This window comes from Drosophila nasuta, chromosome 2L, assembly GCF_023558535.2.
Source record: "Drosophila nasuta strain 15112-1781.00 chromosome 2L, ASM2355853v1, whole genome shotgun sequence".
Lineage (NCBI taxonomy): Eukaryota > Metazoa > Arthropoda > Insecta > Diptera > Drosophilidae > Drosophila > Drosophila nasuta.
Window position 1 is genome coordinate 6,175,344 of NC_083455.1, and position 133,172 is coordinate 6,308,515.

A 133,172-nucleotide genomic window follows, 5' to 3' on the forward strand; every position below is an offset into this window, starting at 1 on the left:
ATTTGTTTCCAGTGTAAAAAGAAATATATACCATATATATTTATATGTATGTATATGTATATATGTGTGTGTATGCGATTGTGTCTGTATGTATGCATTTGTGTGTGTGTGTTTGAATGCATGATGAAAGAAACGTTTTCCAAACTGTTTTCTTTATACTCTAGAAATGTGTTTTTGTATTTATTAATGCTCCTTATACGTAGTATTAATCTCTTTAACTGTTTCGATCAGTTATCGATCACTTCGGGTGCAGTTATTTGGTTTTCAACTTTCCATAGAGCTGATCCACATTAGTTGCTATTACTTTAAATCTATTTGCTGCGTTTCTTGCTGACTTTTCTTTTAAAAATTGCTTATGAATAAGTTCAATCGGTATTTCAATTGATAAGATCTGAATGTAATCCCATTATCGAATGCTAAGCCTTACTTTGTTGCTGTACTAAGTATTTTCAATTTAACTGTTATCAGTTGTTGAATCCTTTGTTTTTTGTTTTTGCTTTTATTTTTTTTTTGTTTTGCAGATAAATGAGCGCAAAATAAAGAACAAAAAAATTGTATAAAAAATTAAAATTTATTATTTATTTATAAAAAATATTAAAATTAATTATTGTTATTATTTTTCAATGCTGGCAGCTTGTTTGCTATTTTCATTTCTATTATGTTTATTGTAATTTTCCCTTATCGTATTAGGATCGAAATATAGAATGACCAAAATTATATATGCATATATACAATTAGATTATCAAATATGGAAAGAAATTATACCAAAATAATCAAATATGTTTTCACCTTTCATTAGTTTTATTAATAACATTTTGTGAAGAGTTCAAATTTTGCAGTTGTTCGGTTTGTTTTTGTTCATTATCAAAAGCTAATCCTTAAACTTTATTAAACTGTCCCACAAATTTCGACATTCTTAAAAAACACTACGATTTCAAAATTGATTCAAAAATTAAAGTGTATTCGTATTGTAAAAGAAACCCAAAATGAAAAAGTAACTCAACAAAGTTTTGTATAGTCTCAAAATTGCACTTGCTTGTAAATTGTATAAAATTTGTACAATAAAAATGTTTATAAAGAGTCTCCAGTGGTAAATAAAATATATAATAAAAATCATTAAAAATCAATAGGGTTTGCGATACTTTCGATCCCATTGCTCGGTTTCTGTGCACTCACAATATACAAAGGGTTATCCTTATTTTGTATTGTGTTTTATCTTATTCATTCATTAATGCTTAATTTCATTTTGTAAAAATTATTGCTAATATGGTTTTTTCATGCTATTACCTTGGGCTCTTGGATAGAATCTTAATAACGAGATATCTATGTGTGTAATTTGTAATTGTAATTGTAAGCTTAGTTTAATTGTATGACATTTCTTATGGTTTGGTAATCGTATTATTATTTAATTCATATATTTGTATTTTTCTGTGTTTCTTTTCGTTTGTTGTTGCTGTTGCTGTTGTGGTATTTGTTTTGTTTTTATATTCAAAGAAAAATTCTGATTGTTTTCAATGCACAAGATTTACAATTAGAAGCAGAATTGCTGTAACTTAAAAATTATAAAAATAATGCTATTTTGTGAAAATAGTTTAGTTTAGTTTAGTTTTTGTTTAGAGGCATGTGTGAATCTCATGAGAACTGCAAGATCACGGTCAAGATTAGAATCATGAATGTTCTAAAAAAACTATCTTCATTGCAGTTGCTCAAATGACTCAGATGCGATCGTAATTTTTAAGATTTCTGTTTTGCTATGTGTGATTTTGGTTAATCAGACCTGAATTTCGAATTCGACTTTCGTATTGATTTCACAATATCGTGCAAAACATACTTGAATGGCATGTGTGTGATAATAAGAAATTAACTTGAAGTTTCGCCTAAAAGTATGAATTTCACATTTATGTGGAATTGACGATGAAAGGGAATTCGAAACAGACCCGCATGAACAGAAATTGTGTGCTTGGCTAGTTTGCGGACAATAAAATGCTCGTACTGTATGATGGTTATTGATCTATGGATTCCACGTGGAATAAAGATCATCTAATAATTGAGTATATTCGCGAGTAAGATTCATTTCCATATGAATCTTGATATTCGATTTTCATTTTGTTTTTTGTTTGTTTGTCTTTTTTTAGTGATCTTCTCTATACGTATAAAGCTCTCTCTTTTTAATAAGTGTTTTGTGTTTTATTATATGTAAGTATTTGCTCTCAATACTAAAGCAAAGCACACAATTTTCCATGCACCGGACATGTTTTGTGTTCAATATGATGTTCATTGTTATTGGTATATTTTTTTGTATATTTTTGGTATTTTGTGAGTATATTCATCCTTGGGATGTGTTGAATCATGTTGTATGCATTTTGGTGTTTGTATCAAGTTTCAGTATTCATTTTTTTTTAAAGATAATCAAAAATTATTTATAGATAGTTTGTTTAGTGAAATGAAAATTCAAATCAAATCTGAGAATTAAATTAAAAATAATGTGGAATACCGAAAGTTGTAAGTTACAGTTACAGATACATTTCGCTGTTCTCAATGCAATGAAGAAGCGAACTTTTGCTTAGATATCTGTTTGTTCGTATCTATGCAATGGATCGATCGATCATTGTTTGCATCACCAAAAAATCATGCAATTCATCAACACGCAGATATTATTGCTCGCAACCATTCAATTTTTCTCAATTTGTATTTTCGATTTCGGTTTCGATCATTCACAATCAGATGAAATTCAGTTATTTGCATTTCATTTGTTGTGCGCGCCTTGGGCTTGGTTTCTTTTACTATATCTGAGGTAAGGCCTACAGATTTGAGTGATTTCATTTTACATTCTTTTTTTTCCGATGTGTTGTACAGACAAGTTCTGAATGCCGATTCCAAATCAATTTTTAAGAATATTCCATACTTCTTAAAAGAAATATGCAAAGTAATCAAATCGATTTGAAAGCGCATTCTAGAACATTTCTGATTTCACTTTAGTTATTAATTTTTTTTGTGATATTTTATTAATTTTGAAATTCCAATTGGATTTTGCATTTCAATTTGATGGATGGGTTATTCTATTGGTTTTGTATATGCTTTAAGTTTTGGGGATAGGTATTTGTTTACGGATTTGTTTAGAGTTGAACTAAAAATAAAAAGAGCGGATTCAAGGAATATTACGTACAATTCATTGGATATGTAGATCGTCAATATTGGTTCTGTTTAGAAATGCAGATGGAACTTTTATCTTATGTGTTTAGTCCAATTCCTTTCAAGACTGTTTTGGAAGCAATGGATTCGATGATCTTATGACAAAATCTGGAAAACTACACATACTAAGTGACTTGAATAATGATCGAGAAGAGTATCAGAGGATTCAGTAATTCTAATAATCCTGCTAGAGAGCCAGAATAAAAAACGTTGGGTTTCGCCTAACACTTTGGATCCATTTAATTTCTACTATGTATTTCCCTTTATAAAGCTCAATATCAACCAAAACGAAATTGAGCGTATACAATGAAGTCTTCGAAATGTTTTTTTTTGTTTTTTGCTTTTTTTTTTGGTTTTATATACGAGTTATACTGCAATTTCTTAAAAGTTTACTAAAAAATTGTTGGAAATTGTTGTCTATTTCGAGAAAAATTGCTCTTAAATTGTAAAATATACAAATCTATAAAGAAAATATACCCGTTTCATTCTTTGTTTTTTTTTTTTGTTAATTTTGGAAGAAACTTAATTACTGACTTGGGAGTAACAGTTTGGAAAGTCATAGGTATCTAGGGGTCTCAAAAGGATTAAGTTGATTTTTTTTTAATAGTTTTAGAGTTTTTTTTTAATTAAAAAGGTGTAAACAACTTTATATTGTTTTTAAGTCTCTTTTTTTTTGTTTTAATTTTATATTAAAGACTTGTTTAAATGAATTTTCGTTTTATGTTTAAATTATTGTGTTTTATAGATTTTTTTTGGGTTTTTCTTTTTGGTATTATTTAGTCAATGGTTTTTATTTAAGTGTTTTTCTCTTTTTTTGTTGATTTTTGTTGTTGAACGTTTTTAAATTTACTTAAAAAGTTTCGTTATTAATTTAATAATTAACAAATTGATTTTATAATAAAACCAATAACAATAACCACCTCGCCCATATGGCTACGAGACAATAATATGTGGTGCTGATAGTAGTACAGCTATTGTGGCTAATATTGTGAACATTGTGAATATGATAAGGCACAGTCTGTCAACGACCATAGCTGCAAATTTCCAATCATTGGCAATGTCATTGTCCTCGTCATCTTTACGTAGCTATATTGTTGCAATTATATTATTTCATATTTGTATATTTATATAATTTATAGAGATATTGTTAAAGATTTGGAGAGAGAAAAGAAGCAAAAATAATTGGGGTATTGGTTTCAAGTGTCAACAAAACTTATCTAAATGCAATTAATTATTCTATGGTAAGTATGAGTTTTTATCTAATTTCTGTCACAGTAAAGTAATGTGCCAAAATTCATATGCATTAAAGACTAATATAAATAGATTCAGAGCGCTTACAAACTAGCATGCATTAAATTTTTTAAATACTTTTTTCATAAATAAAAAATGAATTAAATAATTGACTTGTACGTCCCAAAGCTGAGAAAAAGGTTTAAATATTTTTCTATTTTGCCATATGCAGACAGATATGATAAATGATATTGTGAAAAGTTTGTCAAATTCCAAGTTTTCGAATTTATAAATAAAATTTTTTTTTTATAGTAAATGTGGAAGTCTTTAAATCTTGAATCTTTTTTATTAAGGCGCTATTCCCAGATAAACGGAATAAATTACCTGCAAAATTTATACAAATTTTAGAGTGACCGTTTTTTATTAACATTTGTGTGCCTAATTTGACACGAAAATATGAAAAAAAAAACAAAATCATGGCCACAGCAATGAAAAATTCGTCTATTAAATAAATTAAATTATTTAAAGAAACTGATGAACTGATTTTTTTTCCTATTTCTATTGCGATAATATGCTAAGCAAATTTTATTGCAACTTGCTTGCAATATTTTTTTGATTTTACATTTCATAGGCAGTCCTGCGATTCCATAATTTGAATTTATGATATTTCTTTTCTTGGAAAAATGCCTCACATGCTTATCATATTTTTCCACGTGATCGCTTTAACCGAAATCAGTACGAAAATATTTTTTGCCTATTTTTTTAAAGCCGATTTTTATATAGTATGGAGTTGCAATTTCGCTCATCTGGGAATAGCGCTTAAGACTAAGTATGAAAATCCAATCGAAATTTAATAATCTTCTTTATTTCCTATCTTGGTTAAAATAATGCTTATGAGAATATAATTTATTCAAGCAGTACACTTAGAGAAAGAAAACTAGTTGGCAGAATGACAACGGAAGCACTTACCTGATCAGTAATAAAGCGAATTTCCTTTAAGATTAAACCTAATTCATATTCTGTTGATGATTTGATGCACGTGTGATGTGTGACCGCATCGGGCATTCGAGTGCTGCCAATTGGCCCAATGCTGCCATCGTCGCCTTGCCTGAGTTCGGGATAGAAACAGAAAGAGAGAAGAGTGTGAGTGGCATAAGTTTATTGGGCATAGCACTAAAGCGAGATTAGCCTGTGCATTGTGTGTGGTTTGTTGTTGTTGTTATTGTTGTTGTTACCCATAAACCGTGCGATAGAAAGCCGGATTGTGTGGCAGTGTTCCGCCGGGCGTCATGGGGCGACAATTGTGCCGAAAATCATCATCAATGTCGAGCACATTGGCCAGCAGCGACTTGGAGGACCTTCGATATTTCACGCAGTTAAAGGGGAAAAGAGATAAAGGGTAATTTAGCATATGAACAGATCATTGAGTTGCTTTCAATATCATTGCATAATATACCGCTCTTTCAGCTCAACATCGGACAGTATCTGATGCTTGCGCTCGGAAGATGTATCCGAGCATGGCGTTGTCGGGAATTCCAATATCAGCGGTCGTCCCGGTCGACTCATGCGCAATATCCATGGTAGCCAGCATAAAAATACGATGCGAATCTAACGTGTGGCAAGTGGCAAGTGGCAAGTGGCGTGTGGCATGTGGCAGGTGGAAATTGAAACGTTTAGTAGACGGAACTGCAGGCTGACTCGACTCCAAATGCGTGTATTACGAGTATGTGTTTTGCATATGCGAATTTCACCGTCTTACCGTCCGTCTGTCTGTCTGTCCATTTCGTGTATGCGTGTGTGTCTGTGTGTGTGTGGCATACTTACTGGGCTGCCAACGATTTATTGCTCTTTTGCATGAACAGTGAAGCATATACACACACACACACAGAGACACAGACACATATACACGCATGCCACAATTATGATTTATATTTGATTTTGATTACAACTAAAGCAACAATATGCCCCCATCGAGTGCTCTTGTTGGGGCACAAATTGTTGTTGTTGTCATCGTTTAGTGGCTGTCTCTCTGTCCGTCTGTCTGTCTGTCCGATGTGTCGATTAGTGTTGGGAAGTGTCGCTTTGGTGCTGGCAGTTTTGCCTGCTTGGTATGATATTCGCTGGTGCGTTACTATTACACTTAGCTATAATAATATTTATGTGCGCCTTTCGGTGTTGATCTGCTTTGCGCCATGGCAGCGGGTTGCTGTTTATTTATAGCTATGAAGCATGCAAAATTTATGATTTACAACATAACACGACACAGCAACAACGACAACGACAACGACATAGACAACAATATATGATATGTAGAAATACGAGAGCAACAATAAGAACACAGCACAACAATTTAGTATTATCGCTGAGAGATACAAATACACACACGTATGCAGATGTATGTTACGTACTCATTCACACATTCTTAGAACGCCTTTCGATTGTGCTTCGGCCATAAATAATCCAAACACTCGTACATATTCACCTCTTCTCAAACTTAGATTCATTCCTCTTCTCATAACGCAACAAGTTTTGCATTAAAGTTCTTCAATTTTATATTTGCTATAGAATGTAATAACAGACTTAATTGTCGTTTCGTCTTGACATTTCTAATAAAAGATACGTATGTATATAAGATAGGAATATAACACTTGACAAATAAAAAATCTGCAAATGTTGTTATTATCCACACTATTTTTAGTTAATTTACTTTAAGCATACGCAATGAATAATTTATACTAAAGTGGGCTTGGAAATAATTGACCTATGTTTTCTGTTTTTGAAATAAATTATAATTTTTGTGAATACTGAAATTTATTTCTATAAGCCTAATAAAGTTCGGTCACACCTTGTTTCTTTTTTTTTTAATTTTTTAGTTCATTAAGTTCTTCAACACGGCAAGTTTTAAAGTTCAACATGTTTTAGTTATTAAATTTTATACCCGCTACCCATAGGGTGGAAGGGTATTATAACTTTGTGGGTCCAGCAAATGTATGTCACAGACAGATATAGGCTACTCCGTCCCTATAAAGTATATACATATGTTATGTATATTCTTTTTCAGAGTCAATAGCCGAGACGACATAACAAAGATCGTCGATATAGCAAACATAGGTTCAGTATATTTAAGTAGTTTGTCGATTTAATAATTCGGTATATTTCAAAAATAATACCACTATTGGATCTGGTATACTTAAAGAATAATACCGTTTTGCTTTTATTCAAAACGAGTAGCGGGTATCCCACAGCGAGCACACTCGACTGTAGCTTTCTGACTTCTTTTTATTAGCCTACTCTCTTGAAAGCCTTTCAATAAATGTATAAAATACATTCGGATTATCTTCAACTTTTAGTACTCCTCCTTTTCATTACAAGAAAATTAAGTTGACATTTTGATATCTTTAAATTCTATTTGTTGAACTGTTTAAAAAACTCATTCAAAGTTTTTTTCTTACGACGGAAATCATTTTATGATGAATGAATCATTGATCAAAGTCTCGTAACTTATTTTCATATTAGATATCAAAACTCAGTTTGTTTTTTATATAACTGCAAAAAGCAGCTAAGGAACAAGGGCAAAAAACAGGGAACTAAGAACCAAAGAGAGTTTGTCATGCTAAGCTGCATTTCATTCAGGACAGTTTTTTGTCCCACCTCTCAGCTCCTCCCCTCTGCAGTTGGTTAAAACTCAGGCCACGTTGACATCTGCTGCAATGACTCCAGCCGCTTCAATGCTCCCCTCTTCCCCCTCGAAGTCCGCAGTGTGTTGGACTCCTTTGACGGTTGGCGGTTTTCGCTAACAAGCGATGGTAACATGGAAATGCGCTCGAGGACGTGGCATGCAAACCAAATGCAAAGTTTTGACTGCGATCGAATGGATGGAGCATGGAGCACGATGGAGCATGGAGCACTTTGGCATTGGCATACGAGTGGTATCCATATCGTCCCGTCTATGATATGCGACATGGCCACAGACCGCAGCTGTGCAAAAGGATACGCTTCTCCCTCCTCTTTCTCTCTCCCATTTTGCTCTAGTGTTTTCTATTTTTTCTATCCATTTCGTCCGTTTCGCTTTGTGCAAATTTTGTGCAAATTGATTTGTTGTTATCACAGAAGAGGAGGAGAAAAAGGGAGGAGCGCGCCAAACTGTTGTAGATGTCATGTGCCCTAAGCTGCCACATTTCTAATGCACCTGCCTGCGTTGCCAATTGGCTCAATTTTCATGCCCGTGTCACGACAACTTGCAACTGGGCCAACTGTCGCCTGGCTGCCACATTTTGAATGTGTATTTCTTTTTCTCTTCTATAGTGTGTGTATACTTGATTTGGGGGTTTCCTTCAATTGCTCTAAATTCAATTGCATGTCGAGGCGGTACAAGTGCCTGTCCACATTTCTTTGGGGCGAAATGCATGCCAAGAACTTTTCATGTGACTGACTTCTTAAAAGCCAATCGACTTCCACTGAGCTGCATTCGGTTTAGCGTCCCTTTTTTGGAGCCAACTTGTGAGCCAAACTTCTTCTACAGTTCCTCGAACTTTCCATTATGCTCTTCATGCAATTGCAATAATGTGAATAAATTGCTTTCCACTTGGCATCTTGGCCATATTCAATTCACTTCAAAACTGATGTGTATGATACTATCATATTCTTTTTTGATTTTGATATTCCATTTTCGATATGGATACAAGTACTTTGTCAATAAATTGCTTTTCAGCTATTCGTATAAAATATGCATATCAAAAACTAAAACATTGTTCTTTGCTTTCGATTATAGCGTCCTCACTTTGTCCCTTAAATTCTAAGTTCAGCACTCAAAGCATTCCATCAAAGTATCATACAAACCATTCACTTACTTTACATTTATTTGAATATTTAAATATATATACACACATTTATTTATTTACACATATTTAGAGTACAACATATCATTTGATAGAATGTTGAATATTAAATTAACTGGACTGCACATTTACGTTACGTCATAGAAAAACGAATAACTAATGGAAATTGTGCAACTGGTGACGATAACGGAAGCGTAAAGGGCTCCGAGTGATGGGTTGTTAGTAAGTTAGTAGTTAGATAGTAGGTTCTGTGGATTGGTATTTGCGGGGCAAAGGATGAGGAGGAGAAGGAGGCTGTGATGGAGAATTGTACAGAGTGACATAGCTTACATAAAGAAGAAAATTATGGGCCCAACATCAACATTACGATATTTTTCATTACATAAATTATTTTATAGTAGACACGTTCAGCACTCAGTCGTGGCAGACATGTTGGCTAGTTAATACACTTAGTTACAACATTCATTTCGAACTCTGTACATCCGTCCGTCACATTGGGTTTGGTATTTTGCAGTTTTCTACAATATTTGCGATGCTTTTCATTTGCTTTTGGGTCACACACACATCGGGGCTAAAACTGGCATTTCTTTTGTTTCTTATTTTCTTTTTTTTGGCTAAGTACACAGCTCTAAAAGAAACGCAAAAAACAAGAAATAAACTTGCTTGCAAAAGCGCCTCTAAGTAGGCTTTAAATAAACACACAATAACATAACGAAAATTCTCGAATAGCAAATGATTTGGAAATGAAAATGTTTTTAATACGACAACACAACAACAACGACAACAAACTGGGTGGAATAGCAATAATAATTGCACAATCATAATAACAACAACAAACATATATTTGTGGTGCAGCAACTAGCAAAATTTGCATTTATTTTTTGGTGATTTCACGGATTTCTTCGTTACAAAATGATAATTTATGGTAAATGCGAAAAGTGTTTTATACTGTATTTGAATATTTCAGCATTAATATTTTCACTAATCAATATTCAATAGAAAACTGTATCGTTTTCACTCATCCGGAAATACACCAAAAATGTAAGCTTATAGCAATATTTTTTTTTTTTGGGGCGGTAGCTACATTTAAAATTGTATTTGCTGATCAAGGTGTGGCATAATTTTGTACGAACACAAAACAAATATGGAGTACTTAATAAATGAGTAATACAACACAAGGGGTAACAGCGATAACTAAATAACGAGAATGTCAAGAAACAAGTAAACACAAAAACATTTCTCTAACTAAACACATAAATTATTTTGCGCATTTCTCAAAATTATATATATAGAGTATATATAGAGTACGATATGCGATATGCGATATGCAGTTGTCTCGGTTTGTTAGTGGCTCTAGAGAGATAAATCATATGAAAATATGCTAATGCTATGCGAGACTGTGGACAGCGGAGCAGCAGGCGAGCAAGTCCTGCTCCAGGACGACGATTTGTGTCCAGGAATGGAGATTGCTCCCGTTGCTACTGCGACTGCTGGAGGCTATGATAAGTGATGGTCGCATTTTGCAGTTGTTTGTTGTTTTTTTGTTGTTAGTTGATTTGGATACGAGTTGTAAGTTGGTATTTGATTTTGTTGGTTGGTTGTATTTTTTATTTTTGGTAAATGACCCGTTTGAAACTTACCCATTCGGACATTTCGTGCGTATCAGCATTTCGATGATGATAATTTAATATTAAAATCGTTGACACAACGGATGAAGCTACCATAAACATTATGCAATTGAAATATGTACCTGTTGGTTGGTTGGGCGTGTTGTCAATATATAAAATAGTATTTTGGTTTTTGTATTTTTTTTTTTTTTTGCATCGTTTATCGATGGGTGTGTTTGTGTGAGTTTTGAGAGTGTAATTCGGAGTGGTTATTGTGGTTGTTGTAGTGCAAATGGTTATTTATTTGTTTTGTGGTTTCGTATCGATTGAATTGTTTATCATTGTTTTAGTTGAATTTTCGATTTGGTTAGTTTTTTTTTTTTCGAGCATAGTTCAGGGTAGCATATTTCGTTCAGAATTCATTCAGTGTTTTATATTTGTTGGTTGATTATTGATAGTAGTTTGGCAAAAGGTTTACAATTTTTTAGAAAGAAAGAAAAAAGGCAGAGATATATACAATATTTGAGTTAGTATTTATAGTAAAATGCAAATTTTCTATCTTAATTTTTTACTATCTGTTTTTTTACGTTTTACTCGTTTTAACTTTATTGTTCATAGCAATTATGTTTATTGAATCGAAAAGAAATCATTTTAAAAACACACACACACATGTAACTTGTAAACTGATTTAATTGGAATAGTATTTGTAGTGATTATATAATTATAGTAGAATTAGACACCCATAAAAAGTATGCCAGTAACTGAATTAGATATATTACGTTTATCAAATAGAGTTAAGTAAGTATTTGATTTTTAAGATATTTTTATGTATATATTATAGAATTGGAATCGAAATAGTTAAATTTGGCCGAAAATTTAAATTTGAATTTAAAGAAATTTTGAAGCAATTTTAAAGCTCAATCAATTCAATTTGAATGTATTTTCCATAGGTTTTTTCTTCACCAATTAATGCAATTTTCTTCATTCGAATTCTTTTATTTTTAACTTTAAGATATGTAAATTATCGCGGTTTTAAATGTAGTAGTATTGTTTAAGATACAGTTTTAATGTTTAAATATTTATTTGATTAGAAGAAACCTATAGATTAAATACCATTCTATGAGTATATAAGAGAATACTTGATATTGATCTTAAGAGCCCAAAAGAAAAGATTATAGCGTGCAAGTAACTGGTTGTAAAATGTGTGTGCATTTATCAAACCAACTCGTGTGTTCAGTGTATCATATCTGGGATTATAAATATTATTCTTAGTATTGCATTGTTTTCTTTTTTTTTTAATTTCTAAATATTATTGTTATTATTAATTGCATCATTCATATGCCCTTTTAAGTATTATTTATATTTATATTTTTTTCTTTCTCTACAGATTTTTAGACTATTATTTTTTAGCATCAGCTGGCAGTTTCTTTAGTCGCTCTAAAGTCAAACCAAAGAGTCTGTTTTTAGAGCCAAAGAAACTGCTGTTGTATAATCAAAATGTTGCCGATGCATGTCCATTATGTTAATTGTGTGTCAAAGTTTTAATATTATAAAATCATCGGATTTTACTTGGAATTTATAAAATCATTTTTAGAAATGCATGAATATGAATATATATGAGTGGAACTGTAATTGCAACTTTAGATTTATGATGTTTGTATTAAATTTTTTTGTTTTTCTTTTTTTATTGAATATGGTTCTATAAACTGTGAACAGATAAACACACGAACTCAAAAGCAAAGTCGAACGAAGACACAGCGATTATATGAATATACGAATACGAGTACACAACAATAGGATAACGAGGATTACATATAATATAGTATAGTAGAGTAAACAATACCATCAGCAAATTTGGCAAACAAAATGATCTTACCTAGCAGAGGCACTGCATCTGATGTTGCCGGCATTGTCTCGGCGACCATATTGAGGAACACGGTCAGCGAGAGCAAGATCGTGACGCCTAAATATATATATAAAAAAGAAATATGTTGAATAGAGATTACAAAAATATATGTTTAAAAAGTGTACATTTATTTTCACACACAACAATATGGATAATATGACGTGAAGATTCCTCACATCAATAATTGTTTACTGAACTGAAATTTATCTCATGACTTGTCTTTTTCCCCACCCAGAAACGTCTATTATGTAGATGGGATATTTTGAACATAACTCAGATACTTTGTAGCAGCCATCGCAGCATTAAAAGTTCAATAGTTTGTTTACCAGCCAAGCAGCTCAGCTGTCTCGTGGCGTGGCGTCATCATCACCCATCATCAACGGCCCGACAATAACGACTAATGTGCGACGTCAGCCAGGCTCAAGGCACGAGGCACAAGACTGGATGCTCGATGCTCGTCAGGCTGCTCTCCGAGCACTCATCAACGGCATTGGCAACGACATGCTGAGGAGGGATTTTTGCCCCGACAGCGCCAACTTATTTTAAATTCTTAGCGAGGGGCTGTCATTATTATAAAGAGTACTTGGCAAATACTTTTCGAAGCACATCTTGAGCTGCTTATCAAGTATTTGTATTACGTACATGAGTGTAGATTCATATTGTAATTTATTGGAACTATTCAACACTCAGTTTTACTTTGCCATTTCAATAAATTTAGTTCTTGTTATAGACTGGGCAGCCTCATTGAAAATTTCCGTTAATTTAGAATTTTTCACCAGTTCTTAAGCGGCTGTGTGTAAGAGAGGGATGGCTAATGGAGCCGCATCATTGATAATGCGACAATAATTTTTTAAATGTGACCGTATTTCGGTTAATATTTTGGTATATTTATCGAAAAAGTGCGTTATCGATAGAAATCAGCTGATCATTCCACTTACACATATTGACACTTTAAACACATATTTCAAATTGCTTTGCAGTACTTAAAATAAAAACTCACGAAAAAGTGAAAAATTTTACCATTTTTTTATAGAAATATGATCGATTCGAGCGAGTTGTCTCGCTTTAAGTGTCGCATAATTAATTAATTTGATTAATTTCGATAGATTTACTTCTATTGCCTTTGATATTCTTATTTTTCCTTTCTGAGTTTGTTTACTTTTTCACCCCCAAACAGTTGTTCGCGCGATGCAACTTTAGTGTAAACTCTTGCATCATAGATTTGCATCGTTAAAGCAGATGCACTTGGTCTAATACCCTATTAGCGTCAATTCCTTTCAACTTACCAAGCGATAGTTTTTCACCCGAATCCGGCGGCAGCGTGAAGCCGAGCAGAGCCATCGATGCAATCAGCACACAGGGTATGATCAGATTAAAAAAATAGTACAGAGTGCGTCGTCGTATGATAATGGCAAATGTGATGTCAATATACGGTTCCGGGCAGCAGTTGTAGTAAATCTCATTGCGTTTTCCGGGCACACCTGCGAGTTGTGGTTGTGGTTAAAGATCGTTGAGATTAGTAAAATGTGTGAAATATTTTGTTTGCATTTCGGTTAACTTCTTCTTGTATCTGTGTCAGCGTTTACTTGGACCTTTTGTCTGAGCTTTAATGTCTATAGTATGTATAGTATATTGAGTATATTGAGCATGGCATACAGGCAATTACGAGTAAGTAGAGTAGTAAGTAGAGAGTAGAATAGAATAGAGTAAGTTGGTAAGAGAGTAAAGCGAGAGTAAAATGAAGCGTTCGCTACAATTATTTTAGAAGAGTGTTTGCAGCTCAAGATGGGTGGGTGGGTGTAGGGAATATATATATATATATATAGTAGATAGAATATGTATTTATAGAGTTGATAGAGCTTATAAGTAAGTGAAGTAGACACGACTATAATATACTTGTACTTGAGTATGAAAACCTTTTCTGTGCATGCTGTGGTTTTGTCTAAGTGTAGTCAAAAAGTTGAGCGTGTTTTTTGGGTGGGTGTAGTGTAAGGGGTTAGAGGGGGGCTGAAAGGGGATTGCAAGGGTAGCTACGACTATGCGTAACGGTATGTAGTTACAGTAAAAGTTTTATTTGCATACGAGCAACTAATTTGAAGTAAGCGCCGACTGAGTTTGCTCTAGACAAACATGTTTTCAAAACTTTCAGCACTTTACTCAAGTTGTGAAATACTAGCAAGTTAGTTAAAGTAATACAAATAGTTAAATGCAAGAGCAGAATTTTGATTTCAAAAGCGGGCGGTTACTTAATACTGAATCTTGCGGAATGCGGAAAGCGGAATGCGAACAAGTTAAGCTAACAATTCACTTCGACTGGGCAACCAAAGTGCCCAATTTCTTTTGCTTTCTATTCTAATCTCAATAATCTCACTGCTAAATAATTTCCCCAAATTATTCCCAGATTACTTAAGGGCTTATTCTGGTAGTTGGTAAGCATTTAAATACAACAAAAAAATGGCGGCTAACATTTTCGCTCGTTGGACTCTGAATGAAAACTAGTGAAACTCCAAATTATTTGCATAAACTAACCGCTAAAGGCAAATGCTGCAAATGCGCCCAGAGAAGCAAAAACATTAAGCAAGCCAACAAACTTAACAAAACTTCTAAAAAAAATGACGCAGCGAATAAAACAAAAGCCAAATGAAATCAAAAAAAAAAAAGAAAATAAAAATAAAATGCTGCAGAGGAATGCATGAAAGAAGAAAAAAGGGGAAATAAAGAAAAAAGGAGTAAAAATAAAATTTGTTGCACAAACTTTCTCAGCACTTTTGTATGTTGTGAACTTTTGTGGCCAGTGTTGAACAAAGAACATTTTTGCTGCTTTTTCTCAACTCTTTCTGTATGTGTGTGTGTGTGTTAGTGTTTGAGTGTATGCATCTGCTAATTTATAGTGCTGCTTAAATGTGTGTATGTATTTGGTGGGAATGTATTTGTATTTGTCTTTTAATTTCTTAATTGGTTTGGTGCGTGGTTGTAGCCAACTAAAGACCAAATCTCTTCTTTCAATGGTTAAGTGAATGCTGGACAAAAGTTTTGTTCTGTGTCTTTGTCTGTATCTGTAAATGTATCTGCATCTGTATCTGTGTGTGGTTGAGGGACTGCACAGTTAGCTGCTTTGGCATTTTATGCGGAAAAGTGCAATTTACAACTTTCTGCTTTCCCTCAGTTCTAATTTCACTTTGCTTCTCTTTTTTTTTGTAGAGTTCGACAACATTTCCTAAATTTTTCGTAAATCGCATGACCTTAGGAAGTAATCAAAAGTTACTAAAACCCATTTGAGGACTGAAAAAGTGATGCAACTGAAAATGAAAAGCAATCAAAATGGTCTGCAGTTCTAGCTAAATTTCTTTTATTTGCGCTAGTGTAATTAAAGTGAAAAATGAATAGTAGCTTCACAGTCTCATTCAAGAAGCTTCATAGTCTCATTCATCCTTTGATTATCCTTCTTAGCTTACTTAACGCTACACAAAATGCAATAGTTTTATTGTATTGTTTATGTACAATATTATATTTCTAAACAGCATTCATTAAAGTTCTTTTTTTTCGGAACTTGTTCATGCCATAAGAGCTTCGTAAAAATTGAGATATATATATAGAGAGAGAGAGATCAAGAGATTAGAAAACTTCTAAGGGAATGCATAAACGGGCCAGACCTTACCTCTTGGATAGGGGCGATTCTTATATGAGAGAGAGAGAGACAAGCAGTTGGGGCAGCATATCCTTGACTTTATTTAGCCAAAAATGATGCTGCACCACTGATCGTATTTCTTTTTAAATTGATCTGTGGTAAACGAAACGTTTACGCGGCTATTTCGGTCTTGAAAAGTTAAAGCGCCCAAGTAGTTTTATTTTTTATCGAATCGAATTGATTTTTATTTTTTAATATTTTCTTTTTTTGTTGGAGTGAGTGAATGGGAGAACACTGGATAAGCGTGTGGTATTTTGGTAGTTTGAGTGTACTTGAAGGAAAACAGTAGTAAAGTACAGAATATAGATAAGAAGAGTAGTTGGGAGTAACAAATGTACATATGTATATAACACAGGGTTCATTAGGTGCATTACTTCATTCCGTATTCATTTGCCTCGAAATTGCATTTGGGAAACGCGTCGATGATTAAGATGTGAGCAACAGTGATGGAGAGCGTTCAAAGCAGCCGATTGATTGACATTTAAATTGACCAACACTGGCGCAAAAAAGTATTCAATCAATTGTCGAGCGAAACGCACTTTTATCTTTTCGTATTTTGTTAACAGTATGAGTTTCGAACGGAACGAGTTCGGAACTTTAGCTCGCAACCTGAACCCTGCTTCAGTTTAGAGAGTTGAGTGAGAAATATTTATGCCATGTTCTTGGTGGGTGGTTTACGGTGAAGGGGGGATTGGACATGAGATGAGTACTTTGCACAAGTACTCGAAGTACTTGAAGGCTTTAAGGCCTTGGCTAAGCCATTGTGTGTGTGCTCTTCTGGAAACTTATAGAAACATCTCTGACATAAAGATGAAGACGAAGATGAGAAATAAGTTTTGTTTTTTTCTGCTCTGCTCTGCCCTGCTCTGCTTCGTTTTGTTTTGTTTTCATTTCTATCTTTTTTTTTCTTTTCATTTTCATTTTGTCATTTCTGCCCGGGAAAACGAGTTTCGCACAGACACGCAAACGCACACACACACTTAAAAAGTATATAGATGAAAGTATATAGAACACAATGAGAATGCCTCTAGTAGTTGTGGCAGTCATTTCTCAATTTTTCTAATGTGTATGTTTTCGTTTCATTTGTCTGAGAACGTGAGTTACTTATGTTAAAGTAAGCAAAGCGACTGCCTTAACAGCCAGATGGATAAGTCTTTAGCTTTAGGTTTAGCCTTAGCTTTAGCTTTAGCTGTTTCTGTTTCTGTATCTTGGTTTGGTTCTGGCATTGGCTTACTCACCCAGTAGTTCCCACTCGCCGTTGAGCACGTAACTGCTGATATCACCGCCAGTTTCATCTTGTAATTGCAAATCCAGCTTTAGTTACAATGGGGGGAGAGGGTAGAATAATATAAATATATATATCGCTCCGCCTCCTCCTCCTCCTCTTTTACTTCCTTCTTCTTCTTCAACTTCTTCTTCTCAATAAATCATAAAATTATAAACACAAAAAAAAGTACGCAAATATTTTATAGTTTAAGCATAACAACTACGAGCTGAGCAGTACTCCCTGAGGTTGCCTTGCTTTTTGCCTACTCGGTCGACTGAACCAAACCTGAAATCCATCATAGGTCCAACTGCCAAATTTCATCTCGCAGCGCTGATCATCGAACGGGAACCACGTGATGTCGATTTTGCAAGTCGATTTGAAGATACCCGGCGGCACGTAGAGACACGACCCATTGTTGCGGACCACAACATTTGTTTGATAGGTGCCATCGAATCCCTCGTCGGCGCTGTTGTACATGAGGACATCGGGCTTCCAGATGCGATGCGGGGGAATGCGCAGATCCTTGACACCGCCATAGTCCGACGTATTCCAGCGGAGATTCATATCGTTCCACTCCAGTTTTAGCCACACATTCGTGACAAGCAATTGATTTTTCTCATCCTGCGAATGAAAACGATTTTTCTATTAGTAATGTGAAAATAATCTTTATCGAGATTTTTAAATTACAACTTATTGTCATATAATTTAATTCTTTCGTTTGATTATCAATATTTAAGTATATTTAATTTATTCAGCTCACAATAATGCCAAATATGTACACATTTATGCAGTTAAGTCCGCGGGGCATTATGAACTCCACAGGATTTTTCATCATCCATCAAATTGCTGAATAATTGAAGAGCAGCAAGCGACACACACACACAGAATACAAATGAAACCATTTCAATTTACGCGAACTTTAATCAAGCGGGTTAAATTTTTAAATACGCCGTAACCAGACCCCAATAAAAGCCTCTCCCTAGGCACGTGGCCCAATGGCCAAATCCGCGCATTACAATGAAAACAACAACAACAGCAGCAACGGCAGCTCGCAAACAATTGTAAAAAATGCATAAAGTGCACACAGGGCGAATGTGTAATTTACAATTAAATGCCTGAAATATTCATAGGCGTACGGGCCAGAGAACTGCCAAAAACCAAATCTCTGGGCGCTTAACTACATAGTACTAGCAAAGAGAAGGAATGCATAGAGTGTGTGTGTATGAGTGTGCAGACTGCAGAGTACGCTGAAAGCTGAGCCTGGGCATTGTAGAAATATTTTGGCCAGAGCAATTTCCGGGTATGAACTGTGCGCAAGCTGCAAGTGCAATCACAAAATGCGCCAGCAACAAACAAATAACAAAAGTGGCAGCAAAATTGCGACAGAAATGCGGTAAAATGAAATGGAGCAATGGCCAGTGCCCAGCAAAAGAAAAAAAAACGTCCTGCAGCCCGGACCAACAGCAGCCTACCAACAGCTGGGTCACACAGCAATCGTCAATAAGTTTTGGCTTCTTTTTGGTTTTTTTTTGGTGAGGAAATCGAACTGCTGACAAATAAAAGCAAGCTGCGGCTAACAGAGTTGCCGTCAAATCAGGATGCTGCAAGAAGTGTACACAGAACACGTAATATTGTGGTCATAACATCACTTCGCCACACGCTCTCTCGCTCTCGGTCTCGCTCTCAGTCTCTCTTTCTATCTCACTCGGTAACTGCCATTACATTATTGCACTTGATTGTAGCTTCAATTTCAGCTCTCCGCTGTTGTCCGCTGTGTACGCTCTCAAATGCATTTTGTTGGCCTCCAACCGCAGCCCAAACAAATTGAACGCTGCAAAGTTCGCTATGCTATTCAGTTGTCCTTTTTCCTTTTTCCCCTGTGTAAGCGAAGCGTCAACCTAATCAAATTCGTTTTCAACAAATTAGAACGAAAATTGGTTTTTGTGCTCTAGCTTCGTTAAGAAGCAGAGGGAGGTGACGACCACCGCGCATAATGCGCTCTGATGGCTCAATCGTCCAGATTGTCCAAATTGCTTTCCACGCTTTTTTTTGTGGCGTTTCACGTTGCGTTTCATGGTATATTGCTCGGATTATTGCTTGCAGTGAGTGCGAGAATGTTTTTAAAATGAAGAATGGAATGTTTGTGTACTATACACTACTTATAGAATACATTTATCAGATCTCCATTACAGTAGAACAAACAAATTTAATTTAATAATATTGTTACAATATTGTTATTGCTAATTATTATCCCTCTTAAGGAAAGTCCAAGTAGTACGGTATTATTTTTGAAATATACCAAATTTATATAACACAAAAATAATTAAATATCCAACAAATACCATTGAGAACAAAATGTATCATTTTGTTAGCCAAATCAGCTAAGACCAAAATTTGAAATAAACTTGATCTGCTTCCAAAAATAACAAGGGCCGACGAAAATTATAGCCTCATCTCTTATTTTCTCTGAGATCTAGATGTTCACACGGACAGACGGACACGCTATTTAAGAATATATATATTCTATTCAATTCCCAAAAAAAGGTAATCCACGACCGAAAAAAAAAATCTTCACATTCATCGTATTTTTTTATATAATGTCATAAAGAAATATCCAAATTTTCATAATATCTCCGTTGTTTTTATAAAAAAATTTGCCTGCAAACTGAAAAAATGTAATTTTTTACTTTTAGCTCCTTTTGTATGCATTTTTATGTTTTATTATTTCACAAAGAAAACATATGATATGTTTGCTCTTTTTCTACCAAATCTCTTAATAGCAATCCAATAATAAGATAAAAAATGCAAAGTGAGCGAAAAAATGTTCAATTAACTGTTTATTTTTATTTTGCTTCTTATCTATGTTCAAATCGTACGTTCGCGACCGAAAACATCATTTTATTGTAATTGCTTCGTATTAAGTGCAAGCAGCTGAATGAAACTTCGTGTGTTAAGTTATTTTGGTATATATATTTGAAATATAAAAAATCGTTGGGGTTACTCAAACCAATCTTTTTTTATTGACTGTCAAAGTAGCGTACGTTCGCGACCTTACCTATAAGCATACATATGTCGATTTTTACTAGCGTCGCATGGATTTAAAAAAAAAATTTTTGTTTTTGTTTTTGAAAATTATGTCGTTTGCAGTTACTTATTACTTGTTAGTTATTACTTATTATTTATTACATATTTAAATCATAACAATCAACCAATGTGGTAAATATAAAAATTTAATAAATAAAACAACATGGAAAAATCGTACGTTCGCGACCGTACGTTCGCACCCGGAAATTAATTAAATTAAAAATAAATAAATGGAGATATTTTCTTAAGAGTAGACTTAATAGAAAGCTACATGATTCTACTTTGAAAGTAAAGTTATTTCTTTAAAATATTCCGTCTCAATTCGCAGAGTTTTGCATTTTACTGTATTAAGCCAAAGTCGACTTCTATTTTACGTACGTTCGCGACCGCATGTTTTTTGACAATATTATGAAAATTAAAAATCGATAAGCCCCATAATTTACACTAACCAAAGAGCTAAACAAATGCTATCGAAGAGTAAAAAAAAAGTTTCAGGAAACGTTTGCTTTCGATTTTATTTTTTTTAATTTATCTCGTACTAACGTACGTTCGCGACTTTGGGAAATGCCCATATGTAAATTTTAATAAAATAATAATTCTTCTTAAAAATGAATATACATTTTTTTAAATTTGTTTAAAAATTCAGAATTGTTAAAAACTTAAATATTAATTAAATTCAAAGCAATAAATTACTACTTTCCACCCCTTACATTGCCTTTTTCTTATCTAATTTTGCAAATTTCATAGAATTTAAGCACTATTAATATTGACATTCGAGATTTTTTCAAGACCAAACAGATTCAGAGAAACATGCAAAAGTTTTCATGATGATTTTCGCATTTACTATTCAAGGAAATGTAAGAGTCTGAAGGTACTTCTAAGCAACTTCCTTGATATTTATTATGTACTACTTCACCCGTTCTTTATCAACATTTATGTGCAAGTCGTATTTGTCTACACATGTTCATTTGCAGTTCTACTAAAACTTTGAACACAATTATACAGCAAAAAAAAGCAACTCAAATGACTGCATATGGAAGAAATAAAAAGAAAATGAATAAAGAGCAAACTGCTTCAAGTTTAATTAAAATAAAAATGTGGGAGGCGAGCCAAAAGTCAGACGAATAGCGAAATAGGAGCCACAGAAATTGTGGTGCTTATTTGTCGTCGCCTTCGGTGGCCTCTGCAGCTGTTGTTGTCGTTGTTGTTGTTGTTGCTGCTGTTGCATGCATGTAAAATAGCAGACAGGAGAGGGACAAAGGGATAGGCGCATGCTATGTATTTGCTGCTTCTATGGAATTCTGTTTTTTTTTGTCGGTTTTTTTTTGTAGAGCAACAGACGTAACATAAACGAGGCTTATTTCCATTCAAAAAGTGCGAGCTCGCCATTTCGCTCGCTCCCTTTTCCCCATCGCTTTTCGTCTTCATTGCTCTATCCCATTCCCACACTTCAATGTAGTGGTAAAAATGGCAGCGGCGGCAGTTGTTGAATTTTAAATGAGCAGAAAAAAGCAAACGGCAAAATTATTACAGCCAAGTTACAGGCGTTGCTTGGCGCTCGCTCACTGCCCAAAGACAAGTTTTTGGCTTGTGTATAATTTGCATATATTCCCACACTTATAAAACACAAGCACACACAGACACACACACACATTCATACAGTTACAGGCTGCAGTAGTTCATTGACATGTGGTGCGTTCTGGGAATTTAAAAAAGGCGAAGCAAAGGCAACAACAACAACACACAAAAAACTGTAGCGCATTCCCCACGCACACACACAGTCACACATACACACAGACACATAGAGAGACCTAGTTTCTTATTGTTCTGCCGCTTGGCTCCAACTCGAGTTCATTACTCATTTTCGCTGATATCCGTTGATATGGCTCGGCCTTTTGTTGGCGGCAATGCCTCCAATGCCTTTTTCCCACTGCCGGTGTCTACTTAATCACTTTTCGTCCTTGCCGCTTACTCGCTTGCCTTATCTTCCATTCGTTCTTTCTCTTTCTTGGCTTTTCAGTCTCTCGCTTGGTCCATTTTTCTTTCCCGCTTTTCTATTTGTCTGCTACTCATTGACGCCAATTAATCTGCGCCTCGCATTGTCTCTGCCTTTTAATTGATGCGCTTGGGAGTTGTCCTTTTTTTTGTTTGTTGTTTGCTATGTATATTTTTTGCATTTTATCTTCGCCTTCTTAGCGTATCTTTTTTTTCTTCAGACTCTTTGCAGAAACCGATTATAGAGCTGCTTCATTTGTCATTCTGCGATTAACGCAGTTTTGCAAAATGCTTTTATTAAGTTGCACTCATTTCTGAGATTTTGGACTTTTCTATAAAATTAGTTAATTGGATATTTTCCTAAACTAATAATAGTGCACTTTACTTTTGCAGATGTTTGCAATTTTATTAGAAATATAAATATAATTATTTTTGCAATTTTCTTTCAAATTTTGTCAAGCCCTAGTTCTTGTAGTACGCCTACTGAAATCAAATCTTAGCAACTTTGGTTGACAATCTGGTATATTTTGTACTATATGGTATACTTTTAATATTGCACTTTGTCAATATACCACATATAGCTTTTGGTATATTTAAGTCTTGTTCGATATAATATTTTTTGGGTATAATTTTAGAATATGGTTTTGTTGAAAATGTGCAACGTGTATCTCACAATCGAGCAAACTCAACCGTAGTTTTCTAACTTCTTTTTACTTAACTCAGTTTGTACTTTAAAATTACTTTACTTTGAACTCATTGCTGAATTAATTTATGTATTTTTAAGTTATCAATTAGAAATATTTAAATCAATTAGAATTGTTTGTTGAATTTTGATTTTGTATTGATAATTTCAGAAAATAATAAAACAAAAAAACTTTCGATATTAAATAATTTCATACATCTTCCGTAATCAATAGTAATTATTTTTAATTGACCAACTGGAAATTGGATTGAGTGAAAGTTTTAAAAAGTTTTGCGAATCGATCGATAGTTTTCAATGGAGATCGACATGCATTTCACATTTCAAATTAAATTAAAAAGAATTTTGAGAGTTTTTCGCAACGCGAATTAATTGAAAAATGGCAACAAAAAGTTGTAGCTGCGAGGTTCGCGTGCTTTTAAAATGCAATTAAATAGAAGCATGGGCGAATGCGTTCGTGTGGGCGTGGTCCTTTTTGCATATTTTAAGCAATGGACGTGCTTTATATGTGTGTGAGAGTGGTGAGTGCGAGTCGAGACGAGGAGGAGGTTGTGTTCATGTGGTTAGCTCTCTTCGTGGGCAAACACAGTTGCGAGACGAAGGGAGAGACGCGATGGGTTGGGAGGGGGAGCTCTGCTTAGGCCCTTGCATAGGACTTACAAACATGTGCTTATGAGCATGAATAGCAAACATTTGAAACTCCATTATCAAAATGACAGCTGCCGGCAAATATTTACAAGGCGGCACACATATAATACATATACCATACTTCTTATATGAGAGTGTATAAAATGTACATACGCATACTATATATGAATGGGCTATAACCTCGATATCGAGTCGAGAGCTCGAGAGGGAGAGATGCTGCTGTGTATCTGTATTTCTATCTGAATTTGTATTTGTATCTGATGCGCGCATCGCTCGCGTTCAGTTAATTAAATTACGCTTTTATCATCATCCATATTCAAACACACACATATACACACACTCAGCTGGATGTCGCATGATTTTCAAGGACTTTTGAAAACTTGACTTCCATTCAGAAGTATTTACGCAATGTTCACTCGCTTAGCTATTAAACCAAAAAGCCGTTGTGGCCCATAAAGCCCATCAATTCATGCCAAACTGTGCATGCCAATGCCAATGGCTTCAACGACAATTACAGTCATTTGTTGGATGGATTTACAGTTAAACTATATAAATTATGCCTTCTTTATCTTCTCTACTTTGTGGTAGTAAACTATGAGTGAGAGTATCGTGGATAAACTACACAAAGTGATTCTTTTTGGGAAAATAGCCCCAAGTCTTAACATATGAAGTTTAACAATTTAAAGTAAGATAAGTCAAGTGTGATCGACTGAGAGATACCCGCTACACATTTCAAATAAAAAAGCTAAACCGTGTGGTACTATATTACTCTTAAAATATACTCTTCTTTAGATTCCCTTTTTGCTGCAATAAACTATGAATGAGGTTATACTAAATTCATTAGTTTGGAATCAGAATTCACTAGTTTTTTACAAAATTTCCATTCTACACTTTAGTTTGACTAAACACTTAAAGATTAACCATATAATAATATACAGCACATTACTTTATTGGTATTTGATAGTTTCTTAGATAGCATAATTTTAATAAAAATTAATTTGCAATATTTATGGAATATGTTTACACTTTATTAGAACGCTTTAGAAAAATATATTGTTGTATTTAATAATCTAAATTTTTATATTTGTTATATTTACCGTTTCGAATCTAAATTATATGTACTATGTTATTCAGACGATTGATTCACATGCAAATAAATTATGTGTGAATACAATTTTTAAGAACAAATTAAAATTTTTTATTATTTATTTCTAATTTTCATTTATCCTTCCAAATTAAAAAGATATATCAAATTTATCGGCTATAAAACCCATGAATTCAATAAGCTTAGACGTGTGCGGGTTTTTTTCAATTTTCCTTAAAGTGTTTAAGTGCATTTGGCGCTCAACTACTTGGTTGCTTGAGAAGTTAATGCTTTTATGATGGAAGATATTGTCGAGGAGGGTGATGGACATTTGCCATGTGCTACGCTCGTTAAGTGGAGTTGTGTCATTTGTTGTCGAAGTGCTGTCCCAATTTGAGCAAACACTCGCACAGGCCATTGAGCAATATGCTCTGGACACAGGATACAGCATCAGCAACAACATCAACATCAACATCAATGTATCTGTGTGATGGTGTGAGAATGTGTGCGTGTGTGCTTGCTTGCACTCATTTGGCAGCGTATGCCTTTGAAAGCGACAGAGCCCAACACACAGATTGAGAGAGACACAAAACCGGACTCGAGCCGCAGTCATTCGCACATGCAACAACATCAATCAAAGGGAAAGTGACTAAGAAGCAGCTGCTGTGGGGATGACTATCCCAATGAAATGCAAAGCCAAATGCATTGAAAAATGTTGAAAAGTATGCCAAACAGACACAGAGAGAGAGAGGTGTCTGTCCTCTTTAAGTTGATGCAATACATGTATGGCGCTTAGAAAAAGAGCCTTTTAGTCCTGTAGGCAAAAGCGAAAACGAAACCGAAAAACGATGCTGAAATTGACGGGAATCTGGAATTAGGTGAACATGGCAAACGACACGGCAAAGTATATAGAATAGGAGTGGAACAGTAAAAGCAGAAGCAGAAGTTGTAAACAAACTGCAACATGATAACATTCTAATTTGAGCAACATCAACGCCATCGTCGACAGGTAAACAAAGGTGTGCAGCATAAAATTCATAGCATACTTTTCAGGGCAGTTGCATTGCGTTGCGTTGCTGTGCGACGTTGCCTTCCATTGTTGTTTGCACATCTTACCAAGTCTTGTACTCGCATTGTGTGTATGTGTTGCTTACTGCTGAACAATGTGGCACATAAATTGTGACTTATTCAAATGCAATTTCAAGCTGCACCGCACACCGAAGTATTGTTAACTGGATTCGTTTTGTTTCTCTTGGCATTGTGCACAGCTTCATCCCACTTCACACTTCTCATGTTCTCGTGTCGTGTGTCCTTTTCCAGTTGACCTCCCTGGAGCGCAATTATGGCAAGTTGTCGCTGCAATAATAATGCATTTGATAGGAGCTGCGATTATCGTTGCCAGCGACTTGCTCCATCGTTGGCCACGCTCATTTGAGTAGGCTCCGTTTGGTGTGCTTAAAGCTTAATCACTTGGCAACTTGACAGATAAGAGACGTTGACTGTCTCACTGATAAGCAGCTGAATTGATGATGCTTAACGCTCTCAAGCACATTTTGCACCTCCCCAAACACACACTCACACATATACACTCGCACTTGTGTTCCAGTTTCCAGTTTTTTGGAGCTGCCTCAAATTGAATTGCTGCTGCTCTGGGGAAAACGTCGCTTGGCCTTTGCCAACAGCATCGTGTCCTTGCCACGCCCCTCAACCCAAGCTGCCAACAGCAGCTGCACCAGCAGCAGCTGTCAGGTGTTAAATCTTCAAATTGCTTTGAGACCAACTCTTCCTCCTCCTCCTCTTCCTTCGTTGCACCTCCAGTTGAATACGTAAAATATGGAAATGCAACTACGAGTGCAGTTAGCAGTTAAGATATTGCCAGTGTCAAATGCCTCAATATCCCTGGGGAAATATAATGGCATTGCCGCCTTATATACGCCCACGGATATAACGACAGAAATGAAAGAAATGCTGGAAACGCGCATAAATATTTTTCTGCTTAAGTGTAAATAAGAGCAAACTGGGTGTGAATTGCTGAAAATTGAAAGATTTATGCTGAATTTCGACTGCAACAATTTCCCTTTGGTTTGCAGTCGGCAACTCTCAAGTTACTTCTCAAACAGATTTATGGGACTGTTATCTAAAATGCATCTAACCAGGCTACCAACAAACTGTTAGAGCAACTTAAAGTTGCGTCTTACTTTTAGTAGTAAGCAAAGCCTACAAAGAATATTCTATTTATTTTAATTAAGCAAATATATAGTAAAAATAATAATTATACATTATTTTCATGAACTCTGCATAGTAGGTAGGTATGAAATCGATTATTTCTTTTTTAAATAATTGTATTTTTGCTGAATAGTGAATTTGATTTGCTTATAAAATATTGTCTGGCGAAAATGTCGAGAAAAACATATATCAAAAGATAAAGAAATACTTTTGTATGGGCAAAAACGCCTACTTACTAGGGGTCTTAGTTGCTTTGGCTGACAATCTGGTATATTGTGCCGTCTATGGTATATTTTGAATGTGGTACTATGTCGATATACCAAATATACCATTTGGTATATTTTTAGTATTTTTGCAATATATTCGGTATATTTTGAGAAAATACCGCAAAATATGTTTCTTTTATTCAAAATGGGTAGCGGGTATCTCACAGTCGAGTACACTCGACTGTAGCTTTCTTACTTGTTTTATTTTGAGTGAGGATGAAACTTTTAAGATGAAACTTTGAACACTTTAATTAAAGCTAAGAATGATTCCGGATTTATAAGAACTCGTACTCGAATTTTACCAAAAAATAGAAAGAGTTCCTAAAATCAATCTTATCTCTAAAAATAGTGCTAATAAAAAGCTACAAAAATAATTTTTATTTATTATTAAAACTGTGTCCGATTATGTTTTTTTTTACTGTCAATAGTGTCACACGCGACAATTTCTGACAATGAATTGTCCATAAACATACATATATGGAGATGTTTATTTCAGGTTAATCAATGGATATTTGGTTGTATATTTTTTACACGGTACCGATACGGTAGAATGAATTATAACTTTGGTTGCTACATTTGGGGCTTAGTCGGCTGACAATCTAGTATATTTTGTATTCTACATTTCCTATTTACTTATTTTGGTATGTTTATTTTGGTATTTCTTCAATAGATTAGGTGAGATTATGTTTTGTTATCATTGAAAATAAATAGCGGGTATCTCATAGTCGAGAACATTGACTGAAGCTTTCTTACTTGTTTTTATATCTTGTAGTTTTATAACTCTGGCAAGCTTGTCAACATGACTAATTGGCAGTTTCGACTGGTTAAAAATTGAATAAAACATTAGTTCAATAAATAAAGTGGAATATTCATTCTTTTCTTATTCATTTTAAAAATTTGTGTATGTTTCGTTTACACTTTATTTATGTTTCTTTCAATCAATGTTGTAAAAATGCACATTTTTGTAATATAATCAATATTCTCAATATGTACTTTCGAAATAAAAACACGACAAAGAAATAAATTTGCACAAAATATTAAAAGTAAATGCGTATACTTAATGCAAGTTGCTTATTACACTCTTTAAAGTATGTCATTAATAATTTGCCTTTTGCATAATCTGAAATCATAAGCCAAGCACTCACAGTCTGTTGGTGAATGCAGTTAACAAGTTGCCTCATTGATAGCTTGGTTTAATTTTGGGCAACATTTGCAAGCAAACGCGTTTGCCACACCTAAGCAATTCGCAAATTATTCGTTGAATAAAAACTTTAAGCACCGCTAGCTTTTGGCCAACACCCACACACTTTGCACCCAGCGAGATGTTGCTGACACTTTGCACACAACATAAACTTTACGGGCCAAAAGCAGCCAGGGCGAGGAGGACAAGGAGAAGGGAGCGAAGGGAGAGAAGGGAGAGTGCATAAGATCCCGTTGGCTGCTTTGGCGAGCTCTGCTGGGAGCTGTGTGTTCACACCCGAACACAGCTCCAGTGTAACAAAATGACCCGATTTTTGGTTTTTATGCCCGACATACCAACTGTAATTGCTGTTGTTGTTGTCGGTGGTTGCTGTCGTTGCTGTTGCTGTTGCTGCTGTTGCTGCGTTTTGAGTGTGCGTGCTGCAGTTTTTACTGCCAGCAGTTTTAGCGCAACGCCAGCAACAACAAACAAGACTGGGCCAACGCATTGTACTTCATTCGTTTTCAACTTCATTTTGCAGGAGCTCTGTGACAGCAACAGCAGCAATAACAGCAACAGCAACAGCAACAATAACAGCAACAACAAGAACAACAATAAAACAGCAACTCGCACTTCATTGCTGAGCGCGCAACTTTTATGTGCTGTAGCGGCAGGTGTGAACAACACATGTGCAAATTTTATTTATTCATTTTATTTGCATGCCACATGTGCGAGTGTGAGTGTGTGTGCGTGTGTGAGTGTGTTGTATTGTGAATGCTTTGCAGTATTTTCGCAGTGTGTGACTTTTAACGCGCCAGTGAATGCGCAGTTCTAGGCCTGTTTTCTGCCACCAGCAGCAACCATCCCCACATTCCACCCCTCGCACCCTTCCCCTTCTCCTACTCACTCTTTCCTCCCTATTACTACCATCTTACTCTCTGCTCTGGACTCTGCTTTCAGGCGCAGTATCTTTTGTTTGTGCGCTCCATTTTGCTGAATCCCAACTTTGGTCGGGACACCGACAGCCAGGCAGGCAGGCAACAAACAACACATACACACACACACACACACACACACTCGCACACTCTTACATAGAAATCTAATATGAATTGAGGTTGTCTCACTAACAAAAGCAAACGCAACGCGCTCGCTTGATGCATATACAAATGTTGCCACCACCTTGCTGCTGCCCTCTACGCAACAGAAGCAGCAACAGCAGCAGCAACAGAAGCAAGAGTGAACAGAATGAAAAAAAATGGTATATAACAAACTTTGCCCCAATGAATGCAACATGCAATTCCCCTCCCTACGCTCACTCTGGAGGTGAGAATGAGCCAAATGCCACACGCCACATGACGTTGCATGTAATTTACTCGACACTGCCTGGTAAGTCAGGTTGGCAGTCGGGCAGGATGTGTGCGTCCTGTCTGCATCCAGGCCAGTCAACCAGTCAACCAGTCAGCAAGTCAGCCAGAAGAGAACTCAAGCCAAGCTGTCATTCAGGGAACACAAACACAAACACACACACATATCTGTGCGAACTCCCGCACACATAAGCAAATAATTAAAATTTCACTTTCTTGGCAATTCACTTTTCATGCACAGCGCACAAAATGGTGTCATCAGTTTTTTTTGTCACCTTCGTGCTGTTTTCTCTCTCAATGGAGCTTGAAATGACTTTAAGATTAAAGCGTTCGGGGTTTTAAAGTTAATTGGAATACTTCTTTAATACGTTTCATAGGCAGATAATTTAATGAATGGGAAAAACTAGAAAGTGCCCAACGAGCTATATAATATTAGAAGAGTGAAAATCTAAAAATTACAAATATTTTCTAAAACTAAAGAAATGTATTTTAATAAAGTATAAAACTTAAATATACCCGCTATCCCGAAGGTAAAACTTTTGTTATAGAACGTTGTGACTGCAGAAAATCTTTTTAACCGGCAAAAGAAAGAATCCAACTCTAGAAAATATTTTTTTCACTCAATGTAGGAAATAACGCCTTTTACATATTTCAATATTTTTGGTATATTTTGAGAATAATGCCATACTGTTTTGCTCTTATTCAAAATTAGTAGTGGGTTTCTCATAGACAAGCACACTCGGCTGTAGCTGTCATACTTGTTTGTAGAAGAGTATTATAACTTTTTGCATGCAAGAAATGTATTTAATAGGGAGGAGGTATTTCCGACCCTATAAAGAATATTTTGCACTCTGTAGTATATTTTAAAGATATGACTATATTTATCAATATACCAAAAAATGCCTTTTGTTTATATTTTGATATTTAATTACAATTATTATATATATATTTCTTTTTTAAATTAAACTACCACAGATATAATATTGTAATCATTTAAAATATTTTTTAATATTAGTTGTTATTTTGTTTTACTTACCACATCGATAATTTGCATTAAAGTTAACCCAAAGCTTAATTGTAACGGGTCCGATTCGTTGAGAACCGGACGTTCTAGTGTATTATAAGGATCCAAAAGATCATGTAACAGTCTCTTTTCATGATATCCTGCTAAGCAAACTGCAATTGATACAAAAGACAAGATAAAAATGAAATTAGTTTCTTCACAAACTTTGAATGCACCACTTGTAAAGATCAAACTGTTTCGATAAGGTGACGCAGGCAGGCACAAGGATACAGCACGAATTGTGGAATTGGAGTTTAGAGGGTCGATGCAAGTGTTTGCCTCTTGCACAAAAGCACCGCAAATCAACATCAATAATTTGTGTGGCAAAATGGGACCCAGAGACAAAAGTCTAAGGCGAGTGGGCGATTGAACGAGAAAGACAGAGAGATAGAGAAATATAAAGAGGAAAGCAACTGGAAATTTATTGATATGCAAAAGTTTACGAGTTTTCGGTTTGGTTTTGCAACTTGGCCAACTGATTCTATTCCTGTTTCTGTTGCTGTTGCTGTTGCTATTTGAAAATGCGGGATTCGTTTTGGGAAAACTTTTGCTTCTCTGGCTATGCTCTTTTTCTGCTCAGCATATGTCCCAGTGTTTTTGTGTCTATCTGTCTTCCCGTCGACCTCCGTTTCTCTATTGTTCTGGCTTGCGTATAACAAAGAGAAACTTTTATTGAGCCAAAAGTTTTTAACATACAAATTTCCTTGCGTTCTTCTCGGACAAGACTGCTCGCTTGCTTGTCGATAATAAATTGGCTCACACACACACGCACACCAAATAATAGAGGAGAAACAACGAACAAAAAAAAAACACTCATACGCCTCGTTATTTGTCTGCCGTTTGGCGAATCGTTATCGTCGAATTATTTATGCATGCAACGAAAACGACAAAGAAAACTCATGTGGGGCATTTTTCTCTGCCTTCTCTTCTTCTCTCTATAGCGTGTCTCTATTCTCTTCGCTTTCAATTTGATAATTTCTTAAGGGTCCTTTGCAGATTTGGGGCAAACAATTCCATTGCAGGATCATGAGTATGCTTTAGTGTGCCAAGTTTCTTTTGTGACACGCCACAATCTGCAATAAGAATGCCAAAACTTTAGCTGCAAAGTAGTTGTAAGTGTCGGATTTATTCAGTGGCACGTGGCACGTTGAACGTTGCACGTTGCTGCGAAAAATGCAAGAAAATTGCAAATGGATTCATTTTTAATGATTCGCCACTTGTGGCGCCTGAATACCAAAGTGCTTGAAAGTGCAAAAAGAGCGAAAACGATTTGCAGCAGCAGCAGAATGGCGATTGATAATACTTTAACTATTCTGTGATGAATTTTCAATGGCTCGCGATGAAAATGAGGAGCGTTTGAGGGAGGTTAGTTAATATCCTGTCTATTCTACGTAAAATTTGCATGAGCTATTGCAGATAAATTGAATACTGATTAAATCGCAGCTCAATTTTAATAATAAGTGTTTTCGATTATTATGCAGTCTATTAAAAAAAATCACTCCAAATGTTTTAAGAATAAAATTTAAATGCTTTTAGTAAAACTTGAATTTTATTGTATTTAGAGAACTTAAAAGATTAGTTACGAAATGCCGGTTGCGGCATAAAATATTTAATTTTAATAACAATCAGAATAATAATTTAGAATAATTGTTGAAAGAAACTTAAGGCGATGAAATAAATAATAATTTACATACGAGCATGATAAATGTGAATAGTTTTCTTCAGCTTTCATTCTAGTTTATAAGATCTGGCTTTGCTCTCTCTCTGCACTTTCTGAATTGTTATGCCACAAGATTTGCATACAAAATGAACATCATAAAAGTTATGCACATAAATTTTTTTACTTAGTTTTAATTCGCCTTTAGTCTTTTGGCTGGCAAACTCCAACACATTATGGGAATGTGTGTGTGTGTGTGTGTGTGTCTATGTGTGTGTGCTGCTGCTCTAGGCAGGCCGAGGAAAATGGGTGAAATTCTTTTATTTCACTTTCTTGCACGTTTGCATATTTCATTCTCTTTTAGCGCGTTTGCATTGCATTTAAAATTAAAAATTCTTAAACAAAATGCAGAGAGAACGTCGGCAGGCGTCGCAGCTAACGAGGCAAAGCTGCCTGACAATGATGAGGAGGGACGGGGGTGCGGCGAGCTCAGTGCCGAGGCAGGAACACGGCAGCGTTAAGCCTTTAAGGCAAAGCATTGACATCACAGCACAAAGCAAACAGGAGCAGCGACAAAAAAAGACGAGAAAAATAAAAATAAGAGTGGAAAAAAAAAAAATGCAACACAAAACAGGGCCAACGTCTGATGAAGTGTCAAAATGAATGTAATAATAAAACAAATACTTCAAGCCGAGCAAAAGCAAAAGCTGCAGCCAGAGAGCAGAGAGGGAATTGTGAATAAAACCATTGTGTATTTAAAAAATATACGTATATACTTTCAGTGCTAAGATTTTTGTTTGTAACACTTTTATTCACAGATGGAAAAGGAGAAGAAACAAATGTAGAAAACTAAACTAATGAATATTCAGTCCTGTATTTGGATAAAATAAAAACTTTACTTGCATCGAAAAGTGTCCGATAAATTGATGCTCCACTACTATTCACTTTACAGTCGACATTTGCTAATGACTCACACGAAGTGGCTGTTAAATGCTCTAGTCACGGTCTAACTTTTGGTGGCAGCAAAACCATAAATTGCGTCCATTTTGGAAATGCCTTTTCAATGGCTGCACTTGCTCAGCCATCTTTACTTCTCTTTGCTTATTTTGCTGTTGCTGTTGCTTTGCGGCAGGCCGCATAAAATTGCAATTTTATTGCAGTGAAGCATGAAAAAGTAATTGCTATTTCACAAAGTCAGCGCCAGTACAGTACGCCAGTAAAGTACGAGCAACAACACCAAAAAAAAAGAAAGAAAAACAAAATTCGGCAACAGCTGCGAAATTGGACAGCAAAGACAACAGCCAGAACGTGGCCACGGTCTGTAGGAAAGGATGAGACAAAGCCAGTTGCCTAGAACGACCGCAAAGCCGAAGCCAATTTAATGTGCACAAAATAAAAAGCAACAAAATTGGTTAGAAAATGCACTCGCCTACAAACAACAGCAGCAATATCAGCAACAACAAAAAAGACCAGAAACAGCCAAGTGTCTAACAAAAATATGAAACAACAAAGCGCTTGTACCCATCTCTATCTAGAGATTTTTACACTGATATATAAAAGCCATTTATTCAATAAGAACAGAACATTTTAAAAGGGTTGAAGTAAACAAAAGAACTGAAGTTTGTTAAATTTAAGTAATTTCAGAAAATTATTAAGCTTATTATAGATAAACTGGACATTTCAAAAAATTAAATACAATCAGAATAATTTTACTAGCATTACTAGCAAATTTATGAATATAAATTTACGAAATTAAGAGTAGCTCCTCTTTTCTTTATCGTTTTTGGTTATTAAATAAATAATGCCTATGGTGGAAAATGTTTCAAAGCTTATTTTTTTGTATCATTTAGTAATCTCCTTGAGTACTAAAACTTAAATTGGGTTGATATGTTTTTTAAATCTGTTTTAGCGGAAATATTTAAGAGAATTTGCAAGAAGGAATTTCCGGTGAAGCGTACTCTTTAAAAATGTATGTAAAATCTTGAACCTTAAAGAAATTATAATTCGCTGTCTATCAGTTTAGAACGCTATTTGACATAATATATTTCAATTGTTACGAAAAAAATATAAATTCTGTGAGTTTTTTATTGATATGAATCTAGTTGAGTAATCGCTATCAGGTCTAATAATCTTAGTTAAGCACTCTAAATTCAGTATATATACTTTTTTAAATTAATTTTTTACCACTCTGTTGTTTGCTTAGATTAAAAGACAGCTGCAACTCCCTGAAATATACCCTACATCTGAGAGCCGCTCTCCGCCATTGGGGCACTCGTGCTGCATGTCGATATTAAAAATTGAAAGCGAAATGAAAACTGACGCGGCGCCAAACCACTTAAGCGGCTAAAACCGATACAAAGGAGTGAGCTGCGATATAAAAGGAGTCTGGAGAGTGAGAGAGAAAGAGAGAGAGGAGGGCAATGTATGCAGAATGGTCACAGCTCGACTCGTTAGTCTTGATGGGCTGTCTGTGAGCTCTGCGGCCATGTGGCTGCTGACCTCCACTCAGCTCGGCGGGGAGCACCTGCTAATGGCTGCGGTGAGCGCAAAAGAGACAGACAGACAGACAGAGGGAGAGAGAGTACGAAATAAAGAGCGGCGAAGCTGAGCGTTTTAATAGCGCCAAGGTGACGCTTAACCATTCAAAGCTTAATTTATGCAATAAAAATGGCAGCAGCTATCCAAGGGTCAAACACACACGTATCCCTAAGTACATAACCTAATTGGATAAAGCTTGGCTGAGTATATTTAATTGCTTATGACTATCTCTTTGGTTTTTTATTCAGCTGGTAACCTGAGACGAAACAAGACTCAAAAATGGATACAAATCAGCAGACAACTGCCAGGAGGGGTGCGAAAAAGAGGAAGAATAGATTGGAGATGGAAAGCAGATGCTACAAAGAAGTACGACTGGGGTGGATAACCTGAAGGCTGGCAATTTCCTGGGCAGGCTATCAATCAAACGCCTGTGTCCACTATTGAAATTATGAATGCTATCATATTTGATGATTGATTTCAGCACAGCACAGAAAAGTTGTTGCCGCTGCCTTTGCCATTGTGTGGCTGCTTCATGCTTACAGAAGTGAGGGGCAAAATATGTGTAGGAGGTGTAAGTAAAGTTGTTTGTATAGCATGATGGGCATATATCTTTGTCTGTGTGTGCCCATATGTAGGTGTAGGTGTAGATGTGTGTGTAAACGTATGTATACTAATGCAAATGGCAGTCATGACATTCTGTTTTTCTTTCTTGTGTAACCCTTTAGCTAATGATGGAAGCAGCATATGACATTTAGAGGGAGAGACGACAGTACGAATATAGATTGATATGCGGGATCGATGAATGCTGAATGCTGCTTGAAAATCATGTGTGGGCTTTGTGCTTGAATATTTAATGAGCGACTAGAAATATTTCATAGCTGAATTGAAGGAAAGAAGTATTTTACTTAAATAAGTAAATTTGGATAATAATTATCTAAAATTCAACAGATATTTTAAGATGAATTTCGTTTTGGCAATCTACATTGGAAAGAACTTTCATATTTGGAATTTAGCCTCCCTTTATGTATATGTGGAACCCCTTAAGGTACTTAACCCTTTAACTTAATGCTTCTTTCGCTTATGTACCATATTGTACATCAGAAATTATATTTCAAAATGCTAACAATTTCCTGTACTTCCCCCATTGAACATTCTCCCCCTGCTCTGCTTTGGCACATGCTGCAGCTCGTTAGTCAGCGGCACAAGCAAAAAACATTAAAATCAACTTGCTCGCTTTATTCGGCTGTCAAATGGCTGCAAAGTCTTGAAGACTTGAAGTCTTGAAGCATGCCAAAAAGCTTTCCGAAGCAATAAACGTCATAACAGGGGCACTTGGCTGGCCAACGGGGCGTATGAACGATGTCATAGGGCAGCTAAAACACAAACGCACACTACGACACGCACAAATACACAAACTAACACACACACATACACACACACACACACACACAGTGACTGCTTCATGCATATGCAGCGATGTAAGCGACGTTGACGTTGTGTAAAGTTTAAATCTGATTATCGCTGGCAGCGTTCACAGAAAGGGGAGAGGAGAGGAGTGGGTAGTAAAAGGGGTAGTTACATATAGAGTACAATATGGCATAACGGAAACGGAAGTGCTGCCATAAAATCATAAACATGCACACACGCACATGGACAGCGACATTGCCTGCATGAAACATGAACTCGCAACTCGCTCCAGCGACAACGACAGAAGGCGAGGCGGGGCAAAAACTCTTCGAATGCAGAGACAAAGACGTTGCCCCACTCGCACACATACATACATACACACACATACGTTTGCATAATGAGTTTATATGTGTGCGTGTGTGTGGTCATATGTTTTCATAGCTGGCGAACAACCACGACACGCAAAGCCGAACGACTTATTCAACAGTCGAATGCACAGTGGAGTTAGAGAGGGAGGCAAATCAACAAGGCAACAAACACTTTGCAACTGCTGCCAAAGTGATCATTCCCTTCCATTACAATTTGCCCCCAATGTGGGTGTGTGTGTGTGCCCCATTAATAACCCCAATATGTGTAAGTGGCAGTCAGGCGGCATCGTTGTCAGGTGTGTGTATCCTGCCTTCCCACCATCTGCCCCTAAGGCTGCCTCGCGGTGTTAAAAATATTGTTGTCATGGCAAAAGAATTTGTAAGCTGCTAAAAAGCCATTAAAAGGATTTTGCCAAAACTGAACTGCACACACACACATAACATACAGAAAATTGCACAGGAAAAATGAAACTAGACAAGCATCCTGCCGCCAGAAGCTGGATTTGCACTGAAAGCGGAACAAATTCCCACGCCACAAAATTCTTTGCTAAAAATAGTTTGCACATGGAAATTGTTACAGGTAAACGACACAACATATTTTCCTAAGCTATTTTTATAAGCTGCATTTTAGAGCAATGCCTAACAAGAATGCTGTGCGAGAAACAGTTTTCATACGAATTGGAATTTCAATAAGTGGAAAAATATATATGAACTGCATATATCACTTTATTGCTATTGAATTTACTATAAAATTGTAATGTGTATATCTCCAGCAATGGAATTATTATAGAAATAAACAACATATTATGTAAGTACTTCAAAACGAAATCCAGGTTTTAGTTTAATTATTTAATATGCACTGTGAAATATGATAAAAATATTAAATTGGTAAACATTAAGTAAATACAAATTTTATGTACTTCTAAGTAAATGCATTGATAAATATTAGAAAAAGATTAAGTTCAAGAAGAAAAAATAAATAAAATAAAATTCAAATTTCAATATATGTGTAAGCTTTGTGCAAAGTGAACATTAAATGAAAAGACAAATAATGGGTTGGAAAAATGAGCTTAAGATCTTTATTATAAAATTTAAAATAATATGTATAAACAAATTGAGTATTACATACGATAAATAAGATTTCAAATAATGAGACAAAGTATGAAATACTTAAATGAAAATGTGTTGGATATGCATTTGGCATCAGAGTTTCTTTTAAGTTCTGCGCCTGACGCAACAGAGAACTGAGTGCAACTAACTTATATACATTTCGTGTTACATTCAATAAAACTCAGAATTCAGTAAATTACATCAAAATGATGTGCAGTTAAATATATTATGATCTGCAGTATAACATTTTCTTCTTAAATGACACTAAGAATTTTATTTACAAAATATTGTGCTCTTTAAGCTCGCAATGCTTTATTTGTTGCTTGCAACTGAAGTACACTATTCGGCAGCACTTAGGGGAGGGATTTCCATTACTAGGAGAATATTATAGCATACTTTTAAGCGTTTTAAACTGTCTACACTATTCATTCAGGTAGCATTCAATGGCCCAACCGCTACCGCCACCGCCGTCGTCCTTATGCGGCTTGGCTCGTTTTAGTTGCCACCATAAAAATAACAACAACAGCAACAAAAAGCAGCCCTAGGCGCAGACGCTTTCAAGTGCCATAGACAGTCAAGCCGAGACGGTGGCAGAGGCAGCAACAGAGGTTGCGGCTGAGGTTGCGTCTGAGACTGAGGTCGGGTTCTGTTGCTGCTGCTGTTGCTATTGCTGTTGTTGTCAACATGCTTCACTTGAAGCTGTCGTAAATGTCACAACTAACAAACGGCAGCAACGCCCACAACAACGACAAAATACAACAAAAAAAAAAAAAAAAGTAACTGTTGTCCCACCCTTGAGTGGTTTTATGTGTCAAAGTGACAATATGTTGGCGGCGTGCATTATGAAGTTGCTGCTGGCGTGCAGCTAAACAATATATGAGAGCTTGTGAGGCAACAGTTGCTGGCAAGTGGTTGTGCCAACAACAACAATTGCAGCCGGCTACAGACAACACAAGACTGTTGCTGTTGCTGCCTCTCAAGTGTTGCACTTGTTGTCTGATTTGATAATCGGATAATTGTAGCAGAGAGCACTTACCTCTAGCAGATAAATTCAAATATATCAATAAAAATATCCATGAGTGTTTATTAAGTCCGTTGATTATTTGTGTGCTGCTGCTGTAGCTGCTGCTGTTGTTGCTGTTGCTGCTGCTGTATCTGCTGCTATTGCTGTTGCTACTGTTGCTGCTCGGCTTACAGCAATGTAGTTGCAGTGCAATCGCATTTGCATAGGAAATGATGGCGGTGGTGATGCTATTAGCAATGACTCTAAGCACTGTTGCTACTTGCCGTTGCTGCTGCAGCTGCAGTTTCCACAATCTCAGTGCCGTCAGCAACATATGCAACACAATGCCAACACTAACAGACCAAATGCCATAAAATATGTTTAAGCTGTTTTCATTGCTGCGGGCTAACCAATATGTTGTGGATGTTGCTGTTGTTCTTGATGTGGCCGCTGTTGCTGCTGCTGTTGTTGTAGCGGTTGCTGTTGCTGTTTCTGTTGTGGTGGTGCTTTGATTGCTGTTGCTATTGCTAAATGTTATTGCTGTTGCTGCTGTTGTTGGTTTTCTTTTTCGCCGCCGACGTAATCTTTGTCGCTTGCGTACGCACAGTCTTATGTTTGTTTGTGTTGCTTGATTGCTGCCGGCTTCGCCCTGGTTCAACATGTTGTTGTCTAACTCCGTTTGCTGCTGTTGCTGTGAGTCCCGTTGAACATGTTGCTGGCCGTTGTCGCTCGACACGCTGACTACATGCTGTGATGCTCTCCTTCTAGTTGCTCCTGATGTTGTGTTGTTGTTGCCGTTGCCGATGCTGTGGTGTTTTGTACTTAAGCTCTTTAGTTGCTGTTGAGTAAGTTGCTTGCTCTTGTTGCTGTTGTGTGCTAATCTAAACGATAGTTGTTGCTGCTGTTGCTGATGTTGTTGGTGTTGTTGCCACAGCCACAGCTCATCATCATCAACTTCACTCAACTTCAGTTGCGCATTTTTCATAGTCTCTTCGGTGTTTGCTGATGACGTTGCGTATATTTGTTTTTACTTTGCTTTCCCTGCTGCAGCTGCTTCCAATTTTCTTTTGTCCGTTTTTTTTTGCCTTTTTTCTTCTTCAAATTTTCTTTGGGGCTTACATTGTCTCTTCCCTCTCTATTCCACTCTCTCTCTCTCTTTTGCTTCCTTTCACAGTTTTTGTGATGCTCCGACAACGCTTCTTAATAGCTCTTAATTTTACAAAAATGTTCAACTTTTTTTACTTTGGTTGTCTATGTTTTTTATATTATTTCCTATTGTTCAATATGGCGAGTATAAGTTTTATTGTTGCCTTTAGCTGTAATATTATTAAATTTATCGTTTAGTTTTCCCTTTTTTTGTTATTTTTTGTATGCTTCCTTCTTGTTCTGACTTTGGTTTCTTTGTGTTTGCTTTTACAACCCAAAGAGTGTTTTCTTATTTTCTTGTGTCTTATAGTTTAAGTTTGCGCTTCAGCTTCAGTTTGAATGCATTTCTCTTGTCCATGTGCTTGAGAGAGAGCCTTGTAAATCGTGATTATTATTAATATTATTTCTATACTGTTATCTGAATCTTTATTTTTTTGCAAGAATTTAGTAGATGCGATGATTTGCAGCTTATATTGTGGTCAGCTTTTTGTAAAATTTGCTTTCTCTAGTTTGTAATATATACGTATGTATATACACTTATATATATTTTATATATTATTCATGTATATTTGCAATTTAAGTTGTAGTTGCTTTTTATTTATTTATTTTTTTCTTGTTTTGTGGGTATTGTTCAATTGCAATTGAATGCAGTTTTAGATGGCAGTGCATTGTAGCGCTTTGCTATTGTTGCTGTTGCTTCTTATTGCTGTGGCAAGACGGGCCTGAAAAGATATGCAAATAATTCATAATTAATGCAAAATGCAATAGACATTAAAATGTGTTTATTTTATAATTAATTCAAGTGCATAATGTATACAAATTGTTATGCCAAAAAAATAAATTGAAATCAATACATTTATGTGTTCATTAACACATAATTGACATTTGCTTGCGCATCTAAATTGTCGAAAATGTGTATTATTTAAAATGATTTTATCTCGGGTTTGTCCCTCAATTATAGCTCAGCAATCACAACATTCATTTGTGTATTATTCAGGCTTAAATTACAAACTGGCTGCTAGATTATGGCATTGCTCAAAATAGATTTTACCAAAACACCAGAAGGCTTTTAGCTGGCAATCTAAATCAAGTCGGAGTCTTTGTGGTTGCAGCATTCGTATTAAATTTGTATGTCCTCTCTGTTTGCAGTTGCAGCTTATAGTAATCGACAACAACAATTGCATTTAATGTTGGTCAAATTGTTGAATCTAGAACAAAAGCTGAGGCAATCTCACAAAATTCGAAGGCAAATTGTTGCAAGCTAATGAAAATCATTTTAGTTCTCTGCTATAAAATTGATATTTTCGAAGGGGGAAGTGAAAACATTGAAGAAGATGGGTGAGTTCAAGTTTCAATTACTGCTCAAACTAATTAGTTTTGCTAAAACAATAAACCCAAAACATTTTGCATGCCAATTACTCGTAGGAATTTCTGCAGCTGCTACACAGAATGGAGAAAGGTAAAGACAAAGTGGGAGATGGTAACGAGTCCTAGCTTGTTCTTGTTTGACAGGACTCAGCTCAGTCTGGATGCCTACTTAATGCTGCATGCAAAGCAGCCTTTGCTCTCAGCATTCATAAATAATGCGTATGCAAAACGATAAATACACAAGAGCATCCTGGACGCCTTCAGTCTACAGTGTTCAGCCTTCTGCAGCCTATTCTGTGGCCAGTCAAATGGCCAAAGTAGCAGCTGCAACTGCCCAAAACAATGACGTGCAACAAATGCAAATAGTAAACTTTTGCAGGACACACACACACGTTGACGTTGACGTTGATGGACACGTTCTGGACATTTATAGCATCTCCTATTTGGGGCAGGACACTTGACATCAGCTTATGCATATTTATAACAAAACTTGTTACATTTTGCATACAATTTGAACATTGTCCATTGTTGCCTAGCTGAAGCAGAATAGCACAAGTACAAAGGCGACTCGCTGTCAATTGTTTTTGAAAGGCGAACATCTTTGTGGTTGTAGTGGAAAATTGAAATAAAGAACAAAAATGTCAAAAACAGTTAGTAGAGTACAAAATATACTAGATTTCAATTACGACCCGATTACAGTGGCCTTTTTTGTATACAAAAGTTTTTGTAAACAAATAAATAAGCTACAGTCGAGTGTACTCAACTGTAAGATATCCAATACTCATTTTGTATTAAAGAAAAACAGCGCCGTATTATTTCTAAAATATATGGTAGTACCATTCAAAATATACCAACCATAAGTATTAAGTACTCCTTAAATAACTTTTACAATTAATTAATTCAAATTATACCGCTATCTCTTATAGTCTCTAAGATCTAGATAGACAGTAAGAAAATGGCTATTGCGTCTTAACTATTGATGCTATTCAAGAATAAATCAAATTTACATAGGGTCAGGGAGAGACCTCTTTCTATCTGTTACACCCATTTGCTGGAGACACATTGCTATAATACATTTCTACCCTTTGGGTAGTGGATATAAAAAGTTTTCCAGGATTGAGAAAGATGGAAAAACAACTAGCTGATGTCAAGAGTTCAGTTACGCAGTTGCTGCTTGCATTTTTAAATTCAAATAAATAGTAGAAATGGTTTCACTTATGTTTCACAACATCAAAAAGACTTTGTTCGCCTCTATCACAAATAATTTCATATGTTAACATATCTAACCCGATGAGTTGTGACAATTTTTTCTGTAAATATTTCTGTGCATAACTCAATTGCTGACAAATAGCAAAGTATTGTCGTTTTACTTTGAAGTCTATATATTTATATTGTATGAATTTTACAAGAATTTGCGCAAATTAGCTGCAGTTTGTAGCTATCCGTTTCTGTTTCTGTTTGCGCCGTATGCAAAAAAAAAATATCGCGATAAATGTTACAAAATAATAATAATAAATAATACCGAGTGAAATTCGCGCAGTTAATCATCGAGTATGTTTTTCGTCGTAAAAGAATATACATCCCTAAAACCCACTTGAACAAATATTAATTTTCCGCCACTGTCGCCAGTGCTCTAAAATTCGCCGACAACGACAACAGCCAAGCCAAACATGGCTAAGAACATTTTGCACATAATTCTTGCTAGCCGCAAAATAAAAACGAGCCACAAACTTACAGAAAAAAAATAAAAGCCGAAAAAAAACGGCAGGCTATGGTTGAAAAAAAGTTTTGCCGCTGCTGCACACAAAACGAATTCATAATTCATCGAGAGAGAGGCAAAGCCCAAACGGACTTAAGGGCGCTACAGGAAGAGCTCTCCGAGCTGGGACCTTTCCTAAGAGTTCTAGTATTCGCCATATCATTTACACCATGCATTTTGCTTTATTTTGGGTGGCTGTGTATATTTTTGCATACCCTGTAAATAAAAGATATTCTAAAAATGATATTCTCGATTCATCCAGAAAATACAGTTTTCAATTCTCTCAATTAAAATGCAGAGTTTCATAAAGTGTTGATTTTTAAGCAGTATCTATGGCTCGAACTGTATCTGCTTGCCATATTTGAATTTTTTCGGAATTTTCTTTTTTCGGTGATGAAAATTAATTTGCTCACGCGCCAGTCGAGAGTCAGCTCGCAGTTGTTGCCTTCAAAAAATGGCTACATCTGCAATGCGACGCAGCCAGTTACCAAAACCATTCTCCCTCTCACTTACTCTCTCTCGGTCTTGCTTGCTCTGTTCTCTCTGTGTGCTATGAATGTGCGAAAATGGCGTCCATTTTATGCGCACACAACTCGTGCGGCGGCCATCTCATAAATTTCATGAAATTTCATGAAATTCCATACATCAATATTACGCTACTCGAATACCGAGAATGGGTCAATGGCTCTCGTTCGTATTTTTGAACATGACCTGCGGTTGCCACTTCAGTTGATTAGGCTGAGCAACAGAAATGCAATAAAATTATTTGTAGCTGCATTGAAACATGCGGCGTATGCGCAATATTTTTAGATATTCAACAACAAGCTACGAAAAACATACGAAACTTGGCTGCCTTTTTACCTGTCCAAAAGTGGCGGCCAAGTGAACCATAAAATGTCTGCTCAACAGACCGAGGCGCTTTCAACTTGCCACCATTTGCTGCCAACTTGCAGCCCATTTGCAACAGTTGAAAATGTCACGAGCTTTGTCAGTTGCTATTGTAGCCAGACTTTAGTTTGCTCGCTTTCGCTTGCGCTTTTCTTCTTATTTTTGGCAAGTTCAACTGTAGTCTAAATGTTAGTTTGCTGCATTGTTATCTGCCAAAAAGTCTCTTGACTGTGCTGCCAACTGCCACCTGCGGCATCTTCCATTTTGGACAGTGAATTTAAAATAAAGCAACTACTGCATTTAGCTGCCTTGTTATAAAATGATAAGTGTGTGATATCTGTATTTGAGTAATCGATAAAGCGAACCACAAATTATTTTCAGAGTCAGGCGCATCGAATTCACTGAGATTAAAGCTACAATTTATATGACAACCATAACTATCGAATGATAAACACAAGCGCAAGCATTCTCCGACATACCGAACATACTTTTCTTCGACTTAGCGTCATGTCCTTAGCTGTCCATTTAGCTCCCTTTGACCTCATTCCCACAATGGGAAAGCGACACACAAAAAGCGAAAAAAAATGTCAACGTTTTAAACGACGACAACAAAAGCAAAATCAACAGAAAAATAACAACAGGCAGAAACCCTTTTCTGCTTCTGCTATCGCCCTGTCGAATTAACTATAAAGGATTATATTAGCAATATTTTATGTGATTTCTTAACGGCTACCAACATCAACAGCATCTACCACTACCACTAATTTTTTCTCAGCTGCGTATTGAGAAGGACGCTGGCAGCCAATTGACGTGGAACAAAGCGACGTGTCCTCCGCAGGCTGTGTCCAGATAGCATCTTGCCACAGCCAACAAAACACGCCAGTGTGTCACTTTGAATGTGTATTTGTGTGCGTCTCAATGCGTGTGTCTGTGTGTGGGCGTATCTAAAAAAAAACTCGGACTCTGGCCATTATGGCATGTAATTTATTTTTGGACTTGGATTCTCTCTATACTCGGCTCTTTACTAAGGGAATGCGACACAGCTATCGACAAATGTGCTTTCTTAATACCCTTGCAAGAGGGATTTCACACGGACTACCAATGCTAATATATTATTGGCTCCAAAGAATAAACGATTATAAACATAATCTTATAAAGTGGAAAATTTGTCAACTGTTAAATACAGTTCTTTATTATAAATGCTTGTTAATATGCAATAATCAAATGTAGCATCGAATCAATTTTTTTTTAAATATTTTTTAAATATAAAATTTACCTAGAATCCTTATTTTTGGAAAATAAGAAAAATATAAGTTAATATGTAAAGACTTGTTGATGAGATAACATACGTAGATACATTTAAAGTTTCTTGAAGATCGTTACTAAATCAGAATTGAAATATTAAAAAATTAATACAAAATGAAAGTATTTATATAACTTCCTAGTTATTGGGAATATGGGAATATTTCAAATTTCACATTAGCAAATATAAAACTTAAAATAGTATAAATTAAATATCAGAAATTATTTTATTCTGATATGCATGTTTTGAATTGACAATTATTTAAATTTTGTGATAAAAAAATAAAATTAGCTAATATACACATAACGTAGAAATAAATTAAGTATAATTTAAGTAAACATAAATATCAATATAAATTAAATAGGTAAAAATTGAAATTTATTATAATTTTAATTATAATTTAACAGAGTTGCTCAGTAAATTAAACATTCGAATCATTTCTATTCACATTATGTATACGCAGTGTAAACACTGGATGCTCCAACAGATTAAACAAATGGGTAATTCTTGGAATTTGTTGTTTGCGACACAATTTTTAGTGACAAAATCACAAGCTGAAACAATTTTTTAAAATAACTAAAGTATATTCTTAAAGCTTTGGATTAGCGCTAACTTTAGAGCTAAGATTGAGTTTAGGAACCTTTTCTGTTGTATTAAAAAATACATAAATTCGTTAGTTTTTTGGTATCCGTACGAATTAATTTATTTTTGCAATGAAAACAGAAAAATAATTCCAAAATCTTGCTCAGCTTTAATTCGAGTGCTTATCAGGAGCTAATAGATTCATTTTAATTCAAATTAAAAAATCGGTTTTAGTTAATGGCAATTGTTGATTTATAGATGTGAAAGTCCTCAGTTGCAGCAACTTATACGATATACACATTATATAAATTATATTCTTAATATACTACAAATATATATTATATATATGGTAGTCTTAAGCTTGTTTTTACAGGATATGTAGTAGACGAAACGCCTCTTTACTCTCCCTCTAGATTTCGTTTATTTTGCGTTGCTGTTTAGTTGCATTGAAAGGGTTTTTTTATTTAGTTGCTGTTGCTGAAAATGGACTGAAAATGGATTGTGGTGGTGGGTGCCATAAGCTTTTTAGCTTCGGTGTTTCGCAGTCGCTTTATGGTCATGGGCGGCCCATTAAATTGGCAATATTTCTGCACATAAACAGGACACTGCATTGCATAGTTTATGCGTCGCCAAAGATCCAACTCCGAGTCCCCGTTTGACGTTGGTCAATGAGCTGGAAGCATATTTTCTTTGGCACATTTTGTGCTCACCCGCAAATGTAGTTCAGCACAAAAAAATACAACAATACGCAGCACATTGGCGTATTAAATATGAGGAAGAATTTCACATAGCTTGGGGACATCAAGACGCAAAATTGGTGAAAAAGAGGGAAGTGGTAAATTAAATTAAAACTTGATCATCGCAATTTGGTTACTCTTCTGTTTAGTCTGTGACTATTATTCAATCGCAGTTACCACAAGCTCTTGCTATCCGATTTTCTCATCATCATTCAATCGATTCGATTCATTAGCATTCTTGTCTTTTGCTTTTCACATTCAACCATCATGTATTTATCTTCTTTGCTTTTAATCTCATAATCTATTTTGCAGTCTCCTTTTCTCTTTCGCTCCTCTCGTAAGCACTCTCATCAATTATTGCTATCTGGAACTATCTCAATTGATTTTTTGGTTTTCTCTTGCATCTCTTTCAATGGCTGCCTTAATCAGCTATTCATTTAGCTCTCCAATTACGACTGCACTTCAATTTCCTTTTGTATTTCTCTGCTTATAGAATGCAATACTTAAAAATGGTGCATTGAACCTTAAACACTGTCGTCAAGCTGGTGACTTTTGGTCAAAAAAACAATCGCTTGGCATCGCTTTTTGAATTGCAAATGTAAATAAATTATTTTTCAGCGCATGCAGCAAAGAAACAATTTATGGGCAGTCGTTGTTATGGTTGTTTATGACATCATCGAGCTGTGGGCGGCAAGAGATGTCGTAGAGCTCTGAGTGCTATGATGTTGGTATCTATGAGGCTGCAACATGACAAGCTCATGAATATTTGCCAGCATTCGTTGTCGTTGTCGATGGTTGCCTGGAATTTCTGTCAAGTTGTTGCTGTTGCTGTTTATGTTGCCCTCCCGCTGTCTGTTGTTGTGGTTGTCATCGGGCGTGTGTTGTTTTTGCATACTATATATGTATATACATAACATATATGAATGTTTCTACGCTCGCACATATATTAAAAACTGGCGACACTTTTGCTACCCAGCTCCCAGCCTTGTCCTCTTGCCACGCCTGTAATTGCATTGCATGTGCTGCCGCCTGCCGCCTGCAACTGTTTGTTGCCTTGTTGCCTTGTGTCGCTTGTCAACAAACAAACCAACATAAATCATTCGAAAGCCCATCGCATAAATAATGAATGTGCCACGAATGCATTATCATTCTCACTGATTCTTGGCTTTTGCGGCTCTTTGAGGTTCTCCTTTGGCTTTGCTCAACAATTGTTTATTGCACTTGCCAAATGGTTGCTGCAACTGTCAGATACGAGTGAGAACAACGTATATAAATATAGCAGCTAGCAGATTTTTAAGCCATTAATGGCAACATTCAGGCAGTTAATTACCTGCATTGACATTGCTGAATGCTGTGAAAATTCAGCCAAAATTTTCAGTAATGCCAAATTGTGGTTTTCACTTAACATTGCATTAAAAAAATTAATTCGTTGTATTTGAACTTTTACTTAATATTAAATTGAGACTTTAAATTATGATTAAATTGATAGAGCTACTTGTTTCTTAACTAATAATATATTTATTTATTTATTAAATTTATTTTACTTTAATTTGTTGTGGCTTTGACTAATATATTTTGCTCTCTATGGATATACTAAACAGAATATAATTTTATATAGCGGGTATCTCACGGTTAGCTTTCATACTTGATTTCTTTATGAAGAGAGAATTCGACAAATACTTTTAATTTATGAAAATTATAAAATCTATATAGACAAATAAAGAGAATATATAGATTTATTCTATCTTCGCCATCATTTAATGCGGCTATAAAAATTCAACAATCCGATAAGTTATTGATTAGATTATGTTAGCTTGGAGCCCTGTTCTTTAAGCTGAATAAATATTAAAATACAATACGCATTCGCGACCTTTGAGGGCGTTAAGCACGCACATCGTGGAATGAAATTTACGAGGTATAAATGAAATTTGGCAGCTGCAATCATAAATAAGCATATTTTGTTGGCGATTAACTAACCACAAAATAGCTAACAAAAAGGGCAAAATAACATGGAGAACAGCATGAAAATGGTCAAGAGTGGCGACCATTTGGATGCTGGGTCCAACACATACACACACACACATACTCAGAAATTTATTTCTGTACTCTATAAGGCAATAGGATTAACCCTTAATGCGCAACAGCAATAATTGCCATGACGGCAACGGCAACGACAGCGACAACGTTGACTGCGACGCAGGCAGCGACGTCGACTGTGACTGCGACGCGGACAGCGACGACTTAATTTTTAGCACAGGCGGCAACAACTTGACCCATATTTTCAATGGCTGACAAGCTCGCATCGCATCGCATCGCTTCGTCCGCTCTGCTGCCACTTAAAGCTGCTCACATACAAACACTTCAGTACAATCCAACCACCGCTCCGTCCCCCCTTTCCCCACATGCCGTGTGCCGTAGCACACCACCAGCTCGCTGCCTATTCCACAGCAATCAGTGTACCCAATATTTGTACACCTCTGTATCCACAGCTGCCACCTTTGTGCCCCTCACTACCGCGCTGATCTCGTGGTGGGAGGCAAAGCTGAAAACTGAAATTTTGTCGTCGAAGCGGCAAATGAGCTGGAAGCGTGTATCGAAGCGTTGGCATGGGATATTTTTGGGGGAGATGCTGAAAAATAAATATGTATGTACACAAATAAACGAAATGAACGAACGGCAAAGCGAAAGCGAAAGCCGAAAAAGGCAACAACAGCCAGCCAGCAAGTGGAGGAGGAAGATGCGCAGAAAATGGGAAAATACACACAGAGAATTTGCAAAGCGACGGCGCAAAAATAAATTAAGTTAAAATAAATGTCACGATGCGAAATACATATATATATATATATATATAACGACAATGGCACATGGCAAAAGCAACAAAACTAGAAATAACAGCAGCCAACGGCCTAGTGAAGAAGAGTTACAATAATATTCCACATACGCAGCGTGGGCTCTGACAACTCGACTCGAATCGACTCGACTCGCGTGGGTGTTTTGCTGCTTTTTTAATGAGTTTTATTAGGCGGGCCCAAAGCCAAAAAACACACGCATAAACAAACACTTAAAGAGCGAGCACAACACCACACACAAACACACAAACACACCTACACACACAAACACTAAGAGTCTGCTAACAACAAATCGAATTAGTCTTGGTGCCTTTTTACATCAAAGAGAGCGCGAACTGACTCTCGCTCTCTCTCTCTCTCTCCCTCTCTCACTTCATCTCTCTTTTTCTCTAGCTCTCTTACGCTCTCTCTTTCACTCTGCGCTCAGTCACGAGTCTGACGAAAGCTCGACTCTGGTATTATCCCTGGATGCTGCTGGAAATTCCTTTCGCTGCCTGCGTGTTGTTGCGTTTTTCTTTTTTTTCGTTTTTTTCGTTCTACTGTTTTCTGTTGCCTACTTATAGGCTGTAACACGCATAGAAATGTTAATGTTTGTCCTCCGTGTTCAGTTTCGAGGGCAACTCTGTGTGCTTAGGTGTGTGTGTGTGTGTGTTTTGTGCGTTCCGCACGTTGCTGGAAGCTGCACGCAATTTCATTTTGATTTTGATTGCTTTTGTAGTTGCGGTTTGTATTATCCTATACACAGTCATGTAGAAATCTGCTTGTATAGTATATACCCACCGCATATTCATGACTACATATTCAGATATAAATTCAACTATTTGGTGCAACGTGCAGCACTCATTGCTCATTGCCAGCGAAATGTATTTCACACTTCATTTTACTGCGGTGCCTGGAATGCCACTTGGATGAGCTCGTCACTTCGTTTTATTCATTTTGGACTTTTAAAGCAGACAAACTTGAAGATGTGAATAACTATGCTGAATACTGAATTTTTCTAATTTATTTTTAAATTATGCTACATAATTTTTTTTTATTTACTTATTAACTTATTTGTCCGTTTAGCACAGCAAATTTTTTTACAGCTGCGGCGGCAATTTGTTATATTTTGTAGTCTATGTTATATTTTCAGTATAGTACCATCAATATACCAAATATACAATTCTATACATTTAAGTTTATTTGTGGCATATTATTTCGGTATATTTTATGAATAATTCCGCATTGTTTCGTTATAAACGTTATATTAGTCACTGTATTAGTAATTTTGTTTCAACTTTTAATATATTAAAATTAAATATATTGAATATTTACTTATTCATATAATATATATTCATATATACCAGAAATTCTGTGTAAATTCGATTGCAGTTACTTTTTATTTGCAGTAACTAAATTTCAATGCTTTGTCTTAATACAATTACAAGGATGTATATATATATACATATATTTATATCTTAATCACTCTATTAATCAAATATTTTCAACTTTTAATAAATATTATTTTAATTAATTCACTTTATTTACTTCCTGATTTCCACTCTATATTTTGCTTTAATCTGATTTCAATTCCTTGTCAGTTTCCACGACTAAATTTATATGTTGACATCTATTTGATTTTAGCAAATATATTTGCTTAATACTTTAGCATACTTCAATATACTACTTCATATAGAATTTTCAGAATTTCATTTTTATTTTATTATTTATTTTCTAATTTATAACCTTGCCTTTCTACCATTACAAATACTTGAACTCACTATGAAGAAGTCACTTCATTAGTCACCTAATTCTAAATCAATTACTAAAAGCTACTGGATACATTAATGTTAAATTATCTGAATTTGTAAAATACATAATTAATTTATTAATTAAAAACCAAGTCTTTCCAGCTACACAAATACTTAAAACAACATTTATTTAGGCTACTCTATTCTACTCGAAGTATAACCATTAATATTTATTATTTAAATAAAATCACTTTCTTAACATTATTATGCATTATTTCTTCTACAAATTTAATACAATTTCAGTTTTGATTTTCTGGGGCAAAATTTACATGTTGACATCCATTTGCCTTTCACTTGATTTTAACGAAAATAATTGCGGCATTTTATAGATAAATTAGAAAACTTTCACTACAGATTAAATGCGAAATGAAAAGCTTTAATTTGAGCACACTTAAGTCCTCTTCAAATATGCATAAAATGTAATTAAATTAATCGTTGAAGTGAGCTTACAAAATAAGCTACGTAATCCATTCAGCCAAATGGATAATGAAGCATGCAACAAAGGAAAGCACTTGAAAAGTAACACAGCAGCAGTCGCAATAGCCCCCAGAGCAATATGTGCCACAAAATTTCGTTTCCTCAATAGTTTAATTGCATTATTGTTGAAAAACCAGAAAGCGAGAGAGAAAAGCAAGACAGCCGTTGAGTTGCTGCATGTGGCAGCTGCAACATTATCCATTATCTATTTTTCCAATAATCCGCGGATTGCCTCAAACTCCATTAAAACTAATTAATGCTGCACCAAGCGGGAGGAAGGATGATTTATAAATAGCCGCCTTGCAACGCGGCGTGCAGCAAAGTTCGTTGCAACTCTGGATAAATAATATAAAGTAATAAGCAACATTTTGTTGCGCAGAATAAACACACACACACACACACACACACACACACACACACAAATACACACAGAGCAAGGCTGCGTGAGGATGAAGCAGGGGCTTGTCTTGTGGCAACGCTTCCTGCGAGGCAATTGACCAACATTTTCAATTAATTTTTGCTCCAATAATCAGGCAACGTGTAGACGCGGTGGCAAGACGGACGAGGCAAGGCGAGGCGAGGTTGTCCTGCCGTGTAAAAGCGCGACATGCCCCACATCCTCACCGTTGGTTGCACAAACATTTGCAGAGGCAAGCTCCAGCTATGCCGCCTTGCCACCCACCTCTTGCTGCTTCCTGCTCCTCCACACTCTCTCTTTGCCTGCTTTTAGCTCGCCTCAACGCACAGTTGAGTTATTTGACGCGCAGCTGTTGGCCAAAGCCGCAACAACCCGGCAGCCTGGCTTCCAATTTCTCCTCCTTGCTGTTCTACAAAATATTGCAGCATAATTTTATATGCATGTGTGCTTCACGTATGTATGTGTACGTGTGTGTGTGTGTGAGGGACTCGTTAACCTTTTTTGCTCAGCGAGCGAGCGAGCGAACGAACGAGCTTCTTGGTATACACAAACATTTATCTTCTAATTGAGGCAGTCGCAGAGCAAATTGTTAATTTGAGTGCGGGGACGCATTCCGGGGAATGAGAATGGCACTCTGGAGTTACCTTTTTGTGCCACACTCGACTCGCTGCAAATGCAGTTGAGCTTTAACTTTATGGCAGGTGTTAACGGCACACACATTCAACCATTATGGCCGCATTAAACATTCACTTAACACCGTCTCCTTGTCTCGATTGGGAATTGCAGTCAGCCTTTAAAAGCCTTTTACCACAGACCCACACAGAAAAGCAAACAACTGACCAAGTCCAAGCACCGATACCAAACTAGCAGGGTTATCAAGTGCTTAATAACTTCAAGATGACGCATAACAACCACAATATAAGGGAGAAAATTCCGTTCAGTTATAACTTTACTACATAAACCTTTTTATAATAATTATTGCAACTTATTTAGTAAATATATGGGAGCAACGAACTAAGATTTCTTTGAGATTAAGTTTCAAAAATGTTTTTGATAACTCCACACAATAAATTTAATCACATTTTTTAAACACAGTTCACTAAATAAGCTAAAGTAATCAATAATATTTTTTTAGTCTTAAGATGTATTAAACATTATATTTCATCTTACACATAATAATAATAATTAATGAAATAAATACATTTCGCTTTATTTTTGTTTACAATTCAAATTAGAACCCAAATAAGAAAATACAATAGAATTGATTAGAAAAGGAATTAAAATTATTACAAAGTAGTTAGCACCATTTTCCTTCTGTCAACTGCTGTCAAAAATAAAATTGAAAAAAGCATTAACAAACAAGCAAGAAAGCTGCAGTCGAGAGTGCTTGAGTGTAAAATACCCGCCATCAATAACATCGAAAATATACCTCATAAATACAAAAATATATCGAATGCCATATAAGTTAAGAAGCAACTCTATAACTTATATAGTATTTCAATACTACTTTGTCTGGCAAAGCAAATAAGACCCATAGTAATTAGTCATTTTTTTCATACAGAAATGGCAACCGAATTTTCAGTAATCATAATAATAATATAGTTATTATTTTTTATACCATAAATCGGATCTAGTTTTAACAAGTAAGAAAGCTACAGTCGAGTGCACTCGACTGTGAGATACCCGCTACCCATTTTGAATAAAAGAAATATATTTTGCGATAATTTTCTCAAAATATACCGAATATACTGCAAAAATACTAAAAATATACCAAATAGTATATTTGGTATATTGATATAGTACCGCATTCAAAATATACCATAGACGGCACAATATACCAGATTGTCATCTAAAGCAACAACCCTAGTAAGTAGACGTGTTTGCCCATACAAAAGTATTTCTTTAATAACTTCGACAATTTTCATCTGATCGCAACCAAATTTTCAGGAATCATAACTACTATAGTTATTATTATATATACCAAACATCGCAACTCTAACTTTAAAATTACGCTTGTTATTCGATTTTTTTTTGATTTTCGGGGGCGGAAGTGGGCGTGGCAAAAATTTGAAACAAACTTGATCTGCGTGCAAACATAACAAATGCTGTCGAAAAAAAATTATAGCTCTATCTCTTATAGTCTCTGAGATCTAGGTGTTCATACGGACGGACGGACAGACACACAGACGGACAGACGGACATGGCTAGATCGTCTCGGCTGTTAACGCTGATCAAGAATATATATACTTTATAGGGTCGGAGATGCCTCCTTCTACCTGTTACATACATTTCCTGCCGGCACAAAGTTATAATACCCTTCTACCCTATGGGTAGCGGGTATAAAAATAGAATTGCTATTCCTATTTTATTCGACTTGGGAGGTCTGAAGTAAGTGTGGTAAAAAATGTGAAACAAGCTTATATCTCAATCGCTTATGGTCTGCGAGACAGACTAACAGAAAGACGTGACTATATCGTCTTGGCTGTTGACGCTGATGAGCAATATTAATGGTAAACGTCTCATTCTGCCAGTATTTAGAATTCATTAAATATTATTAGAAAAAAGAAAAACATTAAAAGTATTTATATTTAAACAATATCTAAATACTGTTTACCTTAATAACTAACTTAATCAATGCTGCAACCAAATAAGTAATTTCCAAAATTAAACAAATATTATAAATTAATCTGTTCATAATATTTGTTTAATTTTGGAAATTCCTTATTTGGTTGGAGCATTGATTTTACAGACAATGGTTGTAAACCACTTTGATTTAGAAAAGTTATGCTCGAATCCTGTTCATTTTCAAGGGTTTACCGGTTATTACCGTAACATATTAGTGAGGATTAGCAGTGGCACACGTTCATTTCTAGTTTTAGCTCTAAACTGAGGCGGAATTTGTTGGTTGGCTTAGGGAAATGTTTGAAATGTTTTCGCCGAAATTTTGCTGTAAACTTTTTGGTCGAGCAACTATTTGGTTTGCCTGCCTGCTAAATAGTTATGCTTGCTAGATAACTTCGAGATATACTATATACATATATGTGTATATTAGAAACTGATGTATGCATGATAAATGTTAAAGCAACCGCAAAGTTTCGCTCAACTCAAACAAGATGCCTCCTCCATCTCCTCCATTCCCCTGCAGAGAACTCTCACTCTTTCGCATCCAAAAGCATTTTAACCTGTCAAGTCGCATTTCGAGAAATATATGTGTATATGCGTTTGTATGAGTGTGTGTGTGTGTGTGTGTGTGAGTGCCACGTGCATTAACTTAAATGCTTTGTGGGTTGGGCACTTTGGTCTCTAAAAGGCAGCACACTGAGCAGAGAGAGAGAGAGAGAAAAGAGGGAAAGAGAGAGGGAAGAGGTAAGGTAGAGCAAAAGCGAAACCGCTTTTCAAACATTTAACGATTTTTTTAGGTCAGGCTGCAAAAATATTTTAGCATAAAAATGTGAATATTTTTGCCGACTTACCCGCGGCAGTTTATGAATGTCAGCATACTCACAAACACACACACACACACACATACATACATATGTGAAGCCTAATATAAAGTGCAGTTTATGAGCATTTCCTGTATGAAGCAGTTGGAGGCAAAAAAAAAAACAGAAAATAAAAACCCAAACTCAACTCAGTCCGCGCGCATTTGTAATGCGAAACTTATTAACATACTTCAGGGCGCATGCATTAGGAGTATGCCTAGTGCAGTCAGCCTCCCTCTCAACTCCCTCTCTCCTACACACCTTCTAACTTGCAATATGTGTGTGTGTGTGTGTGTGTTTAATTGCAGCTGCGCCTGATGATGGCTGTAGCCTTGCCACAGCTTGACAATAAAATGCAGGATACATGGCTTGCAAATTATGAAAAACGCCAGCCAACGTTTTCCATGGTTATTGAAATGCACACTCACACACTGACACACACACACACACACACACACACCTGAGAATATTCACTCACTGGGTATGGAGCACTCGTCGTATACGCAATGCACTCAACAGCTCTGAGCGCTCGTTGCGTATTTGTGTGTGTGTATCTCTCTCGCTTTGCTGTAAGTAATTTGAAAATCTGTTGTGTGAGTGTGCGTGCGACAAAAATAGGTCAGCTGTGTTGTTGCTGCTGCTGCTGCTGCTGTTGCTGTTGCTGCTTGTTAAACTGGGCGTGACGGCAAAGTGGCAAACTGAAGTTGCATCTGCTGAAACTTCAACGCATAAAATAGCTATCCGAAAACTCGCCTGTTAATCGGGCGGCAGCGGGGCGTGGCATGTTGCTGCTGTTGCTGTTGCTGTTGCTGCCAATGCTATGTGCAACTAGTGGTTAATATTTGATGGCTGCTGCTGTTTTGCATTTCCTTTTTGGGCGCTGCCACACAGCGGCGACCTACTTTCTGACAATGCATTTTTGCAGCTGCATTTACAAGTGTGTGTGTGTTAGTGTGTGTGTGAGCTGCATCAACAAGTACACACTGAAATTCCCCAGCATGCAACGGGGCGTTGCTTTTATACCTCAGCTTTATCACTGCAACTTCAACTTTCAACTGCCGCAGCAATCATAAAGAGCATAATAACAACCTCAGCAAAACAAGTCGAAATACAAAAGGGGAAAAAATTGCTGAAATAAACTACAACTCTGGGGAATTTTGTAAGCCAGCTTTATCCTTATTCCTTTGCTGCTGCGACGCGCTCTTAGTTTAATAAATCAATTTCAGGAGTCGTAAAGTAAGCCATAAACATAGTGTCGAAATCAAGCAACGAAAACTAAGACAATAAAATTCCACGGCTTCGGAAGATGACTGAAATCTGCAACCATTTATCAATCTATTGGATTGGGTTGCTGAATTTGCTTTAAATATCATTCACTGTTGTACGATATTAAATATTTATTTATTACAGTAACTTATAGTGATATTATATGTTTTTTATCCAACAAAAATAAGCTAAATATAAAGAATTTTAAAAAGATTAATTTGTATGGTTGTTTTTCTAAGTTAGAAATCTGTACAACTGTACTACTAGAAACATTAAATAACACAAAAGTATAATCGTGTGCAATACTTCTCTAAATCAATAACTTAATATGCATAAATAATGTTTTCGGCATTCAAATGTTTGAAAATATCCCCATAAAGTATTCATGGTACCAAAACTTCTGTATTGTTAAATTTATTGATTTAACTGGTCTGAATAATTTTAAATTTAAAATACATAAATGCTGATTTTGCAATTGTTGTGTTTTTAATTCAAGACTCGTGAAATAATTAAGTTTTGAGAACAAGAAACGTGATAGAAGCAGAGACTGTTGGATGAGAATTTGAAGTTCTGTTCAAGGCTTAATTCAATTAAATGCAGGTTGAGCAAGTTGGCACTTGGCACGTTTTTTAGTGCTGGCTGGACCAAAAATAAATGTTGCAAACAACAAATAATAAATAAATAACTAAGTGAGCAGAGAGCGCAGCTTTGCAAAAAAAAAAAATGCTACAAAAGAAATAAATGTACATAAGTATATGAAGGTATATATGTATAAGGAAAGAACAAGAGCAGTTAGAGAAGAGCAAGCTGAGACAGAGACAGAGACAGAAAAACTGAGGCTGAGGCTGAGACAAGGCAGAGCAATAGTGAAGCGAAATGGCAAACGGGGCAAACGAGGCAACGAGTCCATGTCCTTGGGCAACGTCCCACGCAAAATGTTGGCATAGCCAGCAAAGGTTACCAATACAAACACACAAACCAACCAACACACACACACACACTAAGGCATGCATACAGACACACGCACAAAAGCAATCAAAGAGAATGGCTGAAGCACACACACACACACACACACACACACACAGAGGGACGCACTCAACGCGCCGACAAAGAGAAGAGAAAACAACATAAAAATTAAAGAAGCTTTAAGTATCCTTGTTGCTGCTCTGAGGGCAACGCCAACGCCACAGGAAATGTGCAGGCTCGACAGCGGCAAAAACGGAAGGGTAGCCAAGAGAGGAAAGGGGAGATGGGGGAGGATGCTAGAGGGAGGATGTTGCTGTTGCTCCTGCTGTTGCTATCAGAAATTGGTTGTTGTTGTTGCTGTTGCTGTTATATATATTTTTAATTTTTTCTTGCTTATTTTTATATATTTTTTCTAAGATTTTGCACGCCTGCCAAAGTTCACGCGCTCTCACGCACTTGCTCTCTCTCTCTCTCTTTCTAGCGCTCTCTTACACTCTCTCTCTTTCTCTCACACATACATACATTCTGCGCACCTTAAAGCTCGTGAATGGGCGTGTGTATGTATGTATGTGTGTGTGTATTTGGCATTTGGCTTAGTGCGAAAAATATATAAATGTGCAGCGATTATGGCAAAAAGATCTTTGTGCTACTGTCACACACACACACACACACACACACACATACACGCACACGCTACATATGTAGATACAGCAAAACACTCACAGATATAGACACATACATACATATGTATATCTGCAGCTGATAAAAAATTGCTTAGGATATTAAAGCGTTGGCTTCCAAAACTCTCGCATACATTAGCGAGAGTGACAGCGCTCTGTGTTTGTGTGTGTTTGTGTGTGTGTGCGTGTTTCCATATTTTTAGTCACTTTTAAGTTGTTGGTTTTTGTTTCATTCCGAATCGCTGTTTTTTTTCTCGTGTTTTGTATACATTTTTTATAATATGACTGTAATGGGCAGATGAGTGCATATGACTGCTCGGGGAGCCTGCGCCATATATGTTCATAATATTTCCTTCCAAAATTGTGCACAAGTTTTTAAGAAATCATTGTGCTCATATTTTTAGCATCTTTGCTGAATTCTCTGGAGTGTTTCTCACACTAAACACATGCTAAAAATAATCTAAACTTGTACTTTCAAGATAAAAATAACACAGGGTTCAACTATATGTTAGTTTTGCATCCTAAGTTTCGGAAATTTACTCGGCTTGCGGCTTTATTATTATATATGAAAGGCAGATCTTTGATTTAAGTCTGGTCTGAAAAGTTCTTCTATATAATATGATATATCTGCTGAGTAGTATTTCATAATATACTATATCACAGTATATCTACTAAGTAATACATTGTCTTTCTATAACATACTACATCTAGTATAATAGTCTACTAAGTAGTCGGTTAATTGATTTCTCAATTTTAGGTGTATTTGGTATTTATTTTTATGATATGCGTATGTCTACTAAATATACTATACTATACTAATCATAAAATCAAATAGCAGAATAAGGCACAATAACTATAATATACCATATCTACTAAATAGTATAATAATAATAATAAAGTAGTGTGCCCAAAAACTGATTTAAACATAATAATTATCAATGCACTCGTGAGTTGAAAAACATTACTATTTATTCTGCTCTGATCTTTTACATCGGGTCAATTGTCTTCTTAGTCATAACTTCAGTCGTGTAGATAAAAAGAAAGTTATCACATTCATTATTATTGTTGAGAGCTGCATATGAAAGATAAATTCCATTGTCTTTCTGAACCTGCTGAGAAAACATTTCATTTTATGTGACTTCCTTATCGTATTCTCCTTTATGAATGGGTGCAATCTTCATTCCAACATGCGAACTTTGAATGTATGACGAAGTTCAGCGGCTTATAATAAAATTCTTTATAATCGTCTCGGTATGTTATCACGTATTTGTTGCTTATTCCTTATAAACTCAGTAGACGTAAGAGATCAATTTAATTCATACTTCTAAAAGATTAGCGACGAATTATGTACTCAATAATGATCAGCAAAACATTATTTTAAACTACATAAGAATAATCAGACTCATATAGTATTATAATGTGTACTTGACACATCATTTATTAATTTAAAATTTAGTTATTATATAAAGTAGAAACAAGTAAGAAAGCTACAGTCGAGTGTACTCGACCGTGAGATACCCGCTACCCATTTTAAATAAAAGCAATATATTTTGCGGTATTATTCTCAAAATATACCGAAAATATTGCAAAAGTACTAAAAATATACCAAATGGCATATGTGGTATATCGGTATAATATACCAGATTGTCAGCCAAAGCAACTAAGACCCCTAGTGAGTAGGCGTTTTTGCCCATACAAAAGTATTTCTTTAATAACTTCCAAAAGTTTTATATGATCGCAACCAAATTCTCAGGAATCATAACTACTACAGTTATTATTGTATATATCGAAATTCGCAACTCTAGCTTTTAAATTACGCTTGTTATTCGATATTTTTGATTGGCGGGGGCGGAAGTGGGCGTGGCAAAAATTTGAAACAAACTTGATCTGCGTGCAAACATAACAAATGCTGTCGAAAAATTATAGCTCTATCTCTTATAGTCTCTGAGATCCAGTGTTTCACATGGACAGACGGACAGACACACAGACGGACAGACGGACATGGCTAGATCGTCTCGGCTGTTGACGCTGATCAAGAATATATATACTTTATAGGGTCGGAGATGCCTCCTTCTACCTGTTACATACATTTCCTGCCGGCACAAAGTTATAATACCCTTCTACCCTATGGGTAGCGGGTATAAAAATATGTATATATCTGCTCAATGCTGTAGACATAAGTGAACAATTTAGTTCCTAATTCCAATTTCACTCGAAGTTCTTAAAGATTTATGCCTTTATACGATCAGTCTTATAAAACTTATTTATTATTATATATTTATAAACAAGTGTATTCAACAACATATGTAATGCAGATAGAGATATTATGCTTTGTTGTTACAACGATCAACGAATATTATCTTAATCTTATGATGGTTTGACTTAAGTAATATTTTCTGTATTTCCAGCAGTCGGTAATTCCGTTTTCCGTTGTTCTCTTTTTCGGTTTTTATGAAGCGAGACGAAAGTGAAAATGAAATTAAAGAGCGACCAACGCAGTAGATTAAACGACCTCTCCGAGGGTGACAAAGAGAAAATCATAAATTCGGTAGGTAAAAATAGAATAGAGCAAATGCAGTGAATAGGTAGTTTTTCTCTCTCTCTCTCTCTCTCTCTGCCTTTCCTCCCTCTCCATTTGTGGTATGCTCTCGAAGAAAAAAACGCTCAAAAGCGAAGTCACAATAAACGTGGTAGAAAGCGAGAGAAGAGCAAATAATGCTCTTTCCCAACTCTGTTTTCAGCTCGAATCGAAAAAAAACATCGAAACTTTTCTATAAACAGTCTAAAGTGTATTTATTTAGTATGAAAAACTTAGCGACTAATAATGAAACTTCAACTAGCACAGCCCATGCGAATGATGCCAACTGCTCATGGCACAAACTCATCCACATCATAAGTCTTCTGCGAGAATTCACAATGCAGCACTTCCTTCGGCTGAGATTCCGAGTTCTCCAATCCCCCATGACGACCACGACGGATGCGCGTAATCAAGCTGGCCACGACGAGCACAAAGAGAAAGCCAGAGGAGAAGCCGAGTACGGGAATTGTGAAAAAGTTGATCTCATCTTCGTCATCAACAGCTTGATCGATGCTCAAAATGTCGCCCAAGATGCTGCGATGACACGTGAGCGTGGTGACGCCTTCCTTGGGTTCATCCTTCGAGTAGCCAATGTTGCAGGTGCAGTTGCCCGACGACTCGTCGCAGGTCTGATGTGCTCCACAGCCGGTGAGGCGGCAATGCTTCACCTGCAGCTCGTTGCTCTCAAAGAACTCGGCACGACATTGGCCTGCATAGAGAACAAATCCCTTTTCGCAGACGATTGGTTTGCTGGGCTCCTCAATGCCCTGCTCTCTGATCGTGGTCATCTCTTGCTGCTCCACTGATTGCTCTTCGGTTATGGGTCTAAAGTGTATTTGAATGCAGGCGTGCAGAATCGTGCTCCATGCATAAGACTCGTTGCAGACACAGATATCAGCTGCCTCGTCGCATTTGCCATTCTCACAGCCATTGTTCAGGCGACAACTGGGCAAACAAGGAGCACTCACAGCATCGCCAACGGGTGGAGCTGCGTTATAGCCTTCCTTGCAGGCACAAGTGTTGGGTCCGACGCATTCGCTGCCATCGGAACAGAACGAATCGCAGACTGGCTCACAGTAGTGGCTGTTGTCACGTTGACTAATGGCAGAGACGTAGCCTGCGGTGCACTGGCAACGCTGTGGCGCCACACAACTGGCGAAAGCGGGGCAGCCTCGCTCACAGATCGGTTCGCAGAGTCCGGTGGCCACTTGCAGATAGCCTGGGCAGCATTCCGAGATGACTTTGTAGCTGATCTGCTCCTCATGTGTGGCATAGGTCTCGGTGATTTCTTGCGCCTTCTTCCAGAACTTCCATTTCGAGGGCTGCTTCACTATGGTGCGTTGCTTGTTCACGGGCACCATGCTGCTAACGGACACATTCCGCTCACAGAAATGCTCTCTGAGTGCCACACTGCTGCCCAAGAGGCAGAGCCACAACCACAAGCAGAGCTCTTGCTTCATTTCTCTTTTGTATTTGTATTTCGTTACGACTTCGTCTTCGACTTCGACTTCGATGGTGAACCGCTCAAGTTGAGGCTCGCTCGACAACTGAATGGGACAGGCAAGCGATGCTCGCCTCGAAGTGACAACAACATCCGCCAGCTACTAGATAAAGTCCCGGACCGACCCTTGCTCTATTCTCGATAAGCGAGGGTTGTTCGTGCGCATCGGCAGGAGGTAGAGGAAAACATTCAACACTTCACAACAAAGTAGGGAAAACTTTATTTGCTCTTCACGGAAGTAAGGGAAATATGTTCGCATAAAAGATACATTTATCTTAAACATTTCAGTCTGTTTTGTAGCTCAGTGTTGGCTGCGCCAATCAGCTGTTTTTGTGAGACTGCATTCAGAGACATTGACTGCTGCATGCTGGTCAGAGATTTGAGTTTATCATAATGCCCGCTTCATAAGTCGCCCGCATTCAAGACTCTGATAAGCTGTAGAATAGCTACATCCGAACAATGCAAAAGATACATTTGTATTCCAACATGCGTCACAAGAAAAAGAGACGTTTGCGGATAGCACTCTGAAGCATTTATTTCGATTCGATAAGGTCAAGCTCAAACATTTTATCTGAGTAGACAAATAGTCAAATGTCTCTCTTTGAGTTACACACAAAACTCAACAAATGAATTTTCAACTCACTTTTCGAAATACATTTTAACTACCTGTAATGTTGCCGTTTACCTGCTTAGAAAACAGAAATCGAGGTCAGCGGAAAGAAAAGAAAATGCAAGAGTGAAGAAGAAAAGAGAAAATTAAAGAGAGTGAAACATCAAAGAGAAAAAGATCAGGTAGAAACCTTATACCAATGTGATATATTGAATTGACTGAGGTTGTATTATTGTTATAATATATTCAATCTGGAAAACTGATTTTAAATTGTACATATTATTCACTTTTATCAATTTATATTATATTATATTAGGAATTATATATTATATATAATATTTATTTAATAAATATTAGCTCAAAAACATAAAGTGTCTGATTTCACGATTTCATATTTGTTCAAAATATTTAATCAATGCTCTTCAAAAATAATTATTTATGTACCATAAGAGATAGAGCTATGATTTTTGGTATAGACATTAACAACTATAGCATTTATGCATTCAGAGAATTTGGTTGTGATCGGATAAAAATTATAGAATGTATTCTGGTATATTTTCGCAAATCGATATCGATATACCAAATATGGCATTCTGAATATTTTAGTAGTTTTTGTACCGTTTTCCTTTTATTCAAAATGGGTAGCGCGTATTTCACAGTAGAGCACACTCATCTAGAGCACACTCAGCTTTCTTACTGTTATTTTGTTTTAATAAATGTTGGTTAATAAAAAAAATAATAAATTGAATAGTTCAACATTTTTCGAGACTTTTTAAGGGTGACTTTACAGCTTAATGTTATCTATTAAAAATAAATGATTTAGTTCAATAGTTAGATAACATTCGGCTCTTTTAAGTATGACTAACCAGCTCAGACGGCGGACATCGCAGCTGTGAGTTCTATATTGATAACAATAAGCGATATTAATGTCTAACATGACTAAGAGTTTTCTATTTAATTCGCAGCACATCTTTAGTCGCTTCTTTATGCAAAACTGGTGAGAAATTCTCGCATTTGCCAATTCGCTTAATCACATCTACAGTTGATGTACACATACACAAACACACACATACAGTCAGCTGATGGACACAAGGCATCAACTGTCAATGCAGAAACAGGCGTCACGGGGCACGTATCCTGCGCTCTGTCTTCCAATCTGCCTGTCCGCTCCTGCGAGCCAACAAAATGAACATATGAACGGATGAATGACAGCTGACATAGAAACGAAGTGAGAGCATGTGTGTGAGTGAGTGCGAGTGTGTGGGTGTGTGTGTGTGTGTGTGCGTGTTTGTGACACAGTCACATTCTAATCTAAAATAATTGAATTGAAGTCAGATTGCAACTGATGCCTTGCGCACAGCTACAGATACAGCACGTTGGCATTGTGAGTGCGTGTGAAAAGTGTAACTGTTAGATACATTTTCAGTAACAGTCTTTGCTTGTGCTTGGGGCATGTGCCACCAACAGTTGTCGCCTCAGTTCTCAGTCAGGGATTGTGTGTCTGTGTGTGTGTTTTTTTCCACGCCCGCATCCACAGAATTTGCCTTTCCTTTTGCCTTTGCCTTTTATCTCTATCTCTATCTATCTCTCGCTATATTTGTATCTACAACTCACACACACATACATATATATCTGTTTGTAACTATATTTGTATCGCTGGCTTATGCTCCAGTTAGCTCACATATGCGACGTTGTCGCCGTCGCCTTTGATAATTAATGGTTAGAGGACTCGCTAACTGAATTTTGGTTTTGCCATTGTCTTGTTTTGCCTCGTTTTCGTTTTGGCCTTCCCCCATAGCGCTTTTTGGCCGAGATTTTGCACGTTCGCCAACTGCAATTAGGCTCAAAGTTTGAGCTAGTCCAAGTTCGCTCGCTTGAGTTATTACCTTGGCTTTGGTTGCGATTCGCGACCCGCTAATTGCCAGCCATAAATTTGCATTATCTCACGTAGAGAGCGAAAGGTACATCCTTAACATCCTTGCTTGCCTCTATTCCTACATATATCCTTCACCTTCCCCCACTCTCTTTCTATCTCTATCTCTATCTCTATCTCGCTCTGCTTGTGTCCTTCTGCTTAACTGTTAAATTATCCAAGCTGCGAGCGTCGAAAACTTTTACCAACCCCATGTGACATCTGGTGCTCAATGCACAGACACGTAACGAGCTGCTCCGAATGGATTGCAAAGGGGGGATGCGGTTGTGGGGGAATAGCGGAGGGGGGAATAGATTGTGGATGTGAACAGACAGTTTAACTACCAAAGTGTTGAGGTGTCTCACACAATCCTCGCCAAGTTGGCAGGCAGTGCAAGTAGTTCCCAAATGATTAGGCAATCGTTTAAATTATGAATTAGCTGCCTCTCTCAGTTGAGCAGTAAAAAGTCTAAAATAAGTCACAATAATGAGCAGATGATGTAGCGTAATAAAATGCAAATGAAATTGCTAACAGCAACACTTGGAGGGAGAACTACGCTATAGATCTATTATATAAAGAACTATTACTAACTATTTGTAAATTACATATTATATAAATACCAATTACAAAACAATTTACTATTTCATTAGAATTTCTAATATCTGATTGCTAAAGCAAATCTTTTCATATTTGTTATAACAAATACTTATAATTTTTAGGTAAATATTCAAATATTGTACATTAAAAAAAGTAACTACCAATAACGAGTAAGAAAGCAACAGTCGAGTGTAAAATAGCCGCTACCCATTTAAAAATTGACAAAACCAATAAATAGCTTCTACAATTTTTATGTCACATATTCAGAAAAGTGTGTTTAAAAAAAAAAAACAAGTATTATGTTTGTTAACTTTTCACATTGAACAAGTGAAAAATATTCTTGACTCGTGCATAATTCTCTCAAGAATATTTAGAACAAAAATATTTCTCTTTGAACCCTTGAAATTTAATACAAATTCATACAGCATTTGAATTTTGTATATTTTTAACAATTCGCCTTTTACTAATGCTACATTCCGAATTCTCAAAACTTGGGCACAACTTTTTGCTCTGCTTTTTCCTTTCTAATATTTGTGTGTGACCTTTGCGAAGAGGACAAGCTCACGTTGGCTTAGTTTTAAATTAAGTGGCGCAACAATAATAGAGCGATATTTTTTAACCTTAAATTTTTTTCTCATTTTCTCGAAGCGAAGGTTATGAGAAACGCAGCCAAGCTACAATAATGTTCGCATTGTCTCTTCGCAACAAAAAAACAACAACAACAACAACAAAAACACACATGAGAAACTTTGCAAATGGTTGGTAGGAAACTGCGTCGCCGTCTGTGATTAAAAAGCATCTTCGCCATTTTGTAGCTGTTTGTACCGTGTACACAAAACTGGTGAAGAAACTTTCACCAAAGAAACTTGAGATGCTCAAACTCCATCATCGGCAGAAGAAGTTTCTCTATAAATTGTAAATACATAAATAAGTATTATATGTATCTAAGCCTAATAATATTCAATAATTTACAAGAATTTTAATAGTTCTGTATTATATTAATTTATTTTTTATTTTATTTACTTTAATTATTGTTATTTTTCTTTGAATTATTCAAACTAAAGAAAAATTCCAAAAAAATTCATTTTATTTTGGATTTTTCTTTTTTCAATGCGGTGATATTAAAATTTTTGTAATATCATAAACAAGAATTACAGAAATAAATATATTCCTATTTTTTTTTTGTATATTATAGAACTTAATGCAGTTAAACGAATTAGAAAAATTTGAATTCATACTAGATTGTATTAATACTTGAATTATTTTAATTTACTTTTATTAATTACAAAATATATTTCGCATATAATTTAATGAAATATTTTTTATTTTATGGATTATATGTAGATACTTATACTTTCATATTCATTTTATAGAGTATCTAGTTATTTAGACACTTAATTAAATGTTGTTGTTTTTTCTTTTGCATTCTTTATCTCTGTGCGCGGCCATTTTCATTTGCAAGAAAGTTTAAGGTCCTTCATACATAAATAAGCAGTAAGCAGGCGGCGTCGCCTCAAAGTGCCAGGCAAACATCAACAACAAAAGACAAGAGCAACAACAGCAACAACTAAGCGGACATGACACCCACTACAACGGCGCACTTCAAAAAGGACCAGCAACAACAGCAACAGCAGCAGCAGCGGCAGCGGCAGCAGCAGCGAGGCGACAACACTCATCAAGAACGACCAAACACAAGCTATAAAAACAAGCGCAACAAGGACTTTAGTCTCGAGTCTCTCCGACATGACACACGACGACGATGACGATGAGTCGCGAGCGCCGAAGAGCCTGGCAGTTGTGCCTATGTGTGCATGCGTCCTTTTGACTCACTGTGCCACCGTGTGACAGTCAGTCATGGCTTCGCTAGCTAGCTGACTGACTGGCTGGCACATAATTAAGGACGTCGACCAACAAACAGTCAACAAATAAAATTTAACAAAAAACTTAAGGCCGATGTTTTAATACACTCAATCAGTAAACAATTTACTAAATTGCATACTGCACCCATCGAATATACTTCACAACATATGAAGAAAATCATTAAAATGACGGTTGTAAGAATATTTTGCCTGATCCCCAAAAAGTATGCTACACTTTTTTATTCAAGAGATTAAAAGAACATTTAAATATTTTCGACTACAAATGTTATGCAAAAAGTGCATGAATATTTTTGGAAGGGTATTTAAAATTTGTACTCGAATACAAACACATATACACACCTACTCACACTCACTAACGCATATACACCACACGAATATTGCACTTTTGTTTTGTTGGTCCTCTCTTTGCCTCTGTTTGCATTTGGATTTGCTGATGTATCCTAACTGCTGTGTGTGTATGTGTGTGTGTGAGCGCGTATATGTTGCATGAATGAATGATGAAAGAAAAGGCAAAAGACGTTAGCTGCCAGAGCCGGGACTAGAAGACAAAGCCTCAAATGAGCATAATGAGCATAAGGAGGCGTCAAAGCCAAAAGTGCTCTCAGGCGCAGCTGGCCAAGACAATGCTGCACGAATTGTGTCATATTATTAATGAAAAAAAAAACGCAGCAAGTACTAAGTTTACGATAGCGACCATGAGAGGAGCAAGAAAGCATGAGGATCCAGATTTTTAGTCAGCCAAATGAGCAACGCGCAAGACACAAAACAAAAAAATAAGAAGGAAAAACAACAACAGGAAACTGAGGCACTTTTAATATGCAACAGTCTAGCGACTGAATGTAGTGTGTCCACTCTCTCGTTCTCTTTCCCTCTCTGACTATGTGTATGTGTATGTGTGTGTGTGGGTGTATTTGCGAAATGAAAATGAAAATGAAAATCAAGCCCAGGCCTCGTCACACAAAGCAAATAAACGCGCTGAGCGAGCGTCAAGTTATTTATTTGGCAATTGTTCGTTGCTTTTTATTGTCGCCAGAGTTGCGGTAGCTGCTGTTTGCTTTTGGGCATTGCCCGACCATCCCAATCAAGCGACCTACCCACTTTGAATGTCCCATGCTCCTTGCCCCTATTCGTCCCCCCGATTTACCGCACTGCGTGGTCGCCAAAGGTCAATGGAACAATTTTCAACTGAGGCTCAAACCAAAACCAAAAAAAAAAAAAAAAAAAACACAAAAAGAAAAGAAAACCACAGTCGAAACTGTGGCTACTTGGGGACACACTGCACCTGGGGGCATCAACGTTCAGAGCAAAGCATCTCAAAAAGAAATTATGCGCTGCCAAAAGAGCCTGTAGTTATGGTTTTAATACAGCAGTAAATCTACATCGTACGATACTATACGAGATTATATAGTTTATTTTTTCCATTCATGAAATTTCTCAAAATTTTAAAAATATAATATATCTATATAAATATATATATTATATATAAAACCCAAAAATAATGTTATTGTCTTTCTCCTTCTTCTTTCTACAAAGGTATGAATAAATATGTACCGCTATTTCATTTTATGAGTTTTTAAGTTTTGTTAAAAACCTCCTTTAAACTCTGAAAATTTTTTAAAATTTATTTTTAAATGTTTATTTTTTCATTCATTAAAGTATTTCTTAATAAATTTTTATAATTGGTCAAAATATTGGTATAGACTCAAATATGTTGTTTGTGTTGCTAATTACAAGGCTCGATATAAATAATTTCGAAAATCGGTAATAAACTTTCATGTTGTGAATTTTTAAGTTTTATTTACTGCTTCCAACTCTGATTTTATTAATATTTCTGTAGATTAAAACAATATTTTTATTTTACTCGTGGCAAGGCTCAATATAAATAATTTCCAAAAATAAGTAATGCATATTCATTTTTGATCCAATTTTCTTATATTTTAATTTAGTTAGTTGTTGAAAATATCCTTGATAACTCTGAACGTTTTATTTAAAAATTTATTTTCAGAATTTTATAATCTTTATTCGTGAAAGTGTTTCTCTATAAACAAAATAAAATTTTGTAAATATTTCTGTAGTCTCACGAATTGTTTTTGATAAAGCTTTACATAAATACGTTCTCTAAATCAGTTTATGAATTCTGAGCTAATTGTTAAAAATAATCGTTACAACTCTCAATATATTTTATAGAAATGTTATAAATATATGAAACTTCTTTAGGATTAATTTTTGGCTGATTTTGAATTTAGTATTTTATTGTGTGATCTTGACTATTTATACATTTTTTTATAAATTTCTAAAATTGTATATAAGGCATTTAAAACCAATGTTGATTTCAATTTTAATGAGAATTGACTAATAGATTCCCAAAGTAGTGTTAAATTTTAGTTTGCAAAACTCAACACAATATTACGTATACGTAATAACATCTGGTACTCACCTTTACTTTCAAATTGATTTAAATGTTTCACTTTCCAATTTGTTGTTTTGTTGTGTATATGTATAAAGTTTTAGTTGATCTAGTTGAATACTATAAATATTCCATTTATTGTTTCTTATTTAGTATTAAATGATTTATCAAATTTTTCGCAGTTTTGTTATGCACATTTGCAATATAATTATGAATCGTATAAATAGTTGTGTATTCATACAGCAGAAGGTGAATGAATGAATTAATTGTAGCTCAATTATAGTGATTATTATAATTACTTTTATTATTATTTTTATTATTAATACTTGAATTTATATTTGTATTTGTAATTTGTAATTTTTTATTAAGTAGTTAGTTTAGTTTAGTTAGCTGCGATTATCGATTATCGAATATGTATATGTATGTCTCGAATGATTGAAAAGTTGTCTGTCTCCTTGTAATTGAATAATGAATAAATTTGCATCGAAATGATTGCGACACCTTCCTTCAATAGATCAAATGGCAGCAATGCAAATGATCAAATGCAGCCAATTGTTTAATTGTTAAATTAAAATGTATTTTCTTTCGATTTACATTTTATTTGGTTATATTTTTGTGCGTGTTTCAGTTGCTTATTGAGTTTAATTACCGTTTTTTGTTTTTTTTGTTTTTTTTTTATATTCTATATAATAGAAAATGTTGTATTACAATTATTATTAAAAACGTTTTTCATTCAGCGAAAAATGTGTTCGTCATCCTTTTATTAATATTTCTATTCTTTTTTATCTTTTTTTTTTTTTGGTTTTGTTATTTGTAAATGTGTTTTTTTTTATAATTTTTTAATATTTACAATAAATTTCAAAATTTGCATTTTTCATTCAATTATATTGTTTAAAGTTTCATTTAATAATTTTAGTTGCGTTCGTGCTGCCTATAAATTTGTTTCATCTTAAGCCTTTATCAATTGCTTCAGTAAGAGTTTTGTTTCTTGCGATTCTTAAACACTTCTTATGATAATCTTTGGTTCTCTTTCGATAATTTTCACTAGCACAAACACGGTTTTCGGGTTATTAAATACTTTGGTGCTTCTCACTCAATCCTCAAAATATTGCTTAGTATTAAATAAGTATTTTAGTAAAGTTGATTCATGTAGTATTTTTGTATTGAAATGTCATCCATTGTTTTGTGGTTGAGCTGTAAAGAGAAAATGTAGCATTAATAAACACACGAAATTGACTGCAATTATCCTTACTTTAATTTATCATTATTTATTGCTCTTATCACTAATAAATTAAAATTTCCTGCAAATACTTTACTATTTCTAAATGCTTGTGCACTTGTTGTGCAAAAAGTGCAAAAGCAAATTTCTAGTTCGAATTTTATGGGAAACTTTCGGTTAAACTGACACAATATGAATATCAAAATTTGCTATTTCCACTCACACATGAAATATATGTATTGGCACCTGTTATACATATATTCGCACACACACAAATACACATATTTATAAAAAGCAACCCACACACACAGCACACAACCTTGCACTTGACATGTATCTGTAAGATACCCATTGAGCTGAGTTTTTTTTTATTTTTTGGCAGAGGTTGAGGCTGTGGCTGCTGCAATTTGAAACATTTATTTGATGGTCAATTAGAAATTTGCCTGCCATTTGCAATTCGTTTTTCGCATTTCGTTTTTCCGCAGCAATAAAAAAAGAAAAGCAACCAGTAAATAAAATACATAGATGATGAGATAGAGAGTTGGGCAGGCAGGAAGAGGCATCCTCAAAATTGGAGGTGGGAGTTGCTTTCGAGGACAGAAGAAGAAATATGTCTACAACAATGTTGCCACCGAGAACGATGATGATGCTGTTCATGATGATGATGATGATGGAATTTTCACACACACACACACACATACTTGTACAGAGCGCAGAGCGGAGCAGAGAGCGAGAGCCTCGTGCCGTTATTTTTTGCAAAAAAGCACAAGAAGAAATAAGAATATCAATTTCCTCCAGTTGGAAAGCGCACCGCACGCACACAATGGCAAAAAATGTTCAATGTTCCACGCACACACAAACACACACACACACACACACACTCTCACGCATACGCACGCACTTTGAAGTCCCAGTCGATAGCTAGATACACACATATACAAAATGTAGATGTCGAAATATATGTATATTTATATTTCGATATAGAATGTTACTGATTAATTTGCTAAATATCTTCGATTTACCTGATTGTGTGCTATATTATCGGCCATTTGAGCATCCTGCTGTGCGCTGCTTAAACGATGTTGCTATGTAATGTAGTTGGTGTGTGTGTGTTTTGGTTAATGTGTTGGTTCTCACACACACGCACACGCATATGGTCACACTGGTTGTGGCTCCTATACGCAGAGGCGGAGTCGGAGGTGGAGATGGAGGTTGCACACTCCTACACAACACATACACGCGCACGCACGCACACTACGAAGTGTCTCAAACGCGCGCGCACCGTTAGCGACAGACAACAAACTCACGCACACACACACGCACGAACATGTACAGAGGATAGAAAAGCAGGCATACTCACACACACTCACACAATCACACACACTGTCACACTGTCACACACTCACAGTCACAGTCAGAGTCAGAGTCCACAAGCTCAGGCACATGCACAGGCAACGGGCACAGGCACCACGACCGAGAGACCGCGAGACTCCGCTTGGCTCTGCTTAGCTCTGTGCAGGAAAAGGCAACTAACAGCACAACCCGAAACCGGAACACCAACTGAATGCGCTGACAGCCCGCAATTGCCAGCCAGGCGACGCTGGAAGTCACTCTGCTAGTCTGCTTCAGCTGCAGGAACGAACGCAGCTCAACTCAGCTCAGCTCAGAACAGCTCGCCTCGCACACGAACATCTCTTGCAGAGGACCGATTGGATGGCCAAAGCACCAGTCGTGGGGATGCTAAGAACGTAACGGTGAATGTGAACTGGAAAGCTTCGTATGAGCTCGTGCCTGGAACTAAGCTGTGAGCGAGGACAGAGAACGAGAGCGAAACAGAGAGAGTGAGAGAAAGAGAGCGCAGTGCACAGCTTACAGCTCGCATGTTGGCTTAGGCGGCAGCCAAAAGCTTTTGCTGTTCCTTTTTCCATCTTTTTTGGTCGCTTCAATATGCGTGACTTTCGGGAAGCTGCGTGAGCGAGCTCCATCGAGCTTTACTTGAGGTAGTTTCACAGCTATGACCTCTGCCTGCTCTGCATACAGGGTGCGAGCTTCAAACATTCACAACTCACTCAATTCACAATGAGTGGAGCACAAATCATAAAAGAGGTTGAAAACATTTTTTGCATAAATATAGGTGAATAAAATATTAAATTTATTCCAAAATATATATCGTACATATATTTCATATTAATGCAAAGAACGAAAAATTGTACTGTGGCTGATTTTAGAATGATTAATAATAAAACTCAAAGTCAAAATAGTTATAATCTAAAAAATTAGACAGAAAATAAAACAATTTTATATATAACTAGAAATCCACTTTTTTTGAAAATAACATAATACTTAAATAACATCTAATTCTTTATTTTTTTAATTAAATAAACCTATTGCAAAGCCGGAGCCTAACACCTATTTGTGATTTTTAATAATTTGTGATTTATTTTAGTCAATTATATATGTATAATATATCTGATTTACTATCAATAATCAACACATCTCTGATATTATTTATTTAACTCGTTATTATTATAGTTAAAATACAGATCTATCAATGGAAACGAAGTCAACTCTCAATTGAGCAATCAACTTTTGTTATCTAAAGCACTCAAATGCTTATGCCGTTATGGAGCCAATTGTAACTGATTGTGAGCTATAGTGCTCACTTGACCCAAATGTTGAGAATCCTTCAATGCAATCACAACTAACCCGAATATTTGAAATTTCACGCATGTTCATTCATGCACAAGAGCACATACAGAGCACACATACTGCAAAAATATAGTACACACATACAAACATAGCTCACGCACACATCGCTCCCACTCATAGCAAACCATCCGCAGCGTAGGTCCAGAGCCAAAAATGATTTATGACCCCCAAAAAAATTAATTTAAAGTAAATTCGCATGAATGAAAAATGGCTTTTACAAACGAAAAACTACAGGGCGCCTACACGCAGCACATAAAGAGATATCGAGAGAGTAAAAAGCAAACATTTTTTAAGAGCACCCGACTGAGAGTGATAAGGTCCAGCTGAAAGCGCTCTTTCAAGCCACTTGTAGACTGCCTGCTTGCTCTTTACTCTGAGCTTTAAGCTCACTCAACTCTCTCTCTCTCTCACTCTCTGGATTGTGTTTCTCACAGTCGCTGCTGCTGCTACTGCTGCTGCTGTGACTTCCATTATGTTTATCCCTGTTTGCACTTCCAGTGGCTGTCAAACTTTTCTCGCGCACACGAAGGACACACGGGAGGCTGCTCCACAGCTCCTACTCCCAGCGACAGCTCCAGTGCTCCAGCTGCTATTTTCGTTGGTGTAAAACTCACTTCGGCTGTGCCCGACTCGGCATTTGACTTCGGCTTTGCCGAATCGGTTGGTATCCATGAATGGAGGCTGATAATGGCAGTTGCCAGCGCAGCATTTGCGCCAGGCGCACCGCACCGTGCACATGGCCGATGCTCCCCACAGGACAGCGCGGTGGCTGCCACAACTTGGTCTGGGATCTTGCAAGCATGATTTTTTGAGCAGACCAAGTCAGTGTCCTTGGTTACATTCGCCCAAACCGAAAACCCTCACACATACACACAAACACTCACACAAATATGGACAACTTTGTTTTTGCGGTGTTTCTTTTTTATTGTCTTTGCTCATTTACCTTTGTTTTGCCTCTGCTTATGTTCGTCTCTGTGTGCTCGTGTGTGCGGTCGAAGCAGGTTAATAACTATGTTACGGTGTTGACAAGACCTAGGAGGCTTATCCGTTCAAAGTTATGATACATATCAAAGTAATGATAAAAACCTTAAGGGATAAGCACACTGTAAAGTTCCGCAAAGTACAACTTCCGAAAGAAATTTCTTAATTATTTAATGGATGTGTGGTTGGAAAAGCTTTACTCCATTTAATTTTACGTCAAATTTAAAAAAGGATTTTATGAGACAAGATAATTGTTTGGTCTTCTTAGCTACTAATTTTGTAATTAGTTTTGATTCTGTATTATAATAAATTCATTTTTTATAAATTTCTTTAAAATTATATTTATATATGTATATAATTATATATTATTAAAATTTATATAATAATAATAATAATAATAATAATAATAATAATAATAATAATAATAATAATAATAATAATAATAATAATAATAATAATAATAATAATAATAATAATAATAATAATAATAATAATAATAATAATAATAATAATAATAATATTAATTAAGCTAGAAAGGGTATTTAAGCTTCGTCTTCAGTTTTAAATCTTACAGGAATTGTTGTTTTTTCTGTGTCGCGGTTTTCTCAATCGCTTCATTTTCACAACTTGCAGGAAACAAACACAGCGCAGTAAGTATAAACCGCAGTATCTTTGTGTCTATATCTACTCGAAGCATACAAGGTAACAACGATATGTACTCGGAAAGTGTTTTGTTTTTACATTACTGTTCGTCCTTTTTACACTACTGTATTTGAGTGTAAGTGAATTTCATTTAATTTGCTCGGCACTTCGGTTGTCGGCGTATTTGCTTATTTGTTTTGATTTTTTCATGTTTCCATTTCTCCTTATGTCTGTTTTCGCGTCTCTTGAAACATTTTTGCACGAACCCGCATTTCATATTGTGGACAGCTCCCTTAGACTTTCATAGCAACTTAACTTAACTCATTAAGTACCCGAGTTGTTGTGCGCCTTTGATGCATTTGACCTTTGCCTTGCACGATTTGACCGATAGCGTGACATACAAGTATTATGAGCAATTCTCAAAGTCATCAAAGTGAAGCACTCACAAGCAAATGCAGCTCAATGAACTATTGTGCACTGAAAATAGTGCCATAAAGTACAGTTTACATGATGGTATGATTATGGTATTTTCTATTTATATTTTCGAATCTCTTTTGTATATTAACAACTAAAGGCGAATTAAAGACAAAGCTTAGCTCCAAAATATCTCAAAATTGTATTACATTGACCCATTTAAAATACATGCTCAATGCGCTATTCAATGCGGTGCAGAGTTTTCAGCACTGGGCATTTGATTTCAACACTGCTCAAATATTAATTCATATCAAGGTTTCGCCATTCATTTTGTATGGCCGTCTGACGGAGCTCTGCTCAAACTCAGCTTGATGGGCCGTTTCGGTTGGTTCGTTTCACTGGGATCGTGTAATGAAATTTAAGCAGAATTGTAAACAAAGTTGTGCAATAAAATCAACAAACCGCAAATAAAGTGCAATTTAGAGCAGACTTCAACCAAAACGAAAAAAAAACGAACGACAGAAAAAAGACATCCAAGCCAAAGCAAAGAAATTTTCGTTTTATTTCAGACTTTTGCTTGGCTTTTTGTTTTTCTTTAGGTCTTTTTGTCAATATGCCGCCGCAGAAGAGGATTGCTTTCATTTTTTTTTTTTTTTTTTGGGTGGGCGTGACTGTTCTGATTTCACGAACCATTTGCGAAAGTCCTTCGCACAGAATGCAAAGCAAGAGAAACTGAACTCTAAGAATGCAAAACGATGCAGTTGCTGCAACGACGCGAAAATTACCGCAAATTGAAACAAAGTCGACGACATTTTATTGAAGTTCGCGCTACCATGGGACATCTTTTTGTGGCAGATATCCTGTCACTAGAAGATACAAATTCGACAAACGGTCGCTTCGTTGTTTCAATTTGTGCATTTCGCCTTCCAATTGCCAGCTGATAATTTATGCAAATTCCAAACAATTTGCTTCTCTTCACTTTTGCTTATTCACTTTGCCAATTGATTTCGTGACTGCCGACCGAAATCTGTGTCGAAAAGTATGTCGAGGACACTAACGCCTAAAATTAGCCCCATGGTCAGAACGATTTAAATTTAGTTAAAGTGTAAAATCACTCTTAGATAAAATAGATATAGATATAGATATAGATATAGATATAGATATAGATATAGATATAGATATAGATATAGATATAGATATAGATATAGATATAGATATAGATATAGATATAGATATAGATATAGATATAGATATAGATATAGATATAGATATAGATATAGATATAGATATAGATATAGATATAGATATAGATATAGATATAGATATAGATATAGATATAGATATAGATATAGATATAGATATAGATATAGATATAGATATAGATATAGATATAGATATAGATATAGATATAGATATAGATATAGATATAGATATAGATATAGATATAGATATAGATATAGATATAGATATAGATATAGATATAGATATAGATATAGATATAGATATAGATATAGATATAGATATAGATATAGATATAGATATAGATATAGATATAGATATAGATATAGATATAGATATAGATATAGATATAGATATAGATATAGATATAGATATAGATATAGATATAGATATAGATATAGATATAGATATAGATATAGATATAGATATAGATATAGATATAGATATAGATATAGATATAGATATAGATATAGATATAGATATAGATATAGATATAGATATAGATATAGATATAGATATAGATATAGATATAGATATAGATATAGATATAGATATAGATATAGATATAGATATAGATATAGATATAGATATAGATATAGATATAGATATATTGAATATCCTGTTGCTCTTGGCAATTAAATGCTTCACAAAGGCGTTGCTTGAATGTTTCTGAATGTTTCAGTCCTGGCCATCATCCAAAAGCTGTTGACTGCAACCCAAGCTGCCACAAAAATGCAATCCCCTCCACCTTCCTTCCACTTTCTCGACACTCGCTCTCATAAAATTGGCTGACTGCACACACACAAACACACACACGCAAACACAGATACACACAGACATGGTTTACGGTGCTTTTCGTGTTGCACGGCAATAAATCATAATGCGCCGGCTCAGTCAGAAACTCGGACTCGAGTGTTGGCAACGGCAACGGTAATGGTGCAATCGGTCATGTTATTATTTGTTGTTGTTGCTGCTGTTGTTCGTTGCTTTTGTTGTTGTTATTGTAGTTGTTGTCGTTACAGCTGCAAGCATCGACCATTGGATGCAGTTCGTTTGGCGTTGTTCCGTTGCAAGTTGACTTGTCATAAAAATTGAAATTGTTATCAACTCATCCGTGCGTTCGACGTTGAGGATTATTGCATTAAAGTTGGCTCTGTAATGGAAAATGTACAGTTACCACGCCCATTGAATGAAGCTGCCATTTATAACATGACAGCGCAGGAAACTGCACTTCTTCTCATCCACTTCTCCGCTTCCTCAGAACCTCTTTCCACGTCGCCTCCTATTGTGCTTTCATCTTACGCCATCCGATACGTGAGCTGCGGATTAAAGTCGACAAAGTGTTGAGAAACAGTTGGTCCTTGGTCCTTGATGTTTGGTTGATGATGGTCCATCCACTCTTGGTCGCTTATCAATAGCGTGCATTGAGTCGCCGCATGTTTGAGCATAAAAATTAAGCCCAGATCCTCTTATCATATTTCCCATTGAGTGAAGTGGAAAACGTTTGTCGGGAAATTTAATTAATTCCCCGCACAAGCAGGAAAGAACGAGTTCTACTGAAAAGCAATATGTGATAAGTCAGCTTATATTCTTAATTGCTTATTTATTAAAGTCAATTTAAACTAAAAATAAAAGATATTGATATGAATATAACAATTTTAATAATAATTAAATAATATATTGCAATAGAAATTCTTAAACCAAGTGCAAATGTCATAAAATTATGATATATAATAAATATAAGAAATTAATTGAACTATAATCGAAATATTTAAAATGAAGATTAAACTCCTAAATTTGACTATCCATATCTTTGAGAAACTTAAAGTTTTGAGCCTCAGGTGAAATAGTAAAAATAGATTCCACATACAAATCTTATCTAATTCAATTTTGGTTTAGATTTTCGACATGTGAAAACGGCGTGAGTTGTATCGATTATTCAATCAGTTGAATAACATGAATTCAAATGCTTTTTTATTGCTCTTTGCAAAGCTGTGGAAAACATGACTCTGATTTGTTGAAAGTTTCGTTGTCAGCAGCAATTAAAACAACGCCCAAAAAATGCACAGGAATTACTTGGGCAACAATAAAACCAAAGCAAAGCAAAGCAAAGCTGAGCGAAATGAAGCTCGGCCAAAGCTGAAAAAAAATACAAATAAGATTGTTTTAGTTTTAAGTTTTTACCACACAAAATACCCTTCTTATAATTTTGCTTTAACGAAATATTTAACATATATCATTATTTGACATGGAAATTAAATAATTAATTTAAATTAAATTAGTTGGGAAACATAATAAATATTTATTATTTTTAGTATGAAATCTTAGTAATTAAATATAAAATTGCTATGATAAAGTGAAACTTTTAATATGCTCCTAACCCATTTTAGTAGTTTACAGGGTATCACAACCCGGAAAATAGAGCAAAAAAGTGGCCAGCAAAATGAAATTAAATGCAAAAAGCGTGCGGGCGGAAAAGCGTCAGCAGCGTCAGTCGGTCAACTGGTCGTATACAGTATACGAAAAGTCAGCCAGCCATCCGGTTAGCCAGCTCTCTCTTCTTTTTGCTCAAGCTCCCTTTCCGCACTCACGTTCTCATCCTCTTAGTTGAAAGCCAGCTCTTCGACCATGTTTCGTTTTACATTCACATTCTCGTCCATTGTTCACATGCCGAATTTTTGTAGCACACCAAATAAATAAACACACACACTCATGCCAAACAATTCACATTCGCACACACATAGACGTAAAGGGACACACACACACACATGGGCAAAGTGCAGGCAAAAAGGAAACACAAACTAAACGCAGTCCTGTGTTTCCTGTAATGAAAACTTTAGAAATTTTGTTGCTGCAAGACGTCAAACAAGAAATGAAAAACTCAAATGGAAAAACAGCTTTAAGTAAGCAACTAAACAAGTTCTTGACTTAAAGATATCCATTTTTATTTAATAAAAACTTGAAATTAATTTCGTAAAGTAAATGTGTCCAAAACAAATGAGAATTAGTATATTTGAATCTTCCATAACTTTTTTTATAATCAATCACAACGAAGAATTTGTTTATAAGTATTCAAATTCAAAAATTTAAATAAATTTCTCAAAAATTAAAATAATTTGAAGTAGAAGTCGTAAATATAAGGCTTAAGGATTTACTACTTGTACACAAATTATTTTTATTTTGGACAAATTTATTTAAATATTTCAATACAAAACTAAACATTAAATATAATTAATTTAACCCACAACAAATGGAGCAATTCCTACTCAAACCACCCCATTTAATTTGTTGTAACTTAAGTATATCACAATTAAAGCTCTGCTGTTATATTTTTGCTATTGTTGTTGCAGTAAATAAACCAAAAATTCTATTAAAATTGAAAAGCCAGAGCAAAGATCCTTCAGGAACAAAAGCATGAGCAGAGTCTGCCCTTTTTCTGTTGGATTTGCCAAGGGCGCAATGGCCAGTGTTGCAATTAGAGGTTAAAGCAACATGATACAACTGGTAGTAGTTGAATGCAGAGGCGAAGCAAAGAGGAGACGTGAGTGCCCCAAAAAAAGGACAATGCGCATATTAAAAAATTCATTGAAAGCGCAAATAGTCGAGTGTAAGAACTCTGGAGCTGTTGCTGAAGCTGGCACTCTATTATAAAGCTGGAAATTAATGTGAAATGAACAGCAACAACAGCAGACAAAATTAGAGCAAAATAATGGAAACTGAGTTAGAAATGTCCAAGACGAAGCAAATAGAAAAACAGTGAAAGAAAAGTGTATATATACGATTCTCAAAAATGAACAAAATACTTTAAGAAAAAAAAATACTATAAAAATGTAATATTATTTATGGCACAATTTATTTTCCTGAGAAATCTACAATAAGCGAACATAAAATAATATAATATATACAACTATTTAACCATTTTAGCCATAAACTACTCAAATTTAGTGCAAAAGCTATTTATAAGATGTAAGAAAGCAATCTAAACTTATTCAGCCACTTTTGCATTTGCAGCCACATAAACAAGACAACATAAGTAAATATTATGACACTTTATCTTCATTACACAACCAGAAAAGGATACACTCCATAGAAAAGATGGAGATGCATATAAAAGACGAGGGTAAATTTATTTTGCGGAACTAAATTGAAATAATTTGGCAGCAAAAATATGCTTAAAAAATATTTTTAATACCAGAGACCAGACATGAAGCCAAACACAGACGCAAATGCTTGCTGCATTTGCAGGCAGACAAAAAGACAGACAAACAGACAGACAGACAGACCAACTGGCAGGACCTCAGCAGTCAAATAAAACCCGGACTTATAAGTGTGCAAATTCCCGCAGTAGTTTCCCAGTGAAGTTATGTCCTGGCATTTGGCCAAGTTTTCTTTTTTATTGCAACTGGTTTGTGCCTTCGAGTTGTAACTGCAACCGACGACTGAAAGGAAGAGCGACATATTAAATTTGTCATTTTGCGCGCAACGCGAGGCGTGGCCAATTTATCCTTATTGCTGCCTGTTGTCCCTGTCAATTGCAGTGCAATTTAAAAACGCATTTCGCAACCGTTGGCCATGAAAATTGAATTATAAATCGCTTGGCTGACACACACACACACTACAATTAAATTGAGTATGCAACTGCAGTGGTAAAATGTTATTAAGCAACAGATGCAGCAGCAGCAACATCGAGTCGCAACGCAGCGACAAACAAAGTGGAAAGTGGCGCAGTGGCAAACGCGGCGTATGCGTAATTTGTACACAAAACTCGCTGGCGTCAGTTTGAGCGCTCATTGATGGGTCTTTCTTTTACAATTCCGCAATGAAAAACATATTATGCTGCAGTCCACAGTCAACTGCAGGTATTTATGTAAAAAAATTAAAATAAAAAGCCACAGTGAAACTTTTTGAAAGTGGATTTATGTGCCTTAATCCTTATCTCTATTACAATATTACTTTAAAAACAAGTCTAAGAATTCAATCTAAAAACTAAAAATTATTTTGAATCACAAATTCCATTGCGAATATTTTGTGACATTTTTTAGAAAAAATCATACTAAAATCAAGAATAAAATCTTGAATCAAAATCGAACCAACAAAGTTTATTTTTTAATCAACATCAAAATTCTAGATTATAATCTTGATTCAAGAATGAAAAATCCCAAAATTAAACCGAGAATTAACTTTATCGATCGAAATCTTCATTACTCAATATATGAAATTTTATCTTGAATCTAGAATTAATCATTATTAAAGAAAGATTTTAATGTCCAAATAAGAATTTTCTAATCTTAAAAAGCGAATTTAGCATAACAATTTTTATTGAACCTACAATTTTTATTTTAAAATTATTTTTTTTAAGATTTAAAAATATTAATTAAAGATTTGCAATTTTTTTTAATTTGGATTTTTTTTCCTCTGTGTACTAGTTTGATTTTTAATCGTCTTTTAATTAGCTTTGACAACTCTGAACAAATGACATTTTTAATGTCAAATAAATATTCCTAAACTCATCAATTTTCTAATTCAATATTTTTATACATTTCTGTGCTAAATTGAGTCATTTTAAGCCGAATGGAATGGAGATTCAACTCGGATACTTGGTGATTGTTTTGCTGCTCATCCTGTACATTCTGGCCGATGTCAACTATTTCATTCGTTGTGCATTTGTCTTCTCTAGTGCAAAAATGTTTCAGACCAAGCATAAATTGACCGACATCACAGCTATTTTGGGTATTTGTACTCCGCAAGATGTCGACATCTTTCTGCGGCACATGAATAATGCACGATTTCTGCGTGAATTGAATTTTGCTAGTTTGCATTATTATGCCGTAACAGATCTGTATAATCGGCTGCGACAGCGAGGTGGCAGCGTCGTTCAAAGTGCCGTCAGTTTGAGATATCGTCGATTTATATCCATTTTCCAGCCGTATAAGATACACACGAAACTAGTCTGGTGGGATGAGAAAGCCATCTATCTGGAGCAACAGTTTGTTGGTGTAATTAATGGATTTGTCAATGCCGTCGCTCTATCGAAACATTCGTTTATACAGTGCAATGTAATGCATTTGTTTCAAACATTTCCAGAGACGATTGATCGACCTGAAATTCCCGAAGACCTTAAATTATGGCTGCAAGCCATAAATGCATCGAGTGGCAAATTGAATACTAGCTAAATTGTAAATATTGATTGATGTTTGCCACTTGAAAAGAATAAACAATTTGCCATCTTAATGTTTTATAAACCCTTCTGGCAATTGCAGGATTAACTCACTGCGATATACATACATATATACCAAAACATCATTCAATCTGCTTTGTATATTATGAAACCACATATGAAAATACCATATTTGAACCGAAACCACAAGATACACTTCATGCACACTCATGTGCTGACATGGATGCAATAATCTTTTGTTCTTATACTCGCTACCCATTGGGTAGAAGGGTATTATAACTATTTGTATATAAAGTATATCCGACCAAATTCCGCCATGGAATTACCCATATGTTAAGCCTCAACAGCAAAGATCGCGTTTGTTTGTCTGTCCGTCAGAGAAAATAAGTCATAGAACTATAATTTGTTTTTGATAGCAATTGGTATTTTTGCGCGATGAGATAAAAAAAACTTTCGTCACGCCCAACTTCCGCTCCCGAAACTCGATAAAGAATAGAATAGAAAACATAATTTTGAATTTCGATTTTGGTGTAGACAATAATAACTATACTATTTATAATTCCAGAGAATTCGATTGCGATCGGATGAAGTTATTTCCGTGTGAGTTTTGGTTGGCTATCCGGTATACTATATTTTAAACTTTACGGTATATTTTTAATGGTAATATATTAGCATAGCAAAAACATAGCTTTTCGTATGTGTCAGTATTTTTTTGGTTTATTAATTTTATGAAAAACACTGCATTGTTTTGCTTGGGTTGCGGGTATCTCACAGTCGGGCACACTCGACTGTAGCTTTCTTACTTATTTTATTTATTTATTTTTTGGTTTTTTCTTGCCCATTTATATCAATTTCAATTTGTCTGTGGCATACGAGTAGTTTTTGCCTGGACTCTGGCTTGTGCTCTGCCACAATGCTCAATGCTTGGTACAGTTTCAAAATCCAAATTAATAAACATTACAATTGCGGCAACAAGCAAATTTGTATAGTCATAATCGCTTCGTCTGTATGTCGGTGCTTGTCCCCCTCTCTTCTTTGTAGCAACATTGCCTTTAGCCAACTTGGCTAAGTGCATTTGAGCCTGTGGCTTTTCAACTGAGCCGCATTGGCAAACACATGTGCTGGACTAAAAGTTGAAATGCAGGTAAAGTCCAAACACAATACTGTAGCAGGAAACCATCAATGGGAATACTCGACTTTCCTATACTCTAACTTTAAATATAAAATAAAAATAAAAATAAAGACTGCTTCAAGAAATTAATATTTTAAAACTGCATCGGTGCACACCCAACTTATTAAAATTGTAAATAGAAATAGAATAATTTAAAATATTTGTGTTTAAATTTATTTACTTTCAATAACCAATAAAATACAACAAAATTTTAATTTAGTTTACAAGAAATACTTTTTTTTTAATATACAACATTTGTTACATTTGCACAATTGGATGCAACCCCTGAATAACATTTGCTAAACACTGAGTAAACTAAACCAACACAGCAATGAATTAAATTGTAATTATAAATATTCAAAAGCAGTCGAATATGCATTAGACTGTTTTACTTATTTAAATAATGCAAATTTAAATGTATTCGAATGCCTGAATAAATACTTATTCTTCCATAATTCACAAAATAAACTAAATGAAAATGTATATCTGAATTTATTCTATTTATTACCCACATAATAATTTCATAAAATAACTCATATGTTCTACACAACCAAAGACTCCACAGATGCGGGAGTATTTCTTATAGTTCGTCTTGGATTTCTTTTCATTATTCTATATCGTATAATTAAAAATATAGCGACCACAATGAAAATAAAAGCACATATAATGAGACTGTAGACAAGAACGGAAAGTGGTGACGAGAAATTTGTATTTTTATCCATAATTATTTGGTGTTTAATCTCTTTCAAGTACAATTTAGTTTTTTCCGTGAACTGAACCGTTCACTAAACTGTGTATTAAATTATGAGTTCTGCAAAATAAATGAATAATAATTTACATCGAGCAATACTAATCTAAATAAATGAAAAGAGCTCTCTCTCTCTCTCTCTCTCTCTCTCTCTCTCTCTCTCTCTCTCTCTCTCTCTCTCTCTCTCTCTCTCTCTCTCTCTCTCTAATTCTTTAAGCTTTAAAGTCTTAAGCTTTCAAACAAAGCAAGAAGAGAGTGAACTTTAAGTGTAGCTCTCTTGAAAGTTAAATTAATAAACAGTATGCGATAGCGAAATTTTTGATACTAATATTAAAATTTCTATTTTTGGGTGAATTACACAATGATGAATAATCTACATTTGTTTAAGAACTTTCGTGGATTTTGAAATCTTGTGTATTTTTTAGCTGTGCCTCAGATAATTAGAACAGTCATTTCCTGGTCAAGACACGCAATCTAACCAAGCAAAGTAAAATTGTTAATTGTGACTCTTATTATGTTTATAGTCAATCTGACTATCTTGATGAGTTTGAATTAAACATGAAACGATAATAAGATTTAGAATAACATAATTAATTTATTTAATTTAATATCAATAATTTATTAAACACAAACCTTGCCTTTCTTTAAACCAATTTAATTTTTTCCCATAGAATTATTATTTATGTTCTCATTCATTTCATATTCTGCATACGAGGCGAAAGAAGTATGCCATGATCGTGTATCGGGAACTTCCGCTGGGTTTTCCTTTCGCACACAAATGACTATCATTGCAATTACTGTGACTATCGTGAATATCACCGAACAAATCAAAAAACTGTAGATTATAATATGCGTTTCAGTGAATGCAGTGAAAGAGTCCTCGAGACAACTAGCTAAAGTACCAGACTTATTCGTGATTGGACTATATCCCGGGTTACACTTGCAAACATCTGGAGAGACGCAGACCGAGTTCTCGGGGCACTCCGCATAGCAAACAGGTTTGCAATGGTTCAATTTTGTAGGGTCATCATCACTCATTTCATCGATCTCATAACCGCGAACGCACTTACATTTTTTTGGCGAGGCGCAGAAACTATTAGCGGGGCAACTCGGTTCGCAAATAGGTTCGCAGCTCTGAAGACTTTCGACTTTTTGGTAGCCATCGGGACATATGCAAGTAGTATCATTAACCATTTGACTGTTTGACGGACATACTAATAAGTTACAAGTCATATTCGTATCAGGTCCATTCTTAACGTATCCTTTATCGCACTCACATTTCTTTGGCGAGGCGCAGAAGCTATGAGCGGGGCAACTCGGTTCACAAATAGGTTCGCAGCTCTGAAGAATCGCATTCATTTCGACTATATCTCCTTTGTAGCCATCAAAACATTTGCAAGTAGTATCATTAACCATTTGACTGTTTGGCGGACATACTATTGGGTTACACGTCATATTCGTATCAGGTCCATTCTTAACGTATCCTTCATCGCACTTACATTTTTCAGGTTCTACGCATTTACTGTGCTTAGGACACTTATCATAACAATTTGGCTTACAATCTGGCACACGTCCAATGCATTCCCTACGACAAACAGGTATCGGGATATTACCAGATTCCTAAAAAACAAAATAATAAAGTATTACGATGTCCTGTTTTTTTGTTTTTTTGTTTTTCTTACGGGATTTGCGTGTTCAATGCAATTGTACTCCTCAGCGAAAACCAAGCCAGATGCAAACAGTACAATAAGGAAAAGTCTAAGATACCCCAACATCGTTATTCTGTTACAATCAAGAGCAAAAATACACAACTTGAGCCTGTGCTAAGCAACAATATACTAAGTTACTGCCATGTCGATTAAATTGCCATTGCTGGTATTGTGCAAATAATTCCTGACTCACACATGAGCCAACAATGAGAGAACTCTCTCTCAACATTTTTTTACTGCTTCCCATAGAGTAGAAGGGCATTATAACTTTGTACCTGAAAGAAATGCATTTAAAAGGCAAAAGAAGTCACCTCCGATATAAAGTATACATATTCTTGAGCAGCGTCAACAACCGAGACGATATGGCCATATTCGTCTGTCCGTCTGTCCGTATACAGCACCGTTTGAAATCCTCAGAGACTTTAATTCTCTCGAGAGCACTTCTTTTGTTTGCAGGCAAATCAAATTCTTATCAAATTTCTCACTTCAGCCCCTGTAATTCGAAAAAAATCAAGTGACAACAATAATTTTAAAGCTAGATCAAATAAAAATTCTTTGCGATCGGATAAAAATTGTAGAAGTGGTTTAAGAAAATCTTTTGTGTAGCAAAAAACGGTGACAATCTGGAATGTTAAGTACACTATGGTACTAAATGTTTTATTAGATTAATATACCAAATAAAGCCTTCTGTATATTTAAGTATTTTGCGGTATATTTTTAGTATACTTGTAGAATATGGAGCTATTGAAGATCGGTAGCGGGTAACTCATAGTCCAGCTATAAAAGCTATTTGAAACACTTGCATTTCTAATTTAACTTCCAATGATTAACAAAGCTTTGTTATTGGACCGCTAATATGGTATAACTGATTCTTGAACCACTCATTATCGTACTCTGAGAGTAAAACCTTTTCTCATACATATATATTTTCATTTAATATGTCCTTTCTATAGTTCACATTCGTTAAAGAAATGTAAAGCTATTTTAAGAGTTAATTTTTATAATTAAGTATGTGATTAATATGTGATTAAGTGAATTTTGAGCAATATATTTGTGACGCTGAATCAGCATATGAATAATACTGCGCTTTCATGGAATTGGAGTTTTTATTTATAAATAAAATATATAATATTCAACAACAGAGCTTCATGAGTTATTTCAATACCACCTCATTTTCCAAACATTCTTCAACGCTGGGACTAGAAATTTTTTGTCTTTCTCGAAAGCACTTAACGTAAAGCAAATTGCCATACCACTCACAGTCACAGTCAAAATAATTATAATAAGATATATTGCACCACGTTCAAATTGACAGAGCTTCATGAGTTATGTCAATGCCATCGAGTTTTCCTCATTTTCTCCGTCTTCAATGCAGGGACTAGAAGTTTTTTGTCTTCCTCGAAAGTACTTAACGTAAATACAAAGTGCAATCCCACTCACAGTCACAGTCAAAATAATTATAATAAGATAGATTGCACCACGTTCAAATTGGCAGCTTTTGATCATCTCTCTCCCGTAATAGGTGTATATTTCATCAATCTCATAGCCCAAATCGCAGCCACAGATATTGGGAGACACACAGTGACTATTGGGGGGGGACAACCCAGATCACATCTGGGCAGGCATTCGCTGTCAATTCTTTCATAGCCCGGACAACAGAACTTGTCGAGCTTCGGCATATAATTTTTCTGAGATAACAAAAATATCACTTAATATCATTAGGAATTAATAACGAACCTTAAATACATACTTGCACTGAACCATATTTCAATTTATTGCAAATCCCGTCGCCATTTAAAGCTTGCGTCAGAAGTACATTTATCACCAACGTTAGACCCGCATATTTTGTGCAATTTGCCAATAGTTTCAACATTTTGTGATAAAGTCACAAATTGGGTTAATTTCCATCGAAGAAAAAAAAACCCTCTGCGATAGAAGTTAAAGCTGTCAGCTCTACGGTTTCATCTAAACTAACAATCCCAAGCACTCACGATTAATAATCGACTTGAGGTCAGCAAGTTCTCTTTCAGGGAGCTTTTATATTCTTTGTAAAAGCTTTTGACTTAATTAAGTTTTCTGGTCATAACAATGATTTGTATTAATAATCAACGTCCCAGTTTTTCTCAAAAGTTCAATTAAAAGTGTTCGAAAATACTTTAGAAAGGCACCATAAAGAACAAATAAAAATTTGTATTATGTTTAAATCATTTATTTTCCTTGCAAACTAATATTTAAAAAATGCTGGCTCGTGAACGAGGTTTTGCAAGTCCGGAAATGACAAATGCATTTTAATGACTAAGGATTTAAAAATATTTCTTTTTAAATACAATTTTAATCAAAAAATGAATAATAAAAATAAAAAAGAAAAAGAAAAAGAAACAATTATAAATATATTAAATGATTTGTGAAAATCACCTACATGATTTCTTGTTTCTTTAAAATTTGAACAATAAAAATACAAACAAATATGTATTAACGAATAATTGTAATAACTTAGATTTAATTTCTGTATATTAAAAATAAAATAAATATAAATATTAAAGAAAAATAACGTTAACAATATATTCTAAATATCATTACAAAAAAAAAGCAAAAAATATTTAATTTTGATTTAATATTTTCAAATACATAATAAGAATAATAATATCAAACAATTGCAATTATAATATAATTTAATTATAATAGATTATTTAAAAAAAGCGTAAAAATGATTTGATTTTATTACTAAATCTTTTAATTATAATCAAAATAAATATAATTCAATTAATTATTTAAAGAAATGCACACAAAAGATTTACTTTTACCTTATAAAATTAAGAAATATACACAAAATAAATGCAATTGAACAATTAAAGTTGTATTGCAAGACGTTTTCAATAGTCGTTAAAAAAAGTTCACGTGATTCATCCACCGCCAGTGGTGTTAAGGCAGTGAACACAGCTCGCTCTGCAAAGGGTCGAGGTTCAAGCCTTGATAAGATCCACTGAGATGATAGTTGGTACGAATGCAGCAACCAGACGGAGGTGTAAACCTCAATACGAGTCAGGTTAGCGAGCCATGGTACTTGACTTAATCCAGTAGATCGGCGGAACACACACAACCACACAAAACGCAAACACGGCTAATAAAGTGTACTTTACACGATCCATTGTGTAGGATCAGTAGGTATGTTACAATTTAACCGTTAACATTCGCAAACACGGCAAAGGTGTACCTTTCACGATCCATAGTAGATCGGTAGGTACAATTTGACGTTAACACTAGCAAACACGACAAAAATGTGCATTACACGATCCATTGTAGATTGGTAGGTACAATTTGACGTTAACACTCGATAATTACTACAACAGCACCACTTTTTTAAAACTGCATTTAAGACGATCTCTATTTCTTGTTCTATTGAATAAGCTTCCAAAAAAAAGAGATGTGTGATGGCTCGCTGAGAGAGCGTGTGAATGCCAACAAGAAGGTCCCCGGTTCGAATCCGGAAAATTCAATTTTTTTTTTAACTTACTATGATTAAATATATGTTCAATTAATATAATATAATAACTGTTCGTAGACAAATATTCCATCAAATGCCTTTGACACAATATTAATATTTATACCAGCTACTCATAGGTTAGAAGGTGGTATTATAATTTGGTGCCTCCAGGAAATGTATGTAGCAGGCAGAAGAGATAGAGTTATAATTTTTTCGACAGCAATTGTTATTTTTGCACGCAGATCAAATTTAATTTTTTTTTCAAAATCAGCAAAAAATTGTAAAGGTCATTAAAGAAATGCTTTTCTATAGGCAAAAACGTCTACTTATGTTACTTCGAGTCTTAGTTGCTTTGACAACTGCTTTTTGAATGTAATACTGCATCACGATACCTAAAAAGGCCTTTGGTATATTTCTTATTATTTTGTGGTATATTTTAAAATGCATTCGCACTGTTTTGCTTTTATTAAAAATGTCTAGCGGGTATCTTACTCTCAAGCACACTCGACGGTAGCTTTCTTACTTGTTATATCTTGAATTTGCAGTATGTGCATTAGGGCAGGTCAATTTTTTTTCGCAAAAATCGTCCCCCATAATCGGAATCTACGAAGAATTCTAAGAAAATTTCACCATGAAACCATGTCTCTAAAATGAATTCCTAGTCCGCGCCGTGAAGCTTAAAGATTGCACTATGAGGTACATAAGGTATTTCGAGGTATTTAAGACATTTTAATGTATTTAAAAAAAAAATACGCATTTTCCAATTATGTTGGAGTCAATTCTGATTCATTTTTTTACAACAAATTTTATAATTTTTTTTTTTAATTTATTTAACTTATAATTTTTTTTTAATTCAACAAAAAACCAACTAGCCATGTACTGAGCCTCATATAAGAAAGTAGGAGCAATGCGTCTGTAACTTTTTAACGAAGTAAGATATCGGTCTGAAAATTGAAATATATATTCAAAGGCATTTTAAGCAACTAAATAAAAGTGGGCGTGGCATGATAAAAGGCGGAATTTTATTTAATTTTTTATAATAAAGTTTATTTGCTTTCCAACAAGTAGGTAATTTTTGCAGACCGATATCTTACTTCGTTAAAAAGTTACAGACGCATTGCTCCTACTTTCTTATATGAGGCTCAGTACATGGCTAGTTGGTTTTTTTTGTTGAATTAAAAAAAAATTATAAGTTAAATAAATTTTAAAAAAAAATTATAAAATTTGTTGTAAAAAAATGAATCAGAATTGACTCCAACATAATTGGAAAATGCGTATTTTTTTTTTAAATACATTAAAATGTCTTAAATACCTCGAAATACCTTATGTACCTCATAGTGCAATCTTTAAGCTTCACGGCGCGGACTAGGAATTCATTTTAGACACATGGTTTCATGGTGAAATTTTCTTAGAATTCTTCGTAGATTCCGATTATGGGGGACGATTTTCACGATTTTTTGGACAGGAACAAATTGACCCGCCCTAATGTGCATGCCCTCAAAATAATAATATTTGTAATATTCATTGGCCTAATGAAATTGAAAATTTTGTCAATAAAGACTCAATAAAACTAAAAAGATACTGAAGAAACGTTTAGCTGAATCATGAATGTATGAAACAAATAAATGTATTTACATATTATTGTAAAGTAAAATACAGCAAAATAATTGTATACATAAGGAAGAAGTAAGATTCTCACAAACTAAACAAAGTAAAATTAAAAGATTTATTTTATTTTAAATCGAACACAATCTACCTCGCGATATGTCCAACTATGAAAACTAGCTCAAGACACATTTAATAATTAATAAAAATAATAGTTACTATAAGTGAACAATTTTCCCCAATAGACATTAACAGCTTTGTCTGTAAATGTTAATGTCCATTGATGATATCCCCCAAGTCTATTTGCCTGCATCTCCCAAGCTGCACACTTGGCCAACAACAAACACAAGCAGCTAGATAATTAACACAGACATGCAGATAAATGCAAACCTGGTCAAATCCCAGACGACTTGTTAACGATTTGGGGGTAGCAATTAAAACGGTAGTCGCGACTTGTATGATTACAGTAAATATTTGGTCGAGTCGGTTAACTGATTAACTATCTTGACAAGTTGTCAACCAACTTGAGCAGCTGCATTGCGATAAGACGACTCATTTTACAGTTACAGCTTCCCATTCTTACCAAGATTCAGTCTTTACTGAAATGGGCCAAAGAAGGTTGTTTCTGCGCCTCCTAGTCGCATTGCTCTGCTGTGTGGCGAGCAGATCACATTCCCTGCAGCTGACTAACTGTAACGTCAGCGAGTTGAGCACACTGAACAACGTTGAATCGCTGACCTCGTTGAGTCTGTTGCACTGCAACCTGCCCCAAGTGAGGGCAAATCTATTCCAGCGCTACGCTCAACTGTTGCGTCTCGAGTTGTCGCATTGCTCGCTCACCGATTTGGCCAAAAGTGCCCTCAATGGTTTGCAACGTTTGCGGCGTTTGTCGCTGGCCCACAACAATATCAGTGAGATTAAATCGTGGTCAGAGGAAACATTGGCTGGACTCAGTTCGCTTGATGTGAGTCACAATAGAATTGTGCAGTTAGCGGCATTGAGCTTTGCGGCTTATCCACAACTGCAGGAACTCAATTTGGGGCATAATCTCATCACAAAATTAGAGCCGGACTCGTTCCATGGTCTTCAGCATCTGAAGCAATTGCAACTGCAAGAGAATCGCCTTCAGCAGATTGACGGTAAATGCTTTCATGGTCTGCCTCGACTTCACAGTCTCGCTTTGCAGCATAATCAGATCAATCATGTGGCGGTTGCAGCTTTTGAGAGCAACACACATCTCCGAAGTTTGCGGCTGGAGTTTAATCAAGTTAGCAACATGCAATTCCTGCAGGATCCCGGACTCTCGCGGCTGGTGCTATTGAATCTGTCGAGGAATACTCTATCTAATCTGGCACCTTTGACATTTTCACAAAATGTTGAACTCCAGTATTTGGACTTGAGTTTCAACCAGCTGAGGCAGCTCGACAACGATAGTTTCATCGGTCTGGACTTGCTAGAGGTAAGACTAAGGACGACAGAGTTAGTGAAATCTTTACATATGCTGACTAACTGATTTTGTCGAAAGATAAATATAGCTTCAAATTCAAATCATGTGGAAAGTTCTAGAAAAATGTCTAAGTTTGTGATATTTTAAAATTTTGTGTTTCTATTTCATTATTATATTAATATTTTTTCAAACCCAGAAACACACAAATTCAAATGACAACAGAACATTTTCAAATGAAGAGCACAACTCAAAGAATATTGCTTCCTTAGCTTTTGTACGGTATTAAATCAGAATGATTGTACTATCAAAAAATGCTAAAAAAAACATTTTTAAAATATAGCATTTTAATATACCGCATAAATACAAAAGTATTTCTTAAATAACTTTTACAATTTCCAACTGATTACAAAAGTAAAATAAATTTTGTTTTTTTTTTAATTTATTGTTTATTTCAAAATCTAAATTTCCATTTAAAGAGACATCCTAAAGAAACTATATAATTTCATTCTTATTTTTAGAACGTGTTTCTGCTTGACTTGCATAGAATCTTTACTAATCTTATCTTATCTCGCTCGCCTTCAGCACATCAATGTCAGTCACAATAACGTGGACGAGATCCATGGAGACTGCCTTGAACCACTCAGCACACTGCAACAACTTGACTTAGGATATAATCAGTTGTCTTCACTGCCCGACCAATTATTCGAGACGACAACACAACTTAGATCCATCGATCTGACACACAATAAACTGGAGAAGTTGCCGCTGCACTTGCTCAGTCAATTGATACATTTGAATCGATTGAATCTTGCCGAGAATCGACTCGATAATGCCGCCTGGTTGCAACATTTGGCGGCAGCTTTGAATCGTTTAGCACTTCGAATCGATCTCAGCTCGAATCACATTCGATCACTCAACCTTAGCAGCTTGGCGCTGTTTGAGCATGTCTATCTAGCGGATAATCGTTGGGATTGCATGTGGCTGACCAGAAATATGCTGAGAACGCCGCCAGCCACCTTGAGTTTTGATCGTTCTTGGCCAATGTTGAGTGCCTGGAGCGAGGATTTGATGAATGTCCGTGGCATCGATTGCTTCGATGGCGAACAGAATCGATCCATTGTGCTGCTCGATGTTGGCTTCGCCAGGCAACAGCAGTCCAAAAGCTGCAACTGTGAGGTGCGGCAAATTAATTAAGATTGTAAAGAATTCGAGTCAAATTATTCTCATGATTTCTTAGGTAAACGGCGATGATATCAGCCCACTGACGCCACCTTTGACCTGGCCTAAAATTCGCACAGACCGCTTCGATTCGCGATCGGTAATCATCTGGATGCTGGTGGCCATTGCTTTGGCTTTTTCTGGCTTGCGGTGGGGTCAGCGCTTCATGGATCGCAAGGAAGTCACTAAGAAGCTCCAAAAAAGCCAACGATGAGGTAAGCATAAAATAAATACACTTGACATATACAAGTAGTCGAGAAACAAAAGAAGAATTGGGGAGTACCCAAAATATTCAATCATAAGATAAACTCTAATATCAAATCTGACTCTTTCACTTTAATCATACGACTTTCACTTTAATGCAGAAAGTTAATGAAATAATTGTTTTTTTGTAAATATACCAATAATTTAAATAATATCAATACTACACAAAAGTAGAAAAAGCAGTACTAAAACAAAATCGATTGCAAACCTTTTATTATACATAAAGAGTAGAATGCTTAAAACAGACTGTTTAATCTCTATGAATAATTGCCTAAATTTAGTGAGCAAACTTGCTAATCAAACTTTATGATATATGTACTGGTATATATTGTATATTTATTCTTTGCGTTCATAGTATTCAATCTAAGAGTCAGACAGAAGAGTATTCAACAAAAACTAAAATGACCAAACAACAACAAAGAGATAGGCAAACATTTCATTGTCTGATAATTAGTAAACAGAGTGTGCTTGCACTGAAAAATGTAATATAAGTGAAATTCCTCAATATATATAAAAGCTACGCTGATAATTATTCGAATGAAAAATACATTTTTGCGATCAAAAAAATCACTTAATATTATTTCTCAGCAAATTGAAAGTATTCTTGAGGTCCCTAATTAAAGGGTATTCTCTTTTTAAAAACAATAAATTGAATCTCAATGAACTCGGAAATTCGACGTTATCTCAGACAGAGCACGAGCTAGACAGCAATTAAGTCAAAAAATGTACTATTTCTATTTACAGCAAGCCAACAAAGTGGATGAGGAAGCACAACGTCTGCGAAACGGGCGAGAACGATGATAATACAAAGAAAGGGGAACAAAGTTCAATATTTAGTTGCGTGTACATACTTTATAAGTAAACAAAATAAATCTGCCAAGAAATTGTAAATGCAATGTTACATTAATAAAAAATCCTTAATAGTAATAATAATAATAATTTGTTGCGCTCATTTATAGAGTCGCTCAATGAGCTCGGCATACTTGGCATGCACAATGTTGCGTCTGATCTTCAACGTGGGTCCAAGTTCGCCAGTTATTAGCGAGAATTCGTGGGGAATGAGTGCAAATTTCTGGACTCTCTGAGCGTTCGAGATGGCTTGTTCATTGGCCCGCTTAATACCCGCCTCGAGGGCTTCATAAAGCTTCGGCTCAGCATTGATCTTCAGCGCAGCGGACAAGGCATTCGAATCGTTGGGCAATTTCAGATCAGCCGGGATGCTAAGCAGCTCAGAGAGTTTTGTTTGATGCAAATCATGAGCCTGCAGCCATTCAATGGTCTCCTCACGCAAGGCATCCAAAGGTCTGCCCGTCTCTGGATCCGATTTGGTCTTGAGAGCCAACAAAACCGTCAGATACTTGCGGTGATCACCAATCAACAAAGCATTGCTCACACAGCTCAACTCGCGTTTGATCAACTCCTCAATGTGCACGGGGGGAATATTCTCACCACCCGCTGTGATGATCAGTTCCTTGAGTCTGCCCGAGATCACGACATTGCCATGGCCATCGATGGAGCCAATATCGCCAGTGTGCAGCCAACCGTCCTCACCAATTGTCTCATCAGTCTTGTCGCGTTGATTGAGGTAACCCATGAAATTCGAGCGACTGCGAATAACAATTTCGCCACAACCATTGACATCCGGTTCGAACACTTTCACCTCAGTGCCGATAACTGGCTGTCCCGAACTATAAAGATTTGTGATCTGGGTGTGCATGGTGATGGCGCCTGCTGTCTCCGACATGCCATAAAGATCGCCTAGAGGCATGTCCAAGCCGAGGAAAAAGTGCTTGAGTTCCGGCGACACCGGAGCCCCGCCTGTGAAGAAGGTGTGACATTGATCCAGACCCAGCAGCTGCTGAACAGGACGAATGAGACGCGAAGCGAGCCAATACTTGGCGGTGCCATAGATGGAAGATTGCTTGCTAAAGGAAGAGAAAATAGAGCAAATCAATTAAAGTACTCTTTCGGGAATAATGTTTCCTCTACATACCCTGCAATTGTGTTTAATTGATGCTCGGCAACCGCTTCGCGTGCCTTGCTAAGCAGTAGACGGGTGTACGGCTTTGCCTTGGCTTCGGCGGCTACCAGACGTTCCTGGAACTTCTCAAAAACACGCGGCACTCCAAACATGCTGGTGGGTCGAGCTTTCTGGAAGGTGCGCACCACAGTTCCCTTCAGGGCATCCTTGTCCGCAAAGTACACACAACCACCCAGCGACATGGCCAGGTAAATGTCAAAGATTTGTGCAGCAATGTGGCTTAGTGGCAAATAGCTGACCATGCGCTCGGCTCCAACAACAACGTGCGGCATGTTGCGTGCCACAATTCGGGTGTCGTAAACGACGCTGTCGTGCGACAACATCACAGCCTTGGGCATGCCAACGGTGCCGGAGGTGAAGACGAGCATGCAACACTCGTTCGGATAAATGGCATTCTCACGACGCAGCAACTCCTCCTTTAGATGCTGATCAAAGCTCTGTTTCTCCAGCTGTTGCCAGCTGTAGAAGCCTGGTTCCTGATTCACAAACGATTCGTAGGGTCCATGCAGTTGTATGACAGCCTTAAGTCTTGGCAGCCTATGTTTGATAGCTCTCACCTTGGCCATCTGCTTGTCATCGTCCACAACGCAGACGGTGGCATCACTTGTCTCCAGCGAATGATGCACAGCCTCGGCAGAATTGCTCGGATAAATGCCCGCAACAATCGCCCCAGCACGCAATGCACCCAACTCGGCAAAGAACCATTCGGGGCAATTGAAGGCCAAAATGCCCACCGAAGATCGTTCCTCTAATCCCGCATGTAGCAGCATCAAGGCCGCCTGCTCCACACGCTGCTCATAGTCCGCATACGTTGCCGTCTGCCACCCATCCGAAGTTTCCCAGACTAGAGCCGGGAGTTTTGAGAATTTCTTGCAAATTTCACGGAAATACTCTGGAACCGTCTGCGGTTCCACGGTGTTATCCTCGCTTATGCGCAGCTTGACAGCCTCGTGGACCGAGGTGCTTGTGTAGCTGCTGGCGGGCTTCAGCTTCCCATCGTTGAGCGTCACGTCGTTCATGTTGAAGAGTATTGGAACGAATAAACTCCCGAGCCAATGATGACCCTACTTTTAAAGGCTGTCTTCCCGCGGGGTCTCTTGATAAGCCAGAACCAAATCATTAAGCGGCATTTTCGTAATCTCTCTCTCTCTTGCTTTTGTGAAAGAGCTCATGTCTGGCTGTGATTCTATGTTAAGTGTGCCATGATCTACAGTCGCTTTTGTGTGACCTTTAGACCATCTTATCGCCACGAGACTCCGATAGAACCAGGCTCGAATCAAATTACTCACTATCTGAATCCGCTTTTCGAACCGTCGCTAGGGGTGTCGCGATAAGGATTCCTAATTTTCCAAACATTTTTTTCGAAGATTTCGAAAGCCTACAGTCTTCAAGAGTGACCCTATTAACTTTACTTAGATCTATTACAAGTCATTGTAAGTCCCATCATTATCTCCTATTCCTGCAACGTCATGCTTAATGTATTTAAAAGAAGTTTAAACCTGCAATTTCTTCTTATTGTCTCAATGATAATCTTACAGCTTTACGAGCGTCATATGACTTGCATATTACAAACAAAGCCAACCCCAACTTGCAGAAAGCCCAACAGACAAGACAGTTCCAAGTGTAACAAAATATCTCAAGGTATTTATGTACTTTAATTTTCAATAGGATTTCCTTCTGTAATGTATGTTTAATTTGTAACATCCCAAAAAATAAACTTTGTATTTGAATGTAAAACTTAAATTTTATGTAACAACTTTAACAACAATGCTGAATTACATGATTTAGCCAAGTGTATAAGGATTTTTAAAATTAATATACCCTTTAATGTTCTATATTCCAAAAATATCTATAATAACAAATTACAATACAATAAAAATACAAATATGTACATATATTCTCATATCTCATACTATATATTAACCAGATATGTATGTGAACATATTGTTTAAACATACAAATTTCAATACATATATTTTTCCCACTCGTGTTTGTATGATCAGTGCAATTTGACTTAAAAATATTATATATAATACGATGTACATATGTGCAAATACTACATACATACATATAATTGATGTTTGATCATATATTTAGGATTATTGCTATGTTTTTTAAGTTCTTAACCTTTTCTTATCTGACAATGGACAATGTATGTACATACGCATACATACATACATACATATATGTATGCATACTTTACAATAAATACATCTAATTTATAAAATTGTTGATTTGCATTGGTATATATGTATGTATGCATGTTAATACATATGTGTGCATGAACATCGTGAAAGTATTCATAAAAGATTACTCCTTGTGATGCCATACATACAAACATAGTCACATATCAATATGTATGTACATACATATGTATGTAGTATGTTTATAGAAGTAAAAGAATTTAGTACGTATAGAACAGCGTATATATGTATGCATATGTACATATAAGTTCGATCAAAATAATGTATGTTTAGTGTCAATATTACCCAATGTAATGTACATACATCTATTTTGATGAAGAGGTATGTACATACAAGCATGTACTATATGAAAATTTGTGTTTATATGTATGTGGGTACAGACATACATACATACATACATACATACATACATACATATATACATACATACATACATTCATACATACATACATACAAACATACATACATACATACATACATACATACATACATACATACATACATACATACATACATACATACATACATATGTATGTGCATGAGGAATATCACTGACCTGAGACACGCTCACCTTAAGCACATCGAACATCACAGCTGGACGACTGACCTTCTTCGCACCGACTGAAAAGACAGACGAGACATTTGATTGACTGAACGGGTGCGAACGGAGGGAGTAGAGCAGAAATAGCAAGTGTAGAGAGTGATAGAGCAAACAACAAGAAGAACAACAGCAAAGCACACGCATGTTTCACTATCGCAGTCCTCAGTAGCTGGTGCTCTGCCTTAGTACATAAAGCATGGGGATTCTAACGGTTTGTTACTCTGCCCACCTTCGGTTCGGTCACTCGACTGAGGCCGACACTGTGCTCACATTACAAGCGCCTGGTGCTCAAACATGATACGCAGTCGAACATACACACTCGCAAGCACACTTCAAAATGTATGCATGTATGCATGTGGTACATACAAAGCAATGAAATAGAAGCAGAAAAACTGGCATACAGTGGGCTCGCCCAGCAACAACAAACAACAGCAGCAGCAACAGCAGTAGAAGAAGCAGCAGAAGCAGAAAAATCGTTTTCGCTTTTGACGGCAACAGAGCTACCGACTGTGCTTTGATGCGCGCCTGTTCGAGCAACAGTCATTTTTTGTACAAATTTATAATTTATTGTTTAATTTATTTTATTGCAAAATGTCAAACAGCTTTTGCCTTGTTTACTCTCACACAAACACATACACACTGATGTATGCTTTGTATGCATGTACTTGTGTATGTTGCGTTTGCTCCAGCAGCGGCAACAACTACAACAACATCATAGCTATGATTATGATGTATTATTAACCCAATTGTAATTGTTGCAATTTGTAACTGCGGCTTATCATTTGTCATGCCGCAACAACAACATTATTATGAAATTATTTACCAATGAACAGCAGCCCATGAATGCCAAACAAGTGTAAACATGTCGTTTCCTTAAACAAAACACAAAAAAAAGAGAGAAATCAAATGTAGTGCAGTGGGGCTTGTGCAAAGAGGGCGACAGAGTGGCTGAGGTGCGGCTTGCTGGCATTAAAACTACAAACACAAATAGTTGCACATTGCGTTTGTTTTGTTTTGCTTTGTATTTATTGTATTTTGTATTTGTATGTATTTAAGATGGAAGCGCGCAACATGTGTACATAGAGAAGTGTCCGATGGGTAGCGGTAAACAAAAGATAAATAAATCTAAGTAAATTGAGAGTCAGCTGCAACTACAGTGGTCTCAATAAACTCGTACACAAGCAATATAGATACATACATATGTACATATGTACATAGTATGTTTAGTTATGTACGTTGATAATACATACATATGTACATATGTACATACTTGTGTAAATATGTATATTAAGCCTTTCAAGCCACTTCCCAATAACAATCGAATTATAAAAAATGCGATACACATACATACATATTTATGTAAATAATCTAAAAACGCGATGTACGATTGTTCACACATACGTATTATGTTAAATACAGTTCTTGTTTGAAAAAGTAATTTCATTCAAATTATTTTTGTACCTTTAAATTACAGTAGTTGCTCGCCAATTTGAACCTCTTTTTAAGAAAATTCACATTTCTTATAAATTAAAATTTATAGACAATTTTAAAAAGACAAAAGTAACAGAATAAAAATAAAATTAGTCTATACTTTATTAGTTTCTTTTTATTAATAAATAATAGATGAAACTAAACTCTTTATGACCACAGTTACAATCAAAAAAAACAAAGATTTTCACAGTATTTAGAAGCACTTTAATTTAAATTTCAGGAAACAACGAATTTATTGAAAATTAATTATTATATTATTTCAAAATGATTATAAAATATTAATATTTTTCTTTGCCATAAGAAGCATTTCTTTATATAAAAGTATCTTTTTATGTAAGTGTGAATATATTTATTGAATGTTCACTCAAAAGAGCGTGCACTGTACTGAGTTCAAGTCCAGTCTACCTCAGTCTTCAATCTTAATCACAGACAATGGCAATAGACAACCTATTCGTTCATTCAGATGTATTATGTGTAGATGTACATACATACATATGTATGTATGATATACAAAGTCACAGTCACACAGTCGCTATAACGGAACTGATATGTACATATCTGTACATATATGTACATACATATATTCTTCCGATTTTTCTTGCTCATAATCGCATTGTACGGTGGGGTAACATGTGTTGTACATGCTATTTACACGCACGATTCGAGATGGTATTTGTGGGAACGGGTCTGCTCTGTGATGGGTTGAGGATGGGGGGATATGCATGTGCATGTCTGTGACTTTTGTAGATTTGTTTGTGTACATATAGATATAGCAAAATTACCAGGCGCACAGCATTGATTAGCAGGCGGAAAAGAGCCCAACCAACCGAACAACGAACGAAGCAACCAAGCAAAGTCAAAGCAAAAAGTTCATACGAGCGAGCAGAAAGTGAGTGTGAGCAGCCGGGCAAGGCAACAACAATAACAGCAACAAGTACACACAACAATAAAGAAACACACATTCATGCATAACAACAACATCGCCACACAAAACGATACACACACAAAACTACTAAAAGAGGCAGCGACAAACCCGACGACGGACACCCGAGACGACGACGTCGGCGTCGAAGTCGACGTCGACAGATAAACAACATTTATATTCATGTACCCGCCAGTAACAAGAACAACATCGACAACAACAACAACAACAACATAAAAAGTGTGGCACACATACACTTAAACATAAATGAAGAAAGAAAAAAAAACAACAAGCGAAAATCAAATAACATGTGTACATATTGACAAACAAGTGAACATACATATGTATACACACATATGTATGGTATATGTATGCGCGTGTGTACGTACATGCACTGCACTGCTCACGATTCATCCACCATACGGCCCCCTTTAGCAACTCATTCAAACTCATTTCTATACTCACGAAGGCAGCGACGTCAACGTCGACGCCAAAACGTAGCAGTAGCATATCAGCAAAGTCGTTACGTGGGCCACCACGGTGCTGGAAGGGGGCAGTACATTAACAATAACACCAGCATATGTACGTACATATGTACATACATACATACATACATATGTACATACATACATGTATGCATAAGTCTTGTTTACTGCCGTTGTGCTCTCTCTCTCGCTCTCCATGTTTGACAAGTCAGCCGCATAAATAGCAATTACAATAACAACCGGTATTTAAAAATGTTTTTAATCCCATCATTAACACACGACACGAGCACAAAAACCGACGAACCCGCAAACTAAACAGGTGTCTACAGTGTATCACCCCACAAAAATGTCGCAAATAAATATAAACACTCGAAAATTTCCTGTATTATGCACTTTGTTCTTCCCGTACTAATATCTCTTATCTTTTAAAATAATATTTGGTAAAAAAATAAATCAGACCTTATATTTATGAAGGGATAATATTTTATTATTAATTAGTTTAAATGTAGTTTTAACTTAGTATTTGCTAAATTTACATCCCGATTATGAAATTTATGTGGGGTGTGCATGAAATGAGAGCGAAAAATGCTCATCACGATGCTTGATCAGGCTTCATTGCAATGCATGACGTCTTTGTGACGTCAAAGAAATTTGTAAAAAGAGAATTGCTCGTGTTGCTGATTCTTACATGGAGTGAAGCTTATCAATTTGTTGATAATGGAAAATTCTTAACTCGAATTCATTAAAATTATGACCTACATTCCTAGTGTATGAATACTTATTAATGTTCAACAATTTATATGTATGTAAAGTTGTGTAAATGTATGCTTTGTAAGCATAAAATTATAGTAATATTCATTTAATTCACAATGACTAATTTAGCTGAACGTCACTGTAAAAATACCTACAAGCGTGTGCATTTTTCTGTCCACTACTGTTCGTTCAATGATTTTTTTGTTGTAAAGCGCCGATAATCATACGAATTAAGTTGTTGCTGTTATATTAAGAGAGAGAGAGAAAGATTGTTGTTGACGTTGACTCTGACTGCGGCGCATTCTCTTTTGCGTTGTCAACAAAAAACAACGTCATCATCTAGACACCAGGCAACTTGAAGCCAACAGTCACAGGTACAATATATGAGTGTATTACATACATATGAACATACAAACATATTTGAATGTTGTCGCTCAGCACGTGTTTGTTGTTGTTACCCATTACATTTAATTTTCATGCCTTTTCTGGTTTTTGCATTGGCTCTCCACTCTCATTCATTACAATCATACGGACTATACATACATATGCATACATGTGTGTACATACTTACATTCATATGCATGCATTAACATACAAGCTACACATGGATGGTATTGTACATACAAACATAAACACAATTTGAGAATGCCGACGTCGACGTCGTCGTTACCGTTTTAGCTGTTGCGATGGCAGCGAAAGCTACTTCTACTCGTACTACATGAACAACAACAACAACAACAACAACAACATTACACACACACGCACACACACGCTGACTGCCTACATGGTTACGCTCTCTTGCTAATCATTGCTGTGCGCCTGCTTTGTGCTCATGTTTATTTGTATATATCGAGCAACACAAACGCACAGAACTCATATGCAAAAGCACGGGTACATACAACAACAACATACTAACTAGTATACACTTCTATACACATCTCTAATCATACATATGCATGCATGAATGTTCGTTCATACAATATATGAATGCACGAATGTGTACACTTGTATAAGGAGAGACATAGAAACATTTGTGCGCAGTACGTACATATTTATGCAGATAGTAAAGTGCGAGTGTAGATACGAGATACTATAATGCTTCGACTACTTACTCTTCCACGTACATTAAATGTATGTACATACACACACAAGTGTACATACCTGCACCTATTTGTTGCTTGTAGACGCTGAGCAGACGGTTTGAAGGCCTTCAATTTCTTTAGTCATATTTCGTACCAGGAAATAAATCACTTGCGATTAACATGAATGTTAGCTACTTATGTAGGTGTGCATGTACATATCTATGTTAAAAATAATCTCATTGCGGAGTGTTTGATAATTTTTAAATAATGTAAATTCTCTTAACAGATTGTATTGCTTTAGTCACAAATGTATGATTATCGCTTTTCGAACATTTGAATGCAAAATCTCTTCTATATAACAATTCAGTCATGTAATGATAGTATTAAGTATGTGTACAAGAATTGAAAATGAATCACGTCAGATAAATAAAATATTAAAATTAATTTAAATCAATTTGATTATCATTTAACATTTGTATTAATAAAGTTTCGACAATCTTAAATTGTTTTTTAATAGTAACTATTAAACGTGAAATTGATAATGTAAATTTCGTATCATCTTTAAGGATCTATTGCTAATAGAAGAGTATGGCGAGATGCAGTTATATGAAAATTGGTTTTTTAGATTTCGTTAAGCAATCTGATTAATCGGGTCATCTTGAGTAGCTCGAAGGATTTCTAATCAATCGTATGAAGATTGGAAGATATTCCTGATTAAAGAATTTTTCAGTGATCGCAGTTTTTTACCTTCACAGTCAGTTGGATTTTCTGTTAAATTCGCAGATAGTTGTTTATTGGTAGCTTTTCGAGTATTGCTGTATCTGTTTGGTCAGACTGATCAGTAATGAATGAAATGTGTTTTTAATAAGTTTATCTATTACATCCCCTTCTTATCAGATAGTTGAATGGAAGGTTTATATGTTTCGATGAATATTTATTAACTTTTGCTTGAATTGACTTTTTGGTCTCTCTCTAATTTTTATTACAATCGTTTTGTTCTTATCCTCTTAGCCTTGTTAATAAACGTATTATTAATCTCGTTGCGACATTGGCTGACCAGCCAACACTGAGACAATTTGGCAAATGAGTCGGCAACTATTTGTTCTAATCGTATACTGTGCGTATACGCATTGCGCAATGGCCGATAGATTCCCGAAGATTACTCGTTACCAGAAATAAAATTGTTCCGTAAATAGCGAATACCAAAGCATTCAAAATTAAACTATTCTTTTAATTCAATCGCAATTGCTCTTTAAAAACTTTATAACATTTTTTTTTTAAATACATTTTTTGAAAATTAAATCAACACGTATGTTATTGTCCATCAAGAGGTTGTAAATGAGTTTTTATATTTTCCCTATTAGAACATGTTTTTGTGTAATTTATTTTCTATTCTTTTCAGCTGTAGTTTGTTGTTCTAAATGATTTATTTTGTATTCATTTCGTGAATTTATATAAATGTGTTTATAATTAAGAAACTATATTATTTTTTCCTATGAAATTGAACTGATTTATTGTTTATATCAATTAATTTGCAAACAATATTTTTTCAGCGCTGCTCTTAGAATCACTTTGTCACTTCAAAGTATCTAGGGCAGCTTGGTTGATGACTCAAAAATTAATAATGCATAAAGTAACAAATAATACTCGGTTAGTTATCAACAATTCATAATGTGGAATATTTATTTAATGTTTAATTTTAATTTGCAATTTAATTGATTTATTTCCAATTTATCGAATAATTTGAGTAGTGTCCGAGAAGCTTGAATTGGGATAGTAATTGATATTGCGAGAGCGAGCTATGCAGCAGTAGATTATGACAGAAATACTGCCGACAAGAGTAAGAGCGAGAACGGCAACGACCAAGTAGACCCACCAAGGATAGGGCAAGGAACAACTGAGGCTCTTCAGATCGTTGGGCTTATATCCTAATCGGCACTTGCATTCATGCGTCTTGTGGCAGTAGCTGTTCAATCCACATTTGGGTGTACACTTTGGAAGGCATTTTTTATGGCTCTGGTCCCACTCGAATCCCAGAGGGCAATAACATTTGTTGGGTGCCACACAGAAACTTTTATCTGGACATCCTTTGCTGCAAACTGGTTCACAAACGCCATCCTTAGCGAGATATCCCCGTTTACAAGCGCAAATATCAGGTTCGGAGCAGAATGCATTTGCTTTGCATGGTGGATCACAATGGGCTTCACATTGCTGAGTCTTTTTATTCAGATGATAGCCTGTATTACAGCCACATTTTTCAGGACTTATGCAGACGCCATGTGGTCCACAACTTTTAGAACACTTTGCAGCGCACTTTTTATGCACCATCTCATAGCCAGTGTGGCAGACACATCCATGGATAGTGCAGTTGGCAAACTGATCACAAGGGGGATTACATACTGGTGGTACACATTTATTCAATTTAACATCCCAGTGCAATCCTGTTTTGCAAATCTTAAATTGAGGCGAATAATTATGCTGTATTAATAATGCTAATATAAAAATAATGTATCTTACCGGAATATTCTCTTCTCCATTGCTTAATTGAATGCACACGATTAATCCAAAGATCAGAGCTATTAGTTCTCGCATTGTGAAATTTATATTATAATTATTTTAACAATCGTCTTGCTCGGAGTCTGTAATAGAACTAAGATTCTTGTGGGTCGCAGGGAGCTTTTTATTAGCTCTCCGAATACCGCAGGAATTTTTATTTATAAAATTATGATGGCGAATATAGCTGTGGTTTCCCACATAAACGCTTATCTTAGGACTAAATATATTCGATTTATGCAACCTAGATAAACAAACATACAAATTACTCACGATATCCATAAGGTTAAAAAAGATTAAGAAAAAATATGTCAATAGTTTCAGAAGTAACTACATTCGACATTGTTGATTTTTTATTGCTTTGCTGTTATGACTAGAGTTAAACTAATACAAATAGATAAAATATTCAGTATATACAAATATTGTTATCGAAACCGTATATTGTAATAGAAATATCTTTTGCCAAGTGGATACACAACATGTGTGTGATTCATGAAAATATAATGGAAAATATGTTAGGGTCTCTATTTAAAAAAACAAAACAAGTAAGAAAGCTACAGTGAAGTGTGCTCGACTGTGAGATTTCTGCTACCCCGCTACCCACAAAGTTATAATACCCTTCTACCTTTGGGTAGCGCGTATAAAAACAATAAGGGTCGATGGAGTATTTCTAACCGCTATATATATCCCTTATAACCGCTATATGTATCCCTCTAATTGTTATATACTTTGTAAGATATATTGAATACAAGGTTGAATAATGGTATTTTTTTTGTATTATTATGTATATTTGTGTGTTCAAAAAAGTTATTTTGTTTTTGTCAAAATAAGTGGGTACCGAGAATTCATTTTAATATTTGTATACCCTGAGGGTAGCCCTCAGGGTAGAAGCGTATTATTGTAGTGTGCCTGCAGGAAGTGTATGTAAAAAGCAGAAGGAGGCATCTCCGATATCCGTCTGTCTGTCTGTCTCTCCGTGTGAAACATTGGATCGGATCGGAGACTATAAGAGAAAAAGTTATTAACAACACTTGTAATGTTTTTACGCAGATCGAATTTGCTTTCAAAATCAATTAGTAAGCGTAATGTTGAAGCTAATGATTTTTTGAAACATATAATAATATCTGTAGTATCCATAATTCCTAATAATTTGTTTGCGATCAGATTAGGAATACTTTTGTATGGCAAAAACGCATACGGGTCTTATTTGCTCTGACTGACAATCTGATAAATTATCTACTCTTTGGTGAATTTTTTGAATTAATACTTCATTCGATATACCAACATTTGCGATTGCATTTCTATTAAAAATTCTAAAGTATTAAAGTATGATTTATAGTATGTTCTTGTGCTGTGAACAGTTTTTTCATTGAGTGGAGTTCTTATCAAACATGTTCGATGCAGTCAGACTTGGACGCAGTTGCAACCGCAGTTGAAGCTAAAGTTCCATTCTGAAAATCATTGGCAGTCTCTGATTTAGTTTGAGACCGAGTCTACGCTTCAGTCGCAGAGTCTGCGAAGATTTCCAATGTTGTGACGGGAGTGAAAGAGAGATAAGAGAGTGCAAAACAGGGAATTATCGTCTGACCCCGAGAAGAGTTGAGACAAAAGCATTGTGCTTTCACTTTTTTATCAGCATTTGGCAGCTTCTAGTGGACAGTGTCTGAGTGGTGTCAAGTCAAGTTAAGTATGCTGGGACTAATGATGATTGGCCTGGCGCTGCTGCTGATGATGGGAGGGACACAGACCATGACCATTACCAATGGTCATTGCCAGAAGAACATCAGCGTCAAGTACCAAGTGCCAGTGACGAAAACAAAGATCATTGGTAACTCCAGCAATCCCCATGCAGGAGAGCAGCTGTATATTGTGTATGAGGAGCGTGTGCGTTGGGACACTGTGCAGATCTGTTGTCCAGGCTATCGCACCATTATCTTTGGCTTCTGTGAACCCATTTGCCAGGAGCCATGTCCGCCGCACAGCTATTGCCTGGAGCCCAACAAATGTCGCTGCATGCGAGGCTACGAGCACTCGCATCATCCCAACCAACAGCATCAACTCATTTGCCGTCCCATCTGCCATGGCGGCTGCCCTGAGCACAGTCATTGTATTGCCCACAACGAATGCGAGTGTCGTCCCGGCTTCAAGGATGTCAGCAGCTGGTTCAGCCTCAGCCTCAGCTGTGAGCGCATCCAATGTGGTCTCGAGCAGCGCTATGACATCCATCGACATGCCTGCGTCAAGATCGAGATGAGCATGGAGGAGCTAATGCAGCGAGTGGCCGAGCGTCTGGAGAAGGGCCTTCCAGCTGAAGGAGAAGCTGAAAGTGACACCGAGCAGCCTTTGGAGTAGCATTAGTCGGACTGCATGGGTTCGCTGATGTTCCTACTTAAAAGCATTAATCGAGATTATTCATATTTATAGGTTTAATAAAGAGATAAGACACAGATCTGAAAGGAAGTGACTAAATTACGATTGAGAGGATATATCTAAGCAATTGAGCATAAATAAAATATTCGTTTTTGAAAATGAAAGCATTAGATTAATATAAATTAAAATAAATCTATTGTGTTATTCAGCAAAATCGCATTCTACATAATAATCATCATTAGTAATGTTTTTTAAGCTTCGTAAAAATTGAAAATAATTTTAGAAATTGCAGTGCGCTAAAGTTTAGCTTTACGTGATTGCAAAAGTTTCAGTATAAATGTGTTGATATTTTTTATACCCGCTACCCATAGGGTAGAAGGGTACTATAACTCTGTGCGGGCAGGAAAAGTATGTAACAGGTAGAAGGAGGCATCTCCGACCCTATAAGTATATATATTCTTGATCAGCGTCAACAGCCGAGACGATATAGCCATGTCCGTCTGTCCGTCTGTGAGTCTGTCCGTCTGTCCGTATGAACACCTAGATCTCAGAGACTATAAGAGATAGAGCTATAATTTTTTTCTTTTTCGACAGCATTTGTTATGCTTGCACGCAGATCAAGTTTGTTTCAAATTTTTGCCACGCCCACTTCCGCCCCCGCAAATCAAAAAAATCGAATAACAAGCATAAATTTAAAGCTAGAGTTGCGATATATAGTATATATATAGGTATATATATATAGGTATAATTACTACAGTATTTATGATTCCTGAAAATTTGGTTGCGATCAGATAAAAATTGTGGAAGTTGTTAAAGAAATACTTTTGTATGGGCAAAAACGCCTACTTACTAGGGGTCTGAGTTGCTTTGGCCGACAATCTGGTACATTGCGCCGTCTATGGTATATTTTGAATGGTGTGCTGTATCAATATACCAAACATACCATTTGGTATATTTTTAGTATTTTTTAGTATTCTCGGTATATTTTGAAAATAATACCGCAATATTTTGCCCTTATTAAAAATGGGTAGCGGGTATTTCACAGTCGAGCACACTCGACTGTAGCTTTCTTACTTGTTTTTAATTATCTCTAACTTGAGATGAACGAAGAATTTAAATACTAAACTTTAAACAAAGAAAAGGAAACAAAAATAAACCTATGTTTCAAAATTCTTCGATGTCTATATGAATGATTTCTATATAAACAACAAAAATGTAAAAGATCTTAGCGATTAAACCCTTTTGTATCGAGGTACAAACTGTTTAGAATATATAACTAAATATTCAAATAAATTTTTCGACTTTTGATGTTGATCAAAATTTTAATCAGTTAAAAAATGTCTACTAAACTGGAATTAATAAGTGTAACAAAATGCGCAACACATTATAAATCTATATGCAATTTTATTTGTAATAATTCAAAACAATTGGATTATAGAATTATGTAAATAATAAAACTTCTCCTTGCGTTTCAGTAAATAAAACAAATTAACATAAAATGTATAACTTATGATCTAAAAATGTCTACTCGAATATAGTTTTTTGTTGAATGGGAAAAGCTGCAGGCAAGCTATCAGGACGCATTAGAAATAATAATCATAAACTTCATCATCAACAGCATCATTGTAATCATCATCATCATCATCATCAAAGTTAACAAAGTTAATCATCATCACTCATACAAATTGAGTGAATAACCCTCTCCTTTCTCCGCTCTATATGCTATATATATATGGTAGAATAGGTGTATATTAAGTATTGTAGTAGTAGTAGTTTTTAGCTGGCACTCAATGGCTTGAAAGTCCGTTAAATTCATTTCATTTTAAAGCTCAAGTTCCCTTTGCTCTGGTATCTGGATAATTTTGGTTTTCTTTTGGTTTCTTCATCAGCTACGCCTTCCATCGATTTATGCATAAAGCTTGTCGATCATCTCGGCATACATTTTGTTAACCACATTGCGCTTCACCTTCAGAGTGGGACCCAATTCTCCGGTGACAATGGAGAAGTCATGGGGCAGAATGGCGAACTTCTGCACTTTCTGGGCATTCGAGATGGACTGTTTGTTGGCACGCTTGATGCCATCCTCGATGGATTTGAAGACCTTGGGACAGGGACCAGCATTCAATATCTCCGAGAGTGTCTTGTGCTCAACTCCCAGAGATTTCATCCAAACCGTCGACTCGTGTGTCAACTCATCCAATGGTGCACCAGTGTCCTTGTCGACCTCCGTCTGGAAAATAAAATGCCATTAAAATCTGTTGAATTGATAGACCAACAACTTAAGACTTACCTTGATGGAAACCAGAACCGTCAGATATTTGCGCTGTTCACCCACAAGGAAAGCATTGGAAATGCCATCGAGCTCCTTTTTGATAATGTTCTCGATGTGCACAGGCGGAATATTCTCGCCACCGGCTGTGATGATGAGCTCCTTGGAGCGGCCCGTCAGACACACGTATCCCTTGTCATCGATGTAGCCCAAATCACCAGAGTGCAACCAACAATCATCGTCCAGCGATTCTTCGGTCTTCTCCTTGTTGGACACATAGCCCATGAAGACGTGACGGCCACGAATGCATAGTTCACCATGTCCATTCTCATCGGGATTGATAATCTTGGACTCACAGCCGGGCATCGATTTGCCAATGGTGTTCAAGAGCGTGCAGTCGGGCTGGCAAAGTGTGTGACAACCGCCAGTCTCGGACATGCCAAAGGCATCCAATATCTTCAGATCCAGGCTGAGGAAGTACTTCTTGGTCTCCGGTGACATGGGAGCGGCAGCGCTCACCAGGCTGACCACACGATCAAAGCCCAGGGCTGCCTTCACCTTGGACATGACCAGGGACTTGGCAATCTTGTAGCGGAAACCTCCGCTGCTCTTGCTGCAAATGAAGAAAAGTTGGTTAGCAAAAGTTTAATTGGAATTGTTGATTAGTTTTAGCTGGCAAACTTGATAATTGCATTGGCCAAGGATAATGCACTTGACAGCCAAGTTGACCATGTGCGCGCCGGGAAGGCTTCTTGTCAGAGATGGGATTGGGTATGAATTAAGTATAAAAGTATGTGAATAAGCGTAAGTTGAAAGTCCTAATTAATATGCAATTGATGTCCCCAAAGCGGGAGACATAGTTGTGAGTTGTTGTCTATTTGATAAACATGGCAAAATGGAAATATGCAGGCTATGAAATATTATATTATTATTGTAGTTTAAAGTTTTTTCACAAGGAGTAATCAAAATAATAAATTATGCAAATTTTGTCGCATATGTATTTTATTAGATGTTATTACGAAGTTGTGTAAATAGAGATTCTATTTAGTTGTTTAATAATATAAATTTATGCAAAGAATTTAAGCATTAAGTCAGAGACTAGAGAGAAAGTATCTATGGTATAAATCTAACAATAAATTTCACTTATGAGTGCAAAATTATAAAAAGAACTACGTCACAGAGTATATAAATAAGTGGTTAATACAAAAGTGTTGTGTATGTATGATATTCTAGTTCCTATGCTTAATCAGAGATGTTTAACATACAGAGCACTTCACATTTGGCTGGAGATAGCTAATCGAGTTGAATAGTCTAGACTGGCCGCGCTTTAAGGCAAAGCCGACAGTGCACTAATCACTGGCAAACTTGAAGTTGCGGCAATAGCTCCACAACACTCTGGCAAATGACTGCCACGAAATTGCAGAAGTTGTGGGAGAGCAGAGTACTGTCTCATGCGCAGGACGTGCCCGCATGCATGAGCTTGTAGCATCACGGATCCAGCATCCAGCATGCTGTTGGTAGCCGTAACGTGTACAACCTGACGTATGAGTAATGTTGTTGCCTGTGATTTTGGCTTCAACCAGAGCACGCCGCTGGCTGCCTTTGGCCGCTTCGCTTGCATAATTTAGCGTACGAAACGCGGCAGTGCCTCGCAGGGATTGCTTTCACCCAGGCAGCCAGGCAGCCAGAAGTGGGAGGTGGGTGGATGGGTGGATGGTTTAAGCCGTTGCAGCCACTTTAACTGTGCATCCTTTTTGCATAATTTATGCGCACACAAAAGTTAAAGTTGAAGTATTTTTTGTTCTTTGTGTGCCGTGTCGTCCTTTGGCGAATGCAGTAATGCAAGAAAGCAAACAGAAAGCTGAGAGAAGAAACTCACTCCTCTCGCACTTACCCTTGATTCTCCATGTAGTGCTTCAGTGTGATGCCCTTGGCCCAGCCGGCAATCATTTTGCTAAAGCTGCCACTGGAGCTGGCAACGGCAACCATGCGCTCCTGGAACTTCTCAAAGACACGCGGCACGCCCATGAAACGCGTCGGATGCGCATCCTGCAGTGACTTGACCAACGTGCCCTTCAGCGCATCCTTATCGGCAAACCAAATGCAGCCGGCCATCGAGGCAACCGTATAGACATCGACAGTTTGGGCAGCCACATGGGACAGCGGCAGATAGCTGACCATTGCCTCCGATCCCATCACCACCTTCTCCAAACCCTTGGCAATGACACGCGTATTGAAGGCAATGTTATCGTGTGAGAGCATCACACCCTTGGGCATGCCCACGGTGCCCGAGGTGTAGACCAGCGAGCAGCACTCGTTGATGGCAACGCTCTCCAAGCGCCGCTTGTATTCGTCCTCCACATCGCTGACGTTCATGGCCTCAATCTCCGACCACTGTCACAGAACGAAGCAATTAATCAGTTAAGATGTAAGAGAAACAAGTAAAAAATCTAGAGTCGAGTGTGATCGACTGTGGGATACCCGGCACGCATTTTCAACAAAAGTAAAATAGTCAAAATACACCTAATTAATATAACTAAGTATACTACAACATACCAAAAGTTATATTTGGTATATTGGTATAACTTGTGGTATATTGGTATACTAAATAAATACAAAATATTCCCTTTTTTAAATAAATCAAAATATTTCAGTACTTTTGATAAAATATTCAAACTTAACAAATTGAAAAAATACTAAGATATACCAAACACTTTATATGGTAAATTAGTATACTAATATACCAATTTTAATTAAAATATTGCGGTAATATTGCTAAAATATACATAATGAATATACAGAAAACTTTTAAAATATATCAAAAGCTTTACTTGGTATATTGATATAAAAATATTCAACAAAATATTCGAGATTGTTAACCACAGCTGTGAAGATGCAGCATATGTAGCCGTATAAAATTATTTCTTGAATAACTTCCAAGTTTAACTGATTGCAATTAAATTTTTAGGTTTTGTGTGCAGCAACATCAAGTGATGTTAACAGAAATTGTATGTTTATCTCTTCTAGTCTCTGAGATGTTGGAGGTGGACTTGACTATTTCGATTCAGTTGTCGACGCTGATAAGAAATGTATATACTTTAAGAGGTCGAAGATACCTCCTTCTGTCACATACATTTCCTCTCGGCAGCCAAATTGTGTCGGGTATAAAATGGATGTGAACTCACCCTGTAGTAGCCATCCTCCTTTTTCAAGTAAGCTGGATACGGCTCCTGGATTTGAATGGCCGCCTTAAGCAGTGGCAATTTGTCGCGAATCGATTGAATTTTGTCCATCTGCTTCGAGTCATCCACAACGACAATTTGTGCCCGCGAATCCGCGAGAACATGCAGCACAGCCTCAGCGGAATTGGTCGTGTAGATGCCGGCAATGATGCCACGTGCATGAATCGCACCCATGGCTGAGTAGAACCATTCGGCGCAGTTGAACGCCAACACACCCACCGAATGATGCTCCTGCAGGCCAAGTTTGACGAATGCCTTGGCCGTCTGATGAACCTTTTGCTCGTATTGCCTGTCGGTCGATTGAGGTTGATTGGTTAAACGAGGCGCTGATTGAGTTAGCCGAGAGTCGGACACTTACTTGTAGGTGACTGTGGTGTAGCCTCCGTTTTTTCCATTCTTGGTACGCAGAGCCGGATAGTCGGGATAATTGTTGGCGCTGCGCTTGAGCAGACCGGGTATGGAGATGGGTTCCTCGGCACCAAGACCCTCCTTGGACATGCGGATCTTGACGGCCTCCTCGGGATTGGTGGTCCTATAGTTTTCTGCGGGCCTCAGGCGATTGGGGCCTGGGCGATTTAGAAGAGCTTCGTTTGGATTTGCGGCCATTTCTCAGTCTGCTGTGTAAACTGAAATTGAGTTAGAAAAACGATTAGTTCAGCGAATTGCAGTCTTTGGAATAACTGAATTTAGAATGTGACTTTCTAACGTAATCATACGACCTGTGACTAAAGTACAACGATAGAGGTAGGAAAGGGGTGCAGTGTCAAGGTTATCGTCACACGTTTTATACTCGGCACCTTGCAGCTTCTTATCGTTATGTTTAAATTATGACTTAACACCTGATTAGAGGCGGCACAGTGTGGCTGTAAATAATTATACTATACATACATACTATATCAAAATTTATGGCACACTATGGCTTCAAGTGCTGAACCGCTTTTAAGGTAGCTACCATACTCCACTACTTTGCTATAAATAATCGCAGCGGTGTAAAACCAAGTCAACTTATAAATAAAAATACAGGAAATTGCAGCAAAAGTGGTAAATCATTCTTAAGTGAATTTGTAATTAAATAAGATCAACAGCTTAAAGTGCCATCAATAAAAATAATTATCTATTCCAAGTGTAAAGTAAATAATTCCTTTTTAGGAATTTACAATTTAATATTTGCAAAAAAATTATTTCAATGAATTATCTAACTTTAGAACTTTACTTTAGAAAATTACAAACAAATTATTTTTATACTTATTGTCACTAATATGAAAATAATTCGTTTGAAATTATACATTGAATTAAATGGCAAGAATAATTTGGACAATCACTTTATTCTATTCAATAATTAGCCAATTAACATAAATTTTTGTTTGCTTTTATTGCGTTTTAATAGCAGCAGAGAACAAGATTTCTGACATAATTGCCAACAAAATTAATTTACTACCGCTAGAAAATTTAAATAATTGTAGAAATTCAGACGCTACAATAAGTATAAAATATAGTTTGGTTAAATATTATATCATAGTAGTTATTATGGTGGGAAATTCGTATTTAATTTTACAACTACTGACAAATTAAAATAATTCTAGAAATTGAAAGGTTAAAAGAAGTACAAAAGATAGTTTGGTTAAATATTATATCATTGCAGTTATCAAGGTGGGAAATTCGTGTTTCCCGTAAGCTTTGACATGTCATTAGTTGTGAAATCATAGAGCACCTTTGATCTTATCTAGAACTTATATTTGATAATGCCAGACTACCGAAGTCTTGGCTTACGATAGTCAACATACGAGCTAAGTTTTTTCTCTTTCCTTTTCGGGTACAAAGGGCTGCGACGGCTATCTCGATATCTAGTGTGAACATACATATGTATACATATATGTATGTACATAAGTACTATTTACACCTGTTCATAATTTTTTATTAATCAATAAAAGAAGCGGGCAAACCATTTCGTATGTTTCGTGTGATAAGCACAAATACCCAAAATAAACAAGCAAACCGATTTTTTAGTTCACAATGAAAATGAACGAATGAAAAGTCCAAAGTTTATTGACAAGTCTGAGACCAGCTGATTTTTCATGTTTAGTTGGAAAAATTTCCAGTTGCCCGGTAACATTACTTAGTAGCCAAAGTTCCGCCTATGATTAGATCTCATTGATTGATGGAGAAGGCCTCGGGCTATGCAATTTACGAGTACTACGACACAAATTGACTGATTGACAGTCAACTAATGCACACGCTTCTTCAATAAAAACGTCGTAAATGTATTTTAATTGTGTTGTGATTTTGTTTTAGCGAAGCTGTTAAATAAATTCATTCTTGAATATGGAAAGAAAATATAGTAGAAGTAATCAAATCAAATTTTTCGAAAGCATACAATGAGTTTACAAATTTTTTAAAGCAATTAAGTTCGACATCATTATGAGATTGCTAGAAGGCTTTGTGTGGTAGAATAAATCACAAATAATGAACGACAGCAGTTTGTGCTATTTTTAGTTGAGGAAACTCGTTTTGAAATATTTCTAAAATTGGCTAGAATTGTCAAGAAATTGCGGCGGAAAACAAACTATCAATTTTGAAAATAAATGAACAGTAAAATGTTGTCATAAATAACAAATTTTGAACGCTTGTAATAACAATCATGACTTTGCTATTGATAAGCAGAGAATTCGATTTGCTGTGGCTTAATGACGATATAACAGCTGCTGTGATCATAATTAAGTTCGATGCGACAATGTGTACTTATATAATGAATATTAGAGAATCTCTGACTGCTTATGTCAGAGCGAAGAGAAACAATCGAAATAACACTCCACACAGGTTGAGCTATAAGCAACATGCATAGATCTACATAATATTTGATCGAGCTCATAATATAGAAATGTATATAAGTTTGTATTAATACCTCCTACATACAAACGTACAAATATATACATATATATGTGAATGTATGTGGGTATGAGAAATCGTATGTTTGCCTCTACAGACAGTAGTTTGTGTAGTTTTATTAGCTGTGGCGAGAAACTCAGAAACTGAGCATGGAGGAGGAAACCGGCTTTTTGATAAGAAGCGTATAAGTCTAGACATGTGCTGTGCTCGTACGATTCGTAAAGTGTTGAGAATAGTTCTTGATTTAAATTGATATTAATCCAAGAACACAACGTACTTGGAACATTAATCTCACGAAATATTACATGGGAACCACTTTAAGAAGCTGCGTATGAAAACAAAAAACCGATAATGAGAGCTGATCTAAAAATATTTGCCATGCGTGTGTGTTTTTTTTTCTTTTCTTTTCTTCTTGTTCTTATTCGTCTTTCGGGGACAACCAACGAAACTGTCGAAAAATGGAAAAAGAGAATAGCTTGTTGCAGAACTGAAGAATTTTATTATATTTTTGTTGTGTTGTTGACGTAGTTCTTTCTGCTGCTTTCGAAAGTGGTATAAAGAAAAGAGCTGAGTTATTTTTTTTTTTTGTGGTAAATGTAAGAAACGCGATCAAAGCAAGAAATGACAAAAAAAAGGCAGGCGAAATTTTAGAGAATCATGAAAGAGACCACTGACGGAACGTCAAGGTGACAATGAACCCAGCGAACAGTGCACTGACCCACTAAAATTTTGAGAGAGAAAACTGAAGGGAAACTGAGAGAATACTTCATACAAAAACACAAAATAGCCGGTAAAATGTGGGAAAATGTACATATTTTGAAAAGCTCGCACACACGTGTTTTCATTAGTCTTAATATATTTTCTTGTTTGGATGGAAGTTGTTCACGCACTCGGTCAAATATATTATTAAACTTACATAATTTAATTTAAAATATTGTGTTTTATTTTATTAAGAGGGAGCGCGACACTTGTAATATTCAATCGCTTTTCGTTTAATGGGTTTTCTTTTCGTATATTATTTGTGTTGTTGAGAGCACGTCAAACGCAGACAACCGCACGCAGCGAAGCCAAAGCGTAAACTGAAAGCAGAACAGGATCGGATGCTATAGAAAACGTCGATCGCTGTCGCTGTTGCTGTCGCGGTTTGCTGTTGCTGTTGCAGGTGTTGTCGTCGATCGCTTTGGACTGTCTTAGAGCTACCTGCTGGCGCAGTTCTGTTATCAGTTGTGCGCCCCCATTGCGCTCTCTCGCTCGCACTGATTACAAATCGAAATCAAATGCCTAATTCATGCTCATGCTAGGCGCATGCTCACACAACACAATATCACCAAATCTTCTGATCTTTCAATTCTCGAAATAAATAGAATAAAAACAAATGTATTTACGCTTATCAGTCAATAGAGTTGGTTTTCTATTCTGAGGGAGGAATTCTAACTATTAACCATTATTTTTGTTATCGTAATTTGTGTAACTGTTTATTTACTTAGAATAAATAAATACAAGTCAGTCAATGTTAATAAACTGACTAATAATTCTATTTATTTATATATGTATTTGACTTTCTTTACATATGGATTATTTTTAATTAATTTTGTATACATTAAAAATAATGCAAATCTACGCATTATGCAACGAAAGATGAAACTAATATTTTTTATTTAAATTCTTATCAGCAGAGTATTAATTAGAGGCACATGGAATGCAATAAATTTATTTCAACATCATATTATTTTTAGCCTATAGGTTAATTGCAGTTATATGGCTGAAATTCCACAAAACTACTTTGAAGTAAATCTCAACTATAATCTTAGTAAATAATCAGCTCAGCTTGAAATAAACTTATCAATATTCTCTTACGCCATATGAAATATATATTTGATATACATTGAGATTATAAATACTAAAACATAGTTAGGGTTTTGTTTGGGCTCGGCCTTGAGACACTTTGTGAACTTGACTGAGCAAAAGAAATATGATTTCTTGATTTAAAAAATATTTCTCAATGAAATTGAACAAAACGTTTACTCTTCACACAAGTAGATTTATTTCTACATTTTGAATTAATTTTGTTAAACGTTCTTATCTCATTAAAATGACTAAGAATTGCAAAGAAAAATATTGTAAGAGTGTAACTTTGTTTAATATGAATCACTTTATATTAAAATAGCCCATTTCCGCAATATATTTACCGATAAATATTATTTTGTATTAAAATGAGAGTTCATTGTCTGCACTAAGAGATTGTGATTATCTCTTTAGGCCAAGCACCTGTTCTATTAATCAACAGTTGCAAATAATTTATATTACTCATTATGTCTATTAGATATTATCGCATTGTTATATTGAATTTAAAGAAATTTGAAAACAAACGTCTTTTATCTGTGTTGAATTCCTCAAGAAATATTATTGATTGCTCGATTTGATCAATTGAAATGTTTTTACAGACGCAAACTATGTGTACTCGATGTGTACTATTGTATAAAAATGTGAATGTTCGAGGGCTGCTTAATAAATAAGTGGTTCAATAGTTTATTTTCTTTCAACTAAATTCTATAGTTTTGAATATTCCCCTCGCTACACGCGGCAATAATTATAATCTATAGTCGACTTCGATAAATCAAAAACATACATTTTATTTTTATACAGTTTTTAGAATTCCTCTGACATGTTGATAGCTTCACAATTTACCCTCGTTTGCATACAGAAAACAAAAATAAAACACTATCAACTGACCGATTCATAACAAAATTTTGGGCTGTTGCCAATTGTTCTGTTTGGCGCTTATCAAATTATACAAGTTTATGATTTGATAAACATGAACGTAGCAGTAGTTTGAGCCCATAAACTGCAGTATATAAAGGTAAGTACATATACATACCAGAGTCGGCAGTTCTTTTTAAAATTTATGCCCAGCTTGGTCACACTTCCGCCAAGCTCGTAATCTTGGACAGCAACTTGGCAGGCCAAAGGTTCGACATGGTGCCGTTAGGTTCAAGTGCCACCCCGAACATGACGCGTTCACCACACGAATGCAGCGGCCCTAATCAATGTTGCCATTGATAAGATATGGCTAAAGGTATACCCGTGTATAAATCACGAATTATAGCATCTTAGCGTTTATAAAACCCATAGATTTAGTTGATTATCTTTAAAGCAGTAAAAGTATTGGCTTGTGTGCCATTAACGAATATTAATATTCTTATAAAACACCATTTAATGAACTTGCAAAACTTTTTTATCTAAGTTCGTTAAAATAGACAAATAGAAAAAATAAACATAATTATTTAGAGAATGTTTGTTGGATCTTAAGTGCGCCAACGAACGATTTTATTTCATTGAATTTTTCTGGCTGTTACTAATCTCCCATGGCTGACATAAGGTGCAATAATTTGTTTAATCGTAAATAACACAAATACATTCACACACACATGTATTTGTTATTCTTTAAATTCCAGTATTTAAATTGATTTTAGGTGTTATCAGTACACAAGGAACGCGTGTTTCATGCTAAGCAGAGATTAGATGCGGTTTTTTTTGGGCAATACTACGAAAAGTTCGCAAGTACAAGAGGTTCTTGTCCACTTGGAGTTAGAGACAACATTGTTTAAGAAATCCGAGAAATCTTATTAGCGATAAAGTCATTTGAAATTATCATCATGATAAGAGTAAACTTCAGGAATGGTTGTGATTCATAAGAAAGATGTGTTGAATTAGAAAAACAATTCTTCATAAATGCAGTTTTATAAATTCGTTGCAAAAAAATGTGAGCAAATATTTTTCTTAAAATCTAAAATCAGTGCATTACCTGAGAACTAAATTCATTTTTTTACAATTTAAATTCTTAATGAAATAATTGAAGACAATCAATTACCCTACAGTACTCGTATATTATTTAAAATATACACAAACATAAAAAATGAGTATTATTAAAATAACATTAATATTTAACAATTTAGATTTTGTATAAATGGAAATTTTATTGCGACTTACTTATATGTATAAGTATTATTTGAAATATAATTTCCGTATAATAGTAAAAAAAATAATATATGAAGAGAATAATATTAATTATTAATAATATCACTTATTTTTTTTGCTTTCACTAACAATAATAAATGTATAAGTTATATTAGGAGTGAACGTATTCTTCTACGGCTCACTATAAAAGCTTTGGCGAAAGCTTTTCAACACAGCTGGGAGTGAAACCGAACAAAAGCTTTCAAAAGCAAGACCTAAAGCTTTTGACTTATTCGCCGACGAATTCGCCGTCAAATTCGCCGTAGCTATTTCAGCTAACGGAAAAAAACAATTTATGGGCATGTGTATTAAGGTTTGTGTAAATGTTCGATTTGTTTTTAACGACATTCCATTGGTATATCAATTTGCAATGCATTTTATCATCAGTTGGAGACAATGGCAGAATAGTGTAGTGATAAGAATGCGAATGGTGAGGGAGACAAAAAGTGCACATAAAGTCAGTGGCAGTCATCATCTCATATCCATTTGTGTCCTTCATAGTGCTGGTTATATGAGAAGCGAATCCTGCCAGGAGGATGATATGAATGCGAAGACAACCATTTCGATATGCATTTCGATGTTGATGTCGATTCAAATGCTGATTTTGATGTCATCGCATGTTAATGAGATTGTCGTCTAAAGTTGTCGTCAAGCGAATCAAATTACTGGCACAAAGTTGCTGTTATTTACGCCACATAGAGAACCGACATCCCTCCCACCACGCCCATCACGCCCACTCGCTAAACGCATGCAAATGATGTGATGATAATAATAGGGGGCGTATCGAGGGGTTGTACAACCAGTGTTAAAAATAACCTCTAAAACCATTTAAACACAGGTAAGCAGAGCAATGAACGTGTCCCCGCATAGCCAACAAGTTCATAGTACTTAATGGGTCAAAGGGGTGGGGAAAGGGAGGAGGGTGTTAAGCTGAAGCTGCTGGGATAACAAGTGTTTAGCTAATTAGCTCAGTTGAATAAAGCGCGACGCACAAAGCCAGACAACTGAACTGAACTGCATATAATAGACTTGCCACGCCCACACGCCCTTACGCCCAACTGCACGGGCAGCATAACAAAAGGACGAAAGTAAAGTTGAACTGCTTATAATTGACCGTAAAAGATCAGAGTTTATGTGATGTCTCTCCTGGGATTTGATATGATTCCAATGGTCTACTTAAATTTGATACTTTACACGATTCGCTTGAAGCTTTAATTGCCCGAAATAAAAAGTCAAATAGCAAATGAAGCGAACAATTTTTGGAGGTCAAAGAAGCCCAAAAAGTAATTACACTCATCACACCTTCGAAATATCAAATGAAATTGTCACATGGGAAATTTTCTGCCGGAATTCTTTTCAGTGAAGAAATCATAAACTGAAAGAACGTAAAAAAATAAAGGTTATTCTTTGCGTCCGAATTCTTTCATTTTTGCAATTCTCTTAAAACAGAAATATAATTGTAAAATCATTCTTAGCTCCAATTAAAGTGCTAATCAAGAGCTATCAGATTAATCTTTACTCAAAATAAAAGAAATGTTTTGGCATATTTATGTTTTGTTTTCACTTTTGATAGTATCGCAGGCGACATGTTCGACAGAGAATTAAAGAACATAATTATTATTTATATTTTAATCTAAATTTTTAGTTTTTAAAGTTTTGAAATTTATTTGTTATATTCCTTTCATTTACCCAAAGCAAAGAATTGAGTAATAAGCATTAAAATCTCAGAAGATTCGCATAATTTTAAAATACATATTATATTGTTGTGGGAAAATTCGCATAATTTTAAAATGTGTACTATGCTGTTCTAAATATAGATCTGATATAAATAAATGTTGATATCCAAAGACTTTTTGGTACTGTTAATATATGAACACAAAATAAACATGCTTACTAATCATTTATATGCTTATGAATAAAAATCTGCAATCAAAAACAACAATGAATATGTTGCAATCAAGTTTATTGAATATATGCATATCTTTATTTAAATTTTACATTTATTATAAGACTCTTCAGAAATCAACCGGTTCTATGGTGTAATGGTTAGCACTTTGGACTCTGAATCCAGCGATCCGAGTTCAAATCTCGGTAGAACCTGAGAAGCTCTTGAAGAGTTTAGTTTTTTTTAATTTAACATTTAAAGAGTTTCTGGCAATTAGTTAACGCTTAAATTGAATACTGTGCAGCTGCAGCTGAATGTATTTTGTTATCCTTGCAATCAGCAAGGAAGTTTTCTATTGCTATTTTACAACACACATATGCACACAAACTTTTGCATTTGCATGTGTTCAGCTGCTTTTAACTACACTACACAGTTCGTTGTCTCTAATAAAATGCCATTGGCCATAAAAACGGGTAAAACGAAAGGCAAGAAATGGCAAAGAGAAGTAAAGAGAGTGGGTGTTAAAGTGGGCAAAGCGAATGAGAGACTGCGATAAACCAGCTGAAATCTGTGCAATTTCATTAGACAATTTATTTGTGGCAGTTGCCACAAACATTGTTTTGATTAATTTGGCACAAAACCGTATTAGCTTCGAAATGTATCTGCAAGATACTCGCAGCAATTGCGCTTCAAACATATATCCGACACTAAGCTGACCAGTGTTGGCAAATGCAACAGGTTTTTAAAGCTTAAAGCTAAGCTGATAGTTTTGCACATATAAATAGACTTTGCATTCATTTATCTATTTTTGATTGCCAACCAGGCAAATGTATCTTAAAGTGACATCTCGTAATTTACGGAAGTTCTGTGACCTGCAACTGCGCATCATCTTTGCCATCAAACGACGCCAATTTATTTGAGGAACCTTTGAACCCAACTCGAATCAACAGGCAGTTTTACTCAAGACTTGCCGGCAAGAAGCTAATTATAGCTACACTTGCGACGCCATTTCGAGGGCAACATAATCAATAATCGATAATTGACAAATTAAGCAACACTTACGAGTGCGAGTCTGAAACCGCTTGACTTTAATTTCATGCCTCGAGTGTCGCAATGTCAAAGCTAATTAATTGGATTTCTTAACTCAGACCCAAAGTCTGAAACTGTAGCTGTATCTGATGCTGATGCTGTGGCTTTGTCGGTGTCTGTGGCTGAAACTGCAGCTGGTGTCTTGACCAGTCGCGTATCAAAATCTCAATGGCTGTCTCGCTGTGTGTCGGTTCAGTACTCAGTTCACTTGTCAAATTTCAATAATTTAGCACACGAATTTGTCCAGACAGAAGCTGTCAGCGATAAGCCAGACGAGCAAAGAGTAACAAAGACCACGACGACAACATTTGGCAACAAATTTTGGCTAACCCTTAGACAATAGTTGGTTAGTGTTCTCGGGCACATTGGCTTTAAAGTCACTTTTGGCAATGAGACAATAGTTCTTAACGCTTCATCAGATCAAGAATATTTAAATAACTTTTAAATGCATCAAAGTATTACCTCAAATATAATTAAATTAAAAAGATTTACTATACATATATCTTATTTTTTTCTTACGTCCTTAAACGTTCATATTTTCTTGTACTTGCAATTAAATAAATTCTATGTTTTACTCTAATGGGTATTTTAATTTATTTGCAAGTTTCTAATGTTTACATTATTACAATAAATATATAAATATAAATATAAATATAAATAGTATAATTCATTTAAATAATAGTATAGTGACATACTTTTCAGTGCGTGACAAACTTTAACGTCGTATTCTTTCATTTAATTTTCGGCTTAGAGAAATATTTTGAATGTTCAAATAAAACTAAATATTTGTAGAATTTATAATATTGGATTCACAATTGGAAGAATAAAATAAAGGTCTGCAAAGAAAGTGTATTTCTATTATCGTTTCTCGCTCAACTCGCATTTAGTGTGTTAAGTTTTGTATTTTGTGCGAGGGATTGCTGAAATTGTTAACGTAAAATTAAATGAGATTCGTCTCGTAGCGTTTATTTAATGCGCCTCGTTGGTTTCTCCTATAAAACTCAGCTTGCAACTTTTTGCATTGCCGCAGAGGTGACATCGAGGTAAATTGTTATGGCAAGAACTCTGTCCGCAAAACCCCATAACAAACATTTTGAATATGTATTCATCGTATATGCAATAAAAATCCGCGCTTGAGCTTTGTAGCTCGAATAGCTCAAACATCATATGGGTTATTAAATCTAATCACAAGTGTCTCCGTTGTCTACAAAGCTAATAGAATGGGATTTGAAATAGGAATTCGCTCATCGAAAATGATGATGATGATATACATACAAAACAAAAGAATACCACGCTAAAATTTGGATTTTATTGTTCACATGAAATTTATCAAGTCATGTTCTCACTCTCCGATAAAACGTTTCTCAACTCCGGGCAGCAATATTGACCATAGCTGACAATAGTTGATCTGGACAATCGCTGCTCATTGGAAACTGCATTTGATGAGGATGGATTTGATTCGACTACATGGAGCGACAATGGCATAGAGTAGCCATTAAATATGTTTAAATATGAATATCTATTCAAAATAACACGCTGAATCCTGGGAGCCGCTTGCCTTAGACCCGTTGTGATGGACATGAAGAAGTCATAGAGAAAATTCAGCACATTATTCAACTGCTGCACTGGGCCAGAGTCGAGGAATAAGCGATTAAAATCTTGTATGTAACTCATGAACATCCTGAGACTGGATTGCAGATCGATGTTGAGTACGCGATGATAAAAAGGCGACACAATATCGCGCATTTCCACAAAGTTGTTAATAGACGAGTCTCCAGTTGGCTGCGATTCTGGCACATCGCTGTCTCGATTGTGGGGCAAGGTATAAGCTTTGCTCAGGCGAGTAGAACTGTTGGTCTCCGCTCCTACAGGATCTTGATTCAATTGCACAAACGGCGTCTTATTGCGTAAAACCACAGGCTTATATCGCTGCTTTCGCTGCGGATTTGGACCATGAACGTGATCACCGTCGTCTTGGTTCCGTGGTAAAAAATCCTCAAGAATTTTCGACCAGTTTATGTTGCGCGTCAGTGAATTGTCATAGCACAATTGAGCCCAGACTTCTGGGGACATTCGCTTCATCAGATTGGATGAGTACCGCGATCTATTCGATGTTTTAAATTCGGCAATCGATTGATTGACGAGATCACTCTGCAAAGCGTAAAACTTCGAGTTGCTGCTTGAGTTCACCATATGCTGATAGGTCGGATTCTTGAATGCGGAAGTCATCATGGCAATGCACTTTATCAAATGGTAAAATAAAAACAGAAAGCATAAAATTACGATGCACAAACATTCAATTTTGATGAAGAGAATTCTAAACGTGATTTGAAAATACAAAAAAAAAACAATTTATTTATTAGTTGAAAGTTTGTGTTCAATATGAGCACTCTGCCATAGCATATTTGGCATCCCCGAACAATTATATTTTCAAGAGCTACTAGATAGTCTCGAAATGCATTATGAAATAAATACTACCAACTGGGACATTTGTGTTCGCTGGCAGACAAATTTTGCATTTGCTTTGCATAAAGAAAACATTCGCGTTTCTGTCCAGATAAAATTCCAGCTTTCAGTTTCCATTTTTTTGTTCTTCACATTTCAAATTGATAAATCGACGAGATTTTCTTTATGAAGCGAGTCCAAACAAACATTCAATGGGTGAGAAAAAGTTCCCAAAACAAAAGTCAATACCAACAGCAATAATAAGACTAACAAGAACACAGACAAATATAAAAAAATCCATTTTTTTTGTCATCCTTTTACTTTTTGGCTGCTTTCGAAGCGCCAGTAAAAAATGAATGCCAAAAAAGAAGCGCAATTTTTTTTCGGTTCTGTTGGCCAGCACTTTGAGTGCACGTAAGTGAATGCATATGAATAAATATTTGTGCGATTTTTTATGCAAACTGTTGGACAGCGAACTTTGATTGCGTGTACAAGCAGCTTTATAAATACTTATAGACAGTTCAGCTTATGGTCAGAGCAATGCTGATTGATATTGCCTGCGTTTATTGTGGGTTGCTGAAAGGTTATTAAATGAAAGTTCAGATGATAATTAATAATATATTTATTATTCACAGGTTTCCAAAGCTTATAATTTGGTATATTTCGTTTGTATTTATGTATGGTATATTTTACTTGCAGCACTGATCAATATTCTAAGTATAACTTTTGACATTTTTTAGTATTTTGCAGTTTTATTTCGATATTTTTTTAAATTAATACCGAACTGTTTTTCTTTTATTCACAATGGGAGGCGGTTATTTAACAGTCGAGAAAACTTGATTGTAGCTTTCTTATTTGTTTTCAATATTACTTAGTTAATTAAAATAAATATCGGTATGTATTTCAATTATCAAGTGTAAGATGAGTGTATTTATACGATGATTCTCTAAGAATATAAAACACTTTAAACCTGACTTTCTCTTTTTGTGCATCTTTACAAAGTGTCCAGCTTTAATCTACACATTAAAGAGCAATATAAAATCGCTTCTCTTAGTTCTTTACAATCAAATTACGGCATTTTGATATCATTGAATCAAGCACTAAAGATGTCAGCATCAGAGAGCAGGCTACAAATGAAATTAATTAACTCAAGATTTGCGATAATCAGCGTGACAAATTTAATGTCACGATAAGGTCAAATTGACCCCCGTCTTTAGGACAAAATTTAAGAGACCATTTCTTTCCTTTTAAGCTGAGAGAATTTATCAAAAAATTAACGCCTAAATTGAGTGTTGTTTTTTTCTCTTTTTGGTAAATGTCACAAAAGTGAGGGAAACATAAATTTGACGTATCGTTTTGAACAATGTCATAACTTTTAATGCCACTGGCAAAGGGACAAGGTCAATGGCCAATGGTTAAACAAAAACAAAATTGTCCGAACACTCTAAGCTGCTCCAAATCCGCGGAAAGCTCTGCCCACCACAACAACAATAATCAATATTCGTCCTGGCAGCTGAAAGACAACAAACTAAAGGCAACAGCAGAGCCCCATCAAAAGCCCTGGAGGCACGGAAAAGAATTGGAAACGAGAGAGAGGGAGAAAGAGGAGAGACACGAAGAGTGAGAAGATGGAAACTAAATCGGAGCAGTTGCGTGTTTGACATGTCATTCGACGCCGACTGGACAAACACAGGACACGTTTCCTTGCGGCATCGTCAACAGGAAGCACATTAACCATTGGATTCCCAGCATGGCAACGCAACGCAAAAGACACTGCTGAATAGCCAAGTTTTCCCCACTTTCAGCGTGCCATTCAGAGGGGACATTTAACTTGAAATGGTCTATGAATTAACAGAATTTTCATGCCTCAACTGCGTCTGGTTGAAAAGGTCCCAAAATGCGTTGGGTAACGAGAAACGAAAAATTGCTGATTGACTTTGACTTTGGAAGCCTAGAGAAATGCTCTAACCTCTTGGAATATACATACATTAATTTGAATGTTTTAATAGAAGATGGAATTTTTTAAAGTACAATTTAGAGTTCGAGACTCGCTTAAAGTAAAAAATCTGAGAGTCAAGCATTTAAAGAACTTTCCTTAGAAGGAGAACATGAAATAAAATAATAATAATAATAAGGAAAAATTATAATATTATAATATTATAATATATATTCTAATAATACTAAAGAAGTAAAGAAGTTTAAGCAATTAATATACTATATATATATATATATATAATATACAATTAATGTATATAGAGACTTAAACATGATATTCATAAAAAAAAATAATTTAATAAACAAAATGAAATTAAAATAAATGAATGAAATTGAGTCGTTCTTTAAAGGTTAAAAGTCATTACAATACACAGAAAAAATAAACATGCTAAAATCAAGAATACAATATTGAATCAATTTAAGTCAATTGAACCAAAAAGGTTAATTCTTAAATCAAGATCGAAATTTTACAAAATTTCTAGAATGCCCAATCTTGAAGTTCAAGATTATAATCTTGTTTCAAGAATGAAGTATTCTCAAAATAAACCAAGGAAGCAAAATCTTATATCAAGAACAAAATAAAATAGAACAAAAAAGTAGTATTTGTTTTTTTTGTACATATTTATTACACATTTATGAATGTTGTCTAATTTTTTTTTAATTAGTTACAATTACCCCAAACCTCTTTTTTATATACAAACCGAATAGAGTTTGAACCTAAGACCAACAGCCACACATGAATATAATTTTAATAATTAACAAATTAATAAATAAATGAAGATGAGTAAATAAAAAGTATGTAAATATTAAAATAAATAAATTAAATAAAACTGATTGATTTAAATAGATATACAATCAGCTTCTCAGCATTACTTCACTGAAATACCCTTTTCAAAGTGTGTAAACATGACAACATGACATATTTCACACGCCACAACTAAGAAAACTGCTTAATCACAGATATTTGGATATGAAATTTTCTAATATTCATTTCTCATGTAAGTTTCCGGCAGCGTTTAGCCACAAAGTCTACCTAGACTATATACCATATGTACATACACATGCGAGTATATTAAATATATTTGAATAAATCTTTGTTGGCTTCACTTTTTGCAGGCGCAAGCAATTTATATGTAAAATGTTTTTGGGCATTTCTAATAGTTATCTCGATTCGTCTGAGCTTTTCCTTTACAACATTTTCTATTTATTTTCATTTTGAATTATGAGCAAAACGAAATTGCCACAGCGTACTAAATTAAAAAAACTAAAATACAAATAAATAAAAATGAGAATGAAAATGAAAATAAACCACAATGGAAAAAAAGTCAGTCTGTGGTTTTCCCAAATGTGAGTGGGTTGAGGTCGATCTTGACATGCGTGTTTTCTGATAAAAAAAAAAAAGAAAATCGTATTTGGGTTACAAAAAGGGTTCGGTTGTGGGCGAAACTAAAGCTAAAGTTAGACGTGAACGTGGGCAAGTTGTGCGGTCAATGAACCCCATTAATGAGCCCTTTGCCTGTTGGGCAATCGGAGACACTCGATGATTTATGAACAAGCGTGTTTTGTATCTCTCAATTGAGTGCGGTCTGGTCTGTGAATCGAGTTGCTTCATTTAAACTTTTGGCTAATCGCGAGTTGTCTGTACACAGCGAGCATGTCGTATACTTAACGTGACCCGCCAATGCTTACTGACTTGCGCTTTATTTGCATATTTATCTAATGCTGTTAACTCGGCCAGGCAGAGCAAGGAGAGGAGCAGCAACAGCTGTTGACAGCGCTGCAGAGTCCTTGTCGGATTTGTTATAGGGTAAAGTAATGGCAGTTTGATGAGTTGGCAAGCGCAGGAGTGGGGCAGTAGGTAACGAGGGGAGAAAGATTTCTGTGGGGTCAAAGGTGCAATGGCAGCGTGAAAATATCGAGGATTATGCCGCACCAGCTTCGTGTAGTTACTAACTGAAATAGAGCACTTACGCCCGAATGCACTGAGAGAAGCAAAGGAACACAATACGAGATTATGAAATACATTTTTACATTTATAGAACTTTTAGACTTTGAATTGGAAAATAATAATTACTGCTTTATGTATATTGTATATTCACAACAGAAAAAATTTGTTTATTCTTATTGTTAAAAATATCAATGTAATGTATGTAAAAATATCATGTATATGAATATCGATAACTAAAATTAGCAGTGCATTAACATCTGCACTGCACATAATTATGTAAACTAACATTTAATATATAGTATATATACTGTACTGTATATATTATATACAGATGAAAATGAATAGTCAAAGCATTACGACGTGTTTTACACTTACGCTTCAGCCAAGACTTTCCTCACGAACCAACGTGGTTCAACACTTACATATAGCATAATAATATTATATAATAATTGAATTAATGTGGGATTGGTTTTATGTTAATATTTATTTATTATTTCATAAGTTTAATCCTTAATTATTATAATATTTAGTTTATTGATTAATTTAATTATTTTAATATATACGTCGCGATCGTCGTTAGCACGTCTTGCTTTTTTCGTCGTCGACACCAAAGTTATCTTATAAGTATATTCTATCGACTTCCTTCTCAATCGATACTCTTTCTCAATCGATACTGTTTTCTTCATATCGTCGATACTCCTTTCTTCATATCATCGATAGGGGGATAGATTGGCGTTGCCAGACCCATTCCCACATTAATAATACTAAAAGATTGTAAAAACAAGTAAGAAAGCTACAGTCAAGTGTGTGCTTTACTGTGAGATACTCGCTTCCCATTTTCAATGAAAATAATATTCTATAAATATATACATAACAAAAATATACCGCGAAATACTAAAATATAAAGATGACTCTATTTGGTATATTGATATTGTACTGCATTGAAAAGATACCATACAGTTCTAAATATACCAGATTGACAGCAAAAGCAGTACAAAAGTATTTCTTAAATAACTTCTACAACCGAATTTCAGAAATCAGTAGTATTAAGAACAATTTTAAGAAATTAATAAATTGCATTTATATTCTTAAAATAGGAAGTTTTTAAATTCATCAATGAATTGCAATTATTTCAAATGTCAATTCAAATGTATTGAAGTATTTAACTAATAATAATTTATAATCCTTCTGAATATTAATATTCCATAAACTGAAAACTTAATAAATTATTTCCTTTGTGGTTTATAAT

General features: G+C 35.6%; 9 protein-coding genes and 1 non-coding gene across 11 annotated transcripts; 4 read left to right on the forward strand and 6 right to left on the reverse strand.

Annotated features, from left to right (window-relative positions):
* Nucleotides 1-475: 475 nt before the first annotated feature.
* LOC132796828 (neuronal acetylcholine receptor subunit alpha-7) lies at nucleotides 476-73,430 on the reverse strand. The gene is made up of 13 exons (XM_060808185.1): nucleotides 72,859-73,430; nucleotides 70,648-71,811; nucleotides 39,455-41,289; nucleotides 31,312-31,451; nucleotides 18,014-18,349; nucleotides 17,700-17,775; nucleotides 14,060-14,254; nucleotides 12,744-12,830; nucleotides 10,901-11,010; nucleotides 5,879-6,030; nucleotides 5,658-5,780; nucleotides 5,392-5,530; nucleotides 476-4,278 (listed from the first exon to the last, which is right to left on the reverse strand). The coding sequence occupies exons 3-13, from the start codon at nucleotides 40,404-40,406 to the stop codon at nucleotides 4,126-4,128; spliced, it is 2,463 nt and encodes an 820-aa protein (XP_060664168.1). The 5' UTR covers nucleotides 40,407-41,289; nucleotides 70,648-71,811; nucleotides 72,859-73,430; the 3' UTR covers nucleotides 476-4,125.
* Nucleotides 62,001-63,170, reverse strand: LOC132784915 (cell death abnormality protein 1). The gene has a single exon (XM_060790821.1). It carries the CDS (start codon nucleotides 63,168-63,170, stop codon nucleotides 62,001-62,003), a length of 1,170 nt encoding a protein of 389 aa, XP_060646804.1.
* Nucleotides 73,431-83,280: 9,850 nt separating the features above from the next.
* Nucleotides 83,281-84,066, forward strand: LOC132794873 (protein THEM6-like). Of its 2 annotated transcripts, XM_060805170.1 has the most exons (2): nucleotides 83,281-83,421; nucleotides 83,499-84,066. In XM_060805170.1, the coding sequence occupies exons 1-2, from the start codon at nucleotides 83,393-83,395 to the stop codon at nucleotides 83,992-83,994; spliced, it is 525 nt and encodes a 174-aa protein (XP_060661153.1). In that variant the 5' UTR covers nucleotides 83,281-83,392; the 3' UTR covers nucleotides 83,995-84,066. The 2 variants fall into 2 exon arrangements, with proteins under 2 accessions (XP_060661153.1, XP_060661146.1); XM_060805163.1 differs by having other exon boundaries at nucleotides 83,281-84,065.
* Nucleotides 84,067-86,558: 2,492 nt separating this feature from the next.
* On the reverse strand, nucleotides 86,559-87,729 carry LOC132798320 (epidermal growth factor-like protein). The gene is made up of 2 exons (XM_060810132.1): nucleotides 87,601-87,729; nucleotides 86,559-87,538 (listed from the first exon to the last, which is right to left on the reverse strand). The coding sequence occupies exons 1-2, from the start codon at nucleotides 87,691-87,693 to the stop codon at nucleotides 86,573-86,575; spliced, it is 1,059 nt and encodes a 352-aa protein (XP_060666115.1). The 5' UTR covers nucleotides 87,694-87,729; the 3' UTR covers nucleotides 86,559-86,572.
* Nucleotides 87,730-93,311: 5,582 nt separating this feature from the next.
* On the forward strand, nucleotides 93,312-96,475 carry LOC132798185 (leucine-rich repeat-containing protein 15). Its single transcript, XM_060809939.1, has 4 exons — nucleotides 93,312-94,175; nucleotides 94,746-95,339; nucleotides 95,401-95,596; nucleotides 96,390-96,475. Exons 1-3 carry the CDS (start codon nucleotides 93,321-93,323, stop codon nucleotides 95,593-95,595), a joined length of 1,644 nt encoding a protein of 547 aa, XP_060665922.1. The 5' UTR covers nucleotides 93,312-93,320; the 3' UTR covers nucleotide 95,596; nucleotides 96,390-96,475.
* On the reverse strand, nucleotides 96,462-98,742 carry LOC132798184 (long-chain-fatty-acid--CoA ligase heimdall). Its single transcript, XM_060809938.1, has 2 exons — nucleotides 97,639-98,742; nucleotides 96,462-97,570 (listed from the first exon to the last, which is right to left on the reverse strand). Exons 1-2 carry the CDS (start codon nucleotides 98,703-98,705, stop codon nucleotides 96,595-96,597), a joined length of 2,043 nt encoding a protein of 680 aa, XP_060665921.1. The 5' UTR covers nucleotides 98,706-98,742; the 3' UTR covers nucleotides 96,462-96,594.
* An 8,137-nt stretch (nucleotides 98,743-106,879) lies between these two features.
* LOC132783483 (epidermal growth factor-like protein) lies at nucleotides 106,880-107,860 on the reverse strand. Its single transcript, XM_060788681.1, has 2 exons — nucleotides 107,742-107,860; nucleotides 106,880-107,678 (listed from the first exon to the last, which is right to left on the reverse strand). The coding sequence occupies exons 1-2, from the start codon at nucleotides 107,814-107,816 to the stop codon at nucleotides 106,956-106,958; spliced, it is 798 nt and encodes a 265-aa protein (XP_060644664.1). The 5' UTR covers nucleotides 107,817-107,860; the 3' UTR covers nucleotides 106,880-106,955.
* Nucleotides 107,861-109,237: 1,377 nt separating this feature from the next.
* On the forward strand, nucleotides 109,238-110,371 carry LOC132783484 (protein kinase C-binding protein NELL1-like). Its single transcript, XM_060788682.1, has 2 exons — nucleotides 109,238-110,148; nucleotides 110,202-110,371. Exon 1 carries the CDS (start codon nucleotides 109,467-109,469, stop codon nucleotides 110,127-110,129), a length of 663 nt encoding a protein of 220 aa, XP_060644665.1. The 5' UTR covers nucleotides 109,238-109,466; the 3' UTR covers nucleotides 110,130-110,148; nucleotides 110,202-110,371.
* Nucleotides 110,372-111,531: 1,160 nt separating this feature from the next.
* On the reverse strand, nucleotides 111,532-119,625 carry LOC132783482 (very long-chain-fatty-acid--CoA ligase bubblegum). The gene is made up of 6 exons (XM_060788680.1): nucleotides 119,461-119,625; nucleotides 116,017-116,284; nucleotides 115,602-115,947; nucleotides 114,311-114,810; nucleotides 112,438-113,029; nucleotides 111,532-112,377 (listed from the first exon to the last, which is right to left on the reverse strand). Exons 2-6 carry the CDS (start codon nucleotides 116,262-116,264, stop codon nucleotides 112,054-112,056), a joined length of 2,010 nt encoding a protein of 669 aa, XP_060644663.1. The 5' UTR covers nucleotides 116,265-116,284; nucleotides 119,461-119,625; the 3' UTR covers nucleotides 111,532-112,053.
* A 4,964-nt stretch (nucleotides 119,626-124,589) lies between these two features.
* Nucleotides 124,590-124,661, forward strand: Trnaq-cug (transfer RNA glutamine (anticodon CUG)). The gene has a single exon. It is a non-coding gene; the product is annotated as a tRNA-Gln (tRNA).
* Nucleotides 124,662-133,172: the final 8,511 nt, after the last annotated feature.

What these genes read in the sequence shown, in the direction of transcription:
- LOC132796828 (XM_060808185.1), bottom strand. Translation starts at nt 40,406, where the DNA reads ATGAAAAATGCGCAACTGAAGTTGAGTGAAGTTGATGATGATGAGCTG. An exon ending in GGACCTATGATGGATTTCAG is followed by an intron (nt 17,776 to 18,013) that starts GTTTGGTTCAGT and finishes TTGTAACTAAAG; the next exon opens with CTGGATTTGCAATTACAAGA. An exon ending in GGGTGAAAAACTATCGCTTG is followed by an intron (nt 12,831 to 14,059) that starts GTAAGTTGAAAG and finishes ATATATATTTAG; the next exon opens with GCGTCACGATCTTGCTCTCG.
- LOC132784915 (XM_060790821.1), bottom strand. Translation starts at nt 63,170, where the DNA reads ATGAAGCAAGAGCTCTGCTTGTGGTTGTGGCTCTGCCTCTTGGGCAGC.
- LOC132794873 (XM_060805163.1), top strand. Translation starts at nt 83,398, where the DNA reads ATGGAGATTCAACTCGGATACTTGGTGATTGTTTTGCTGCTCATCCTG.
- LOC132798320 (XM_060810132.1), bottom strand. Translation starts at nt 87,693, where the DNA reads ATGTTGGGGTATCTTAGACTTTTCCTTATTGTACTGTTTGCATCTGGC. An exon ending in GCATTGAACACGCAAATCCC is followed by an intron (nt 87,539 to 87,600) that starts GTAAGAAAAACA and finishes TTTGTTTTTTAG; the next exon opens with GAATCTGGTAATATCCCGAT.
- LOC132798185 (XM_060809939.1), top strand. Translation starts at nt 93,321, where the DNA reads ATGGGCCAAAGAAGGTTGTTTCTGCGCCTCCTAGTCGCATTGCTCTGC. An exon ending in TCGGTCTGGACTTGCTAGAG is followed by an intron (nt 94,176 to 94,745) that starts GTAAGACTAAGG and finishes GCTCGCCTTCAG; the next exon opens with CACATCAATGTCAGTCACAA. An exon ending in CCAAAAGCTGCAACTGTGAG is followed by an intron (nt 95,340 to 95,400) that starts GTGCGGCAAATT and finishes ATGATTTCTTAG; the next exon opens with GTAAACGGCGATGATATCAG.
- LOC132798184 (XM_060809938.1), bottom strand. Translation starts at nt 98,705, where the DNA reads ATGAACGACGTGACGCTCAACGATGGGAAGCTGAAGCCCGCCAGCAGC. An exon ending in CAATTAAACACAATTGCAGG is followed by an intron (nt 97,571 to 97,638) that starts GTATGTAGAGGA and finishes CTCTTCCTTTAG; the next exon opens with CAAGCAATCTTCCATCTATG.
- LOC132783483 (XM_060788681.1), bottom strand. Translation starts at nt 107,816, where the DNA reads ATGCGAGAACTAATAGCTCTGATCTTTGGATTAATCGTGTGCATTCAA. An exon ending in ATGGAGAAGAGAATATTCCG is followed by an intron (nt 107,679 to 107,741) that starts GTAAGATACATT and finishes CCTCAATTTAAG; the next exon opens with ATTTGCAAAACAGGATTGCA.
- LOC132783484 (XM_060788682.1), top strand. Translation starts at nt 109,467, where the DNA reads ATGCTGGGACTAATGATGATTGGCCTGGCGCTGCTGCTGATGATGGGA.
- LOC132783482 (XM_060788680.1), bottom strand. Translation starts at nt 116,264, where the DNA reads ATGGCCGCAAATCCAAACGAAGCTCTTCTAAATCGCCCAGGCCCCAAT. An exon ending in TACACCACAGTCACCTACAA is followed by an intron (nt 115,948 to 116,016) that starts GTAAGTGTCCGA and finishes ATCGACCGACAG; the next exon opens with GCAATACGAGCAAAAGGTTC. An exon ending in AGGAGGATGGCTACTACAGG is followed by an intron (nt 114,811 to 115,601) that starts GTGAGTTCACAT and finishes GTTCTGTGACAG; the next exon opens with TGGTCGGAGATTGAGGCCAT.